Source organism: Podarcis vaucheri (genome assembly GCF_965113315.1).
Source record: "Podarcis vaucheri genome assembly, chromosome: 8".
Taxonomy (NCBI): domain Eukaryota; kingdom Metazoa; phylum Chordata; class Lepidosauria; order Squamata; family Lacertidae; genus Podarcis; species Podarcis vaucheri.
Genome location: NC_138766.1, coordinates 15,487,201 through 15,631,379, shown reverse-complemented (window position 1 = coordinate 15,631,379; position 144,179 = coordinate 15,487,201). Strand labels below are relative to the sequence as shown.

The following is a 144,179-nucleotide window of genomic DNA, read 5'->3' as shown; positions in this document are numbered from 1 at the left end:
CACATGAGGGGATGAGGAATGTGTGCCCTCCCAAGATATTGTTGGAGTGTAACTCCCACAAGCCCCAGCTAGCATGGCCAATGGACAGAGAAAATGGGAGTTGTAGTCAAATTACATCTGTAGGGCCGCAGATTGCTCACCCCTAGATTATGAAGCTGGGATGAAAATTCAGATGCATTCAAACAATTGCTAGACCAAGGGTCAGCAACCTTTTTCAGCCGTGGGCCGGTCCACTGTCCCTCAGACCATGTGGTGGGCTGGACTATTGGTTGTTTTTTTTTGGGGGGGGGAATGAACAAATTCCTATGCTCCACAAATAACCCAGAGATGCATTTTTAAATAAAAGCACAAATTATATGCATGGAAAAACACCAGGCAGCCCCCACAAATAACCCAGAGGTGCATTTTAAATAATACATTCGACTCATGTAAAAACACGTTGATTCCCGGACTGTCCGTGGGCGGATTGAGAAGGCGATTGGGCCGCATCCGGCCCGTGGGCCTTAGGTTGCCTAACCCTGTGCTAGACTCTTGCTAACAAAGGTCATCGAAACAGTTGCGGAACTTTCAGAAGACCAGGCTGAGATTTCCCTGAAGGTCTGTCAGGATTCTCAGCAATTGTAAACATGTGGTCTGTAATTCAAAATTAGGGAGAGGGGATGACATGCATTTTTAGAGCGTTTCATAAAACGGAGTTACGTAAGGAAAGAAATATATTTCGAGGGTTTGTTTGTTTTTTGAAATTCAGTCTTTGAGAACTCCCATACAAACTGACATGATCAACCCTTCCCAGGCTATGCGCATCAGAAATTGAACAGAACTAATGGGGCTACCCACCTAGCAGTTCGAAAGCACTCTCAAGTGCAAGTAGATAAATAGGTACCGCTTTATAGAGGGAAGGTAACGGCATTTCCGTGTGTTGCGCTGGTGCTGGCTCGCCAGCTGCAGCTTCGTCACGCTGGCCACGTGACCCGGAAGTGTCTTCGGACGGCGCCAGCTCACGGCCTATAGAGCGAGATGAGCACGCAACCCTAGAGTCGGACACGACTGGCCCGTACGGGCAGGGGTACCTTTACCTTTAATGGGGCTACAGTGGTACCTCAGGTTACATACGCTTCAGGTTACAGACTCCGCTAACCCAGAAATAGTGCTTCAGGTTAAGAACTTTGCTTCAGGATGAGAACAGAAATTGTGCCCCGGCGGCGCGGCGGCAGCAGGAGGCCCCATTTGCTAAAGTGGTGCTTCAGGTTAAGAACAGTTTTAGGTTAAGTACGGACCTCCAGAATGAATTAAGTACTTAACCTGAGGTACCACTGTATTGGGTTGTTGTTTTTATGTTTATTAGGTATTTTGTGGTTTTATATCTTGATTTTATTTATGAGACCCCTGGGTATAGGGCGGTATATAAGTTCAAATCATCACCACCATCATCATCAGCTCTCATGCTTCCAAAATATTCTGATGAAGCTGGTGAAGCTAAAAGAAAAACCCTTTCAAAACATGTTTTTAAGCTACATTTTTTTGACAGGGAGGGTAAGTACTTCGTTAAATGCAAGCGGATTTTAAAAAGTGTATTAATATGGAAACAGAACAAAATGGATGATACGGCTGAACATTTATGGAAGTGTCACTGGCTGACTGGCTGAGGGAGATTTCATAGGTAGAGGCATCCATCTGCTCAGCTCTGCTAGCTGAGCTGTCTTCCACCAGTGCAGTGACCTCCATCTTCCACCCAGGTGGGTGAGAGGTCTGCTCGTGGTATCCTGCATCTGACTTACACCCATTTCACCAACCACAGCTAATTGCACCCTGTCCCATGTCATTCTGGGGTGGAGCAAGGGGCTGTGTTGGGCAGCAAATATGGTGGTGTCAGTAGCGAGCCAGTCAGCAGTAAATCACATAGGAGTGAACTCTTTATTAGAAAAACAGGATCTGAACATGAGCACAGCAACTCTTCAGTAGGTCTTGCCCCTTATGTAGCAGTTCTCCACCTCCCCACAGCTACGTCCCCTCCTCTTCAGGGTTTCCCCCAAGCAATCTGAGACTGCGCCTGTGTGCTTGTCATTGCTCCTCCCGCTTCATGCCTCTACTGGTTCTGAGATACCGGGAGACAGGGGAACCTGACACAGCAGGAGGGGGAGACACCTGTGACTCTTCACCAGCCTGACTCATCTCTGCCCCTTGGCCTCCCTTGTCATACTCTCCTGCTGAAGCTTCTATTTTTTTTTTTTTATAAAATTTTTATTGGTTTTACAAAAGTTTTTATAACAAACAAACATAAAGAAAACAGACAAACAAACAAATATAATTTCATAATGTCCTTTCATAAACTTCTTTCCTCGGACTTCCCCATACCTCCCCTTTCTGCATCCTCATGTCCAAATTTTATAGCAACTTGTAAATGTTTTTTCCGGTCCTAATTCATCATAGTCCTTTCTTAATCTAATCTTTTATTACTGCAACCCTTTCTCTCTATAAAATCTCGACATTCTAAGCTTCATCAAGTTTATAATAGTCCTTAAGATAAATCTTAAATTTCTTCCAGTCTTCTTCCGCAGTCTCCTTTCCCTGGTCACGAATTCTGCTCGTCATTTCCGCCAATGTCATATAGTCAATCACTTTCATCTGCCATTCTTCCAAGGTGGGTAAATCTTGTGTCTTCCAATACTTTGCGATCAGTATTCTTGCTGCTGTTGTTGCATACATGAAAAAAGTTCTATCCTTTTTTGGCACCAATTGGCCGACAATGCCCAAGAGAAAGGCCTCTGGTTTCTTAAGGAAGGTATATTTAAATACCTTTTTCATTTCATTATATATCATTTCCCAGAAAGCCTTAATCTTCGGGCATGTCCACCAAAGATGATAAAAAGTACCTTCAGTTTCCTTACATTTCCAACATTTGTTATCAGGCAAATGGTAAATTTTTGCTAGCTTAACTGGGGTCATGTACCACCTATAGATCATTTTCATCACATTTTCCTTTAAAGCACTACATGCCGTAAATTTAATACCGGTGTTCCACAACCTTTCCCAGTCAGCAGACATAATATTATGACCAATGTCCTGTGCCCACTTAATCATGGCTGATTTAACTGTTTCGTCTTGTGTATTCCATTTCAACAGCAGGTTATACATTCTTGACAAATTCTTAGTATTGGGTTCTAACAATTCTGTCTCAAGTTTTGATTTTTCCACCTGGAAGCCAATTTTCCTGTCTTGTTTAAAAACCTCCATTATTTGATAATAGTGGAGCCAATCTTGTACTTTGGGTTTTAGTTTTTCATGGCTCTTTAATTTCAATTTCTCTCCATCCTGTTCTAAAATCTCACAATACTTTGGCCATCCGACCTCCATATTGACTTTCTTGTGGGCCTTAGCCTCTAAGGGTGACAACCATCTAGGGGTTTTGTTTTCCAACAGATCTTTATATCTCATCCAAACATTAAACAACGCTTTCCTTACAATATGATTTTTAAAGGCACTATGCACTTTGATTTTGTCATACCATAGATATGCATGCCAGCCAAATGCATTATTGAAACCTTCTAAATCCAAGATATCTGTATTCTCGAGGAGCATCCACTCTTTCAGCCAGCAGAATGCTGCTGCTTCATAGTACAATTTTAAGTCCGGCAGGGCAAATCCCCCTCTTTCTTTTGCATCTGTTAATATTTTATATTTTATTCTGGGCTTTTTGCCCTGCCAGACAAATTTCGCAATGTCTTTCTGCCACCTCTTGAAACAGTCCATCTTGTCAATAATCTGCAAAGTTTGAAATAAAAATAACATTCTAGGCAATACATTCATCTTAATCACTGCAATTCGGCCTAACATTGACAATCTCAAATTTGACCATATTTCTAGATCTTTTTTAATTTCTGACCAACATTTTTCATAGTTGTCCTTATACAAATTCAAGTTTTTAGATGTTAAATTAACCCCTAGATATTTCACCTTCTTAACCACCATCAAACCTGTCTCTTCTTGAAACTTATTCTTCTCCATATCTGTTAGGTTTTTCCCTAAGACTTTAGTTTTTTGTTTATTCAATTTAAATCCAGCTACCTGTCCAAATTGTTGGATCATTTCCAACACTCTTTTTGTACTAGTGTTTGGCTCTTGCAAGGTCAATACAAGGTCATCTGCAAACGCTCTTAACTTATAATGTTTGGTTCCGACCTTTACACCTTTAACTTGCTGGTCCTCTCTAATCATGTTCAGCAACACCTCCAGGACCGAAATAAAAAGCAATGGAGAAATTGGGCACCCCTGTCGTGTTCCTTTTTCTATCTTAAGTTCCTCCGTTATTACATTGTTTACAATCAACTTAGCTTTTTGTTTGGAATATATTGCACCCACACCATTCTCAAATCCTTGTCCTACCCCCATCCCATGAAGATTCTTTTTCATAAAACTCCACGAAATATTGTCAAAGGCTTTCTCCGCATCCACAAATATCAAGACTGCTTTAGTATTTATGTTCACCTCTAACTTTTCCAAAATGTCTATTATATTCCTAACATTGTCTGAGAGGTGTCTCTTTGGGAGAAAGCCTGCTTGGTCTCTGTGAATCTTCTCCATCAGTACTCTTTTAAATCTTTTTGCTAAAATGTCTGCAAAAATTTTGTAATCCACATTGAGTAACGAAATTGGACGGTAGTTCTTCAGTTGAGTCTTTTCAGTCTCTGTCTTTGGTATGAGTGAAATATATGCTTCTTTCCACGATTCGGGTGCCTTTTTTCCCTCTAAGATCTCATTGCAGACGTCCTTTAACGGTTGTATCAGCCATTCCTTTAAAGATTTGTAATATCTGGAAGTCAGTCCGTCTGGCCCTGGAGATTTGCCCAATTGCATGTCCTGAATGGCACCCTCTATCTCTTGTTCTGTAATTCTCTGGTTTAGATCCATCTTGCTTTGATGAGAGATTTTCTGTAATCCAAATTTATTAAGGAATTTATCTATGTCCTCTTCATTTTGTAATCCTTGAGAATAAAGTTTTTTGAAATAGCTCACAAAACAATTTCTTATCTCGTTGGGTTTAGATTTAATCTTTCCATCCACTTCTAAACTTGTAACTGTATTTAATTTCTGTCTTTTCTTTAGTTGCCATGCCAAAAGTTTACCACATTTGTCTGCCGACTCAAATGTCTTTTGTTTCATTTGCTTTATTTTCCACTCTATCTCTTGGTTCATCAATTCCATATATTGTATTTGATATAACTTAATCTCCCTCAAAATCTCCTGGGACTTTGGTTTTAATCTTAATTTTTTCTCTCCTTCTTTTATCTTTTCCAAAATTTTTTCCTTTTTCTCATTCTGCTTTCTCTTCTTTATTGAATTTTGTTGAATCAAAAATCCTCGCATCACAGCTTTACTTGCGTCCCAGATCACTCTTTTTTCCACATCGCCCTTTAGATTAATTTCAAAATAGTCCTTTAGAGTTTTTTGGGCCTTCATGTGGATCTCTCTATCTCGAAACAGGGTTTCATTCATTCTCCATCTAAACTGACCAGTTGTTGTAAATTTCATTTCCATCTTCACGGCGTTATGGTCGGAACAGGTTTTTGGGCAGATTTCTACCTTCTTAATCTTCGGAGCCATTCCACTAGTAACCCATATTTGGTCGATTCTGGTCCAGGTCATCTTTGCTTGGGAGAAAAAGGTTCCCTCTCTTTCAAGAGGGTTCCTTGTTCTCCAAATGTCTATTAAGTCCATATTTTCAGTCATTTCGAAAAAAGTCTTCGGGAGTCTCCCTTCTTTAGTAAGTGTTAGTCTTTGTGTCTTGTCCATGTTTGTAGAAACTACACCATTCATATCTCCCATGATTATCATATTATATTCCAAATAGTCCATCAAAGTTTCATGAAGTTTTTTGAAGAATTCTGCTTTGCCTTCATTTGGTGCATAGATCCCAATTATCAAAAATTTTTCTCCTTGTACCTGTATCTCCACCGCTAAATATCTTCCTTGTTCATCTTTGAACATCATTTTTGGGGCCCACTTCTCTTTTACATAAATCACAACTCCTCTTTTTTTCACTTTGTCCGACGAAATAAATTCTTGTCCCAATTTTTTATTCATAAGCAGTCTCCTGTGAGCTCTAGTTATATGAGTTTCCTGTAAGCAAATCAAGTCCAGTTGTTCTCTGTACAAAATATGGAATACTTGTCGTCTCTTCAAAGGCATGTTCATCCCATTACAATTCCAGCTAAGGAATTGCAGGGCCATCTTGTTATTTTTCTGGTATTCCTCCAACAGCTCCCAATTGTTGTTCCTCCTCTGTTGGTGGTGGAAGGTTCTGTCCAAACGAGAAGTTCAAGATGTCTATTACACTCTTTTGCTCAGCAATTGGGTCTACAGTTCCTTTCTGTAAATCTTCTTGATTTCTTTGCAGGAACCTGTCTTTATCCTGTATCGTCTTTATTTTCACCTTCTTCCCCCTGTAGTCAAAAGACAATCCCTGTGGAAATTCCCACCTGAAGAGAATGGTGTTCTTCTTCAACAGGTAGACCAAATCCTTATAAGAAGCTCTCAAGTCCAAAATATGTTTAGGAATATCTTTAAAGATCTGTATCGGTGAGTTCCCGATTTGTAAGGCCTTTTCAAAATGCAGTCTTAAAATTTTGTCTCTTTCCTCCTTCGATCTCAAGGTAATCAAACAGTCTCTCGGTGCCTTTCTGTTCTGTCTTCTGCCCAGTCTAAATGCTGTTGTGATTTTAAATTCGTCTTCCTCTAGATCTTCCCAGGCATCAGCAAACTCTTTCGTTAAGAAGTCCGTAAGATTGTCTCCTTCGTCCTCTGGAATTGATCGTAATTTCAAATTCCTTTCTTTTCTTTGTAGTTCCCACAATGCCAGAGTTGCGTCGTGGTCATAGACCTTCCTGGCAATCGGTTCTAATTTTTCCTGGGTCTCTCCAGCAATAGTTCTAGCTTCCTCCGCAATTTGGCGTGTGGCAGAATTTTCTTGCGTAAGCCTGTTTATAGATTCTGTATTCAGGTCAAGTCTTGTTGTTAAATCTGTCAATTTCTGTGAATTCTCTGTCAATTTCTTGGTATTTTCTGCCGTCTGCTTTGTTAGATTCTCCAGAGACTGGTTTATCTTAAGAAGGGCTTGCGACACTGCATCCATGGAGACTGCTGTGCCTTTTTCTTGTCCTGTTGTCACTGTAGGGGTTATATCTGAGATCGAGCCTCTTTTCTTGTGTTGCTGTAGCTGTTGTTGATGTTGCCTTGTCTTGGCTCTCGTGCTTATCTCGTCTGCTGGACCACTCATATCCCAAGGTCGTTTCCCACGAGAGCCTTCTCCTAAAGGAAAATTCCACTGTCCCAAGGCGTAGCAACTTTTAATTTACCCTCTAGAGGGAGCAAATCAAAATGTCCACAAACAAAGACAAAGAGTATTTAAAAAGCAAATTTATCAGGAGGCTTCTATATGTATATTGCAACACTTTCCCAATAGATAGAGTCCCAGCCTTCCCTGATATATTGTATCCACAGAGTCCCAAAACTTTGTAACAAGTAAGCAGTGAGACTTCCACTTTGTTACTTTCACAGGAGTCTAGAGTCAGTTCAGTGTTCCTTTGTCTTATAAGCAGTTTGTGCCAGGTTGGAGGCTGCAGAGAATTTCCTTTTCCTTTAAATTGATCATGCAGCTTATAAAGTCACTTTTTCCTCCCCTCTGCCCTGCAAGCTAGAGGGGATAGTCAAAGTCCAAATGTCGGATTCAAGCAGTTAAAGACAATATCCCATACGGATGCAGCTTAGTAACTTTCGTTGCTTTAATTGTCATGCAGTCGGGGGAAGGCAGACTTCCTTAATTTTCGCCTTTCCCGTTTTCAGCCTAATTTCAAGTAGTTTTGACACGAATAGAGGTTCAATCTTACTCACGGGTCTTTTTTGTCCAAATTATTCAGGAAGGAATCGGCGCTCTCCACTAATGGCGACGCGGCTTCACCCTGCGGGCTGGGTAGCGATTCTCAGCACCGCGCTCCCCGTTGTCGTTCCGGAGCCTTTAAAAAGGCTCTTTCTGCGGTAAAGGGGGGCGCTTCAGGTGCCCACCGAATCTCCTTGTTCACAGGCTCCGTTCCTGTGATTTTAGGGGTCCCCCGCTTGCCGTAGCGGGTCAGACCCGAACTCGCAGAGCCGTCCTCTCTCCGGAGCTCGGAGAGGGAGCAGCCATTAGCGCTGGCGCCGAACCGGAAGTCCTCCTGCTGAAGCTTCTAGCTCTGATTCTGGACTGCTCTCTACCGCAGCCTCTTCCTGCTCACTAAGCCCTGTTACCTCTTTAGCTTCTAACACCTCCCACTAGTCTTCTCCCTGTGACCATTCATTGTTGTCCGTCCACCAAGCCCCAGACTCTGGGGGTTCCCCAGCTGGTTCTTCCCACCATTCCTCTGTATCCAGACAGCATGAAACTTCTATTCGCACAGCTTATTCTAATCCAATCCCTTGACTTTAGTGAGTTATTCTAACTGAGGTAGGAGCAGGTTAAGGGGTTCATTTTCTTAAAACTATTATACTGGCTGCCATAAGAGCTTCTAATAGTAAAACATAGCACTAATTGCTTCAGGAAAAAGCAGCATCAATCTATCTGCAATCCTAAGCATATTTAAAGGTAAAGATAAAGGTACCCCTACCCGTATGGGCCAGTCGTGACCGACTCTGGGGTTGCATGCTCATCTCGCTTAGGAGGCCGGGGGCCAGTGCTGTCCGGAGACACTTCCGGGTCACGTGGCCAGCATGACGAAGCTGCTCTGGCGAGCCAGCACCAGCGCAGCGCATGGAAACGCTGTTTATCTTCCCGCTATAAAGCGGTACCTATTTATCTACTTGCACTTAGGGGTGCTTTTGAACTGCTAGGTGGGCAGGAGCTGGGACCGAATGACGGGAGCTCACCCCGCTGCAGGGATTCGAACCGCCAACCATATGATCGGCAAGTCCTAGGCACTGAGGTTTTACCCACAGCGCCACCCGCATATTTACTAGGAAGTAAACCCCACTGGATGTAGTAAATTTGTCCAATGGGACTGATAAGTAAGTAAGTAGGTAGGTAAAATGGAGTGGGATTGAGCCCCCAAACCATACAAAATTGTTTAATCTTTCCTAGAATATTTTTGCTTTACCTTCTCCTAATTAATCAAAATCCCATATGTTTTAGATATTAATTCTATAAGCTTTATTGTTCATTTTAGAATTTGTTCAAAAGGAGAAAATTCCCGTGACCCTTGATTCATGCAAAAGATTTTAATAAAATGAGCTAAGCCGTATTATTTAGAAAAGCCCTTTCCCCTCCAGAATGAAAACTCTGCGTCTTTTCTTATTCAATCATATTGTGGGTAATATAATCCAAAGATCAAAGGAGGAAGATCAGGAGATATTGTGTATGCCAAATGTTCAATAGAACTAGGACTTGCAATTTGGGTTTTTACACATGAAAGTCTATCTCTTGCACCTCGCTAGCACAAAGTAGATAATGGTATATCGAACTGATCTTGTTCAGTATTGTATCAAGCAGGCGTTAGTTCATTTTGGCATTATGAAAACACTTTTAGTTGGCTTCTTCTGCATTGTGCTCCTCTTTAACAAAGAGCGGTATATTTTAAGAGCATCTGTTAAGGATATATATATATATATATATATATGTTGGGACCGAATGACGGGAGCTCACCCCGCTGCAGGGATTCGAACCGCCAACCATATGATCGGCAAGTCCGATCATATATATATATATATATATATATATATATATATATATATATATCCTTAACACTATAACTATTACAAAGTTATCAATATGGTTCGGATAGTTGTTTTAAAGCAAAAAGTGATACCTGCTAAAGCTGCACATTTGTCGTGGACTCATACTTCATTCAAGATTAGGGTCCCTGCCTCAGAGATACTAAGACAACTTTGGAATCAACAGAGAAGACATAGAAGGCTTTGCAAATTAAGTCAAGGTGACCCTCTGCCTTGGATCGGAAGTGAAGCCTGGTGTTATTCTGAGACACCAAGCAGAAGACCCCCTCCCCTCCATCAGAGCCAAGGAGGCTTTTTCAAGTGCGATTCCCCCTGCCCCACTGTATACAGCCTTAATGTGTGACTTTGGCATGCATGCCAAATGTTTGTTGTTTATTACCAATAGTAACTCCAAGTACAGAGGTAAAAAGGTAAAGGTTAAGGACCCCTGGACGGTCAAGCCCTGTCAAAGGTGACTATGGGGTTGCGGCGCTCATCTTGCTTTCAGGCCGAGGGAGCCGGCATTTGTCAACAGACAGCTTTCTGGGTCATGTGGCCAGCATGACTAAACCGCTTCTGGTGCAACAGGATACCGTGACGGAAACCAGAGCACGCGGAAGCGCTGTTTACCTTCCTGCCACAGCAGTACCTATTTATCTACTTGCACTGGCATGCTTTCGAACTGATGATTCACTTTAAAAGCAAAATAACAACTTAATTTGCCTACACTCAATGTGGTCTAAACCCCCCTTTAAATCCATATCAACAAAAAGAAAAGAACCCACTCTGAAACTCACCTACAGGTGGTACCTAACACCAAGAAAACTAGTGCTAATACGCCCAGGAACCTCACCAAAATGCTGGAGAGTGTGCACCTCCAAAGGCACATACTTCCACATGTGGTGGGAGTGCCCCAAAATCCAACTATTCTGGACAGCAGCCATACGAGAAATATGTAAAATAACTAAGCAATTATTAGACATCACCCCAGAATTGGCCCTACTAAACATCTTCCAAGACAACAATGCCCATTTACACCACAAAGAACTCATAACCCACCTACTTTCAGCAGCCAGAAACACCATAACCAGACACTGGAGAGACCTGTCAGGAGTAAGCATGGACCAATGGTACCAAATAGTATGGGAAACAGCCCTACTAGAAAAATTAACCAATAAGCTGAAAATGACATGGGGACAAACAGAAGAAGACACTTTTACCCCGGTATGGCTCCCCTTTATCACATACACAGCCCAACAAGACAATGACAATAATCCACCAACAGCATACAAATCAATATGGCTAACCTGATCCAAAACACCCACCCACCCCACTCACACACGAAAACAAAGATCACCATAGCCAATCACAAACAAACAACCATACCCTAGGCCAACTCCAACCTCTCTCACCACCAAAGAAACACAAATGAACAGCAGAGAACCTGCACGAGCAACGCTGACACCAAACCCTACATACATTAAGCAAAATAGAAACTTCGCCACCCAACCCCAACCCCACCCATCTTCCCCCCCTCCACCCCTTATTTCCGCCTAATGCCTCAACAAATGAAACTGATTTGTAAAAATGTTACATGGAAAAAATACGAGAGACATTACACATACTTCTGTAAAACAAGAAAATCTTTAATAAAAACAACAACAACAACAAAAGCGGCTGTAGCTTAGTGGTTACTTTTCCAAGGCATGACACTTTGCTTCAAATAGACATTCCTAACAGTGATGATTTACGAGTAACCATTTTAACTCAACACTTTAAATCTGCCACTGGACAGTGAAACTATTTATAGGATGGCTGTTGTTTTAACCTACCCATAAAATACTTCCACCCTTCTTGCAGGTCTAGACTTTCCATCAGACACGTAGATGTTGCCAAGCCAAAAACTATTCCTAACTCTAACTGAGATCCGCTTTGCAATCTGTTGCCTCCAACAGAGAAGACCTATCTGAGTCTGCTCAAATAGCCAGTGACCCCCTGCTGCCCACTCAGATATAAAGTCCCTAATTCTAAAACTCAGGTCCCTAACTCACAGACAAACCCTGCCTGTTCCTTTCACACCTCCATTTGCTCCACTGTTTCCTCTCATGGGAAACCCGATCTTTTGTGATGAACAGGAACAAATAGCAAAGGACATCCAATGAAAGTTCCTTCAAATTGACTATGATATCAATTCAGTTTCAAGAGGAAAGTTTTGACAGATAAATTGAATCAGACCAAGATAATTAGCTGTGCCAACAGTAATTAATTCACATATTTCCCTTTGATTAAAAAGGGAGGGGGATTATTTTGTACATGAATTCCAACATTTAAGGAAATTTAATAGCCGGATTCTTGATTGCCTATTACCTATTGTGCACAAGTTAATTCTACTGTCAATAATCAGACACTAAGTCATAAAAAGCATACCTTTTATCATACTAGTTTGCAGTGGAGATAGTCAAAGCCTGTAATAATCAGGATTATGCAAAATGTATTTGAGTATTTTCTAGCCACTTGAAGGCAGAACATAAATTATATGTTAATAAAGTGAAAATACAGTTAGCTCTGGGGTGAGAAAGTTTCTCATGGAGTTAAATGAAACCATTCTATTTGCAAGAGGAATCTAAGGCTCTCAATTTCCCCAAAGCAGGAAAAAAAGTATTTCAAATGTCAGTTAATCTGTTCAATGAACAAAAAACTTGAGATGGGAATTATTATCTAGAACATTATCAAATTCTGCTGCTAATCCCCAACTTTATCAGGAAAAAAATGAAGCACTACATACTTTCTTTCTTCAGCAAATAGAGGTTTTAATAATTACTGTTATATAATCAGTAATATTTTTCTAGAAAAAGATGTGCCGGAACTCACCACGAACACCCTCCTTGTTCTCTTAGAATGACAATAGCACCCACCTAGGAGGTGCAAGAACTAAGTTCCAGCCAGGGCCACAGCTAGGGGGCTGGGGGAGCTGTCAGGGGTGCAGGCAAGGGTGTGTGTGTACAAAATCATCTTAAAATATGTCCATAAATACATTTATAAATATAAATATTGATTATTGCCTCATTAGAAAATGTTTTAAATAGAGGGTGACTTGAAGGGGGGTGGAGGAGAGGCAGAAAGAAAAGCTAATTTGTCCATGGCTAGGGGAGGCAATCTGGACGGTTCTGCCAAGGGCGCAAGATCTCCTAGTTACAACTCTGGTCCGGCTGAAAAAAAGCCCTGTACATAATGTTTAAAAGATTAGAAAACCTTAGAATAAAAATAGATAGGAAGCAAGTTCGTTTTCCAGTAGGTTTAACTAAGAATAACGAAGGCAACAATGCCAACTTTGTGAGCATCACCTTCTGTTTCCACTAGAACAAAAAAAAAAATTCCTCACATATAGCTGTTACGATATTCCGTTCCACCTTAACAGATGTGTGGAGTTTTTGTATGTCACATGTCTGTTTACATTCCAGCACAGCTTGCTGGGAACTTCCGTTGTGTATATAGCTTTTGCTTATGCTGTTTGCTTGCACACGAAAGGGAGAAGACATGTTTTCCCCTTTGTCCTGATGCTGAATAAAATGCCTGTAAATACGCTTGACACAGCCTCTATCTGCCCTTCTGTTGCAAAGAGTTTTCTCTGCTGGCTTGCGTGCTCAGCTTCTGAAGGTTTCTGAAGCTACAGCTGCAGTTACATACTGATCCATAGAATAGAATCATAGAGTTGGAACAGACCACAAGGGCCATCGAGTCCAACCCCCTGCCAAGCAGGAAACACCATCAGAGCACTCCTGACATATGGTTGTCAAGCCTCTGCTTAAAGACCTCCAAAGTAGGAGACTCCACCACACTCCTTGGCGGCAAATTCCACTGTCGAACAGCTCTTACTGTCAGGAAGTTCTTTCTAATGTTTAGGTGGAATCTTCTTTCTTGTAGTTTGCATCCATTGCTCCGTGTCCGCTTCTCTGGAGCAGCAGAAAACAACCTTTCTCCCTCCTCTATGTGACATCCTTTTATATATTTGAACATGGCTATCATATCACCCCTTAACCTCCTCTTCTCCAGGCTAAACATGCCCAGCTCCCTTAGCCGTTCCTCATAAGGCATCGTTTCCAGGCCTTTGACCATTTTGGTTGCCCTCCTCTGGACACGTTCCAGTTTGTCAGTGTCCTTCTTGAACTGTGGTGCCCAGAACTGGACACAGTACTCCAGGTGAGGTTTGACCAGAGCAGAATACAGTGGCACGCTTATTTCCCTTGATCTAGATGCTATACTCCTATTGATGCAGTATAGCATCAATATCCAAGGACTGGAGATCGCCCGGCTGTCGGCCGGTGAGCTGGAACCAGCTGGGGGCTTGCCAATTGCCCCCGTTTCCTTGGACGCATCCCAACAACAACAGCCCTCTGAGGCAAAAGTCAAACTGCTTCTTAAGCAGCACCAAAGCGATCTCCCCATGACACAAGCCTGGGCAGTGTGTATGGACATCCTGGGTTGCCCAATTGAAAAGACCCACCACTCACTCAGCCTCACCGATGTGGTCCAAAGGAAAGCAGAGCAATACCTCTGGCACCAGCTTGGCTGCAGGAGTCGCTGGAAGAAGGCGTACAAGATGCCATCCAAGCAATTTAGGGACTCATTGAACTCAGCAAGGGGAGAGAATCCCTGTGACAGGGTGAGCTCCCGTTGCTCTGTCCCAGTTCCTGCCAACCTAGCAGTTCGAAAGCTTGCCTGTGCAAGTAGATAAATAGGTACTGCTGTGGCAGGAAGGTAAACAGTGCTTCCGTTCTGTTCACGCTCAAAATCAGGACGAAAGGGAGAATCATGCTAAGAGGGAGACACGCTTGGCAAACTCTCACCATGATCAACTCCCACCCGGAAACCTGTGGAAGGACATGTGGATCCAGAATTGGCCTCCACAGTCACTTATGGACTCACTGTTAAGACCGTGTTCATGGAAGGCAATCTTACTTGGCTATGAGTGATAGCAGAAGAAGAAGAAGAAGAAGAAGAAGAAGAAGAAGAAGAAGAAGAAGAAGAAGGAGAGAGAAAGCCACTTCCGAGCTGGAGAGGAGGTGGGATTGTGGGCCCACCCCCTCGCCATGCACTCGGGGCTGGCTCTCAGCCCCCGCGAGAGCAGGGGAATCCTCGGGCGCATCACCGACCCGGCCAGCCAATTGGCGGACCGGGGAGGCGTGACCTGGTACATTTAAGGCTGGTGTGCCCGGGGACTGCCCTCTCTTCCCCGTCCCAGCCCCTGGCTGGTGGTTAACCCTTCCCAGTCTCCATGCCGGGTAGTCAATAGGAGCCAATGCCTAAGGCCAATACCTTGCAATTCCTGTAATCAATAAAGTTGTGGCCTTTTTTCGCCCATTAACCTTAAACAATATGTCTGGTGTCTTAATTTCACAAGGGGGAGGGATATTGCCAGAGAGAGAGAGAGAGAGAGAGAGAGAGAGAGAGAGAGAGAGAGAGAAGCATTAAATTAAGGGAGTCCTGCCCATAATCTGTAGTAGCACAGCCCAAACTCGTTTTATCACTGCAAATTAGAACAGCACCTCAGGCAGGGAATCATTTGATTCAGTGAAGAGAGAGGGTGCAACTCAAAATCCCTCATCCTCAGAATCCCAAATAGAAAATAGAAATGACAACAACCAGTCTCAAAAGAGCACAGGATGGAGTAAGAGAACACTTTGAAAGCGTTGTTTAAAAAAGGAGGCATTTGTGTCTGCCAATGCCTCATTTTTTACATTTAGACAAATGTGCCTTAAAAAGAGCTGAACACCACTGTGGCGCATTACTGTCTTCCACATGGGGGCTTTGCTTATACAGATATGTAATTCATAGCAATGTTTAGAGGCCTTCGCACAGTAGCCAGCTGACACCTGTCTCACTGCAGGGGATATAACTTCATTGTACCCCATAGCACGGTAGTCTTACAAGTAAAGGGGAAAGTATTGATCTTGTTTTACAGATGATATATCAAGGCAGAGAAAGATGAGCGTGCACTTTCCACAAAGCATTGAACTATCAGAAGCCCCATTTGTTTCCATGAGGATCAGGGTTATGGTATTGATCTACTCCATTGATCCTCCAAAAGACCTGGTCATTAAGTGCCTGTTATGATGTAGCAATATCTGTGTTTATTTTGTAAGAGAGATTTTGTCCATCTTTCTAAACTCACTTAGCCCTGTTTATTCTCTTCAATCTGAAATGGGCTTTCAGCTGTAAACAGTTGCTTTTTTTGTGTGCATGGGGAACGTTCGATTCAGTTAGCAATCACCTGGCAGAAAACGTTATAGTTTCCAACATTCTTGATTGTAACTATCTTCCCAAATAGCTTCCACCCATGGAACAAAATGCATATCATTAGCCCCCTTGTTTCTTGGAAAAATAATTAGTCCCTGATTTGAAATCAAAGCCACCCCATTCTGCCAGGCAGTAAGGGTTGGATTTGATAGAAATCTTCTTTTTCTCAGCTATCCTGGATGAGCTGATCTCCTGTGGCCAGCAAAGTCCATTCCCTTCCACCTGCAAAATGGGTGGGTGGCAGACCGTGTACTGGCAGTAGACATCAGAATGCCCTGAAGTGACATATTGCAGGGGGTTGGACTGGATTACTGTATATACAGTGGTGCCCCGCAAGACGAATGCCTCGCAAGACGGAAAACTCGCTAGACTTCCGTTTTGGAGGTGCTTCGCAAAATGAATCTCCTATGGGCTTGCTTCGCAAGACGAAAATGTCTTGCGAGTTCCTGCGGTTATTTTTTTCCTTTCCCCCATTTTTCTAAGCCGCTAAGCCGCTTATCAGCTGATCCGATAAGCTGATAAGCCGATAAAAGCCGCTAATAGCGCTAATCCTCTAATCCGTCAATGGGATTGCTTTGCAAGACAAAAAAACCGCTAGACGAAGAGAATCACAGAACGGATTCTTTTCATCTTGCGAGGCACTACTGTATATATAAAGGTAAAGGGACCCCTGACCATTAGGTCCAGTTGTGACCGACTCTGGGGTTGTGGCGCTCATCTCACTTTATTGGCCGAGGGAGCCGGCGTACAGCTTCCAGGTCATGTGGCCAGCATGACTAAGCCGCTTCTGGCGAACCAGAGCAGCACACGGAAACGCTGTTTACCTTCCCGCTGAAGCGGTACCTATTTATCTACTTGCACTTGGAGGTGCTTTCGAACTGCTAGGTTGGCAGGAGCAGGGACCAAGCAACGGGAGCTCACCCCGTTGCAGGGATTTGAACCGCCAACCTTCTGATCAGCAAGTCCTAGGCTCTGTGGTTTAACCCACAGCACCACCTGCGTCCCTCTACCATATATACACATCTCACTAATTTTAGATGTATTCAGTATTTTTACTATTTTTACAATTTTAAACTTCACTAATTTTACAATCATTTTAACCTTTCAAAACTTGACTTCCTCCATCCCCCCTTCTGCACTTCCTTAAATTTATTTTTAATATCTTCTGCATATCCAATACTTTGGCCACCTCATGAGAAGAGAAGACTCCCTGGAAAAGACCCTGATGTTGGGAAAGATGGAGGGCACAAGGAGAAGGATGAGATGGTTGGACAGTGTTCTTGAAGCTACCAGCATGAGTTTGACCAAACTGCGGGAGGCAGTGGAAGACAGGAGTGCCTGGCATGCTCTGGTCCATGGGGTCATGAAGAGTTGGACACGACTAAACAACAAGCATATCCAAAATAGCTAATTTGCTCATTTATTCATCTACTTTAAATATATACTCTTATCAAACTGCAGCTTATTACTATAATCTTGCCAATGTTCTTATCTGTTCACAATTTGTCTATACATATTCAATAAACCATTTCCATTTTTTTATACAAAAAATTGTTATCTTGATTTCTCATTCCTCCAGTAAGTTTCGCCATTTCTGCATATTCTTTAAGTTTTTGTATCTTCCTTTGCTGGGACTTCTGCGTCTTTCCATTTTGGGGCAAGTGGCATTCTTGCGGCTGTAGTAGCATACATGAATAAGTTTCTATACAGTTTGGGTAGTTCTGTCCCGATAATTCCCAAAAGAAAACCTTCTTGTTTTTGTTGTACAAACGTTATTTCAAACATCCTTTTCAATTCATTATATATCATTTCCCAGTAAGCTTTAACCTTACTCCAAGACCACCACATATGATAAAAAGAACCTTCTTTCTCTTTACATTTCCAACACTTATTTGATTTAGTTTTATACATTTTTGCCATTTTGGACTGGATTACCCCTGGGTCCCTTCCAATTCTATGATTGTATGATTCTATGAAAACACTCTTAGCTTCCTTTGACATCTTTAAGATGTTTCTCCTGAGGCCCAAAATCTGAATTTCCTTTACATTTCATTTTCAGAGAAATGTCAGTGTGAATTTCACACACAATATTTCTTAAGCCTGGCACCCCAGTTATATTCGGGTTTTTGCACTGTGTGAGAATATTACAGCAATCCTTTTCTCTGCTCCATTTCCCATAATTTCCCAGTGCCTGCTCCAGAATATTCCCCCCTAATTGACATAAAAATCTAAGATCTATGGAGCTGGCCTGATACAGACCAAAACTAGTGGTCCAACTATCCCTACCTATTCAGCTGGCAGAAACAGAGGCCATGGGAAATTGTTGTTGTTTAGTCATTTAGTCGTGTCCAACTCCTTGTGACCCCATGGACCATAGCACACCAGGCACTCCTGTCTTCCACTGCCTCCCACAGTTTGGTCAAACTCATGCTGGTAGCTTCGAGAACACTGTCCAGCCATCTTGTCCTCTGTCATCCCCTTCTCCTTGTGCCCTCAATCTTTCCCAACATCAGGGTCTTTTGCAGGGAGTCTTGTCTTCTCATGAGGTGGCCAAAGTATTGGAGCCTCAGCTTCACGATCTGTCCTTCCAGTGAGCACTCAGGGCTGATTTCCTTCAGAATGGATAGGTTTAATCTTCTTGCAGTCCATGGGACTCTCAAGAGTCTCCTCCAGCACCATAATTCAAAAGCATCAATTCTTCAGCGATCAGCCTTCTTTATGGTCCAGCTCCCACTTCCATATATCACTACTGGGGAAAAGCCATCCCAGAAGAGAAGCTGAGACTGGGACTGTTCACTCGATCATCTACAGCTATTTGGTAGCAGCATAAATAAGCAGATTGTTTCTTTTAGGTATGGAGATTCTAAAGCCAAATTATCTCCAACTTCTACCTTTTCTCCTCTCTTTTTTTTTTAATGAAAACGTCAAAGGAAAGAAGAAGTTCTCTGGGAGAATCAAACTGTTTTTAGAAGGCAAATTGTTGCATGCACACACCAAAGCATTGCTCACCTTTGTGGAGCCTGGCAGAGTTTCTGCAGAACCCCAGGGCAGCAAGCAGAGCTAGTCTGTAAAAACAGTTGACAAGGAGAGAGGCTTGAGGTTAATAAGTATTATCTGATGGACAGCAATTGGCCAGAGCTGCCTCCTCAGATAGGAAGGTTTTGATCTTAAGCATCCCAATGTCACAGCAATGCAAAACAAAGCAGCAAACATATTTCTTAACACAGTCGGAGGAAGAGGGTGGGGGAAGCCTTCTGCCTGGAAACCTGCAAAAGCAGTAGAGAAACAAATAGCTTGGACATGACATCTGACATCCTCCTTGAGAGCAACAGGAGCAAAGTGTCATCTATTTGCCTGCGTGCTGACTGGCATGATGCGACCTGAGCTCATTTGTAACAAATATGAAATGTACAGCTACGGTTGCTTCTGCCTGCTGGAGTTTTTGCTCCCCCTCCGGATTAATTACACAAGCGAAGCATTCCTGGGCCCAAAATAAACAGCGGGGCTTGGGTCTGAAGAGTAATTAAGTGAACTAAATTTTCTTCAAGAGTCCAAGGCTGTAATTACTTGTGATGACTAATTGGTTGATCAATACTTTGATGACTATCTCTTGTACTTTACACAGCTTAGGGGGAGGACTGGAATATGTCAGCAAATAACCCCATTGATTTTGCCATTCCAAAAGCATTTCTGCAAATGCTACTCCTTATTTAGTCTGCTCTTGGATATGTTCACAGGGCAGCCTTGTTAGCTTCTCACATGTTTCGGGGTTCAAAGGGCCCTTGCCCCTCTGCTCAGTCGTTCTTAAGGATTTAAGTAGAAAGGAAATTAATCCATTTAAAACAAATCTGCATACTATTGCTTAGCTCAGTTATTATTATTATTATTATTATTATTATTATTATTATTATTATTATTTATTTCTACCCCGCCCATCTTGCTAGGTTTCTCCAGCCACTCTGGTCGGCTTCCAACAGAAGATTAAAAATACATAAAACATCAGTCATCAAAAACTTCCCTAAACAGGGCTGCCTTCAGATGTCTTCTAAATGTCATATAGTTGTTTATTTCCTTGACATTTGATGGGAGGGTGTTCCACAGGGCAAGTGCCACTACAGAGAAGGCCCTCTGCCTGGTTCTCTGTAACTTCGCTTCTCACAGTGAGGGGACCGCCAGTTAAGCTTACACAATGACATTCGGGTCCCTTCCCAAATATCTGATAGAACTCCTCCTCTTTCAACCTATCCATGCATTAAGATCAGAGGAAGATGTTGGTCCTTGCATTAAATAAACTGCATAAGGAGCTTTTGGGATAATGCTGGCTCTTTGTCTTTGAAATGACCTTCCCATTGATGTGTCTCACAAAGACAGGTAAAAGCCCACCTTTTTAACTGGGTTGTCATTTTTATGATCTTGTTATTTATGTTCCTTATGATAATTATTTTGATGTTTCTTATTATTATGAGTTACAGTTACCCTATTTTTGTATACTGCCCTGTGACCATTTTTTTGTGGTACATACTATGGAATTCTCTTAATAAATGTATATCAAGGCTATTGCTACTAACTGGAATTATTAAAGTCTGGATTTTTGGTAAAATGAGCACACTGAAATTTCATCAAAGGATTCTGAATACAGTGATATGCATTGTGCTGTGCAATACGGTCAAGGACACTTTCAGTTTCTTGTCAATTTACAACCATTCCTTCTGGCAAAAGGTATTCAAGGAAAATCAATCCGGATTCAGTTTTCATCTGCATTTATTTAAATGATTTGTGCAATTGTTTACCAACAGGCAATCTATAGCATAGCAGCTGCAGATGGCAGTATCATTTTCCAAAGGGGAAACTTGCCAAACCATTTTGTGAGGAACGAAAAACTGGAAAACATTTTATTTCAGATTGATCTACAGAGAAATAAATTGGCTCTCTCTTTCAGATTTCCAATATATCATACTGCAAATTTGTTTATACCAAAAAACAACAACAACCCACTATACAGTTGAATTGGCTGTCAAATTCACAAGGATATTGGAAAACCCATTGTTACCTTCATTAAACAAAAAAATGAAATGCAAGCATCAACTCTCTCTTATTGTTAAACCTTTTAATTGCAGAATTTATTTCCCCAATACCTTGGCTGTGATCCAAGAAGCATACGGAGAGAGCCGTGTGTGCAATGGGGCCTTTTCTCTTTCTTTTAAAAAGCATTTCCCACCCCCTCTGACTTATCCTGCCAGCTGCTTTTATAACTCAGGAGTTTTTAAAGAGAGATGTTGCTGCTGAGAAAGGGCCAGTAGCGGAACCCTGCTGCAAAAACACAGTCATTTTAAAGAAAAGAGGAACGCAGAGCACAAGTCAGTTAACAAGGAAAAAGAATCGCCATTCTTTATAGGCTTAGGCTCCCTTTCAGAAGGAAACAGAGACAAACGTGATGTGAAAACAGAACTTGGAGCAAATTCTGAAGCTACCCCACACCCCACACCCCTGCCCCCTCTTCAGCTTCAGAGAATGAGTGACACATCCCTCAGCTCTAGAAAAGCAAGAAGGATTCTTATTGGTTGAGAGCACACAACAATTTGCAGTCTGGTTTGCTGTCCAGGCTGCAGAGCTAGGCTGAAGGCCTATCAGCCAATGAGGAAAGTAAAAACAGGTGGATCCTGCAGTGGAATACCATCAAGGAAGCCAGTCAAGACAACCAGATGGAGAAAAAGTGTGCGTTGTCCTTTCTCTGTGTGGCCTCAGCAGGTGCCTCCTGCTCTCTCGTGTGCCCATTGGCAGCTCTGCCTCTCTTCTTCCGCCTCTTTCCTGACTCTACTGTTCATGTGGGAATTCTTGACCTGGATAAAAGTGGATGGTTGGTCCATAGCTGCACAGCACCTGAGTGTGCCAAATGTTTACTATGTCAATGAATTCCATTGGATGGGAGGCAACCGTGGGCAAGAGGCTATGACCTTTATGTCCAACTTTGTGGATTTCACAGAGGCTGACCACTTTGGGAAGGAGAATGCAGGACTAGATCAACCATCCACAGAGCTCTTCATGTGTCCTTATAAAGCTTACATTAGTCTAAGTAGCCAATATTTATCAGATGACAGCAGAATCCAAAGACTATGTTTATGCTTCCAACTGAACCAGGTCTACCTTTGAATACTGCTGCACCACACAAAACTGACCCTCCCCTCCAAGGCCTTCAGATAACGTGTCCCCATGTCCATCCATTCTGCAGCTTTCCAGCCTACAAGCATCAGTCCTTTTCTCAACCCCACGAGCCAAACCCAATTTTCTACTTCTTCCACATTCCATGTGTCATCCTTATAGATTTTGAAACACCAGAGGCTAGCAAGATTGGTAGCTTTAGACATAATGGCCAACATACCTGTTTTCTTCTGCCTCCCCCATGACAAGCTCTTCTCTAGCAGTGCAGGCCAGAGCAGACAATATGGTTGCTGAGTCATTTCACCATGGAAACCCATCTTGAGGTCACAGTGCCTGCCTTTGTAAAATATTGCCAAGGATACAGATCAGCCATGAGGGTGGTCTCATATTTTGAGTATCAAACCAAGTATTAAGATACTCAAATCTCTGGGCACATAGATGAAGACCCTGGTTCAAACAGTTGGGAATAGCAGCTTTGGGACTTGATTTAGACTGAGGAAATGTCACAGGACTACAGTCAGGATTGCCCCTCCAATGTGTTTTAAAGAGTAAAGGTCAGTGTCTTTCCAGTTTGGCTACCAGGATAGTTGTTCACAGAGAAAATAATTCCTCAATGTCTGCTTGAAGGCCACACAGTACTGAAATAGGAACAGGCTGTATTAAGTCGTCTGTTTTACAAGTATAGTCCTCTGTAACTTTGTGCACTCATTCTTCAGAGTTGCCTCCATCTCTGATGGGTAATGCTTGTATATAGCCAATGTGGGTCCCTGACTGCTATATCCTGATAATCTCAAACACCAGATCACCTATGCAAATGGATAAAATAGCATGCCCTGGAGAATTCTGGGCTGAACCCATCTCCTTAATGTGCTAGCTTAGTGAACAAATGCACTTTTCCGCTTGGAATAGAACAGGGGTCTGCAACCTTTAAGACAAAAAGAGCCACTTGGACCCGTTTCCGAAGAAAAAAATATGGGAGCCGCAAAACTCGTCATTATAAAAATAACTTTTTTGTCACTTTTTTAATTATTTCTTTGTTTGACCCCTCAGAATTACTCCTCCTCATAGAAATAAACGTTAAATTAACAAGTTACCTTTTTTTGTGTGTGTGTTCTTCACTCCCCTTCAAAACAGTGATCAGCATACATGCCCCCTTTCAATGCAGTGACCAGCGTACATGCCCCTTACAATGTAGTGGGCGGGCGGGAAGGTGACGTCGGGACGGTGCGTGACTAACGCACGCACCGCCCCATGCGACGTCACAGCCAGTACAGCACCCGCCAGAGTGGGGAGTGTCGGGGCACACAATGCGCCTCCTCCCCTCGCTAGTATCCGCCCCGGAGCCGCGGCAAAGGTGTAAAAGAGCCACATGCGGCTCCGGAGCCGCGGGTTGCAGACCCCTGGAATAAAAGAAGAAGAAGAGTTTGGATTTGATATCCCGCTTTATCACTACCCTAAAGAGTCTCAAAGTGGCTAACATTCTCCTTTCCCTTCCTCCCCCAAAACAAACACTCTGTGAGGTGAGTGAAGCTGAGAGACTTCAAAGAAGTGTGACTAGCCCAAGGTCACCCAGCAGCTGCATGTGGAGGAGCGGGGAAGCGAACCCAGTTCACCAGATTACAAGTCCACTGCTCTTAACCACTACACCAAACTGGCTCAGGTATGCCACACGCTGTCCGGTGGCAGAGGATTGAACCCCCACAGCAGGTTGCCAGGAACGGATAAGACAAGGAAAAGTTCTTACCAACTGCTTTTTATTCAATATTCACAGAGAGATGCTTGGAAATGCAGCCTCTTGGAATAATGGCATTACCCCGAGTGGGCCTCCACCCCATCCCTCTCTCCCTTCATGCATCATCATGCATGAAGGTGCTGAGGTGCTATGGGTGCTGAGAAATGGCCTCTGCCTCTGAGCTCTCTGCTCTTCTACTTTCAATGCTCACCGGGTTCGAGGAGACAGGGGCTTGGAATGCTTTTGAAAGACATTGTGTCCATCGGCTGTTGCCCCTCTGGTGCATCTTCTCCCTCCTCTCCCATTATTCCCCAGCTTTTCCCCTCATCTGCCTCTGAGCTGTGATCTCCCTCAAACCCCTGTTGTAATTCTGTCTCCTTCTTCTCTAGAAGGGTCAGGCTGGGGAGGCAGTCTCCACCATTCCTCCTCTGACCAGTCCCTGACACACACTACCCAAAAATTGTACAGGAAAGTATTTAGCATGGAATTCTGCAAAAGATAGAAATGAACACTAGGCACATTCAAGTAACGTAAGCCAGGATCCAAAGGTGTATTTTAGGCTCCCTGGCAAATTTGAGAACATTTAAATGAAGGGTCAGCAAACTTTTTCAGCAGGGGCCGGTCCACCATCCCTCAGACCTTGTGGGGGGCCAGGCTATATTTTTTTTGGGGGGTGAATGAATTCCTGTGCTCCACAATAACCCAGAGATGCATTTTAAATAAAAGGATACATTCTACTCCCATAAAAATTGATTCCCAGACAGTCCACAGGCCGGATTGAGAAGGCTATTGGGCCAGATCCGGCCCCCGGAGCTTAGTTTGCCTACTTATGATTTAAACAAACAAACAGCTGAGTGTAGTGTCATATCGCAAACAGTTTCTCTCCCCACGCCTCCAGTTTCACAAACAACAATATGGCATTGTGGGGTGATACACTCTCTGAAAGAAATGAAATGTATTTAGGAAGGAAAGAATGAAGACAGTCAAAAGCTTGCTCGATTTCGTAAATTTACAGTAGTTCCGCAGTTCTTTGAATCCTGCCTAAGGAGTGCGGATCATTCATAAAATACAATTTTGTAAGGTAATTTGGGAGAAAGGTTCTTGTTAAACTAAGTACTCGTTATATCATGTTTTTGAAGAATGATCATACAGTGCTCAAAAACTGCTATATTTTGACAATTTTGTAGTTAATTGCACTTGCTGCTAGCAAACGGCGACCTTTAGCTGACATATTAATACTCTCAGTAATCAGCTAAAGGTCACATCTTGTTTAGAGCCGCCGCTTTTTCCTTGCCACATACTCCAAACACCAGGAAAACGTCTTCTGTGCCAATTAGAGGTGTTAATGTGGCAGTCAGAGATCACCAACTCTTCCATGAATAAGCTGGTTCAGTGGTTTAATCCCAGCAGTAGGAAGAGCTATGATGAAAATCTGATCCTCCAAAAGCCTGTCTCAAAAACACTAATAGGGTGACGTAAATTGTTACCAATTGGCCTAAGATTTAATGGGATTTTTTTTTATGACAGAGCTGCTTCTGTGAAATCATTTACTTGTGAGTAGCATTACTGCCAGCTAATTAAAGAGCTGTAGCTAATTTATCATCTCCTTAAACATTAATCCATGCTTGAATTTTTAATAAATTTTAATATTACCAAAACCCCAGTATAAGGGCATTTCTGAAGGAAGTGAAAGATAATCAATAAACCTTTTATTTGGTTAATCTACTGATTATATTAGATTCACTAGAGCGGGCATTACGGAGCAGTACCAACTGAAGTAATGATCCTGCGATGCAATGATTCAAGCATGTATTAGGTTTAAGTTATTGAACAATGTGATTCCAGATGAATTTGGTGCACAGAATTAGAGACTTGTATTACATTTAGTGTAGTTCAGTTTATTTGTACTGGATGTCTCTATACCAGACATATACAGATATAGAGAAGTTTGGGGGCCACATATGACTACATAATGCTTGTGCATGTGGTTCTGGATGGGGATGTATATGGGATAACATCCTAGGCCCTTTTAAAATATGTTGTTGTTTTTTGAGGAGGGGCTATTAGGTTGTTTTTATTTTGATTATATATTTTCTGGTTTTATATTTTGATTTTGCTCTGTGAACTACCCTGAGACCCCAGGTATAGGGTGGTGTATAAATTCAATAAATATAACAAGAAGAAGAAGAAGAAGAAGAAGAAGAAGAAGAAGAAGAAGAAGACAAGGCATTATGTACCAGATTCCAATCTATGGACTGGGGTGAGAGACTGACATTTGACACACACACACACACACACACACCACCTTTATTATGCACCTTTAGGCACCAGGCAAAAACATTCCTTTTTAACCAGGCCTTTGGTTGCTCTTACTGCCATCCAACACCCTTTTAGAATGTGGGACGCGGGTGGCGCTGTGGGTTAAACCAAAGAGCCTAGGACTTACTGATCACAAGGTCGGTGGTTCGAATCCCCGCAACGGGGTGAGCTCCCGTTGCTCAGTCCCTGCTCCTGCCCACCTAGCAGTTCGAAAGCACATCAAAGTGCAAGTAGATAAATAGGTACCGCTCTGGCGGGAAGGTAAACGGCGTTTCCGTGCGCTGCTCTGGTTTGCCAGAAGCGGCTTAGTCATGCTGGCCACATGTACGCTGGCTCCCTCGGCCAATAAAGCAAGATGAGCGCCGCAACCCCAGAGTCGGTCACGACTGGACCTAATGGTCAGGGGTCCCTTTACCTTTACCTTAATGTGCTACTGGAAGGATTTTTTTTGTCTTGTTGAGCAGCATGAAGAGTCCTTTTTGGATGATGAGGTCAAAGGGCTTCATCAGGTCTATGAAGATGATGTACAAGCAGCATCTCTGCTCTCAGTGTTTCTCTTGCAGCTGGTGCAGTGAGAAAACAATGTCAACTTATGACCTCTAGACCTCTGTGACTTGAGATAGACCCTGTCAGCGAGTGACTGTAATCTGCTGAGAACTAAATGGGCAAAGGCTTTCCCCACAGTACTCAACAGGGAGATTCCATAGTGGTTGTTACAAACGTGTTGGTCACCTTTGTTCTTATAGTGGGTCAGAATGCTGGAGTTGCACATATATTATGGCATGGATCCTTTTCCCCAACAGTGCAAAAGAAGGCCATGGAGGTGCATTATGAGGGAGGAATGAGATAGGCTTTCAGCACTTCTGTTGGGATGCTGTCCTGTCCTGGGGCTTTACCACATGTCTGAGAGTTGTTGACGTTCTTCAGATCATCAAGGGAGAGAGAGACATCTAGCTCTTCCAAGTCAGGCAAAGTCTATATGCTGTCAATTGCTGTGTCGGAGACCATGTTTCCCCACAAGTACAGTGGTACCTCGGGTTACAAATGCTTCAGGTTACAGACACTTCAGGTTTTTGATTGATTGATTGATTGATTGATTGATTGATATTTATTACAGCCATTGGCCCGTCACACGACAGTTTCCCACCAACATATGTATACTTAAACCTCCAAATTTAAAACAGCTAAAAACTTACAAAAACAGACAAGAACCAAAACAAAATAAGCAAAAGACCAACAACATACATTACAATAAATTTGCAACATAAACATCGCCCTCTGCTCATAAATTAATAAAGGACATCAGTGGGACACTTCAGGTTACAAACTCCGCTAACCCAGAAATAGTACCTCGGGTTAAGAACTTTGCTTCAGGATGAGAATAGAAATCGAGCGGCAGCAGCGCGGCGGCAGCGGGAGGCCCCATTAGCTAAAGTGGTGCCTCAGGTTAAGAACAGTTTCAGGTTAAGAACAGACCTCCGGAACGAATTAAGTTATTAACCAGAGGTACCACTGTACAGTTCTTAATAGTGCTCTACCCATTGCTCCATCTACTTGCTGTGATCTGTAATGAGCTCTCCAGACAAGGTTTTCAGTGGTGCAGTTTCATAGAATCATAGAATCATAGAATCATAGAGTTGGAAGAGACCACAAGGGCCATCGAGTCCAACCCCCTGCCAAGCAGGAAACACCATCAGAGCACTCCTGACTGTTGATCCAAAGGCTGTATTCACACCTGTGTACATTACACAAGGGTTGCCACTGTCAGCAATGAGTTGAATGCTCTGACATAGCTTTAGCCAGTAGTCATTGGCACATCATTTGGCAATCTGCTGGGCACCACTCCTTACCTTTCTCTGTGCAGCAAGCATATTCTCATAGAGTGAACACTTGTAGTTCATAGGAGCCTTGTGCATCGCAGTGATAACAGGCTCCATGTCCTTAATGCCAGCCTCAAACCAGTCAGGGACCTGCTGATCTCTTTTATGAAAAGAGGGCACACCTGTGTTGTATTTGACTTTTTGATGCCTTTTTGATGTCGTTCCACCGTGCTTTGATGTCGCCTCTGGGGCAGTGTTTGTTTGAGGGAATCAGAGAAGCATGGCTTTCCGAGGGAATCAGAGAAGTTTTACTGATGTGGTTCAGCCTGAGCCATGAGTGAGTCAGTGTGAGCCATGTGTGAGATTCTACACACACACAACAACAACAACAACAACAACAACAACCAAACAGCACTGAGCACAGTATTCTTGATGCAAGCCATGACACCAACACCTTATTGTTATTTATCAAATGTATTAGTCACTTTCCACATATTGTCCCAAAGCGACTGACCCAGATGAGAAATGTATTGCATTGTGACAGGTGAAGGGACCATTCTCAAAACTTATAGCTGAATGGTTGCTGAATGCCTTGACAGCTGGTGGTTTCTAGCTCTTGACCATACTTCACCTGCTTGGGTGCTGAAGAAAACAGTGGCTCCTAGAATGTTGCTATAAAAGTCTGAGTTTATGAGGTTAAAAAAAAAAAAAGAGAGGCAAAGAACCCCTGGACAGTTAAGTCCAGTCAAAGGAGACTATGAGGTTGTGGCGCTCATCTCGCTTTCAGGCCAAGGGAGCTGGCGTTTGTCCACAGACAACTTTCCAGGTCATGTGGCTAGCATGACTAAACCGTTTCTGACACAACGGAACACCTCCCCACTACAGTGGTACCTATTTATCTACTCGCACTGGCGTGCTTTCAAACTGCTAGGTAGGCAGGAGATGGGACAGAGTAATGGGAGCTCACCCCATTGTGGGGATTCCAACCGCCGACCTTCTGATCGGCAAGCCCAAGAGGCTCAGTGCTTTAGATCATAGTGCCACCCGCATCCTTTGAGTTCATGAACTAGCTGCCAACAGGGAGGCTTGAGTGACAGGCCAAATGTATACCTTTTAATAGCTGTGTTCATAGGTGCCAATTCTATGGGGCTGAGGATAGCTGACCCCCCCCCAAAGTATGTGGTGATGGGGCTGAATCCCCCCAGTCTTGAGGAACCATGGCCCACGGTGGCAGAAGGCCTTGTTGGGCCTACCTGTGGTGGTGGCAAGACTCCCCTGGCCTCCCAGCCTCCTACCAATGTGTGTGATGCCACACAAACACAGTGAGCCCTCCCCCCAATGCCACACGGAAATCAGCCCCTCTGTGGTCATTGCCATCCACCTACCAAATTCACATCTTACTCAGTCATAAAGCCCACTGAGATAAGGTTACCAGACTTTTTTCAAAGAATCTGGGGACACTTTTTTTTTTTTAAGAGGGGGGAAATATTTTTTTTTAATTATTTTTAAAAATAAAGAAAGAAATAATATCTTCTCTTCTGTGGGCTCCTCTGTCACACGGCCTTCCTCTGGACCTCAGCCTGCTCTCTTGGAGCGCTAGCCGCCACGGAGTAGGCGCGGGTTGGCCCTGGGCTCGGCCACATGTCCTTGCCCTCCTCTCCTACCTCTTCTCAGCAGCAGCAGCAGCAGAGGCAGTACAAGGTCATGGTTCCCCTCTTTTTTCTCCTTCCTCTTCCTCTCTCCTCCTTCTCCTCTCCTCCTTCTCACTGCGTCAGCTCCGGGGGTTTTAATAGCCCCGGAGCGCCATTGGGCAGTTGGCAGGGTGGCCAGGCACTCTCACTCCCAGCTCAATTTGGGTCGCGTGGGGGGGTCAGCAGTTCCTCCTTGGCAGTGGCAGCAGCAGCAACAGTCTCATAAGCCCGAAGCCAGCCTGGTAGTGCAGTTGGCTCTGGCTGGCTTCAGGAGTTGCTCACTGCTGTGACGCCCGCCATTTTGCCTCGCCGGAACTCCCCATATGATGTGTCTTGTGCCGTTGAAGCAATCACACAACATTCATTCCCTACTAATAAATCTACAACACTTAAAATATAAATCCTGGGACATTAAATGAAATCTGGGGACATTCCAGGGATGGATTTTGTCCAGGGACAGATTTGTAAATCCAGGGACTGTCCCCGAGAAACAGGGACGTCTGGTAACCATACCCTGAGGTGCTTTAGTCTAGTCATATTCTTTCAGCCTAAACATACTTCACAGGGTTGCTATAAGGCAACTGTGAGGTCACCAGCTATATGCTGCCTTGAGATCCTTTGGTAGAAATGCAAAATGTGTGTAGTTGTATTGTACAGTTTCATTTTTGTCATCGATGGAGTCTTGAATTGGCCATTTTGACAGATTAGACTTCTACGTTGAGTAAATATGATTCAGGACTACATATTCAAATGCTGTACAATCTAGAAGAAGATACATAATATTCAGAGTATCATTACTTCAATATAAAGAGGCAGGAACATTTGGAAGGGCAGGAATTTGTTTTGCAGTGTTAATGGGAATTTTCATGTGACCTTTTTGTTCATAGCCTTAGACAGTTCTGTTACTGGTCTACAAGCTGAAGAATGAGATCTCAGGAAATTGTTTTCATTAAAATCCATTTGCAAGAATCAGGTATTTAATACTGCAACTCCACAGGCTTTGGGAAATTTGGAAAATGGTTCACACATTAAAATAAATCAGAGGTTTAAGAGCCTGTAAAGTTTGCTATAAATTCTTATAGCGATAATGGTAAAAGGCAATTGTGTGCAGTAATAAACTACTTGAAATAGATGATGATTAAGCAACTTTAGATTGAATAACTACACTTCGTACTTAACTTTACTTTATCCACACACATTTTTACTTTGTCATGTATTTATCTGAATTTTTATGGCAACGCATAATGCAGAAGAAATTGGAGTAGTACTATATATAGTGCACATATATTTTACTCCAAGTTAAAAAATACAAATTGCATGGACACAAGCTTTATAGAAAACCCCATAAATTGTAATTATACTTGATTTTCTGACTCGGAAAACTTAATCCAGTATAAACTGTCAATACATTTATTGTAGTTATAGCATTGCAGGCTATTTGAATATGTACACTGTGTGTGTGTGTGTGTGTGTGTGTGTGCATGCTAGGATGTGTGCATTGAATTTTGAGTAACCCCAGGCTGATTTTGAAATTTTCAGGACTTGACAAAACCAAAGTGGGCTCCCTCTGAATCAGCCCAAACCAAAGGAAGAACCTCCATAGCAATTTAGCCAAAAGGTTATAAATTATGTCTTTAAAAATAAATAAATCGAGTTTTAAAAGTGCCCAGCACAAAACACCGGGACCTAGTTTTAATTTGACAGGTTTTATCCACAAACATTACCCATTTCTGTCAAAAGGAATAAAGGTTATTGCCCTTTCTTTAAATTTCCCCATAATAACGAATGAGAAGGTACAAGTCTGCTGGTTTCCTGAACTGGGGGTCTGATTTGGACCCATGTTCTATGGTATATTAGTAGTCCAGAGCCCCATCAGCAAGGAAGAAGATGATGAGAGACTTCCTCTCCTGACTTTCTTACTGTTTTCATTAGACAATATCATCTCCAGAAGATGGTGGCTTCTACAGCAGTCCCAGCCCATTGGACTGTGCCTAATTTAGGAACAGACAATTCCTGCTTGAGAAATTATGCTTTGGAGGGGATGCCAGGAAACCGAGAATTATGTTCACATGTGGTGGGGGTGTGAATATGTACAATTTTTCTGGCAAAGAGTGTTTAAGGAGATAACAGAAATCACCGGGTTAAAGCTGACTAGAAGCCCAGAGGTTATCAATTTACAGCTGCATGAATTATGATAGCTAGGAAGTGGAAGGGGCAAGTAGAATATAAAATGGAAGAATGGTATAAAGAGGTGTGGGATATAGCTATTAATGATAAATTAACATGTGCCATTAAGGTAAGATAGGGAATATGCGGGAGCAATGATTATGGGGAGATATGGAGGGTGTTTATAGAATTTGTACTGTTAAAACAGAAAGGGGTCAAACCATCGCAAGAGGTGTTGAAAATTTGGGAGGTTGGATAGCTATAATGGAATGGTCTTGGTGGTAGGGTGGACATTTTTATTCTTATTTATGTATGATTATTACTTTGTCAAATAAATGAATAAATAAATAAATGAGAGAAAGGAAAGGGGGGAAGCATTGCTGTCGCAAGCACTCCTTGGCCATTTCACTTGGGCCCAATAAATCACACAATAAAAAAGAAAAAGTAAAAAAAGAAATTATGCTAGTCTTGTTCATACTTTTTGTGCGTCTTCTGAGGAGGAAGCGCCCAATTCACTTGAACTTCGCTTCCAATGGAAGAGTATCTTTTTCTTCTATGAACATCACACCTTCACTTCCATGCAGCCATTTTCCATTCATTGGCCTTTCAGATAGGGATGGATTGTTTTGTGCTATGCTGAGCAAAAGTGTCTGTGCTACCAACAAGGATGAATTCTAGATAGGCACGTATGAGCAAAGACCCCTCCCCACCACAAATTTACAGTTTACATTTTCAGAACAGACAGAAATAAATGTATGGTTTTGATATGTTGAGTCACCAACCCTTGCAAAAGATCTCAGATTAATTACCTCAGGAGCTGTTGATTTGATGGGAGGATGACGGAGAAAGGGCAAATTCTATAATTAAAAAACTCCTACTTCAAAATTCCTGATGGAAAAATCGCTAGTTCCCCACTGCTATGTCAATTATGACCCAAATTCTGGCAGTTTAGGTATGTGAGAGTCTGAATGAATCAGTACATTGAAAATGCACTTGGGGTATTCTTGACCTTTGGTGCTGACCTGCATTATCGTCCACCTAGGGCAAGTGGAATTCACCAGTGCTTTGATTTCCTTATCCAGAAGGATTTGTTTATAAGCTTACGGATGTGGTGTATATCTTCAATAGTAGCTTATACAACAAGAAAACTCCAGTTTTCATATCATTTTTGGTACCATTTTAACTCTTGCAACCAGTGAAGAAGAAGAAGAAGAAGAAGAAGAAGAAGAGGAGGAGGAGGAGTAGGAGGAGGAGGAGGAGGAGTAGTTTGGATTTGATATCCCGCCTTTCACTCCCCTTCAGGAGTCTCAAAGCGGCTAACATTCTCCTTTCCCTTCCTCCCCCACAACAAACACTCTGAGGTGAGTGGGGCTGAGAGACTTCAGAGAAGTGTGACTAGCCCAAGGTCACCCAGCAGCTGCATGTGGAGGAGCAGAGACGCGAACCCGGTTCCCCAGCTTATGAGATCCGGTTCCCAGATTACAAGACTACCGCTCTTAACCACTACACTACACTGCCTTTTTTTTTCAGCTGGAACTCAGTTTTGGCACCTCCCGGGTGAGTACCATTGCCATTATAAGAAAATAAGCTAGCTCCACCAACTCTTTTTCTAGAAAAATAGGACTGCATGCTCATATTACTGGACAACACTTCTGCAAGGGTGTTAGATGATCTTTATAGTATTAAAAGAACTCTATAAGTGTGTAGGGGATTGTGGGATATAGGTAAAAAGGTAAAGGACCCCTGGACAGTTATATCCAGTCAAAGGCGACAGTGGGGTTGCAGCGCTCATCTCGCTTTCAGGCTGAGGGAGCCGGTGTTTGTCCACAGACAGGTTTCCAGGTCATGTGGCCAGCATTACTAAACTGCTTCTGGCACAACAGAACACCGTGATGGAAGCCAAAGCGCACAGAAATGCCGTTTACCTTCCCTCCACAGTGATACCTATTTATCTACTTGCACTGGCGTGCTTTCAAACTGCTAGGTTGGCAGGAGCTGGGACAGGGCAATGGGAGCTCACCCCATTACGGGGATTCGAACTGCCAACCTTCTGATCAGTAAGCCCAAGAGGCTCAGTGGTTTAGACCACAGCGCCACCTGCATCCCTATTCTGGGATATGGACTAGGATATGCAGTAAATTCACAAAGACTGCTGGACATCTGTTGATTCAGCCTATTGTTTCCATGTTCATAAGTGAGAGAACCCTCTAGGCGTATCCTTCCCTGACCTTGGATCTCCATATGTTATTGGAATACAGCCTTCATCATGCACAATCTGCTTGGCCAAAGGTTGCAGCCCAACAACATCTGAGGATCCAGAGTTGAGGAAGTCTGCTCTAGAACATGACCTGCCCACTTCCATGGCAGCATATTGTAGGACCTGCAATCATGGCAAGCTTGCCCACCATCATGACTTTCTCATTGAGGAATCCCAATAAGCTTTTGCAGAGCACAGTTTCAAAACCATGGCTCTTTAGGATAAGTAGCAATCTAACTACACCTGGTCTATGTTGCACCACAGAGTGGAAGGCCATAAACATGAGAGAGAGAAAATGGAATCCATTACAGAAGAAGCTATGAAAACTCATTCCATTTTCCAACACACTACAGTTTATTTTCATGGTATCATAAGAGGAAGCTGATAAAGGCAGCTTTAAAACAATAGCAGCGCCTCTATGTTTCCAAAGTGCTTTCATTTAATTGCTACTCTAAAAAATCAGAGTTTAAAATCAGAGCAATTATACACATTTTATCTAGGTTGTACTTTCTTTTTACATTGATATAGGATATATTCCTTGTTCCGTTTTCTTTAAACATAAAAATGGCTCTCTCCTTTAATGTAATGGAAGTCAAATTAATATTTCATTAGGCCAGTTGGATAACTTTTACAAACCTCACTGATAAACAATGAAATGAAAAATTCAGCATCTCCCAATGAATTCAAAAACTTATTTAAATTCTTCACAAGAGCCGATTTTCTTTTTCTCTTGGGATTTACATAACCATTTGGTATAATTATCTCCTCTCTTTTTTATGAGCTCCTATAAAGGAAATAAAACATCTTTTATCTTTGCAGCTAAAGAACAAGTAGACAAAGCATTTTTCTTATTCCTTTCAAATTCCAGAGGTGATGATAAGGAGCCATTAGATAACATTGTAATCAATTGTCACGTCTTATAATTGAAAAATAAAGATGTAGAGCAGGGGAAGCTGGAGTCTGTCCCCATAACATTTATCATTTGGGATATGTTTTCCTGTTTTGTCTTATCAGGTTTTCAGTCATGAATACACATTTCTATTTTATGAGCTACCCTGGCAGTTTGCAATTACTCCATCCCATTTAATGCAACTAGAAAATGAATTAATGGCTCCTTCTTGCTCCACCGTGGCTCTAAATGTCCACCGCAGTGTATAGCAGTAGTTCAGGCAAAGAAGCAGCAGCAGGAAAGCAAAGTAGTAAAGAAAATTTCTATTTATGCACTGTTACATGCATTGGCGAGTGTTGGCAGCGGGGGGCATGTGTGCATCTATGGATATGTGCCTTGAATAATGGAGTAAGTTCTCCAATGGTTTGTGCATATCAGAGGCAAAAGAAGAATGACATCTTCTCATGTAAGGCGCGATCAAATAAAGCCAATTGAACAGAAGAGGGAAGGAAAGGGAAGCAATAGCTAGTGGAGCAGCTGTTTGCATTGGGAATTGGAAGACAAATGGCAAGCCCGACGACAATTTGCATGAGCAGCTAGATGAAGAATAGTATGCTCATCACCACTTTGTAGGGGGAAATTTGATAAGCAAGAGCAAAGCTGAAGCAAATTTTAAAAATAACAACAGCTCACCTCCCAGGCTGAATGATGCACAATTAGCCACTCTGAACCCTTCTTTAAATGAGGACAATGTGTGCTAACACTAGGGGCTGAACTGGTATATTACACCTGTCAAGTTAGCGAAAATGTATAAAGTCAGTAATAAATGTTGGAAATGTAAAGAAAAAGAGGGAACATTTTATCACATGTGGTGGGAATGTAAAAAGGTGAAATGCTTCTGGGGGATGATATATAATGAGTTGAAAAAAATGTTGAAATATACATTTATAAAGAAACCAGAAGCATTTTTATTGGACATTGTGGGGAGTGACATAAATAGAAAGGAATGTAAGCTCTTTTTATATGCAATAACAGCAACAAGAATATTATTGGCCCAAAAATGGAAGCAAGAAGAGTTACCGATGACTGAAAAATGTGGGATGAAGTTAATGGACTATGCAGAATTAGATAAACTAACAGGAAGGATTCGAAACCGGCGAGACTAGAAATTCACAGAAGACTGGAGTAAATTTACAGACTATTTGAAAAGTACAGTAATTGTGAAGAACAGACAACGTTTGTAGGGTTGCAAGAAGTTTTGTGAGGAGTATTATTAGAAGTATTGTAAAAATGGACAAGGGGACGATGATTTGTTAAGAGATGTAAAGGCAATATAAAATTAAGAAATGCATAAGAAGTGGTTAAAACGGTGGATCATCAGAGGTGCTGATGGAAGTCTAGAAAGATTGTATAAGTGATAAGTTTTGTGGAACATTTTATAATTTATATGTTAAAATTAATAAAAAATATTATATAAAAAACACTAGGGGCTGAACTAACATGCTAAATCACAATTTAGTATTTCATACCTCATGAGCCAAAAATTACATTGGCTAGAATATACAACCACATTGCTTCCAGATTCTCTCCTATATTAATAGCCCCTGTGGTCGCAGTTATCCATCCTCTGGGCATATCCCATGTGCACAGCTGCCTAAATGCAGATTACAAGCAGGGCAGAGAAGGAACCAGGTGTGTTTATATAGTAAAAAGCATCCTTCAAATAGCCATTTAGCCCTATGACCTGCAGTCTGAATTATTCCTGAAAGAGGATTGGCAGTGTAGTTGTTTAAGCACTGGGAAAATATGTTCGCCATTGCCAGTCTCCATTAGTAGCCTGGCAGGTGCATTTTGTGCTAATGAAAGCCTCCAAGAAGTCTTCAAGGGTAGTCCCATGTGCAAGGCATGGCAGCAGTCATCTTAGGAGTTACCAGAATGTGAATAAGAAGGCACAGCTGGTCCAATAGTCTTAGCTGCTGAAAGGTGTTACATACCATAGACGCCGCTTGGATATCCAGTGAAAATGTTGGCTCTGTCATCACCCCAAACAATGAACCTGGTCCTTTGGAGGGAGTGATCTGCAACAGACTGAACACCATCTCATTGGTCAGACAAATCACCTACCAACAGAACCTGCCAATTTATTTAGACAGAGTTTTGTTTCATTGGCCCTCATCCAGGTCATTACCGACCTCAAACATCGATTTAGTAGCTCCCCTGCCACACATGCTAATAATTAAACCATTTAGGCTTCATCACACTTTGATTGGGTAGAATATTGCCTGCCTGTTTTCCTTCTTGGTTACCCTACTGGCAAGCGTCTCCTTGTGTTTATACATTTAAAAATCAGCACATTAGAGAATCTGGAGACCCTTTAAAAAACAAAACGAAAAAACCCCCTCTCTGTCACTATTGAAGGTGTTCTAATCCATCAAATGATGCAGCAAAGACCCTGTGTACCTCCTGTCACAATTGCTGTTACCTTCCATGGGTGAAAGGGATAGCTTCTGAAGTTGAGAGCCTTTTTCACTCATGTAAACTCCCAGTGTGATTTAGACCCTGGGGAATGAAATCATGTGAGAAGTCAACAGAAATACAGTAATGCTGCGGATGTTCAGCTGTCAACGCATGAAGGGTGGCAGGAGTGGTGGTGGTGAGGCAACATAAATATTTTATATATATATGCAATATAAATTCAATAAATAAATAAACAAGAGGGGGTGGAGCCAGAGAACCCTCTCTGCCCCCTCACAGGATGAGGAGAATGATGGAAAGGGCTTGTTGTCGAACTGGAATATGCAGTGTGAAACTTCACCCATGCTGTGATGTGTTATATATAGCTGAAGGTCAGAGCTTAAGTCACCTTTGATTATACAAACACATTGTTATGAGTGGACGCAACTGTGAACAGATTTACAAAGTTGGGAATCTCAAGAGAGAAAATAAAGCAGTCCTGAAAAGGAAATGTTATCTGCACTTGACATGTTGCTTGTTATCGCTGCAGTCTGCAGAAGCTCTCCTGAGAGATAAAGTCTCCTGTTAATGTTATCCCTTATGCTATGAAGATGGTTCTGATAAATTTGACAGTGGCAACACATACATATATAGAAGCTGCTTGAGACATGAAAGGATGTCCACTCTTACCAGAGCAATAAATTAACTTGATTGGCAGTGTCCCAAACAATCCAACACTAACAGTTCTTTTTTAAATCGTAATTTGAAATAGATCTGTTCTCAGCCTCACCTAAGCTTAGTTGGAAAGGTTATCCCAGTTTTTAATCAAGAAACATTAACCATGTTCCTTCATAATGAGTTTCCTTAAAACAAATTGGGAACCATATCTACCGTGCAGCTGCTCTCATTTTTTTATCTTGGATTCCCCATCCCCCCATGGCTGTTATTAACTGTATTTGTGGTTTTCAGGCTCAGACCTTACTTTCCCATTCATTCATGATGACTTTCCCTTCTCTTTTTCAGTGATGAGTATTTTTGCAGAACACGACCCACCACATGGCAATCTGATATTTGGCATATCCTGGAGAGCCGATTCATGCATTTCTAAGATCACACTTCTTCCATCAAATTGTAGCACTAGCGTCCCACTCTTCACACCTGTCCCCACTTCCTCTTAATTCTAACATCTGTTCCCACTTTCTCCTGCCCCAATACACTGTGAACATTCATGATTCCCCACTTACAGCAGCATAGTTTTCAATCAAAAATGCACCAGAGAGCTGGACCATCAAGAAGGCTGATCGCCGAAGAATTGATGCTTTTGAATTATGGTGCTGGAGGAGACTCTTGGGAGTCCCATGGACTGCAAGAAGATCAAACGTATCCATTCTGAAGGAAATCAGCCCTGAGTGCTCACTGGAAGGACAGATCCTGAAGCTGAGGCTCCAATACTTTGGCCACCTCATGAGAAGAGAAGACTTCCTGGAAAAGACCCTGATGTTGGGAAAGATGGAGGGCACAAGGAGAAGGGGACGACAGAGGACAAGATGGTTGGACAGTGTTATCAAAGCTACAAACATGAGTCTGTCAAAATTGCGGGAGGCAGTGGTAGACAGGAATGCCTGGCGTGCTCTGGTCCATGGGGTCATGAAGAGTCAGACACGACTAAACGACTAAACAACAACAAAGCATAGACTTGAGTGCATAACTGTCACCATAGCAAGATGTGTGACAGAGCTGCCTCCTCTCTGCAAAATCATAGTGACAGGGAATGGGATGGTGGAGACTGCCTCCCCATCCTGACCCTTCCAGGGAGGAGGAAGAGGAAGACAGTATAGATTCACAACAGGGGTTTGAGGGAGGTCACAGCTCAGAGGCAGATGAGGGGGAAAGTTGGGAAATTATGGGAGAGCATTCCAGACACACCATCTCCCAGAACCCGGCAAGCCTTAAAATGAGGAGAGCAAAGAGCTCGAAGTCAGAGGGCACTTAGTGGCACCTGTCATAGCTATCAACGTTTCCCTTTTTTTTAAGGGAAATTCCCTTATTCTGAATAGGATTCCTTGCAAGAAAAAGGAAATGTTGACAGCTATGGCCCCTGTAGATGAAGGGATGAGGTTGATGAATGAAGAAGTGGGAGAGACAGGTGGTGGAGCTTCACTCAGGACAACACCATTATCCAAGAGGCTGGGTTCTATAGCCTCTCTCTGTAAAGTTTGAAATAAAAAAAGACTGTATGAAACTTTTCCTTGCCTTTATACTATTCTGGGCAACCAGCCAGGAGCCATGGACAGCATCCTGACAGCAGGGAGCAGAGAGCAATAGCCATTCAAATTACCTACCTTCCAACCTTTCTTGAGAAAGGAAATGTGACTGTATGAATCCATCCCAAAGTCACACATAAAGTTGATTATTTGATGGATACAGGGCTGCGAATGTATACCTATCGGCCTCAATTTGATGGGTTTTTGTTGTTGTTTAGTTGTTTAGTCGTGTCCGACTCTTCATGACCCCCTGGACCAGAGCACGCCACGCACTTCTGTCTTCCACTGCCTCCCGCAGTTTGGTCAAACTCATGCTGGTAGCTTCGAGAACACTATCCAACCATCTCGTCCTCTGTCGTCGCCTTCTCCTAGTGCCCTCCATCTTTCCCAACATCAGGGTCTTTTCCAGGGAGTCTTCTCTTCTCATGAGGTGGCCAAAGAATTGGACCTCAGCTTCAGGATATGCCCTTCCAGTGAGCACTCAGGGCTGATTTCCTTAAGAATGGATAGGTTTATTCTTTTTGCAGTCCATGGGACTCTCAAGCACCATAATTCAAAAGCATCAATTCTTCGGCGATCAGCCTTCTTTATGGTCCAGCTCTCACTTCCATACATCACTACTGGGAAAACCATAGCTTTTACTATACGGACCTTTGTTGGCAAGGTTATGTCTCTACTTGATGGGTAACAAACTGGCAAACCAATCTAAAATTTTTCCCAATGGTATAAGTTAATATGTCCCCCAAATAAAACTATTCATCACCTATTATGGAGATCCATCTTGACAGGGCTGAGATGCAGTCTGACTGTTAACTGTTTCTGGCTTTACCAAGACTTAAAGCAGATCCTCTTTGTGACATCACACATGGCATCAGAATGCCATGTTTGCATTCAACCTCCTAGACTATCTCCATGCCAACAGCAACGGCCAGTAAACTTCTGCAACCAAGTAACCATCAGCCTGCCTACTCAGTTGTTTCTGTCTAGACTATTTGATGTTTATTTTTTGCTCTCATAATCAAAGCCTGAAGAAGAGCTGTGTATAATCTGAAAACCTGCCTCCACTGTTAAAGAAAACTAATTGTCACAGACTAGGCAGAGGAGGAATGGTGGAGACCCCCTCCCCATCCTGACCCTTCCAGGGAGGAGGAAAAGGAAGAAAGTTTAGATTTGCGACAGGAGGTTGAGGGAGGTAGTAGTTCAGAGGCAGATGGGGGGGATTGGGGAATAATGGGAGAGGAAGATTAGGCAGAGCAGGAGCAGCAGCTGGTGACACATTGTCACTAGAAAGCATTCCAGACCCTCCATCTCCCAGAACCTGGCAAGCCATAAAAGTAGGAGAGCAAAGAGTTCAAACACGTCTTCTTTGTGGAACAGGAATTCAATAATATGAAGCACACATCATTCCTATGCTGGGCCACAAAGCCATCTTCCTAGCCCCCTCACTTGTAAAGCTTAGATCCTCACCATACTCATCCAAATCTTATTCCTGGTTCCTTATCTTCTCCTTCGTTATTTTTTCAAATACAGAGAAAAAGCTGCTATAGAGTGGAGAAAGGAAATGTGGTTGTATGAATCAGTCCCACAGTCACACATATAGTTGATTATTTGATGGGTACAGGGCTGTGAATGTATATCTATTGGCCTCAACTTGATGGGGCACAAGCTGGCAAACCAATCTAAAACTTTTCCCCAATAGTAAAAGTTAATATATCCCCCAAATGAAACTATTCATCACCTATTATGGAGTTCCATCTTGACAGGGCTGAGATGCAGTCTGACTGTTAACTGTTTCTGGCTTTACAAAAACTTAAAGCATATCCCCTTTATGACATCACACATGACATCAGAATGGCATGTTTGCATTCAACCTCCTAGAGTATCTCCAGGCCAACAGCAATGGCCAGTAAACTTCTGCAGCCAAGTAACCATCAGCCTGACTACCCAGTTGTTTCTATCTAGACTATTGGATGGGGGGGGGGGTTGCTCTCATAATCAAAGCCTGAATAAGAGCTGTGTATAATCTGGAAACCTGCTTCCACTGTTAAAGAATACTAATTGTCAGAGACTGGGCAGAGGAGGAATGGTGGAGACCCCATCCCCATCCTGACCCTTCCAGGGGGGAGGAAAAGGAAGATAGTTTAGATTTGCAACAGGGTTTTAGGGAGGTAGTAGTTCAGAAGCAGATGGGGGAGGAATTGGGAAATCATGGGAGAGTCAGGACAACACCCGGCTGACACGTTGACACTAGAAAGCATTCCAGACCCTCCATCTCCCAGAACCCGGCAAACCTTAAAAGTAGGAGAGCGAAGAGCTCAAAGACAGAGGACACATAGCAGGACCAGTAGAGGAGGTGATGAGAAAGATGAATGAGGTGGAAATTCCCAGGTGTCAAAAAACGGTTATTTATGTATGCCTCTTCTGTGGCCTGTGTTTTGTTAGCCCCAAAATGGAAAACGAGCGAGGTCCGAACTAAAGAAGAATGGCAACTTAAACTGATGGAATATGCACAGCTTGCGGACCTAACACGCAGAATAAGAGGACAAGAAGAGCATTAAAGAAGATTGGAAAATGTTTGTTGAATATATGGGGGGGAACTGTGTACACTTGAAAACGTTGGCAGCATTAAGATAAATTCAACAGCGTCAATAAGTTTTGGTGGATGTAATAATGGGATAATGAATGGTTTAGTTTATATAAAATATACACAGTGTTATGCAAAATGAACCATGGAAAGAGAAGAAAGGAAGTTTTTGATATTTTAAGGTTGTTTAAATGAATATTCTAAATTGTAAAACAGAAATACACACACACACACACACACACACACACACACACATATATAGTGGTACCTCGGGTTAAGTACTTAATTCATTCCAGAGGTCCGTTCTTAACCTGAAACTTTTCTTAACCTGAAGCACCACTTTAGCTAATGAGGTCTCCTGCTGCCGCCGCGCCGCCAGAGTGCGATTTCTGTTCTCATCCTGAAGCAAAGTTCTTAACCCGAGGTATTATTTCTGGGTTAGCGGAGTGTGTGTTTATCCAAGAGGCTGAGTTCTATATCCTCTCCCTGTAAAGACTGAAATAGAAAAGGACTGTAAGTAACTTTTCCTTGTCTTTATACTTTCCTGGGCAACCAGCTGGGAGCCGCTGAAAGCATCCTGACATATAAACAACTGTCTCCATGATACTGTGTTATGTATGTTCATTATGTGTCCTCTGCTCTGAGCTTGAGCCTGGACTAGGAATCCGAGCCCTGATTCGATACATGATATCCAAAAACGTAGCATTGTCAGGGTTTGGGCTACTGGCATGGGCTCTTAAGCTCCGGGTTACGATTCACAGCTTGTGGATTTAGACAACCAATTATGTTGAGAGTGGGAGTGGCCCAGGTCTTCAGAAATACATATCAGCAGTTGTTGTTCTGTTCCTGATGCTTCAATATAGCCTGTAAACTGATTCCCTGCCTTGGGTATTGCTTGAACCCACATATACTTCATCCTACAAACAGAGCTTATGCACATTTATAGATGGCATCTGCATAGGGTCTTTCTGACATTTTACTGAAGGTACATGAAGGTGCAGCTAGGGGATATGATGTTGCTTCCTTGTCTACAAACAATCAGGATACATTCAGCGGTGGGGAATATTGTGCTAGTTTTCCAGATTAGCCTTGTTCTGTGTCTAAGAAACCCTTATGTTTCCCATATGTTTCCCTCCCCTTATGTTTTTGATGAGGCTGCATTTTAAATGGCATTTTAACCTGTATTTTAAATTGGTTCCCCCTCCCCCATTATGTTTTTACTGCAATTTTACTGTTGTTAGCCACCCTGAGCCCAGCTCTGGCTGGGGAGGGTGGGGTATAAATAATTTATTATTATTATTATTATTATTATTATTAAGCACAATAAGCCTTTGCACAACGGTGCTGGGGCTCATAGATTGCAGCAGAATACTGGCTATTTTGTCCGTGCGCTGGGCTCGTGGGAAAAAGCTGTCTTGGCTAATTGTCAAAACAGGGGGAACAAAAATAAATGTTTGATGTTTCAGCTATTTGCCTGCATATATTTAATAGCTAAGATTGTTGTAACATGTAAGTAAAAAAATGTGTAATGCTCCCTCTATAATAGATTAATTGTTAAAGTGGATTAGTTATTAAAATCACTCTGGCTTTTACATACCAACAGAGAAACTGCCCTGAAATCTTTTATAGGCCCTTTTACAACAGAAGCCTTTATGAAAGAGGGAGAGAGAAATCTATGCCTGTAGTTATCCCTTCATTTAAAAATTAAAGCATTTTCCCCCCATAGCGGAATGGTTCTCTGCCAAAGACGTCAGAAATTTGGAAATCGAAGTAGACACCTTACAAATAAATAAAAAAACAGAAGGGATGGTGAAAATATTTATGCCACCACACTTTCGGCAAGTACTGTTTATGGACTCCTAGTAACAGATGAGAGGTTCCGGTAATTTGATATTTTTTTGTCTAAAGAATTCCAAGGGCAGTGCTGGGAAATAATGAAATAGTGATTCATGAATTGCCAGCCTCTTTTATCAAATCTGTTTAGACACTTGTTCTGTTAATAAAACCTAAATGTAAAACAGTCCTGCGATTCATATTTCATATTTATTATTGACGATTCCATTACGGCAAGTGATTTATCCCGGTATTCTTCGGTTATTAGTTGCTTTAAGTCTTTTTGCCATTTACTTATTAAATTCTCTTTTTTGGAGAGGTTTCATTTCATTCATAACATTATAAATCCATACATACACACACACACACACACACACATATCACAGCGGGTACTTAGTTTCTCCTTGCCTCTCATTATTATCTACCAGAGGTTCCCTTTATCATATACATCATTTACAACTTACTGCAGTGAATCCCTGAAGGCAGTGAGACTTGAGTTTAAGAGAAGAATAAATACTCTGCTAGCTGTTGGACACACAAGCCCTCCAGTCAATTGGGGATCCTGTTTGATCAAGGTTCCTGACTGCATGGAGGTGGGGGAACGTCGGAACAGAAAACCAGGTGGAAAGATGACTAGAATGGAATCATCTGATTGACTGTAACACTATTTATTGATTCATTTACTGAATTTATATACTGCTCTATACCCGGAGGTCTCAGGGCAGTTCACAGAACAAAATCAGAATATAAAACCACAAAATATACAATCAAAATAAAAACAACAACCCAATAGCTCCTCCTCACAAAAAAGAAAAATTAAAAGGGCATAGGATGTCAATTAGATCAACCAAAGGCCTGGTTAAAAAGGAATGTTTTTGCCTGGCGCCTAAATGTGCATAATGAAGGCGACAGGTGAACTTCCCTGGGGAGAGCATTCCACAGACGGGGAGCCACTGCAGAGAAGGCCCCGTTCTTGTGTTACCCCATCCTGACCTCTCGAGGAGGAGGCACACAAAGGAGGGCCTCAGAAGATGATCTCAGGGTCCGAGTAGGTTCATATGGAAATAGGCAGTCCTTGAGGTATTGTGGTTCCGAGCCATTTAAGGCTTTATAGGTCAAAGCCAGCACTTTGAATTGGGCCCAGAAATAAATTGGTAGCTACTAAGCACTCTAAGAGGGACGCGGGTGGCACTGTGGGTTAAACCACAGAGCCTAGGACTTGCCAATCAGAAGGTCAGTGGTTCGAATCCCCACAATGGGGTGAGCTCCTGTTGCTTGGTCCCTGCTCCTGGTTGTGGTTAACGCTTAGCTGGAATGAAATATTCAACGCAGCAATAGAGAAATTAAAATAATAATTTATTTGTCAGACAAATAAATGAGAGACACAATGGTATATGGATACCAAAGCTCTGCCCACTCCAGCCCTGATGGCCAGCACTTATATTTCCTCAGCCCAGCCCCCTTGCTCCTCCTTTGGCTGCCTCTGTCCAATCAGCCCGATTGAAATTCCTATTGGCTGTTTGCTAGAACCAATCATAAAAGATACACCCATTTCCTGCATATTCCCTGTCTTACCTTAATGGCATGCGTTAATTTATCATTCATAGCTATATCCCACACCTCTTTATATTATTCTTCCATTTTATATTCTGGTTTCCACTTCCTAGCTCTAATAATTTGTGCATCTGTGATTAAATTTGTGAGCAAGTCCTTCATAGCCTGTGAACCTTCCATCCCATTGTAAATTGATAATTAAGAAACTTATATGCTTATCCATTTAGATGAGTCTTTGAGATATCCCTTTGGTTCATGATTATTTTACATGCCATTGTATGCATGGGAAAAGGTCCTGCTTACTGTAGCTCACTTGCAAAAATGAATACACAATAAAGAGCAGAATTATTGCACCTCCCTTTTTCTAGCATTGTGCCAAGACCCCCCCCCAGTAAAATCAATTGCTTTTTAATATCTATATGAAGCCGCTGGGAGAGATCATCAGGGGGTTTGGGCTGGGTGTTCATCAGTATACAGATGATACCCAGCTCTACCTCTCTTTTAAATCAGAACCAGTGAAGGCGGTGAAGGTCCTGTGTGAGTGCCTGGAGGCGGTTGGAGGATGGATGGCGGCTAACAGATTGAGAGTGAATCCTGACAAGACAGAAGCACTGTTTTGGGGGGACAGGGGGCGGTCGGGTGTGGGGGACTCTCTGGTCCTGAATGGGGTACCTGTGCCCTTGAAGGACCAGGTGTGCAACCTGGGAGTCATTTTGGACTTACAGCTGTCCATGGAGGTGCAGGTTAATTCTGTGTCCAGGGCGGCTGTCTACCCGCTTCATCTGGTATGCAGGCTGAGACCCTACCTACCTGCTGACTGTCTTGCCAGAGTGGTGCATGCTCTAGTTATCTCCCGCTTGGACTCCTGCAATGCGCTCTATGTGGGGCTACCTTTGAAGGTGACCCGGAAACTGCAATTAATCCAGAATGCGGCGGCTAGACTGGTGACTGGGAGTGGCCGCCGGGACCACATAACACCAGTCCTGAGAGATCTGCGTTGGCTTCCAGTACGTTTCCGAGCACAATTCAAAGTGTTGGTGCTGACCTTTAAAGCCCTAAACGGCCTCAGTCCTGTATACCTGAAGGAGCGTCTCCACCCCCATCGCTCAGCCCGGACACTGAGATCCAGCACCAAGGGCCTTCTGGCGGTTCCCTCATTGCGAGGTAGTGAGGTTACAGGGAACCAGACAGAGGGCCTTCTCGGTTGTGGTGCCCACCCTGTGGAATGCCCTCCCTCCAGATGTGAAGGAAATAAGCAGCTATCTTATCTTTAAAAGACATCTGAAGGCAGCCCTGTTTAGGGAAGTTTTTAATATTTAAGGCTGTACTGTTTTTAACACTTGATTGGAAGCCGCCCAGAGTGGCTGGCAAAACTCAGCCAGATGGGCGGGGTATAAATAAATTATTATTATTATTATTATTATTATTATTATTATTATTATTATTATTATTAACCCTTTGTTGTTCACCCCAATTATTTACTCATCCTGTCTCCAAACTCTTCCTCCCAAAGTTCCCCAGAGCCAAAGAGCCCTTGCTATCCAATTATACAGCTGACTACTCCTGAATCTTGACATGCCCTGCTAAATCTAAAAGCAAAATTGGCCACTCAAAAGCATTTTACAAGGATTATTATTATTATTATTATTATTATTATTATTATTATTTTAAACTATAAGGGAGGTGACATGTGGCCAATCTCTCTTTAAAATCAGTGATATTTAGAAGTGTTTCACTTTGGCAGAATCGGCTGAGAAGCAAGGTAAAAATAGAATGAACAGATGGCCAAATCTAAGCCATATAGACCAGCAAAGGTTAATATTAAAAACATGAGCAGCCATGGAGTCACCAAAAGCTGCCTTAATTAATCCAACTTTCAAATCGCCTTCTCTCCATGATGTCTAAATCCAATCCATAATAATCAACTGCACAGTAAACACCTCATATTTCACGTCGTTAACACAGAGTACGATGATGTGCATCTTATGTATTGAGCAAATAGAGCTGTTAGAGTCATCAATACACATCTCGGAGAAGAAAAATCTGCAGCAGAAGTAATGGTGATGGAAAATGAGCAGAGGGTGCCTTTATTGTTAGTGGAACTGATGCAGTAAAATTCTCCCTTCAGACCTTTACGCTCAATATGGGAAGGACGGATGTGGAGCCAATGGCATGTGAGGATGCTGAAAGAGTGACTTGTGAGCTTGACCCTGACTCCCCACTTCAATCCATCTCAGTGTAGGGCTTTATAACTCACAAGGGGGAACTCATCGCAAGATATCTATGGAGAAGGGGCACTTTGCACGAAGAACCAGTTTCAAGAATACCCGACAATCATTATATCTTGATCATCCTATTAGTACCAAACACCTTTCCCATTGCAGAAGAGATGTTCAGCAGAGAGAACATCTCTGTCACACCTCCCATAGGTCTGTGAGGTGTGATACAATTTGTTGTTGTTTAGCCATTTAGTCGTGTCTGACTCTTCGTGACCCCATGGACCAGAGCACACCAGGCACTCCTGTCTTCCACTGCCTCCCGCAGTTTGGTCAAATTCATGTTCATAGCTTCGAGAACACTGTCCAACCATCTTGTCCTCTGTCGTCCCCTTCTCCTTGTGCCCTCCATCTTTCCCAACATCAGGGTCTTTTCCAGGGAGTCTTCTCTTCTCATGAGGTGGCCAAAGTACTGGAGCCTCAGCTTCAGGATCTGTCCTTCCAGTGAGCACTCAGGGCTGATTTCCTTCAGAATGGAGAGGTTTGATCTTCTTGCAGTCCATGGGACTCTCCAGAGTCTCCTCCAGCACCATAATTCAAAAGCATCAATTTTTCAGCGATCAGCCTTCTTTATGGTCCAGCTCTCACTTCCATACATCACTACTGGGAACACCATAGCTTTAACTATACGGATCTTTGTTGGCAAGGTGATGTCTCTGCTATTGTGATACAATAGGGTTGCCATATTTCAAAAACTGAAAATCCGGATGCAAAGGTTGTTGAACTTTCTTGAACAAAGTTCTTGAGCTTTTGGGGCAATTTTGAAATTTTAGAGCTATTTTTAAAGAAAAATGCCAAAAGCAGCACTGTCAACATGGGGTGACATACATTTGGATTTTCCCAGACATTTCACCTATTTCTGACCAGACACTGTTTCTGATGGGTATGTCTGGGAAATTCTGGACATATGGCAATCTGTGATAGAGTCCAGTCTTGTCCTAGGCATTTGCTAAACAACCAATCTTTACTCTAAATCCATATCAGTGTTATATATTAGTTTAAATGCCATGAGATTCAAAGAATCTCAGAACTGTCATTTGGTGCGGGTGCTAATAATTCATTGTTAGCTATGCCACGCAAGACTGCATTTCCCAGAGTTCCTTGGGGCGAGGTCATTATTATTAAACCAGTTTGTGGTATGGTCTTCAAATGCTGTCTAAACAAGAGGTCTCAATTCTTTTCTTGTCAGTGGTGCTGCTGCAAATCTGTATTAGTAGAAACTTTTCAAACACAGACAGTGCTTGAGAAATTATTTTGACTGGCATGGTTTCTTCAAACTTTGTTTGTTTTTACTGTTTCTTGCAAGCTTTAGCCTCTTAGCATTAAATTCCCAAGTTGTGGTAAATCAAATAATCTTATGTTTTACTTTCAGCTTGAAGCCTTTACAAGCTCATCTCTTTTTCAGAAGAACATTGTCAAAACTTATTATTGTGCAGATTCTTTGGAACCACCTCAGGTGCCCCCCTTTAGCTACAATATAACCTAAGTATCTATGAGTACCACAAGGAAATATTTAATTACATTACCGCCATGGTTTGGCCTCAGCTTCTCATTCACTTTACATCTTTCTTAAGGGTCAGTTGAGCTGTTAGCATTTTAAATCCTTATTGCCATTTCAGAGCTAGTCTTTCTGTTGACATCAGAGAACTGGAGCAGGTCATAAGGGTGTCATTTTTACATAATTAAAAGTATTATGAACAAACAGTAAGCAACATATTTGGTCGTGAATTATAACAAGGTTCCAATTCAGATTAATCAGATGCCAACGTGTGCAAACTTTTCCATCTACTTCCTTTCCTCATGGAATTTTTCCAAAGTATTGTGCTGGCATTTTGCCTTAACGAAATGTAAACTAAGCATGACACAGAATTTGGCAAAGATTAAGTAAGAAATGGGGGCGGGGAAGCCGTTGGGAATGTTGTGGAGTGAAAAGGCAAACCTGCTGGTTAAGTAATACATAAATTAATAGTGAAAGCACCAATTAAAATAGCAGTTCAGTGGCAACTGCTTCATTTATATAGAATTAGCATCCTAGCTGAGATATGGAAGGTATAGTTGATCCTAATGTGTCCAGTCAGTTTCTCGGGGAATCATGTAGGGACCTCAATTTAAAAAATAATAATAATGAAAAATTAACTGCTGTATTCTGATATAATTCAACCATGCTGCCTAGAGCATATGGAATTTCACAACCTAGCTACGAACCTTGGATAGACAGCTACGCAGTGTTTTATTTCCGAATATACATCCTCGAGATAATTCTGTTTTCACAGAAGGTAACTCTTAGAACCAGCCAGCTTTTTTGTAATGTCAGTTTAGAGGCCTTAGAGAGATGCAATGAGCATCTAAAGAACTTTTTTCATTTGCCAAATCGATTCCTGATGTCATCACGACAGGAAGTCAGTCAAGAAAATATGGTAAGAATTTGTTCCCATTCTTGTTGTTGTTTAACTATACGAAACATATGTAATTAATTACCTTTTTAAACATCATTTTGATGTTTCCTTTACATTTAAATGAGCATATTTTATGTATAAAGTTAAATAACTTAGATACGTTACGTTAAATAGTGACTAGCGAATAGTCGAAACAAAATTAAAAAAATCCTTCCAGTAGCACCTTAGAGGCCAACTAAGTTTGTTCTTGGTATGAGCTTTCGTGTGCATGCACACTTGTTCAGATACACTGAAACAGAATCACCAGACCAATTGCAGTCAACAGGGTGGTGGGAATGGGTGATAGAATGATAGGTGTGATAAACGCCAAAGGATATAAATCTGACATCAGGAATCACAAGACAGAGAAACCAGTAGGAGAACACTTCAATCTCCCAGGACATTCTATACAAGATCCAAAAGTAGCTGTCTTATTACAAAAGAATTTCAGATCAGAAATAGACTGGAAAGAGAAGTTGCTGAATTGCAACTTATTACCAAACTTAAAACCATGGAGAGACCTGGTCTGAACAGAGACATTGGATTCTTATCTCATTATACATGATAAAACTATTTTTAGCCATCTCACCCCTTGCTTTTTCCTGTAAGACCAATGGCAGTCTTAACAGTCCTCAACAGGTTTACCACACCTATCAGCCAATCACCCACTCCCACCAACCTTCTGAGTAATACCCCTCCCCACCCTCTCACTATATATAAGGGTCTGGGGACTTCTGTTTCAGTGTATCTGAAAAAGTTTTCATGCACATGAAAGCTCATACCAAGAACAAACTTAGTTGGTCTCTAAGGTGCTACTGGAAGGATTTTTTTTATTTTGTTTTGACTACAGCAGACCAACACGGCTACCTACCTGTAACTGGTACAAATAGTGTTTGGAGTCAAGCAAACTGCAGTAGAATAGAGACACCGCTGAATCAATTACAGATTGGAACAGAAATCATGGTATTGTTACATCCCTGAATTCACCACAGCCTTCATTATGCATCCACATTTCATATATCCATAATAACTTGGACAGAACCATAAGCACACATCGTTGTACCTGTGTGATCTTTTGTCCCATGGTTGGTTGGTTGGTTGTTGTTGTTGTTTGCCGTGATGGTACAACATTGCCAGTTCTGGTTATGATACTGTGGGACTACTATGAATGACCCTGTGCACATTTTCTGTGTATGTGCCTGGATTTGTTCATGTACATGTAATAATATCATTCTCAAATAGAAATACTACAGTCATACTGAAAATTTGTATGCGCAGGATATTGATAAAGTTACCTGCCTCCTGTCCAGACATGCATAGCAGGTTGACACAGGAAATCGAATGCACGACTCTATTATGGCAAATTGGAATAGAAATCAATTGAATGGTGAGCATGAAAAGGAAATTCAATATTATAATTAAAAACCAATTTAAAGAGCGAAATGTCAATAGAAAGATTGGCTACTATGAAAACATTTACATGAAATTACTGAGGAAATCCCCCACTGAGGGAAAGCCATGATTACAACTAATGAATTCATTCCGAGATCAATTTTATATTAAAAGCAGCTTTTAATTCCTATCTGCTTTGCTGACAGTTCCTAATACTGTTCAATGTGAGGAAGCAAAACTCCAAGAGTGGGATGGAGGAGGGAAGGAGAGAAAATTAAAGGGGAAAGCGGTGGTGAATAGAGGACAGCCCCTGTTGTGCTCTCCCCTCCAGAGGAACCTGCTCTGCATAGTAAAGTTAAGTAGAGAGCTCTTTCCTGACACTGGTTTTCCCCTCTGCCACCATTGCTACTGGAGGCAGCAGCTGGATTGGCGTAGCCAAAAGTTGTAGCTGCCCAGAATGACAGTGGTCTCTCTGTGTCTTTTCTTGCTCTACGTGGGGCTGCCCTTGAGACTGACCCAGAAACTCCAGCGGGTGCAGAATGCCACGGCGAGACTCCTTACGGGGTCCTCGCTGCGAGATCACATTCACCCGGTGCTATACCAGCTGCACTGGCTCCCGGTGGAGTACAGGATCAGGTTTAAGGTGCTGGTTTAAACCTTTAAAGCCCTATACGGCATGGGATCCTCGTACCCACGGGACTGCCTCTCCTGGTATGTCCCACAGAGGAACTTACGGTCTTCAAACAAAAACATCTTGGAGGTCCCAGGCCACAGAGAGGTTAGGCTGGCCTCAACCAGAGCCAGGGCTTTTTTGGGTGTAGCTCCGATCTGGTGGAACGCTCTGTCACAAGAGACTAGGGCCCTGTGGGACTTGACATCTTTCCGCAGGGCCTGCAAGACAGAGCTGTTCCACCAGGCCTTGGCCAGGGCACAGCCTGACTCCCTCCTTTGGCAATCCTCACAGACCTTCTAGCCCAAATAGTTGCCATTAATTTGATTGGAATTAATTTTATAATGAAATGATTTTAGAATGTATTATCATTTTACTGTTGTTAGCCGCTCTGAGCCCAGCTTCGGCTGGGGAGGGCGGGATATAAATAAAATATTATTATTATTATTATTATTATTATTATTATTATTATTATTCCCTAAGATTCATCTGAGGGAATAGTCTTGCAGCAACAAAGTATTGCAAATCAGAAGAATCTTTATTTGCATCAGCCACTAGCCATATCAATAAAATAAAATGTACTGAAGATAGAGGTAAAACCTAAACTATACAAAATACATTTGGGGGGGTTATGTCAATAATCAAATAGTAGATCTAATTCTAATTGCCCCTGCTAAAAACCTTGCAGTTTTTGCTGTCAGCTGATCATCTTGATCTGCTAAAAGATAGGACACAGTAGCAATGGTTGAGCAACCTGGCGGGGACAATAATAGAGGAGCAAGGACCTCTCTCCTCAAATCTTTATAAAGAGTGCACATGAGCCACTGACTCAATACTGTCATCTCCACATGGACATAGCCATTTTTCCAGTGGAATTTTTTGAAATCAAGTACAGCCGAGGGCAGTATATTCCATCTTGCAAAAGTGAAAGCACGTCTGTATTTTGGAATTGTTACATTTTGCAAAGAGGGTGCCCAAATGTCAAAATGACTAGGTGGAAAATAATCATGCCATGGAGAAAATTTCCTTATTGTGGCCAGATTATTCTGTCGCTTGATATCATATAAAAAGGTAAAGGGACCCCTGACCATTAGGTCCAGTCGTGACCAACTCTGGGGTTGCGGCACTCATCTCGCTTTATTGGCTGAGAGAGCCGACATACAGCTTCTGGCTCATGTGGCCAGCATGACTAAGCCGCTTCTGGCGAACCAGAGCAGCGCACGGAAACGCCGTTTACCTTCCCGCCAGAGCGGTACCTATTTATCTACTTGCACTTTGATGTGCTTTCAAACTGCTAGGTTGGCAGGAGCAGGGACCGAGCAACGGGAGCTCACCCCATTGCAGGGATTGAACCGCTAACCTTCTGATTGGCAAGTCCTAAACTCTGTGGTTTAACCCACAGTGCCACCCGCATCCCTTGATATCATATAGGCACTGTCTAATTAAATTATTTGCTTTGCTGAAGCCCAGTGTTAATAACTGTTGTGGTGATGCAAGGGCAATCAGGCTGCGACATCTCTCACCCCATTGATTGTCAGGGTTGATTCAGCTGATCTGGCTGGGTAGACAGGTTTCCCCTTTCTCTCTCACCACTCCATGTGCATTCCTCTTGAAGCGGCGTGCTCTGTGGAAGAGGACGACCATCCCAGATAGAAGAATTGTAGCTCAAGGTCCAACAGTGTATTTCTTCACGCAGTGAATATTTCAACGCAGGATTTGCTACCACTAGATTTGTTGCATACCAGTTTGAACGGTTTCAAAAAGAGTGTATGTCTCATTCACGGAGGATAAAGTTAACAACGGCTAAGGTTGGAGGATAAATTTGGTTTGGTCCACATTGTAACGCAAACCAACCTAGCTGGTGCATTTCTGAACTGCTGCAGAAATGTGGTGAACTCAACTGATGTATGGAAAAATGAAGCAAAAACAAAAAACCTTCAAAGCGGACAGATTTGTCCATTCCTGGCAATGGCTGCTAGTCATGACGGTGTTTACAGTGGTACCTCATGTTACGGACGGATCCATTCCGGAGGCCCATCTGTAACGTGAAATACCCGCAAATTGAAGCGCTGTGTCTATGCAGGCGCGCGGCACGATTTGGCGCTTCTGCGCAGGCGCGAAGCGCAATTTAGCACTTCTGTGCATGCACAAGTGGCGAAACCCGGAAGTAACCTATTCCGGCACTTTCGGGTTGCCGCGGGACGTAACGCGAAAAGACGCAACATGAAGCAGACGCAACACGAGGTATGACTGTATGTACTAGAGCCAGTATCACAGGCAGAATGTCTCCAAATAACACACACAGCTTTATTGCAGTCCGCATCTCAGCCTTTTGGCTAAGATCAAGTGTGTATCTGAATAACAATATCTGGGGATTACGGAATATATAGTCTCATTTTGCTTGTGGGCATCCCAAATACATCTGGTTGTCCACTGTGGGAAAAGGATGTTGGACTATGTTTGGTCTTATCCTGCAGGCCTGCTCTTATGAACATCTGGAAGGCTCCCCAAAACTCCTTTAGCATGCTCCCCAGATGCCCACTTGCGTCCTCCTCACCACTCCAATGAGGATTATGGGAATGCTTTGTGTCATAGTGCTTCAAAGTGTTGTCCTTTGAGGCAAGCCAACTCTGGAAAGGCTGCACTGAGTTTCTCTCTGCTCCGAGGAAGACGGAACGAAACAACGCCCCCTTCCCCCACAACTGTCTTTATATTAGAAAACATGCTTCAGTGTTTCTAAAATAATCCCTGTGTAATCTCTTTATAGCTTTCTAATGTTCGTATTCCCTTTTGTTCTCTTGGATACATACATTTTCATGAAGTTTAGTGATCTATTCAGTCCTCAACGCAATATGCATTTGAAACTCCCTCTCAATGACAAGGAGAGCTACTAAGGGATTTGTCTGGTGATGCCATTCCACCGCCGACTTTGTCTACAGTAATTTATTAGCATTAGCAGAATTCAATTACAGATGACACATAACAATAAGCAGACATTAATTAACGCTAAATACCCAAATTACTATGCGATGTTACTTCTATACTAATTTGTCCATTTATTAGTTCTGTGTTGCCTCTTAAGAAATTAAATGGCAGATATATGCGTTACTACATTTCCATATTAATTTGTAGATTGCATTCTAAGATTCATTGTTATGTCCTGTCTTTTATGGTCTTTCTGCTCTATAGTTTTAACGAAAGCCACGTTGCTAGCCCGGCACCAAGATTAGTGGGGGGAAAGCTGGTTTTGACACTAAATGTCAGCAGTAAACCTCCAACATTGAAATGAACTTGATGCATAGTACATTTACTTATATGCAGATCCTGCAAATGTTGAGTAGAAGTGAAGCATAGTGATTTAGTGAGGGCTGTAATTTCATATCAGGGATTCACTGTCATTCAACATGCTTTAGCAAGTCCTTCAAAGAACCTTTCAGCACCTGAATGAACTGCATAGACAACAGAACCAGCCCACAGGCATCTAGTGAAAATATGGAAACTATCTTAAACATTCTTCAAACACTACTTTGTGTGTAAATAACACAGACCTTAGTTTAATAGAATTGAGACTATTGTTGATTTAGGGTATTCAAGCAGTACCAAAAATGCAAATACTGTATGTATTCCCCCCCAGTTATATACAAACTCTCTTCCATGGTGCATTGAGCTCCTGGTTCTACAAAATGAATTTTCTAATCCCGGTGTTAGTCTGCTAATTCTAAAAAGCACTTCTAATTCATTGCTTAAAATTTCCTAAACTAAGGTTACCAGATTTTTTTCAAAGAGAAGTCAGTTGACTGGGTGGCCGGCTGCTCTCGCACCAGCTCGATTTGAGTCACGGTGTGTGTGTGTCAGCAGTTCCCCCTCAGCAGTGGCGGCGGCAGTAACTCCTCCTTCTCACTGCATCAGCTCTGGTGTTTTAACTGGCCCTGGAGCGCTGTTGGACAGTTGGCCGGGTGGTCAGGTGCTCTTGCTCCTAGCTCGATTTGGGTCACGCGGGCAGGGGGAGTCAGTGGTTCCCCCAGTTGATTCACCGGGTGTCCCCAGTTCCCCTTTGGCAGTGGTGGCATCTCAGCAGCCGAGAGCCAGCCTGGTAGCGCAGTTGGCTCTGGCTGGCTCCAGGAGCTGTTCACTGCCATGGTGTCTGCCATTTTGCCTCACCGGAAGTCCCCATAGGATGTGTCTTGTGCCGTTGAACCAATCACACAACATTCATTCCCTACTAGTAAATCTACAACACTTAAAATATAAATCTGGGAAAATTCCAGGGATGGATTTTGTCTGGGGACAGATTTGTAAATCTGGGGACTGTCCCCGGAAAATGGGGACGTCTGGTAACCATAGCCTAAACAGCCTAGTTGAGAGATATACTGAATGACGTCTTTAAAACACAACAAATGGCTACAGTGGGACCTAACTGTGACTAACTTCTCAGGAGTGGTGCAAAAGAGCTGGAGAGGAGCTGCCAGCAATTTTCCACATCGGGGTGGGCAACATTTCTGCCCCCAACGACTGCAAGCAACAGTGGGTTGGTGACGGCATGGCAAGAGTGGGTGATGGTCATGTCTGCCAGTGGAAGTTATTTGAGTCAGTGGCAGGCATGGGCATCCACAAGATCATTCATATTCATGCCCACAAATATACACATTCCTTCCTTTCCTTAACCTCCTTCTTTAAAAGTAGTATTAGTTTGCATCTTCCTCCTCCTTTTAAAGCTCTATTTTCCTTCCCCTTCTTAGAAGCAAGATCTGACCAGAGAACTTCAGATGCATTGCTTTCCCATCACAGAGTGCAATAGGTAGATGTCCGTTTCCCTGGTTGGAAACAGAAATAATAATAATAATAATAATAATAATAATAATAATAATAATAATACACCCATCTGACTGGGTTTCCCCAGCCACTCTGGGGGGCTCCCAACAGAACATGAAAAACACAATAAAACATCAAACATAAAAAAATTCCCTAAACCGGGCTGCCTTCAGAGCGCTAGCTCAATTGTCTAGGGCACCAGGATTGTATTTAGCACAAGGCAGCACAATTGGGAAAGGTACAATCTCTGTAGCTAAGTACAGTGGTACCTCGGGTTACATACGCTTCAGGTTACAGACTCCACTAACCCAGAAATAGTACCTCGGGTTAAGAACTTTGCTTCAGGATGAGAACAGAAATCGTGCTCCAGCGGCGCAGCAGCAGCAGGAGGCCCCATTAGCTAAAGTGGTGCTTCAGGTTAAGAACAGTTTCAGGTTAAGAACAGACCTCCAGAACGAATTAAGTACTTAACCCGAGGTACCACTATATATAGACCAGGTAACACAAGGTGAGCTCTCTGTGGGTTCACCAAAGCTTTCATTTTCACTCCTAAACGATTCTCTTCACTTGTAAATGAGCATTACAATTGCAGCCTCGGTGTTGTCATTGCTGGCTTTCCACACAATAACTTTGACGTCAGGTGTGGGGCTAGTGGGTGTGGCTTCCCCCAAATGGCCTGGCAGGCAAAATGGGGAGGCTTGACAGGCCACATTGGGTCTGTGAGCCAAAGGTTCACCCCCGCCCCCATTTAAACCCACAAACAAGAGCACCAATCTTAGGAGAAGGGGCTGCGCTGCAACATAATGCTGCAACTTGTAGACCTCACTGTGGCATTCCTAAAGAAAGGCACAGGGTTTAATATTGTGTGGCAGAAAAGCTGAGGAGTTCAGCTTTGCTCTGCCTACCTTCCTGTCTTCACAGTGTCAACCACACTTTTTGTTCATCAATCTACTTGTTTTTCTCTAATAATGCTAAATGTATTTACAGCTATGTGGGAGGTTTTGACCAAGTATAAATTAGAAATTATGTGAAATGGCGAGGAGGGGAACCCCCTAAGCTGCAGTGAGCGTCAGCAAAGGCTTTCTAATTAAACAAAAAAAGATTAAAATTAAACTGTTACACAAACATAAATGAGATCTTCCAGGAGGCTACAGAACAGAATTTTTTCCCCAGCCAGACAAAAATAAACCATTTTTTATTCATTAGTTTCTATGCAGAACCGACAAGCATTTGCATTGTTCTGAGTTGTACAGATTGTTTGTTAACCAGAACCCCAATTCTCATATTATCAGTAGTGTAATGCTGCCATTGTAGAGGAAATAATTGCCAAAACCCAGATTGGAATCTTCTTAGCAGGGGTATCTGTGGTATCCCCAAGGCTAGAAACCATGGGGTTGTTACATTAGTGGTTATTGGGAGATAACCACTAAGCAACTAATGGGGTGAATCCATTTTTCATGTTTTTCCCAAGTAGTGCAACTTTCTGGGTTTTGGTTTCAGGGTTGGCCTGATTATATACTGACTTCCATTGATCCCAAGCCACGCTGGGATCTGTTTTTGGTCTTCTTTCTTGTCCTATTCTGGTTCCAGGCATGAGTTGATCCTGACACCCAGTATGTGGAGTAGAGGTAAGCATTTTCCCCATCAGAATACTTTGGTTTTCCCCATAGGACATTGAGACAATCAAGCTAACTTCTATCGCAGAACTAACACCAATATCCTGAGTGCTGTGGAATGCAAGAATTTAGTTCAAGAAAAGGAGAGTTGTGAATGTAAAAGATAAGGAAAAAATATGCAATCGGTGTTTGAAAGGTATGTGAGATCAATTTATTCCATTATAAAAATGATGATTCCCAGTGCTTTTTTCGGGGGGCCAGGAGTACACATACCCCTAAACATTTTGCGAATCTTTGTACTTTGGTCCATTTGCTGTATTTATTTCCCCCAATTTGAACTATAAAATGGTGGTTTTCTTGAGTCAATGAGAATATCCCTAGCCATTTTTTTAAGAAAAAAAGCACTGATGATTCCCCCCCCTTATTATTGTTTATATTTTCCTCATTAAGTTTGGTTTTTTGGTTTTTTAAAAAGGAATGTGATAGAACACTGAGAGCTTCTTTAACGACACTATTAGTAGAAATATGCACTGACCACAAGATTTACTTTGGATCCCAATTTGGTACTTTGGAAAACACATTCCAAGATGCTTTGCAGACTGCCCAATTCAGATCAAGGTTTGTGTTTGATTAAGTTCTGAGCGGCAGTGCAAATGTTTTCAGGATTTTACTGCCCCATAACGCCTAAGGCAGCAACTATTGGCAAACTACTGTGCATGCGCATTTTAAATTTTGAAGTGATAATTTACCAGGACTTCAGTGTTTGCTGAGGCAGCCATCTAGTGGAAGCTATGTACAGTGATTTTTCCATTAGTTATGACAGTATGGTGTGAAGTAGCTCGATGATTATTCGCCAACCTTTTTTTGGCCCATAAGCTCATATGGAAATCTGAGGAACTGTCCTGGAAGACCACACCCCACAGCCATTTGAGCATCTTCCAGGCAACCCCACCAAACATGCTGCCCTAGCCTAAATTGCAAACCCCTCATCAGCTCCTAACACAACGCCAACCCAATACATGCACACCATAAACACATACACCCTGACACACACACAATCCCCCATGCAAGACAACTGCCAATCCTGTCTGCTTCTGTATTCTGAAATAAGGAGTGGCGCTGTGATCTAAACCACTGAGCCTCTTGAGCTTGCCAATCAGGAGGCCAGCGGTTTGAATCCCCATGACAGGGTGAGCTCCCGTTGCTCGGTCCTAGCTCCTGCCAACTTAGCAGTTTGAAAGCACACCTGTGCAAGTAGATAAATAGGTACCGCTGTGTTGGGAAGGTAAATGGCATTTCCGTGAGCTGCTCTGGTTTCACCAGAAGTGGCTTAGTCATGCTGGCCACATGACCTGGAAAAACTCTGTGGACAAACGTCGGCTCCCTTGGCCAGTAAAACGAGATGAGCACCGCAACCCCAGAGTCATTCGTGACTGGGCTTAACTGTCCCTTTTTCTTCTCTGCCTCAGGCAGCAAAATAACCATGGGGAGCATGGAGGATAAATTGTGAGCAAGCAAACTTTGTAACATCATGCAACATCATTACTGACTCCATTGAGGCATCTACCATAGCTTACATCCCAGCATTGTGGAGTTTGAGCCAGCATGAGATAACCTTAACTCTCACCTTACACTGGCAAGGTTTCTTTGATCATTGAATTGTACTTGGGTATTGCATGGTTTGCTGAACCCGTGCATGCAAATTAACTCTTGATAAAGATTTTCTGAACTGGATTAAGGGACCACCAATCTGCAATGTCCCTGTGATTTTTTTCTGTTATACATTGGATTCCTCTGGTCTTTCATCCATCAATCTACAGAATCGGAGCCTTCATCTACAGATTTGGAATTGATTGCTGTGTTTTTGGGAATTTGGACAGTCCTCTTCTGGGCTGGCAACAGAGCCCAAAGGAAAGTGGGGCATGGTGGGCAGGGCAAATGTTGTTGCCCCAGCATGTAGTGAGAACTTGCTCTAGCAATGTACAGTGGTGCCCCGCAAGACGAATGCCTCGCAAGACAAAAAATTCACTAGACGAAAGGGTTTTTTGGTTTTGCGTTGCTTCGCTAGACAAATTTCCCTATGGGCTTGCTTCGCAAGACGAAAACGTCTTGCACTTTTTTCTTAAAGCCGCTTGAAGAGGCGCAGTTGCGACGGACCGTGCTTCGCAAGCCGAAAAACACCGCAAGACGAAAAGACTCACGGAACGAATTATTTTCGTCTTGTGAGGCACCACTGTATTTAGAGCCTATGCTTCCAGCCTATGGATCATAGGCTCCATCCACTTTTTAACAACCTCAGTCCTTAAAGGGGAAACACTTGGGACTACAGGCCATTAGGCAAACTTGTCAAGGATTTCCAATACATTCACCAGGAATATACATACACATTTTGCATGCATCTTTTATGTAAAATATGTGTTTTGGTGTGCATTTTTGTGCACTAAAATGCATTGCATCCATCCAAAGAAGTACCGGATTTTTTCGCTTCATAAGACGCACCTAGTTTTTAGAGGGGGAAAGCAAGAAAAAAAATATTCTGCACAGATCATGTAAGCGGGTCTCGCTTTTCTTGCTTTAAACCCTTCCGTTCCTCCTCCCGCTTTGCTGAGAAGCCAGCAGAGCAAGAGCGATAGCTGCGCAGCCACTCTTGTTCTGCTGGCTTCCCAGCAAAGCGGGATGAGGAACGAAAGGGAGCCCTTACAAGGGAGTGCTGAGCAGAGTCTGGCACTGGCTCTTGCTGGCTTTTCTGGGAGGTGTGGGAAGGGACAGAGAGCAGCCCATCAGTCCCTTCTCCCTCCTCGGAGAAAAGCCCCCAAGAGCCCCGCTCCCTTTAAAGAGCCTCACGGAGCATGTGTGTGGCTCTTGGGGGCTTTTCCGCGAGGTGGGAGAAGGGACTGATGGGCTGCCCTTCTCCCTCCTCAGGGTAAAGCCCCCAAGAGCCTCCATGCCACACACACTCCATGCGGCTCTTTAAAGGGAGCAGAGCCTCCCGCCTGCATTCGCTCCATAAGACGCACAGACATTTCCCCTTACTTTTTAGGAGGGAAAAGGTGCGCCTTATGGAGCAAAAAATACAGTACATTATCAAAATGAGAACTGCATTCCAATCTGTAAGCAACTTCAGAAGCAAGATCGGGTTGGTCCATGGCAAAAAGTGGTCCATGGCAAACAAATTCCTTCCTCGCCTTCCCCTGGCACCCTGAGCACCATGATGACAGTGTTACAGGCACCAGGGATCCTGGAAGAGATAATTTCCCCAGGACACATGTCATTACTATGGATTCCTGGCACCAGGGCAGCATTCATTCTACACACCGAGGGAGGGGAGAGTAAAAAGGGAAACAACTCATTTCCAACCCAACACTCAGAGAGTTTGGGTATCAAATTGCCTGTTACAAGCCAAACTAAGCCTACGGGAGCTCACCCATCACTAATCAAAACACAGGGTCCTTTTGAAAAATGATAATAAAACTGGAGAACAACAGATATTTAATAAGCTACAAAAGAAGCTCATGTGAATTCTACTGTGGCTCCAGGGTACGGCAATAGGGCAGTGCTTGATGAAAACAAAGAAAAGTCACTTCTGCTAGGGATTTTTCCACCTTCTTGCCTCCTGCTCGTAACAGGCTAGTCACAAGCGAGGTGGTGATAAGCAATGCTATTTCAACGGATCACCAGGATCCTAGTGGGCTCTTACAACTGCACCCAAAGACTTCTTCATAGCACTTTCTTTGTTTTTAGCTATGCATGTATAAGATATATTTTCATCCAGATCTGTATAATCTCTGTTTTGTTATTTCAACCATTGAATAAAGAAATTATTGATTTCCTACCGCCAAGGGCAGAGGATTTCATTACATGGCATCTTGAATGCAGCAATTGCTTCCAGCAGATATTCACTGGGTTGATTCTCAATGCTTTATACAAGGAAATGAAATGTCTTTTCAAAATGGCATTTTAGATGGATTGTCCAGTCCCACTGGCAGCTTTGCTATGTGATTGGCCTGCAGAGTTCTCTTGGAGACACTTAAAATGGCATTAACAGAATACAAAGCTTATTTACATAATAGTGACCATAAAGGTTACTTTTTTGAAACACTGCGCAACGTGCTTTTGTTCTGAAGGGTTCCTCAGCAAATTGCTATTAGTTTTCCTAACACTTTTCAAGAATAGTAATTTTAAATACAAACATCACTGTTCTATTCAAGATTTTCCCATTTATAAAAAATATATTCACAAAGTGATCACGAGGAGAGACTTTTCTGTTTAAGGACTTCGGATTACAAATAGCAAACAGACTCATCTGGTATACAAATTTGTGTTAAGCATGACAAAAGTTCCATCCCTACCAATATTCCTCCATCTCACTCTTACGCTTCTGTGTAGAGTGTGACTCATCTAGCAATATCTTTGGCAGGGATGGGGAACCAATTCTCTCCAGATTTTGTTGGAATCTAACTGCCATCAGTGGAACGCGGGTGGCGCTGTGGGTAAAACCTCAGTGCCTAGGACTTGCCGATTGCATGGTCGGCGGTTCGAATCCCCGCGGCAGGGTGCGCTCCCGTTGCTCGGTCCCAGCGCCTGCCAACCTAGCAGTTCGAAAGCACCCCAGGGTGCAAGTAGATAAATAGGGACTGCTTTATAGTGGGAAGGTAAACGGCGTTCCGTGTGCTGCTCTGGTGCCGGTTCGCCGGAGCAGCTTCGTCACGCTGGCCACGTGACCCGGAAGTGTCTGCGGACAGCGCTGGCTCCCGGCCTCTAGAGTGAGATGAGTGCACAACCCTAGAGTCTGTCAAGACTGGCCCGTACGGGCAGGGGTACCTTTACCTTTACCTTTAACTGCCATCAACCAAAGCTAGCATGATGATGGGATAATGGGAGCTGTAGGGATGCGGGTGGCACTGTGTGTTAAACTACAGAGCCTAGGACTTGCCGATCAGAAGGTCGGTGGTTCGAATCCCCGCGATGGGGTGAGCTCCCGTTGCTGGGTCCTTGAAGAAGAAGAAGAGTTTGGATTTGATATCCTGCCTTTCACTCCCTTTAAGGAGTCTCAAAGCGGCTAACATTCTCCTTTCCTTTCCTTTCCTCCCCCACAACAAACACTCTGTGAGGTGAGTGGGGCTGAAAGACTTCAAAGAAGTGTGACTGGCCCAAGGTCACCCAGCAGCTGCATGTGGAGGAGCAGGGAAGCGAACCCGGTTCCCCAGATTATGAGACTACCGCTCTTAAGCACTACACCACACTTGCTCTCCCTGCTCCCGCCAACCTAGCAGTTCGACGGCACGTCAAAGTGCAAGTAGATAAATAGGTACCACTCTGGCAGGTAGGTAAACGGCCCATAAGTTTAATTAAAGCTTTAATTTCTCCAAAACAGAACTGAAAACAGTAAATACAAAATATCCAGAAGATCATGTGCAAGTCCAGTAATGACTCAGCTGAATATGAAATATGAAATGCTCCAAATAGATCTAAAATCAAAGGTCTGTCTCTCCTTACTGTATCCATTTTGCCTGTATTGCCTTACTGGAGATGGTCATTTACACGTCTTTACTTCCACAGAGCCTGGGAACAAAGAATAAAGGCAACTCTCTTTCAACATGGAGATTTGCAACCTTTGTTACCTGATTTAGGGTTAAACACTCACGTTAGCTAGTAGAAAAAACCATTAGTTAATAATCAACCCATCAAGGAGTTCAGAGACCACTTAGTATACTCCAGTGGCATTTTCTGATGTTAAACTTTCCCAGCAATATACACAGCCATTCACTATTTCAGTGTCAATTAAGCAATGATACTAAACACTTTCATGGTCTTAATTCAATACTTGCCACAGAATAACCCTAATACACTACCCATGCTAATCTACTCCAAATGAGGAATCGTGCACAGACCAACCAACCCACAGTCCCAACAATTCACTAGGTTTTAAATGTACAAAATAGCCAGCCTTGCTTTAACATTTATTATATTCTGGTTGCACCTATAAATAATTCCAGCACTTTTTTGTCTGGTGATAAAAACTATCTCAAAATACTTCTTGTAGTTGACAGGCATGTACAATAATTACTGTTCAGCAAGACCTCTATTAGAGTACTGGGAGCTACAGCCCGAGACAGTAATCCTGACTAAATTAGCTGTAGCTGCAGCTCTTGCAGTCAATTATTTCAGCTAATAACAATGCACAGTCTGTTCTACTGGATATATGCTGGTGAATACAGCCAGGAGTGTGTCTCTGGTATCAGAAAGCGTTAAGTAAACTTCAGCCAGCCTCCCCTCCAACTTCTCCTGCACTCGTGTTCCAATAAGACCACCAAGGCCTAACAATACTGACTCTTGGGTGTGATTGTTCAGCTTAGCGGTTTATCCATCACCTGTCCATCTGCTGACCTTTAAGGCAGCCAACTCCTGTTCAGAAGGAAGTGTGCATCTGGTGGGGCAAGTTTTACAGCAATACTTTTTGTTCTGCACAAGCAAAACACAGAGACAGAAGCATATGGTATTGAAACCTTGGCCAGGAGTGGCAATCCCCTATTTTATGCTTTTCCTCCTTGCTTCCTTTTTTTTCGTGCTGTGCCGTCTCCTGCTAAGGGTGTTTCTTGAGGTCATCCTTTGCCAGTTCATGCAGCATCTTTGGATAGCCTGTGAAATGGTGTGTCCTTATCCTTCCTGCCGCAACCCACCTTTTAAGATAACAGGGATGAGCCAAGCGCACAGCAATTATTGTTAACAGGGGCTGGAAATCTCTCAGACAATTGTGGCAAAGGCAGCCCTTGTGATCTTTTCACTCCGGTTTTCTCCTTTCTATATAAGCAGGAAAAAAATGACTCTACCAGGACTTTTGTCAGTCTTCCAGTGTTTTTTTCCCCCTTCCTCCTTACTCATCAAACCTCTTTATTCTTCGGTGCAGTGCTAATGCATTCCACTCGGTCATCAGAATCGCTATACTAAACTGTCCTCTGTCTTCAGTTTCCAGGTTGAGCTGCAGCTCTATTTAACACTCCATTTTGGATTGCTTTGCTGCTGAGTCAACATTTGAGCAGGGGTGGATTGGGTAATATGGTACCTTCAGCAAGGACAGCATTTGGCACCCCCACTAACTTTGATTAGGTACCCATATAAATATACCGTATTTTTCACTCTATAAGAAGCACCCTTTCTCTCCTAAAAAGTAAGGGGAAATGGGTGTGCGTCTTATGGAGTGAATGCAGGCTGCACGGCTATCCCAGAAGCCAGAACAGCAAGAGGGATCACTGTCCAGCGCTCACTCTTGCTGTTCTAGCTTCTGGCTTAGCCCCTCTGTCCCTTCCCCCACCTCCCAGAAAAGCCCGCAAGAGCTGTGTGAAGCATGGGGGGGGGGCTTTTACCCAAGGAAGAAGAAGGGCAACCCATCAGTGACGGGCTGCCCTTCTCCCTCCTCAGGGAAAAGCTTGCAAGTGCCACACACATGCTCCACGTGGCTCGTGAAAGGGAGCCCTGAGCAGAGCCTGGGATGCATACAGGCTCTGCTCAGCGCTCCCTTTAAAGAATATTTTTTTCCTTGCATTCCTCCTCTAAAAACTAGGTGCATCTTATGGTCAGGTGTGCCTTATGGAGCAAAAAATACGGTAGATGATGAAGATGCACCCCTTCAGCTTTGTGCTCTGTGCCCACACCATTCTAAATCTGAATCATTTGAGCTTTATTCCTATGAGCTTCCAGCTTTGGCTATCCAATGAATTCTATGCATTCTGAACTTCTTCCAAGCCATGCCATAACTCCCACTTTGCCTTACTTTGTCCTGCTTGGGTAACAAATACCAAAACTAGAGAGAGACCTGTTGGAATGTATAAGTGCTGTCTAAAGTGTATAAAATATTACTGGAATGGGAGACAAAGGATGCGCAAGTAAAATCCTCAATGATACACTGGGCAATAGATATTGGTCATAATAGAGATATGGAAGCATGGGAACAATTGTGGAACATTGATATAAAATTTACAGCATTTTATGGTCTAAGAGAAAATTATATGAAAATGATATATCGATGGTATCGAACACTGAGTAAATTGGCAAAAGTGTATAAATCTAAATCAAATAAGTGTTGGAAATGTCAAGAAAAAGAAGGTTCCTTTTATCATATGTGGTGGTCTTGTAGTAAGGTTAAAGCTTACTGGGAAATGATATATAATAAATTGAAAAAGATGTTTAAAGTAACGTTTGTAAAAAATACCCCAGAAACTTTCCTTTGGGGAATTATAGGGACAGAACTACCCAAATTGTACAGAAACTTCTTCATCTATGCTACGATAGTAACAAGAATGTTACTTGCCAAAAAATTGGAAGTCCCAGCAAAGGAAGAATGGATACAAAAACTTATGGAATATGCAGAAATGGAGAAACTTACCAGAAAAATAAGAAATCAAGATAAACTTTTTATAAAAGAATGGAAATAGGTTAATATTTACAGACAAATTGTAAACAGATAAGAACATTGGCAGGATTATTGTAATAACCTGCAGTTTCATAAGAGTATAGATTTAAAGTAGATGAATAAATGAACAAATTAAGTTAGTTTGGATATGCAGAAGGTATTAAAATTAAATTCAAAGAACTGCAGAAAGAGGGGGAAGGAAGTCAAGTTTTGAAATGTAAAATGACTGTAAAATTATTGAAATGTATAAACCGGAAAAAACATTTTTTTAAAAAAATTGCCCTGCTTTGCCTTGCTAAAACCTGGAATCTGCCCTACTTGGCCTCACTTGAATCTGCTTTGTTAGACCTCGAATGATTGCAGAGAACACTTGCTGGAATCTTCACACTGCTCGGGCCATTGCTTTCAACAGAAAAGAAAATAAGACAAGGGATGAAATTACACCTTCAAATATGAAGCTTTCACACCCTATCACTTTAATCGCATCCATTGTTATTTCACATTATTTAGTGGAAGGCTTTTTTCAGCTGGAACTCACTGGAACTCAGTTCCGGCACCACTCAGGTGGACGCCATTGCCCTTATAAGAGAACAAGGGAGGCATTCATGGTGAGTTCCGGCACATCTTTTTCTAGAAACATTTGTTGTTGTTTAGTCGTTTAGTCATGACCAGCTCTTCGTGACCCCATGGACCAGAGCACGCCAGGCACTCCTGTCTTCCACTGCCTCCCACAGTTTGGTCAAACTCATGCTGGTAGCTTCAAGAACACTATCCAACCATTTCGTCCTCTGTCATCCCCTTCTCCTTGTGCCCTCAGTCTTTCCCAACATCAGGGTCTTTTCCAGGAAGTCTTCTCTTCTCATGAGGTGGCCAAAGTATTGGAGTCTCAGCTTCAGGATCTGTCCTTCCAGTGAGCACTCAGAGCTGATTTCCTTCAGAATGGACAGGTTTGATCTTCTTGCAGTCCATGGGACTCTCAAGAGTCTCCTCCAGCACCATAATTCAAAAGCATCAATTCTTCGCTGATCAGCCTTCTTTATGGTCCAGCTCTCACTTCCATACATCACTACTGGGAAAACCATAGCTTTAACTATACGGACCTTTGTTGGCAAGGTGATGTCTCTGCTTTTTAAGATGTTGTCTATGTTTGTCATTGCTTTTCTCCCAAGAAGCAGGCGTCTTTTAATTTCGTGGCTGCTGTCACCATCTGCAGTGATCATGGAGCCCAAGAAAGTAAAATCTCTCACTCTCTCCATTTCTTCCCCTTCTATTTGCCAGGAGGTAATGGGACCAGTGGCCATGATCTTCGTTTTCAGACCATATTTTGCTCTCTCCTCTTTCACCTCTTTAATTCCTCCTCACTTTCTGCCATCAGTGTTGTGTCATCTGCATATCTGAGGTTGTTGATATTTCTTCCGGCAATCTTAATTCCGGGTTAATTCCCCCTTCATGGATCACTGCCTGGTCGTGGTGAAGTGGCTTGAATAACTCAGAGAAGCTATGAGCTATGCCATGCAAGGCCACCCAAGATGGACAGGTCATAGTGGAGAGTTTTGACCAAATGTGATCCACCTGGAGCAGGAACTGGCAAGCCACTCCACTATCCCTGCCAAGAAAACTCTAGAAACATAGCCCTGGGTAAATCTCACTAGTTTCAGCAACCTTGGAGGTCCATTCCCTACCATTAGCTTTCACCGCTCTGAAAAGCTCAGATTTTATAACCAGGTTATCATATAAGTCTTGTCTTGTTAAAAACTCTTCAGTGCAACTGATCTTAATCACTTAGAACTTAACCTTCATTTGGATGCTATAGAGCACTTAAACATTTAATTGAATAAGAAAATCAGGATTACAGTCTCCATTCAGACACATAAATCATCTTTTATAAAAGTCTGGGTGCATGGTTGTTCAATTGCCACTGACTTTAATTAGATCTGTGCCATTGTGAGGATAGTTGTACCGGGGGTTTGATGGGGAGGAAATCACAGTAGGAAGAATTCAAAGCAGTTGTATGACCTTGTGTAACCTTGGCTCTCTTGGCACCGCTACCATTTCCCTTTTGTGATATTTCAAAAATGACTACCACCAAAGGCTGAAAAACACATTTAGTTTGCCTGAATCCAGCTGAAGTCAATAGAAGTGGGCTGGTCCCGAGAGTTAACCATGCGGTGAGGTCTGAGTCCAGTCCGAGGTCGAGGGTGCAGTATGGAGGCTGTCCGTCAAGGCTGAAGCTGGGTCCAAGGCAGGGAGTCAGGTGAGGTCAGGAACTCTGGCAGAAGAACAGGACAGGGTGCAGGCAGGAACAGGCTACCAGCAATGTTGCTCCCGCAACCTGGGACTGGGGTTGGCCGGCTTTTATCTGCCCCGAGGCATAGGGCAGCCCCGGTCCACAGGTGACTCACCTCTCCTGGCCTGGAGGCAAGCACTCCTTCTGTGGGAACTTAGTTCCCTCCGCCTCTCTGCCCAGAGCCTCTGCAGCTCAGGAGAGGCTGGAGGGTTACCGGACCCAGAGACAACCTCAGCTTCCCCTGACGGGGCTGAGAGTGGAGCACCTGCAGGCAATGGGTCCTCCATCACCTCGGGAGCCAGAGCAGATTCAGCTGGTGCCTGCACCTGAGGATCCAGCACAGGTGAGGACCCTTCAGGCTCAAGCCCCTCCCCCAGCTCAGCTGGTTCTGGAGGCGGGGACTCCTGTGCAGGCTGGGATTCCTCAGGTTCAGCCTCCGAGTCCGAATCCCATGCCATCACATGAATTAGCTTACATGCAATTTTCCATACCCATTGCTAAAGGGGAATTAACATGTAGTTTAGCAAAACTGGCCGGCTCCAGTGAAACTAGGGTTCTGTATTTTTGAATGTTGCATTCAATATCAAAACAGTGAACAATTTTTAGGAAGCACTGAGGGTACCACGCTGCATTTAACTTTTTATAATGGTCTCCTTAGTTACCATTTTAATATGGCTACAGAGTAGGGAAAGAAATGGCACAATCCGGAGGGAGTAAGGTGATGAAGCTGTTGGGTTTCACTAAGGGCTCTCCTATCTTCCTCACAGCCCCCATCCCAATAATTCAAGCACTGGTCCAGACCTTTAGGACACTCACAGTTACTAAAAACAAAAAAATAAATTATGTGTCAGACATTGTTTCTTATACGTCTGTCTCATCTTTCCATAAAAGTGTTCAGGGCAACTTAGGAAATGTGGCAGATCTTCTTTTCCCTTTTGTAGTTGCCTGCAGATAGAAAGGGTTGGTTTGAATGTACACAACTGAGCTTGGGTGAATAAAGTAAAGACACTTGTACATTTCATTGCATCTCCTTTCAAAATGGCAGCATCATAGTAGGATCTAGGCAGATACAGTGGTACCTCGGGTTACATACACTTCAGGTTACAGACTCCGCTAACCAAGAAATAGTGCTTCAAGTTAAGAACGTTGCTTCAGGATAAGAACAGAAATCGTGCTCTGGCGGTACGACAGCAGCAGGAGGCCCCATTAGCTAAAGTGGTGCTTCAGGTTAAGAACAGTTTCAGGTTAAGAATGGCCCTCCGGAACGAATTAAGTACTTAACCCAAGGTATCTCTGTAGTGCAAAAAAGGGGTGTCAAAAGCAAGTTAGATGGTTCCTTGACTGGTATCTCACTTCCTTTTTGACAGCAACAGCTTCAGAACACCAGCTGTGGGAGATCTTCTCAGCTGGTGCTAGGTGCAATACTGAAAAATGAGTGCTAGGTTCAGCCCCTCCCATTTTTTTTACCATGAGAGCTTCAGGGTGGCAGCTACGTGCTCATAAAGTACAGGCCGACTACTTGGCTGGAGTTCTGTCCAGCAAACAAATAAGAATGAATACTGAATAAATAGCTGACATCATTTAACCTCCCAAACTTTGTGCAAACAAACCAGGATGAATGCTCAATAAACAGGTCATCTGGAAATGGCCATGGGGGTCTCACATTCTTGGAATGGTTTCACTACAATGGAAGGATTGGTTACATGTGTACAAAGGGATGCTTGGGTGGAGTTGCTCCTCCAATCTTCGATTTTGATTCAGGGATGTGTACAAGACACATTTAACACAGGCATTGCAACTTGCCAGTACAGCTTATATAAACATTAAAAAGGTAAAGGACCCCTGACAATTAAGTCCAGTTGCGAACGACTCCGAGGTTGTGGTGTTCATCTTGTTTTACTGGCCGAGGGAGCCGATGTTTGTCCACAGACAGTTTTTCCGGGTCGTGTGTCCAGCATGACTAAGCCACTTCTGGCGAAACCAGAGCAGTGCATGGAAATGCCGTTTGCCTTCCCACCGGAGCGGTACCTATTTATCTACTTGCACTGGCATGCTTTCGAACTGCTAGGTTGGCAGGAGCTGGGACAGAGCAATGGGAGCTCACCCTGTTGCGGGGATTCGAACCGCTGACCTTCCGACCAGCAAGCCTTAGGCTCAGTGGTTTAGACCACAGTGCCACATAAACATTATCCAGCTCCTAACAGTTTTTACTGAAGGCTTTGGAGTTGTAATGAAACCTTTGGAGTTACATGATCAATTTTGTTAAGTTGTTTATTATAGTAAGCAATTAAAAAAAATAATATGAAAGATTGTCACGTTATACAGTAGTTGGCATTTACAGCCACAGACCTATAATTACTATTTTGGAAACTTCATTATAATATATATTATAGTTGCATCATCTCATTCATAAGAGAAGTCTTGCTATAATGCTCCTCTTTGCTCAAAGACTCTTGCTCAGCTAAGTAGATCACATTTGCTTCATTTATTCCCGTACTCATCTCTAAATGCCTTCTCTTGGGGCCTTTGTTGTTTATCAAATGATCTTCTGTAATCCCAATTTATGCTTTTTATTTTGTGCATTTGTTCATAGGTGGATGCACTTGAGTTCCAGGACAACTAAATCTCCCATGCAGGCACACACATACTTCCTTTCCTTTGCAGAATATTACCATGCAATTGACAGTCAAGAAGGCTATCAGTCAAGAAAGGTGGGAAAACATAAATGATGCATGACACCACTTTGCAAACTTATGCGCAAAGTCAGACAGGGCGTTGGAAAATGAAAGCATCACTGAATGAATAACAGGTTGCAGCGCAAGATGCAGAGTGATTCAGCCTCATGAATTCATAAGAGAGGGAAATAGTTCTCTAAACAAAACAAAAATAGGAAGGCAAACTTACAGTTCTGTAATTAGCACTCTGTGTAATGAACAGCCCCCTTCATTTAGGCAATGCTCTCCTCATCAAGTGCATTCCAAAATTGTGTGAGATGGTTGCGACCATTTTGGCCACTGCCCTCTCACAAGAAAACACAGGGTGTCCCATTTTTCCCAGGGCAGTTGACAGATTATTTGTCCTGATTTTAAGATAGTTTACATAAAGCTTGTATTTGAAACTCTTCACTTGACTTAAAGTGGTCTCAGCTATTGTCAGCCCCAGTCTCTGTCCACAATGAGCCCTAGGCAGAAAGACTTTAAAATAAAAAAGTGGCAAATAATTTTCTTGTTTGTTTGTTTGTTTGTTTATAACGACCATTTTGCTTGCTACAGGAGTTCTGTTTACAAGTCATGACCATAACTGCATCTTTGAAGTCGCTCTCATAAATGGAAGTGTCACTGTTTTCGAGTTTGATCTACACCCAGGAGAACAGGAGTCTGTTTGCAATGTGTTCTTATTCACTAGATTGCATCTCTTCAGAGGTTACAGAAGGACTGCCTGTTCAAAGGCCTGTTAGCTCCAATAAAGTGTGGGGTTTGTGGGACTGGTTTAAAAATTTGATTTCACCCAAACTTCATTCCTTAAAAAAAGAAGAAGAGAGCTATTGTGGCAGTTTAGAGACTTAATAGATTTACTGTAGAACTCAGCTCCAACAAAGTTTATGCTATAATAAATCTATTTGTCTTCTGGGCATCACAAGGCACTGCTATTTTTGTTGCAGCAGATTGGTGTACCTACTAACTCTTTGCAAAGCTCGGCCATTGTTACATTTAAAGTTTAAGCTGCATTTTAATATATTTAAAATTACCATCCTCCTGTTATTGACAAAGCTGGTTTTCAAATTGAATTCTTTTTTTATATTGAGTACAAATATCAAACATATATAGTGTGCAAAGGCAGTCCCGTGTAGGAAACCTAGGCTGTTTCTTGGCAGAAGGTTGGAAGAGCAGAACAGAATATAGGGAGTTGTTTTCTACCTAATCTACACATTTTGCTGCTGTTTTATTCTGTGAATAATACATGCACGCCAAAGGATCTTTTAATCTGACAATCCAATTGGAGAAAATCCGTAGTATTGTTACTAACCATTGCTAGTATTCTGGCTACCTTGTTTATTCAAAAACATCACTACCTTTTCCCATGTTCTATTTATTAGTGCTTAATGAATAAGCAAGGCAGCATAACAATGCTTTATATTCATACAAGATGGGCTTATGGGGGGGGAGAGGCATGCCTTGCACAACGCAATGACCACCAGTATAAAATCTGTTGGCTCTTCACGGTATCCATAAAGAGGGTATTGAAAAAACTTAAGATAATTAAGGCCATTCAGATCAAAATCCCAAAAGATACATTTTTAATGACCAGCTTGGATTGTCCAGAATGCTATTTGCCATGTAGCACATAGGAGAGCAGCTTGTTGCTGATTATGGTGACAAAGTAATGCACAACCTTACATTAGGCATGCAAAGACCAATTCATGCATTTTTTAAAAAGCAATGCTAGCAACTGTATACTGTCTAAGGCGATATTTCCGATGGATCATTTAAAGCAGGACTCATATGCCTTTTAATAGTGAAATGTATACATTTTCCTGGCCATTCTGACTGAAGCTAGGTGTTTGGTGGCAAACATGGGTCTAGAGATTCAGGCTGTTATTGCTTAAGTGCCAACTCTTGGGGTTTATTTTCTCTGTCTCAGCAGAGTTAAGCAGAAACTCTTTCTGTATCTTCACAGCCATGGCAGTCCAGCCTTCTCTTGGCAAATTACCAAGGAATAACCACCTCACCAATCCAGTTCTTCTCTAAAGTCTCTATTATTTACATTACAAGTTGCATAGCACTACTGGTCTACATATAAAACTAGAAACAAAACTATTTACAGATCTCTGCTTCATCCAGACTTCCACATATTCTGGCAGCCACACGGACCAACACTGAGTGCCTCAAATTCAGCTCCATCTCTCCAGACATGCCTTGATGAAGACACCTGTCGCTCAGGAGAATCCTTGTTGTTGCTAAGCAGATGTTTCAGGCGAGCACTTCAAGCCGGTGCTTCCAGGCTCGTTTCAAGTTGACTTTGGCAACACACCAACGCAGGTTGATAGACCTAACTGCAAAGCTGTGTGGCTCTTCCATTTGCACCCGAGAATTGGAGAGAGAAAATGTTGGAATGGCCTCTTCTTAGGCACAAGTCGCCACCCCCTCCCCCAGGATGCTTCTCCCCTGCAGATCACATTGCTCTTTGCAGCACAAAAGAATCAGTCCAAGTTCCTAGCTTCATGGAGGCTGCCAAGCTCTTAGTTTTACATTTAAGAGTGTTCTCCTTCATGGAGAGCATGTGTTGCGGTGGGGGCCGACAGGACACTCCAAAGTTGTGGGGCGGGCTAATTGATCGTTGGCCACTGATGTGATTGGGCTTCCCTTGTTGCTGGGATGAAGTTAATGTTGCCTTTTGTTGATTAACAGCCAGAAACTCCCTGCACGAGGCGTAGAGCTTCCTCTTTTCGCCCCGTGCATCAGATTGCTCATCCCCCCCCCCCTATATTTAGGGTTGTTCGCTTTGACCTTGCTATGCCTGTCATGGGGTCGTCTGCTCTTGGGGCAGCGGCCCGGTAGGAATTTTGTCCATCTGGCTGATTGGCTGGGGCCATTTGGTTTTTGCCTACTGTGTAGCAAATCGTCACAACTTGTAAGGTTGCGGTTAGGCATTGGTTTATGGTTTGGTTGGTTGAGGGTCATGGATTGGCTGTGCCTGCCCCTCTAATGCTGTTGCTGCAAGGGATTCCATTAAAGGAATACAGGGGCTCACTATTGCTTTTGTCCACCCTGTCAAGGTGCTCGGGCCACTGCAAGAGCTCCTGGTTGCATTTGGGGAGGGCTGAGGGCAGGTTCCCTGCTCCGTCGCTACCCCCAAGTGTATTCCCCTTTTCTGACTTTCGCAGGCATGCGGAATGTCAGTCGCAACCAATGCCTAAGCAACCACTCACATTTTTGTGTTTTAATAAAGTTATGGCCAAAATTATGCCAAAAACCTTAAACAAAAATTTCTGTGTGATGTGTGAGTTATTGGGGTGGCCCTGGGGACCTTGACACACAACTGCTTTGGGTGCTTCAGATATGAGGCTAAGATCAGTTTTGTTTGGGACTGGTTCCTAGTGCAAAAGCAAAGCCTATATCCTAGCATACATACTATCCTAGCATACATTCAGTTTCCCTTCTGAAAGCATTTTTCGGGGATCTGAAGTGCCATTCTCTTTTATCATGACTTCTTTAATAATGTGCGGCATCTTTCTCCACACTAAGACTGTGGCATTATTACTCCTAAGATTATTTTTGGGGAAAAACCATAAACATTATTGTCCCTAAGATGGAAGAAGGGCATTTCAAAGTGGTCTACAGCAAAAGACCAGAGAACAGTACTGTTTTGTTTAGTCGTTTAGTCGTGTCCGACTCTTCGTGACCCCATGGACCAGAGCACGCCAGGCACTTCTGTCCTCCACTGCCTCCCGCAGTTTGATCAAACTCATGCTAGTAGCTTCAAGAACACCATCCAACCATCTCATTCTCTGTCGTCCCCTTCTCCTTGTGCCCTCCATCTTTCCCAACATCAGGGTCTTTTCCAGGGAGTCCTCTCTTCTCATGAGGTGGCCAAAGTATTGGAGCCTCAGCTTCACGATCTGTCCTTCCAGTGAGCACTCAGGGCTGATTTCCTTCAGAATGGAGAGGTTTGATCTTCTTGCAGTCCATGGGACTCTCAAGAGTCTCCTCCAGCACCATAATTCAAAAGCATCAATTCTTCGGCGATCAGCCTTCTTTATGGTCCAGCTCTCACTTCCATACATCACTACTGGGAAAACCATGGCTTTTACTATACGGACCTTTGTTGGCAAGGTGATGTCTCTGCTTTTTAAGATGTTGTCTAGGTTTGCCATCGCCTTTCTCCCAAGGAGCAGGCGTCTTTTAATTTCGTGACTGCTGTCACCATCTGCACTGATCATGGAGCCCAAGAAAGTAAAATCTCTCACTGCCTCCATTTCTTCCCCATCTATTTGCCAGGAGGTGATGGGCCCAGTGGCCATGATCTTCGTTTTTTTGATGTTGAGCTTCAGACCATATTTTGCGCTCTCCTCTTTCACCCTCATTAAAAGGTTCTTTAATTCCTCTTCACTTTCTGCCATCAAGGTTGTGTCATCTGCATATCTGAGGTTGTTGATATTTCTTCCGGCAATCTTAATTCCGGCTTGGGATTCATCCAGCCCAGCCTTTCGCTGGATGAATCCCAAGCCGGAATTAAGATTGAACAGTACGTTTTATGTCAATTGCTGTGGCAGGTTTAATTAATTAAATAAATTCCTTTCTACAGACTGAAGGCATTTTCTTTTCCTGGATTCCCGATTTTTTGGAGACAATTTACAAATGTAGATTTGTTCCGTTACCTGCAAGCACAGCGTATCAGCCACATTTTGTTGTTGTTTTTAAATAACCCATGCATTTTTCATGCCTCTAATGATCCAGCTGTCAAGCTGGCTTACCAAATCATTTTTAAAATAAAATAAAATAAAAACACACCCAGGCATTTCATCTCAATTGTTGGGGGGGGGAATAGTTCTTCATAGCATGATCTCGGTGGTAGCAGTCAGCCCATCACCAGGTACTGAGTCAGGTACTAATGATGAAAAATAAAAGGAAGGAGAGCTACATGCAGCAAATCAATGCCCTACTGCGCAACACACAATGACCCTCAACATTAAAAATCATGGCTGGGGAGAAGATGAATTAGACAGCCTTGCTTTGGCTCTCTGCCTAACTAAGGAAGAAAGAAAAAGTGTCCATGAGGGTGGAGGAATAGAACCCCTTTCTGTCCACATTATGAAAGAGAGAAGGAGCGTGTGTTTAATGCATTTAGGGAGAATGAAAAAAATTGCATGCTCAATCCAGGAAAAGCAGAGTTTTCAGTAAAAAAAAAAAAAAGTATATGAAACAACAACAAAAAGCCAAGTTTTTGAGGCTGCTTTAACTGGAAGAGCTGTGTAGCCCCTGGGAGGAAGAAATCTAATTTGGTTTGCAAGTAAAGGAGAACCTACCTAGATGTCAGGGACGCGGGTGGCACTGTGGGTTAAACCACAGAGCCTAGGACTTGTCGATCAGAAGGTCGGTGGTTCGAATCCCCACAATGGGGTGAGCTCCCATCACTCCATCCCAACTCCTGCCAACCTAGCATTTTGAAAGCACACCAGTGCAAGTAGATAAATAGATACCGCTGCTGCAGGAAGGTAAACAGCGTTTCCATGCACTCTGGTTTCTGCCACAGTGTTCCAGTGCACCAAAAGTGGTTTAGTCATGCTGGCCACATGACCCAGAAAGCTGTCTGTGGACAAACACCAGCTCCATCGGCCTGAAAGCAAGATGAGCACCACAACCTCATAGTTGCCTTTGACTGCACTTAACCATCTGGGGTTCTTTATCTTTACCTTTTTTTAAATAATCATAATCATAATAGTAAAATATTTTGGAAACAAATAAAATACTGTTTATTTATAAAACACCTTATTTAGAAAGACACGGTACAACATGATATCACCGAGCTCTCATCTGTTCCATTATCTTACCCTGATGTATTTTTTCCATTTTTGGTGGTGCTTGTTACTCAATTGCTCTGTCTCCCACCAGTGAGAATCTTGTGCTCCACTTCACATTCTATCTGGTCTTGCATCTCTGCACCTTTCCAGGTCTGATCTCCCACAGTAACTTCACCTCCGGCTCCCCGCATTCCGGCTGCCACACTCCACTGCTTGGCAAAGAACAACTAACAAGAAAGGTGACTCGAAGTGACAGGTTTGTAATAAGTACAGCACCTGATCATGGCTGCTCTCCTCATTTTAACCCTGTTCTCAGCTTTCTCTGCGCTCGCTTCTGTGCCTCCTGATCCTATAACTAAACGCTCATGAGTCACAACAACAGTGGAAATAAAATGATTTATAATGATAAGCGTTGGCTTAGCTGACCTGTAATACTGGAGGAATGCAAGTAATCACAGATGCTCTTGTTTTTCAGCGTTTTGTCTTTAGAGATGATAGAGGTCTGCTGAAGTGGAGCCTTTCAAAACTGCCAGAGCATCACACTATATAATACAGATGAAAATGCCAACTTACTCTGACCCGGCCTTCGTATCCATTAATACAGATAAGCCCTCAGTTGTGATACAAGAGTGAGTCATACAAATCCCCCATTCCAAATATACCTGCCGAGTGGCACTGTCACAGCCATCTAATGGTCCACCACCAAGGTGGCATTTTAAGCTTCTGCTCCTTCTGACATTGTCCCTCAAATGAACAACCAACAATCTCTAATATGACAGAAGGAGACCGGATGCCACTCATTGTTCTTGACAGAGCCGTGGACTGCAGGCATGCTGGTTTTGATATCTCAACCAAGGGATGGGTCTTTTATAACGTTTAAACAGAACAGAGCTGATCAAGCGATGATATGTAGTCCAGGTCAAAAAAGTTGGCCTCTCAGCTTTTGCCAGTGTTGCCAGGGAAGATTAAAGGAGGGATAGAATCCAGCTTCACACTATAGCAGATTGGTGTATTATTTTGACTGTGCACCTAGCAGCTAGTTTACGGAAGCAACCAGCGAGGAACTCAGAGGTGGAAAGCTTACATCTGCCTACAAATGGCCATTAGCTGAGTGTTTAAAGATTCTGTAATTGCATATAAGTCTGTTCTATCAAAATCAGCGAGGACTAACTAAAGCAGTTGAATCTGCATTGGTCTGCCACTTTTCTCGGAGACGTTTCCCTTTTAAAACAGTGATTTCTGTGCCCCTTGGGCAGCCCGCTGACTTGGCCACAGCTGAGTCAGGTAAAATATCACAGGTGAAGCTTTCCTGTCAGTTTGGGAAATAATGTATAGCAATACTGACCCACCTTTGAAAGCTCAGAGAAAAGTGTTGATACAAGTGCCAAATGGCATCAACGTCGCTGCATGTTGTTAAAAACTGTAGCTGTTGATTTTCCTTCTCTCTGCTAGGAAATCATGAACAGCATCATAATAAGTAACCCAGTGCAGTTATTACATCACAGGATTGCACTGTGAATGGTCTTAGATGCTTGATGAAGCCTCCAGGTAGGGTGGGAATGGAAACAGTGCCCTGAACTGGAAGCTAACAACTGGCCAACATTAACTCTTGAGGTCCATATACACCTTGACAAGATGTGACAAATGGTCCAGCTATTATTGCCAGGTGCGTGGGCTGCCCAGGCAGGGCCTACTGCACTCCAAAATTGTTTAAAATATGGCAGTCCCAAAAAACACCTTGGGGAAGTCTCTGGTTTATGAATTCACTGGGAATGTGCAACTGCAGCTTGCATAGCCTGGCCCCCTCCACGTGTACTACATGGGAGCCAGTGTGGTGTAGTGGTTAAGAGAGGTAGTCTCGTAATCTGGGGAACCGGGTTCACGTCCCCGCTCCTCCACATGCAGCTGCTGGGTGACCTTGGGCTAATCACACTTCTCTGAAGTCTCTCAGCCCCACTCACCTCACAGTGTTTGTTGTGGGGGAGGAAGGGAAAGGAGAATGTTAGCCGCTTTGAGACTCCTTCGGGTAGTGATAAAGCGGGATATCAAATCCAAACTCTTCATCTTCTCTTATTGTCTTCTTCTCTTCTCCCCTCATCCCTGACCATTGGCCATGTTGGTGGGATTTGTAAGAGAGCACCAGGCTGCGGAAGCTGAGCTACTGCATGGGATGTCATTTTTAAAATGGGGGGGGGGGGGAATCTGGCCCATTTAGCAAGACTTAACCTTGCCTTCTCCAAAGACATGGGGTGCTGTTCAGCTAAGTTCTCCTCAGAGCAGACCATGGCTTGCCCCACACCACACAGAGAACCACACAGCATAGAGACCTAGGGCAGCTCTGGGGCAGATCTACACTCATGGTTTTTAATGCTAAGGAAAGGTTTAGGAATGGTTTTCATAACCTAGATGGACAGATGGTGTCCTACTTTTTACATTCATAATGCGTTATTACCTTGTCTTATTTATTGCTTGATTTTTAACCGTTTTATGCTGCTATATCGGTGAAGCACTGTTCATATGTCCCTATGTAGCATTTTACCTTTCTTCACTGCTTTCAAACGCTGACCCCCCACCCCCTCCGATGGTATTTGAGGGGCGGTGTTCAATTTCATTTAAATTTGAAAGGCTGGCATGCGGAGATAACAAAGGACATGGAAGGAAGGAAGGAAGGAAGGAAGGAAGGAAGGAAGGGAGGGAGGGAGGGAGGGAGGGAGGGAGGAAGGAAGGGAGGAAGGATCACATTTGATGGGGGGAAACAAGGTAAAATATGTTTTCATTAACAAGTATGCCCTGTGATGTTTTAGAACGGCATATTTAATATCGTTTTAATAGGGGGAAATAATGTTAAACAGGTCAGTGTAGATCCAGCCCTTGTGGCCCTCAAGCTACTACAATGTTCAGGGATGATGGAAACTGTAGCCCAGTAACAATGAGAGCCACAGGTTCCCCACCAGACAATACAGGGTCACGTTGCTTCTATGTATAGCAAATGTTTTAACAGTCAGGATGGGGTTTCGTAGCTAGAACAAACCATGTTCTGAGTCTGGAATCCAATGTTCACATCTTTTATTCATCGATTTCCTTCAACGTGCCCAACAACCCCCCCTTTTGGAATCCTGATTATGGAAACATGTTTTGTGTGCTGCAAAACAGACATGAAAACTAAATTCAAGACACAGCCTTCACGACAAGGTAGCTTTCAGGCACAGCTTCTGCGCCTTTGTAATAAATTCTGTTTGCTGATGTGGTGAAGGTGGGGGAAACATAATGCATTGTAATTGGATATTCTGGAACTCCTGTGCACAAACACAAAATTGGCATAATTAGGCTTTCTGTCAGAAATAGCTCATTCATGTGTGGTTGCCTAAGAAAAGCCCTACTTTGGGAAAAACAAAATCCCTTCTTCGCCTCCTATCAAAGAATTCCTATGCTGATAGACGACAGCAAACACTGTTGGGACGTAACCCAGTAAGTTGCTGTAAGAGTGTGGTTTTATTAAAAGGGCTACAGTAGAAATAAGTATTTAGAGTCAGGCCTACCAGATTCTTTCATGGCTGCCTGAGGCAATCTGCCTTGTGGAGGGAGGAGGGAGAAAGAATTCATCAGTGAAACCTGGGATTGGAAGTACCCCAGTTTCTGAATTAATTTCTTAGAATCCCCAGAACGAACATGGAGCTGATTTCTAAATATTGTAGTAACCTAGGCTGCATGTGCTCAGACCTAAGAGTCAGAGAACTGCTTAAGCACCAAAGCAAATAGGGTGGTGTAGTAGTGGCCCCTGCAGTTGGCAGAAAATATGAAGCCTCTGGCTTGAAAGGCTTTGTATAAAATACTAAGAGTCCTGACTTTTTGCCTATACCTGGTCAACAGAGCAGTACTGATATCTGATGCTGTATTGATTTTAGGCTTCAGCTTCACAAGCCCTCATGCCTTCAAGGCATGGACTTCAAGGACCTTGAGTTACAAAGTAGGTCCAGATTTGAGGACTGCTACCTGTAGCCCTAGGGGGACGCGGGTGGCGCTGTGGGCTAAAGCCTCAACGCCTAGGGCTTGCCGATCGAAAGGTCGGCGGTTCGAATCCCCGCGGCGGGGTGCGCTCCCGCTGCTCGGTCCCAGCGCCTGCCCACCTAGCAGTTCGAAAGCACCCCCGGGGGCAAGTAGATAAATAGGTACCGCTTACCAACGGGAAGGTAAACGGCGTTCCGTGTGCGGCTCTGGCTCGCCAGAGCAGCGTTGTCACGCTGGCCACGTGACCCGGAAGTGTCCCCGGACAGCGCTGGCCCCCGGCCAATAGATGTGAGATGGGCGCACAAACCCCAGAGTCTGTCAAGACTGGCCCGCTCGGGCAGGGGTACCTTTACCTTTACCTTTACCTGTAGCCCTGGATCTGCCAAAACCTTATTATTATTCTTTGCTCTTGTGTCAAGAGATGCTCTGTTTTTCTGGCGAGAGTGAAGAAATTGAGATTATATCCCAACAAGACAGAAGTATTGTTTCTGGAGGACAGGGGGTGGGCAGGTGTAGGGAACTCTCTGGTCCTGAATGGAGTAACTGTGTGCCTGAAGGACCAGATGTGCAGCCTGGAAGTCATTTTGGACTCACAGCTGTCCATGGAAGCACAGGTTAATTCTGTGTCCAAGGCAGCTCCATCTGGTAGGCGGAAGGGACCATGAGGTCAGGGGCTCTCTGCAACAATTTCATCCTCAGTAGCATCAGAGACAGACAGAGGCAAATATTAATCAGGGCAATGAAGGTTTGGATTATAATAAATCACATCTGGACCTTCAACGAGAAGGCCAAGCTGTGGGGAGCCTCACCGTGACAAGCCACTCATGACTTATCTAGTGCATGCCCAGCTTATACCTAAACACAGGAGATTGACTACATAATCACAATGGCTTTTTAGTTTCATTTCAACCCACCCAGCTCTCTGTTCCTCCCCCCACATAGCCGATACATGACAACAACCTGTCTGAAACCAGGTAATGAAACTATAATTTCAAACTCAAACACTGTAAGGTCATTCAGACAGACACAAACCTTTAAAGAGGAAGATAAAAACAAGGCATTTCACTCAGTTTTAACCTTTAAATAAAAGATATGCTCCTCCCTGCATCTAGTCCCCCCCCCCCCAACTCTACATCGGAGGGCCTAGATACTGAATGGCAAACAGAAAGAAATGAGCCAGTTTTATATACACAAATCAAACTCTAATTCAGCTGTTTGGTGCCACAAGGAAACCATCTATACTGTGTATTCCATGGAATATTTGGAACATAATGGGGCGGGACGTTGTATGCTTTTAGGTTTCTAGACCAACTATAATCAAGCAAAGCATTTAAATGTATATCGTCCTAAGGTTCAAGGCTGCAGGATTTGTGACTCTCAAGTCATTGCTGGACTGCCTATTCCCATCAGTCCCAAGCTGGATGGCCAATGGTCAGGGCTGATCAGAGTCATAGAATCATAGAACTACAGTGGTACCTCGGGTTACAGATGCTTCAGGTTACAAACGCTTCAGGTTACAGACTCCGCTAACCCAGAAATAGTACCTCGGGTTAAGAACTTTGCTTCAGGGTGAGATCAGAAATTGCACAGCAGTGGCGTGGCGGCAACGGGAGGCCCCATTAGCTAAAGTGGTGCTTCAGGTTAAGAACAGTTTCAGGTTAAGAACGGACCTCTGGAACGAATTAAGTTCTTAACCCGAGGTACCACTGTATAGAGTTGGAAGGGATCCTGACCCTCTGCAATGTAGGGCTCAACCACCAACCTTCTGGTTAAAAGCCACACACACTGACCCATTGTGCTACCTGATACATAGTCCAGCAACATCTTGAGGGCCATAGATTTGTTGCCTCTGAATCAGATATTACAGCTGACACAGCATTGCTGGGGGGGGGACACCCAGCACCCCATGTCAAGTTCTCCAGCCTCCCATAATGCCTACATTGTAGTGCATTCACTTATCTGCATTCCATTTCATTGGCAGCTGCTGGGATTGGGGAAACCCAAAGTATCGCAAAACAGGTAATCTGCCTACATCTTAAGGGGAATGAGAGGTGAACATGACAGGGGGCTGCTATATTTGCCTATCAAATGCCCTTTTCTCCCCAGCCTGAGCCCATGCATACAATATTTGGCTATGGCAAATTCCTCTGACATCTTCAGGATGCAATCCAGTTCTGCTTCTTCTGTCCATATGTGATGAGCCATCTGCCTTTTCTCGAATGCTGGAACCTGTCCACTCACTCTCTTGCCTTCAGCCAAGGCAATCCATCTCTGGAAGACTCTGTCCACAGCAACGAGAAATTAAGGGGAGCGCTTGGGAAAGAAGTAGGCATCAGGGAACCAAAACATGTTCCAGTGGACGTAGTGGGAAAGTTGACTCCGGTTAACTGGAGTCCAACTGTTGTTCTGCAATTAAGTAATTAGCCATACCAGCTAACTGATGGATGTGGTGAGCCCTTAAAAGAAATTTTACTCCCTTGCAGAATGCACATCATAATGGATGGTGTATGCAAGAAACCAGAGGAGGAGAGAGAGAGTCTGGTGCATTTCCCTGTGCTCTGTGCAGATACAGTGGTACCTCAGGTTACATACGCTTCAGGCTACATACTCTTCAGGTTACAGACTCCGCTAACCCAGAAATATTACCTCGGGTTAAGAACTTTGCTTCAGGATGAGAACAGAAATTGTGCTCCGGTGGTGCGGCGGCAGCAGGGGGCCCCATTAGCTAAAGTGGTGCTTCAGGTTAAGAACATTTTCAGGTTAAGTATGGACCTCTGGAACGAATTAAGTATTTAACCTGAGGTAACACTGTATACGTATATAACAACAATAGAGAACACTCAGTGTTGGATGGGGGACAGATTTTTCACTGCCAACATGTGTAGCAATTTGCTGTCACCTCTGTGAATGAACAGCAACCATTTAATTGAATGTTTACACACTCATTAAAATAATTATCAAGGAAAATATGAGGTCTTCCCCAGTGCCCCCAAAGCCTCTCAGCTCTCTCCCCCCCCCAACTCATCTCCCCTCAGTCATGAAATAGTGAGGGTGGTTACAATTTTCTATCTTGAAGAGTACAGAGAGCTGAAGGACAAAGCTGGAAGAGTAACCCTCTTTCCCACTTCCTCTTTCAGCTCTATGTGCTTCTCAAGGCTCAGTTCAATTCTTGTTTTTAGCCACACCCCTTGAAAAAGTTAAGTGTGTGTCTCTCTTTCTGTCTTTTGGGTGGGGGCTGATCTTGGGAAGAGTTCAGCAGAATCCCTTGTGTAGAAATAAGTGAGCTTTCCACTCCGATAATGAGTTTCAAAGCTTTACTGTTGAAAGGTCTTAAATCTAGTTACAATAAGTTACAAGAACAAAATAACAAAGTAACATGGTGCAATCAAACAATGCAGTTCAGTCCTCTAAGTCCTTTACTCAGTTCAGTAAACTTTCCTCTCTCTGGTCCCAGAGAGAGATCCTCAGCTTCTTCATCACTGCAAAGCTTCTCTGCTACTGCTACTACTAGCCATCTCTGATTTCTCAGATGTCTTCTGCTGTGAGAGTTGCAGCTCAGTTTTCCGGGTAACGAGTCATTGGTTGGTTTAACTCACCGAGGTGGAAAAACACCAGCCTTCTGCTTTCAGCCAGAGTGGAACCTCTTTTTTAAGGTAAACTTCTCTTTACAGCATTCCAAATACAATGCATCCAAACACAGCATTTTATGTACATTAAATGTATAACTTTAACAAGCAGGTGGCGACTACGACATTCACTCAAAAATAAAAATGTATAAAGGGCCTAAAAAGATTGTCAAGCCCTGATATATCGTATTTTTCACTCTATAGGACGCACCAGACCATAAGACACACCTAGTTTTTGGAGGAGGAAAACAAGAAAAAAAATATTCTGAATCCCAGAAGCCAGAACAGCAAGAGGGATCACTGCGCAGCGATCCCTCTTGCTGTTCTAGCTTCAGCGATAGCTGCGCAGCCTGCATTCACTCCATAAGATGCACACACATTTCCCCTTACTTTTTAGGAGGGAAAAAGTACGTCTTATAGAGCAAAAAATGTGGTATATGGTGCTCAAAGAAGAAGAAAAGGGGGGAGGGAATGAGGGCTGTTTTGAAGGAAGTGGGGTGGTTTCAATGGCTGGGGTTGGCGGAATTAGGAAGGTGGCCCAGATTAAAAAATGTTCCCCTGAAAAGAATTAGGCGGTTATAGGCCTGCCTGATAAAAGTGATCAACAGAACAATGCAAATCCTTCCACAATAATATTGACCCAAACAATGTTGATGAAATTGTTAAAGGAAAGTAGTGTTGTCACCAACACGATCAGCACTGAGAGTTCACAGAACAGCCTCTCTTTTCCCTTTCAGGCTCAATTCTCATTTGTTTTGCAACTTCCATGACACATTTGTGTCCAAAACGAATAATCTTGGAACTTAATAAATATTGTGGTGCACTGGGGGGGGGGCGTTCCTGTTGCTCCAGCTACCGCTGGAGGAGAGAACTCTGGGTTTCAATCATCTGAGATCTAATAAATATTTTATCGGGTTTGCCAATTCCAAGAATATACCTAAAATAATATTACACTTCCACAACTGAAGAATGAATGGCATTCTAAATCTAACAGCTTTGCACACAGGAGAAAATAGAAAATCCATCAGCGGAATAAACAAATGAGTTATTTCTTTTCCAAAAATCTTCAGCTTCGATCTATTTTTCTTCACTTCTTATTAGTTTGTAGCAATGGATGGAAACCCTTGCACCCCCTCAGATAGATATATAGATATATCATTCTAGATTGTTTTCAGGCTAGATTTCTGCATGTACAGCTGAACATATCAGTTGGAAGTTATTACTTCCTTTTCATTCTGTGTATTTTCTTTTTAGGGCAGGATATAAAAACAGCAGGATGCTTAGAGTGCAGTCCCCACAGAAAGGAGAGAGTGGGAGGTTCCTAATGCTCTGAAAGCACCATATACAGGTACAAGCTCACAGAAAATCATCCCAGGGGCCTTGGTGCTACCCATTAGGACATCCAGCAATTCAGGCTCCGTGTATGTGGTTATCTATCCCCAAACAATTGGAGGAGATGGGGAAGAATGAGAAACAGGTCAGTCACTTCCTTCTCTCCCATAACTTGCCACATGGTGAGATGCCACCCATTGCCCTCTGCAGAGAAAGAGACTGAACCATTTTAAAGTCATCCATGCCATTATAAATTGACATCTAGTTTGGATCTAAACTAGGGTTTAAGGATCTAAACTAGGGTTACCTGATGTCCCCATTTCCAGGGGACAGTCCCCAGATTTGCAAATAAGTCCCTGGACAAATTCCATCCCCGGAATGTCCCCGGATTTCATCTAATGTCCCTGGTGAATGCTGCAGTAGCAGCCTGGAGCAGTTGGCTTTGGTTGGCTTCAGGAGCTGCTCGGAAGTCCCCATATGATGGTGGTGCATCTTCCAGGCTGCCTCCACCTTCCCTGACCCCAGCAACTAAGCTGCGAAGGGAGGCTTCATGCTGCCTATCAGAGCAGCCTCCCAACTCCTACTTGCGTGCAAGCAGGATCGGGGCGGGGATCTCTCAGCTGTGAAGGGAGGCTTCACGCTGCCTATCAGAGCTTGCGTGCAAGCAGGAGGGGGCTGGGATCTCTCAGTTAGGTGACAGGAAGCCTCCCTTCCCAGCTGAGGGATCCCCGCCCCCTCCTGCTTGCAAGCAAGTAGGAGTGGGATTGGGGCTGCTCCGATAGGAAGGGAGGCATTGCACTGCCTGAGCCTCACTGCTGCCGTCGCTCTTGGCCCTCCTTCTCCGCCTTCCATGCCTGACCCACCGCACACCACTTCCCCACCACCACCAAAGAACCAACAACTCAGGGACTGCCCAGGCTCATGGAGAAAGAAGATAGAAGCCCAGCGGCGTAGCGTGGGTTGTCAGCACCCGGGGCAAGGCAAGTAATTTGCGCTCCCTAACCCGGGGCAAGGGAAGTAATTTGCGCCCCCTAACCCCTAACCTGCCGCCGCTGCCAGCTTCTTCTTGCTGCTGCCTGGTCTGGTCTGGTGTGGTTCTCTCCCGCGCTCAGCGCTGCGCTGGGTGGCCGCTGCACTGTCCCTCCCCCAGATAGTCCCTCGCTCTCTCTCCGCACCGCATGCCTGGCACCCACCCCCTCCACAGTGGGCAGCGACCCAGCGGCTCGGATCGGATTCGCACAGCCAGCACTGCAGTGAGAGAGAGTGAGTGAGCCAGGCAGGGGCAGAAAGCTGCGAGTGTGAGCGCCCCCCCCCCAGATGTTGCACCCGCCCCCCCTGCACCCCCCACGCTACGCCACTGTAGAAGCCTCAGAGGAAGGGGGAACGTGGCAGCTGAGGTCAAGGTGGTGGCCCGCCCCTCTGCCACCGCCATCGCTGCAGCATCAACGCCCAGAACATATAGTATGTATGTATGTATGTATGTATGTATGTATGTATGTATTTCAAGTGTCCCCAGATTCATTGGGAAAAATCTGGTAACCTTAATCTAAACCCAGCAACATTATCTTATATTAGAATAATAGAATTTCAGAGTTGGAAGGGACCACAAAGGTCATCTAGGCCAGCCCCCTGGAATGCAGGAATCTTTCCCCCAATGTGAGGCTCAAACCCACAACCCTGAGATTAAGAGGCTCAGGCTCTACTAATTGAGCTTCTCTATAGTCAGGGATTTTCAGGTGGGTATTTTTCCACCTTGCTGAAAAATGACAACGACTGTTTCAGGCACTTACATGTGAAAGCAGAAGCATTTTCTGTTGACTTGGATCATCGTTGTGCATTAGTCCCAATTTAAAGGAAGTTACTCTGCTTGGCTCAATCAAAACCGCTGCTCTTTGTGAGTCCCAGTTCAAATCTGAGAGTGGCTAGCTGTTGTGCATCCATCTGATCTTGCCAGTTCTCATTGTGTTCACTAACCATACTGAAGACTGTCTAGTTCAGTGTTTCTCAACCTGTGGGTCCCCAGATGTTGTTGGACTACAACTCCCATCATTCCTAGCCAGCATAACCAGTGGTCAGGGATGATGGGAGTTGTAGACCAACAACATCTGGGGACCCACAGGTTGAGAAACACTGAGAGTCTAGTTATTGTATATCCACCCCCATTCTGTACAATTAGCTTAATAGCACTGGTGGAGGAAGAGGAGTGCGGGGGAGCGCACTGCCCCCGGCAGCGTGATCCCAGTGGGATGCGATCACAGCTGCCCCCCCCCCCCGTGCTGGGCACCACACCCCCGCAGGCAGCGCGCCACACCCCCATGACGTGCACCATGCCCTGCAGGCGGTACACCACACCCCCAGGACATGCACCAGCCTTGCCCCCGCCTGCTCTCCGCCCCCCGGTGCCGGAGCATGAAGCTCCACCACTGCTTAATAGTGCATCATATTGCGCACCACTGAAAATTCCCCCCAAGCACTGAAAAGCAGACTAGAGTTCCCAACATGGAAAGGACAACAAAAGGGGTAGTGTTATCATGGGGCTTATTATTCCAGGACATTGTAGACAACAGGTTTATTGGCTTGCATTCTTGAGTAACTCCTTGAAAAAGTAAGCTCCTTCAAGTCACATCTAGATTGACCAAGGCCCTATCTGCAAGATATATTTAATGTACTGCAATACTACTTTAAACAGTCATGGTTTCCCCTAAAGAACTCTGGGAGCTGCCGTTTGTTAAGGATACTGAGAGCTGTTAGGAAGCCCCTGTTCCCCTCACTGAATGAAAATTTTCCAAGTGGTTTAACAATCAATCACTCTTCGCAGGGGGTTCTGGGAATTGTAGCTCTGAGGGAGGAGTCAGGACCTCCAACAACAATTTATTATTTATACCCCCCCCCCAATCTGGCTGGGTTTCCCCAGCCACTCTGGGCAGCTTCCAACAAAATATTAAAATGCAATAGTCGATTAGACATTAAACATTAGACATTAAACATTCCCTGAACACAGCAAATCCACAATACCTGCCTGAAAACCTATGATACAAATTATTTTCTACCTAGAGAAGACTAACTAGAATTAATAAAGGTAAAGGTACCCCTGACGGTTAGGTCCAGCGGCGCTCATCTTGCTGCACAGGCCGAGGGAGCTGGCGTTTGTCCGCAGACAGCTTCTGGGTCATGTGGCCAGCATGACTAAGCTGCTTCTGGTGAACCAGAGCAGTGCACAGAAACGCCGTTTACCTTTCCGCTGGAGCAGTACCTACTGGTATTTATCTACTTGCACTTTGATGTGCTTTCAAACTTCTATGTTGGCAAGAGCAGGGACCGAGCAACGGGAGCTCACCCCATCGCAGGGATTCAAACCACCAACCTTCTGATTGACAAGCCCTAGGCTCTGTGGTTTAGCACCTGAAAAACATATGATTCTATCCAACTAATTTCTACTTAGAGTAGACGCACTAGAATTAATGCATATGACTAATTAAGGTTCCTCAGTCTGCCTATTCTGACTCTTATCCACAGTATCCCACCATTCCTTATGAAATCCTCAACCAACTTTGATTCAAACTAAGAAAAAGAACCACCTAGCTGGGGTTTTGCTTCATTCAATAAAAATCACAAATGATTGCTGCATTTTGGAGTTATTTTTTACTGAATGACCTCTCCAACAGCTGCTCATATTCTAAAATCAGCCTTCCTTGGTCTTCACCGTCTGCACTGCAGATAGAGGGGAAAGCTGGTCAGGCTAATCAAAAAAATTCTTGTTATCATCTAAACCCATTTGTTTTCCTTTGACATTCCTCTGAAGTTTCTCCTGAAGGGGAACCCCCAATTCACTTCTAATTTTACATTGGGCAAATGTTTTAGTGGTGACTCATTGGCCCAGTCCTTCAGGCATGAATGCTGAACAATCTTCACTCACTTTCAGAATGTTCTAGCAAGTATACCATTAAAACGGAAGGCTGTTGCAACAGTGTCTCGTGGATTTTACTGGCTGGCTTATTTAGAAAGGCATTAATGCTACTCAAAGAGAGAGACAGAGAAATTCAGATTCCATTTTAATCTTTGTGCTAAACCCTTAATTTTTGCATTTTCCTCAGCACCCTGTTTTGGAAAGGAGATAGCTGTGCTTACAAATCAATTAATTCTATATGCATGTTACGACATGAAAAGGGAGATTTATTTTTCTGTTATTTGTATGCAAAGAGAATTTAATCCGCACACACAAGCAGCTTAACATCCACATTCATGAACCGCGCAGACATCAAACCAATTCCCATGTCTTGCGAGATAAACAATCTACGAGAAAATGGAAAAAGGAACTTTGGCTTGACGGGATAAAAAAACTTTTTAATTGGCCAAGAAGGCTACTTAAAATTCTGCGATGCAGAAACATGGGAGCTAGACATTTATGTGCATATAAAGATCATGAACTTTCTAGAAATAAAGCCTGAAATTATCTCTTTCCTGTACACCAGGCATCATCTTATATACCAATAGCAAGCTGAATTCTCTGGGTATCAGTCCTTATGCAGCCACAATGGCAGCCTCTAATCTAGGTGAGACCATTACTGTTCCCTAAGAACTCTCATTATGTGAGAATGGTCTATCAAGATTCTTCTCACTCAGTGGGTGCTTCAGCTGACTGAAGGCAGGTAAGCCCATAATTTCCCTTCAGTCAACAAAAGACCCAGACCCAGTTCCCATGCTCTGCTTCTCTTACTGGGGGACCCCCCCCTCCAGTGGAATAAAAGAAATAAGCTCGCAGAACCTGAGTTGAGGGTGTGTGTGGGATTTTAGAAGGTTTGGGAAAGTTATATCCCTAGGAAGAGAGTGCTTTTGCACCCAGGTTCTGTGCGTGGGCTTCCCATAGGCATCTGTTGGCTGCTGTGGAAAACAAAATGATAGACTTCAAACCAGAAGAGGTGATCTAAACAACAACAACACACATTGCTGAAGACTGCCATATGTGATGTTCATTGACTGCAGTTTAGCTTGTAATTGAAAGCACTCATTGAAGGCTTAGTCAGAATACATGCTAGCCAGAAATCTAGGCAGGAATTTTATTGTTCTTCTTAAAGGTAAAGGTAAAGGGACCCCTGACCATTAGGTCCAGCCACAGACGATTCTGGAGTTGCAACGCTCATCTCGCTTTACTGGCTGAGGGAGCCAGTGTTTGTCCGCAGACAGCTTCCAGGTCATGTGGCCAGCATGACTAAGCCGCTTCTGGCGAACCAGAGCAGTGCTTGGAAACGCTGTTTACCTTCCCGCCAGAGGGGTACCTATTTATCTACTTGCACTTTGAAGTGCTTTCGAACAGCTAGGTCAGCAGGAGCTGGGACCGAATGGGAGCTCACCCTATTGCAGGGATTCGTACCACTGACCTTCTGATCGGCAAGCCCTAGGCTCTGTGGTTTAACCCACAGCGCCACCCGCATCCCATTGTCTTTCTTAGACCAGAGCAAAACAGACCCAGGAAACTCCTGACTTCATCCATATACAATTAATTCCCATGCCACCTGTTTTATATATAAATTTGGATGCCATGCAATATCCAGACTCTTTATATTCAAAAGAACTTTGCTTTCATAAACATATAACCGAGAAGAACATACCTACAATCTCAAGGGTATTCACTTTGTTCCTTATAGAGAGCACAGGTTTCTCCTTACTGACATTAAGGGATCTTACTCTGTCTTCTTCATCCCAGACAGGTCACACTAACTCACAGTGTTCTCATCAGCATCCAGAGAAACCTCTCTCAGCAGCCATTCCAGCTCATCACACACAGAGAGAACAGAAAGCAGTTAAAAATGACAGTTACTTGAATAACAGTCACAACAAAATGGATTGCCTCTCTCATGTGACTCACAGTCATCCAATCACATGAGAGAGCTTCTGCCAAAGGGGGGTAAAAACCATGCTAAAAACACACAGCAATTCAACATAAGCAACATTCCCATTTCAGGAAATTACCGTATTTTTTGCCCTATAGGACGCATTTTCCCCCCTCCAAAAAGGAAGGTGAAATGTGTGTGCGTCCTATGGGGCGAATGAATGCAGGCTTCAGGAGAGCCCCACTGCCAGCCCCACAAGCTCGGGGGACAGCGGGAGAGGTGCAGCGTGCCTGTCCCGCTGTCCCCTAACCTGGTTTGAAGGCTGGTGGCAGGGAGGAGCCTGCTTCTCCCCACCACCAGCCCCACAAGCTCAGGGGACAGCTTCCCGCCCCAGCCCCGTGCCTGGGGGGGGGGAAATAAATTTTTTCCCCTTTATTTCTCCCCCAAAAAAAACTAGGTGCGTCCTGTGGGCCGGTGCGCCTTATGGGGCGAAAAATACGGTAAACCATTATCCTTAACAGCCTTTCTTTTAATTTACCTGAAATGAACAAAATATTTAGTTTACATAAGACAGGAGTCTCCTGACTTCGTCCATATACAATTAAGTCCCATGTCACAATGACCATAGTGTGTTTTCTTTTTCTTTTCTTTTGTATGGTCTTTCAAATATTTCTGAACATATTAAACCTGACAAATGAGTTCAGTAGAATAGCTACAAACATATCCAACATTTATTCTCTTTTTTCCTACAAAAATTATTTTATTTATGATTTTCAATTTTATATATTTCAATAATTTTATAATCATTTTAATATTTCAAAACTTGGTGTCCTTCCCCTCTTTCTGCGGTTCCTTAAATTTATTTTTAATATTTTCTGCATATCCAAATTAACTTAATTTCCTCATTTATTCATCTACTATAAATATATATTCTTATAAAACTGCAGGTTATTACAATAATCCTGACAACCTTCTTATCTGTTTACAATTTATTTGTAAATATTCAATAAACCATTTCCATTCTTTTATAAAAAGTTTGTTATCTTGATTTCTTATTTTTTTTCCAGAAAGTTTTGCCATTTCTGCATATTCCAGAAGTTTTTGTATCAATTCTTATTTTGCTAGGACTTATGCTTCTTTCCATTTTGGGGGCAAGTAGCATTCTTTCCTCTGTAGTCGCATACATGAATAAATTTCTGTACATTTATTCTCTTGACAGGCAGTTATGTGGGATGACGTAGCAGTGAATCTAGTGCATTTTGTGTTCATATTAAGTATATTTGGTATGTTCTTGTTTTTTTAAAAAAATCCAAAATCTCCCCCCAAACCCGAATGGGACGATGAGTATCTGAACATGCGAAAAAAATATTCAGGGTAAAAAGGGGGAACTAAAATGTCATGTATATTCACCTTGAGTACCTCACAAATGGACATTAATGCCTCCTTTTCCTAGTACCCAAATGTAAAATGAGCATGGCAAAATATACTAAATTCTGGCTCTGTTTCCTGTTCTGAACAGCAATGTTTTCTGGCACCGAGAAAACAAAGTAAGACCTACAAAGCTCCATCTCTGTCACATAACTCCCAAATTTAGCAGAGTAACTCCAGAGATGTGTTTGTCTAAAACTCTAAATTTGAGTTATACCTTTCCAGATCTTGAGAGGTAACGGGGTGGGGATGGTGAGAACTAAATGAGTACTTAGGCTGTGCACCATATTCCACTTCACAGTTGATTTACCTTGTATGCAATGTTGATTCCAAGCTACTGCTATAATGAATTCAGCCTGGGAGAAACTACTAATAAATGTTACATTTGGTCAGGCCTTATTTATTACCAAATATAAATGATTAAATAAGAGAATCCATTGGATAAGCAGTCTGAGGCCTTAGGCCATCAAAAGACCTGGAGCACAAGGAGTTCCTGGAACTCATTCAGGCATGTAATTAAATAAGAAGAGTGTTCGCAAACCTGAAGCTTTTTACCTGCACCCAGTGATGTTTGCTTCCACCTGGGGGATAGGAATCACAATTCCTAACTTTTCTTCTCGCTTCTTTGGGATCTTGGATTAGGCTCCAAAGCCCCATGTAGGGAAGCAGCAAGTCAAAGCTGTGTGTTTTTAATTTGACCGATATGCTTTTTGTTTCACTGCAGACTCTCAAAGTGTCCTTTTTCCCCCAGGGACACTCCCAGATTTACTGAAGCTGTCCCGGTTTCTGATTTGATCCTGGAATGTCCCCCTTTTGCTTAGGATGTCCTTATTTTCATCGGATCTTAAAAAGCAGAGACACCACCTTGCCAGTAAAGGTCCATATAGTTAAAGCTATGGTTTTCCCATTAGTGATGTATGGAAGTGAGAGCTGGACCATAAAGAAGGCTGATCACCGAAGAATTGATGCTTTTGAATTATGGTGTTGGAGGAGACTCTTGAGAGTCCCATGGACTGCAAGAAGATCAAACCTCTCCATTCTGAAGGAAATCAGCCCTGAGTGCTCACTGGAAGGACTAATCCTGAAGCTGAGGCTCCAATACTGTGGCCACCTCATGAGAAGAGAAGACTCCCTGGAAAAGACCCTGATGTTGGGGAAGATTGAGGGCACAAGGAGAAGGGGACGAAAGAGGACAAGATGGTTGGACAGTGTTCTCGAAGCTACCAACATGAATCTGACCAAACTGCGGGAGGCAGTGGAAGACAGGAGTGCCTGGCATGCTCTGGTCCATGGGGTCATGAAGAGTCGGACACGACTAAACGACTAAACAATAACAACATTTTCATTGGAGAAATGTTGGAGGATATGGAGTTATGCAACCCCCAAGCCAAGGAGACAAGCAGCTCTGCAACATTGGCAAGAAATCTGAAGGCAACCCTGTATAGGGAAGTTTTTAAATTAGTTTTAATGTTTTTCAATATGCTGGAAGCTGCCCAGAGTGGCAGGGAAGCCCAGTCAGATGAGTGGGGTATTAATAATAAAATTACTATTGTTGTTATTATGGAATAGGACATCCCTATTTCCATTGGAGGAATGTTGGAGGGTATGTCACTGATGTCACTTCTGGATGACCTTTTTAATAAGCATTTGTTCTGACTGGTTTGCAAGGAGATTCGACGACACCAACTATTTATTGAGTGTTCATCCTGATTTGTCTGTTGGAAGGTTATATGGCATTGCATCAAGCAAATGTTATTCCCACACTTCCAAGTACATCTCCTCCTCACTTCTCTTATTGCAAAATGTCTGATTTGGGGTGTTCATGTGTGCAAGAGCTCAAAATCAATGTTAATTGTGCAAACTACATTTGCTGAAATTTGCCCTTGGATGTTGCAATTGAACAGACTTCCAAGGATATGTCAACATGGTCCCAGATCCAGTAGATTGTAAGTTGAGACTAAGGTCCACTGAAACATCAAATCTGGTTAGCTGCAATCCTGCCCACATTTACCTGGGAGAGACATCACCTTGCCAACAAAGGTCCGTATAGTTAAAGCTATGGTTTTCCCAGTAGTGATGTATGGAAGTGAAAGCTGGACCATAAAGAAGGCTGCTCGCCGAAGAATTGATGCTTTTGAATTATGGTGCTGGAGGAGACTCTTGAGAGTCCCATGGACTGCAAGAAGATCAAACTTCTCCATTCTGAAGGATATCAGCCCTGAGTGCTCACTGGAAGGACAGACCCTGAAGCTGAGGCTTCAATAATTTGGCCACCTCATGAGAAGAGAAGACTCCCTGGAAAAGACCCTGATGTTGGGAAAGATGGAGGGCACTAGGAGATGGGGACAACAGAGGACGAGATGGTTGGACAGTGTTCTCGAAGCTACCAGCATGAGCTTGACCAAACTGCGGGAGGCAGTGGAAGACAGGAGTCCTGGCGTGCTCTGGTCCATGGGGTCACGAAGAGTCGGACACGACTAAATGACTAAACAATAACAAAGCTTCATTTAAGTAATTAAATAAATGTTTACATCTTACATTGCTAGGAATGTGCTACAAGATTCAAACTATATGTTTCATATAAATGTGTGGAACGGTAAACCAAAAAACCAATTAGGTGCCATAAGGACTTGCTGTTCAGTTCCATGCTATAGTTTTTGTCCTACAGCTTAAGGGAGGAGTTTTGAAGAACAAACCATGAAAAGCAGCCCAAAATCCAGCTGCTGGTTAACTTATTCTGTGTGGCAAGATGACTGGGCTCTCTTCCCATTTTATGCTGCAGTTTATGTTTTCGAAAGAAAAAGTATGTGTTTCAGCTGTATTTTTCTTTTATATTAAGCAGCATGGTTTTAATGAGGATGCAAAGGAATATATTAGAAGAAGAGCTTATTTGGAGCAGAACAGTCACTTTTTTGTTGATTTTAATAGTTCTGTAGGGAATATACAAAGCCAGTTTGCTTTATTGTTTATAGAAATTAATGAATCTACTCAACTGGTCTAAGATATGGAGGACAATCAAGGGGAAGATGAACAACAGGAAGGGAGAGGAAATACTATTACTGACTGTAGGTCTCCTTGATGTCTGGGTTCAAACCTAATAGACTTCATCATATGTCATCTGTTCCTGATTTAATGCTGGAATGTTGTTGTTGTTGTTGTTGTTGTTTAGTTGTTTAGTCGTGTCCGACTCTTCGTGACCCCATGGACCAGAGCACGCCAGGCACTCCTGTCTTCCACTGCCTCCTGCAGTTTGGTCAGACTCATGTTGGTAGTTTCGAGTACACCGTCCAGCCATCTCGTCCTTTGTCGTCCCCTTCTCCTTGTGCCCTCCATCTTTCCCAACATCAGGGTCTTTTCCAGGGAGTCTTCTCTTCTCATGAGGTGGCCAAAGAATGCTGGAATGGAGACAAATATTACTAATTTTGCATACCCCCAAGTGTCCTGATTTAATTGGGACATCCCAGATTGATGGAGCAGCTTCTGATTCCAATCCCAGATGTCTCATTTGGGCTCCCGTGCTCTGGCCATGCCAAAAATTTCCTCCCAAAATAGGGTGTGTGTGTGTGTGTTATGATGTTGTCTTTAATTTTGCCTGTGTCACTGCCAAAGTGGGGAATCACAGCAACTGTGCCACAGGAATAGGGTACCCTCCTTTCAAATCAAAATCCGGGCATATTTCAGAAGCATTATAATAATAATAAAAAAGCTTTGGCTTGCATCCCAAGTGATGCTGATGAATGGGTCCAATCAGTACAAGCATCACTTCCAAAATGAGACCTCTCCCACCCCCCACCACCCCTGCACTCCTCTCCCCACATAATCTCCGACTCTGTTCTAGGGGTCCTAGGGGATGTGTTACCTTTCTGTGTGTGTTGGGTTTTGAGGAACATGGGAGCTGGTTTATCCATATTCATGTGCAACATGGGAAATCCTGTCACCTGATTACAGTCAAATGTCTGAGATTTCCCCATTGAAAGGCACTGTGATTGAACTGGAATGGAGCAATAGGAAAGTACTGTTATGGGTAAAGGGAAAGGACCCCTGGATGGTTAAGTCCAGTCAAAGGCCACTATGGGGTTGCGGCGCTCATCTCACTTTCAGGCCAAGGGAGCCGGCGTTTGTCCACAGACAGCTATCTAGGTCATGTGGCCAGCATGACTAAACCACTTTTGGTGCAGTGGAACACCGTGACAGAAACCAGAGCTCATGGAAATGCCGTTTACCTTCCTGCTGCAGCGGTACTTATTTATCTACTTGCACTGGTGTGCTTTCAAACTGCTAGGTTGGCAGGAGCAGGGACCGAGCAATGGGAGCTCACCCCGTTGCGGGATTCATACCTCCAACCTTCTGATCAACAAGCCCAAGAGGCTCAGTGGTTTAGACCACAGCGCCACCTGCGTCCCACACTGTTATGGAACATTTATTCCCAGACACTAGTCAGTTAGAAAGTTATTAACATGTAAGTGTGAGTAAGTAAGCCCAAGGTTAAGTTAGTAGAAGGTTTACAGTGCAATTCTATGCATGTCTACACAGAAGTGTGCCCTGTTGAGTTTAATGGGGCTTCCTCCAAAATAAGTGGGAATAAGATTACAGACTTTGTGGCCTTGACTAGTATCATTCCAATTATTTCACAACATTGTTTATTGAGGGAGATTCAGTCTTTGCTGTTTAATCTGCTACTACCTGCTCAGAAGCACTGAGATGCACCAGACTGTCAAAATACTGTAGTAGGATCACATTTCTTGGAGACTTAACAGTTTGCTATCTTCTGATGAGCAACATTTAGAAAAAGAATGCTAAATGATTAGTTTTTTAAAAAAAATCTACAAGATTTTATAATGTGACAATATCCATGTCAATTCTAGGATGGCTACACTTGCAGATAATCCCATTTCATTGCAGTTATATCCAGCTGGCCTGCTTTATAAAGTCCTTTGAAAGAATTATGTGTCATTATTAGGCAGAATCTCTGTGATAAAAATGAATATATTACCTAGACTGCTATTTTTATTTCAAGCAATACCAGTGGTAAAAGGAATAAGACAATTTAAGGATTGGCAAAAAAACTTAGCGAAGTTTGTTTGGCAGGGAAAAAGGCCAAGGATAAAAATGAAGATACTAGTAGATAAGAAAGAGAGAGGAGGCTTTGATTTACCAGACCTGAGTTTATATTATGAAGCATCGTGCTTGGTATGGTTAAAAGACTTGCTGACCTTAGAAAACACCGACCTATTAGATTTAGAGGGCCATGATAATAGACATGGTTGGCATTCGTACCTATGGTATAACAAAGTAAAGGTACATAAAGGTTTTCTAAACCATGTGATTAGGAAATCTTTATATGAAGTATGGGTTCGGAATAAAAACCTCCTGGAAAGAAAGACACCGTGGTGGATATCACCAATTGAGGTGCTGACAACAAAAAAAGCAAACATGGAAGGGGAAAGAATAACATATGAGGATATTACTAGGAAAACAGCCCAAGGGATAAAGCTCAAACCATACGACCAAATTGAAAAGAGGTTAACAGGGTGGCTGCAATACCATCAGATCAGTGATTTATTAAAGGAAGACAAAAAAAGAAATGGGTTCGAAGATAAAAAATCGAAATTTCAAATCGAGTTAATAGACTGTAAAGATAAAACTTTATCAAGAATGTATAGCTTATTGCTAGAATGGTATACAAAAGATGAAGAAGTAAAGGAATCAATGATAAAATGGGCAATTGATATTGGGCATAACATTGAATTGGATGCGTGGAAAAGATTATGGAAGGAGGGTTCGAGATTCACAGGATGCATGGCGTTGAAGGAAAACTTGTTAAAAATGATGTATAGATGGCATTTGACGCCAGTAAAATTAGCTAAAATGTATAGGAAAAAAGAAAGAAAGTGTTGGAAATGTAAAAAGGCAGATGGGGATTATTTCCATATGTGGTGGACTTGCGATAAGGTAAAAAAATTTTGGGAAGCAATTTATAATGAACTCAAAAAAATATTTAGATATACTTTTCCCAAAAGACCAGAGGCGTGTCTATTAGGCTTAATAGGAACAGAAATTAAAATAGAAGATCAAAATTTGTTCATGTATGCTACAGCTGCCGCGAGGACCCTTCTGGCCCAAAGATGGAAAGTACAAGATATACCAACTATACAGGAGTGGCAGGCGAAGTTGACAGAATATGCAGAACTTGCCAAACTGTCAGGGAGGATCCGGGACCAGGGAGATCAAAGATACCAAAATAACTGGAGTAAATTTATTGAATACTTAAAGAAGAATTGTAAAGAGGTCAAGACACTAGCAGGATTGACATAATACCTCCAATGTATAATAGTACTAACTTGAGAATGATGTGTGTGATGGAAAGAGGATAAATATACCAGTTGTGGGGAGGGAGGAGGGTTGTGACTTGGCAGAGTCAAAGGAAATGTATGGTGCTATTACAATTTGTTGGAAAAGAATATGTAGGGAAAACAATAAAAATTTACTTGCAAAAAAAAAAGAAAGAAAGAAAGAATTATGTGGACCCTCTGAAAATAAGTCAGTGTTCAGCTGCTTTTTTAAAATATATATATATATCAGTAACTATTCTTTTGTAGCCTAAATTAGACGAAAGCACCTTATACCGCAAAGACTCAATCCTGCTTGCCTTGCTCAAGCGAATAATCCATTTTCCTTCAATAGGGTGATTTGCATCCATCTTTTAAATATCATCTCTTATTTTGAAGCCCTGATGTCTTGCTTCTATAATACACACTTGATTTCATTCATTAGTTTTTAAATTTGCTGCATTTGTCAGGCAGAATGTGGCTGCAGTCCCCAGGCTGCTTACAATTAACTCCAGTGAAACGTTGAGAATGCAGCTGAACTGTAGACATCAAGCCTGAGAAACCACCAATTTCCATCTATAAAGGAGAGTAAGATACTTATAGCCTAACCTATGACATACAAGCATGTAATTCCTGAGGATGAGGCACAAGAATATACAGTATATGCCACTTACGGGACCAAGTTAAGCTATTAGTATTATGGTATGATTGTGGGGCAGTAGACCTATATAAGTGTTTAGGACTAGGGCATAAATAGGACTTTTTGTGGGAAATTGCAGTCAAATATAATTAGCAAGCATAGGGCTGGTTAATACCACAGAATTGTCAGCATTGCCCTTGAGCCAGCGCCACTAACTGGACTCATACACTTCAGCCCCGACTGGGCTAGGCGAGCTGGGTAGCACTTCCAGAGACCACCTTCTGCACAGGAACAGGTCAAAGTGCTGTGGACTCACAGCTTAGAGTTGTGAGCACTGGATTCACTCCAACAAGAAGACAGTTGTCGTACAGCAAAGTATAGTAGAGCATAAACGACTCGGAGAGCAGCTCTGTAGAATATCTTCTTTTATTCTATCTACAACTATAATACACAACTATGTACAGAGCTAAATGAGGTCTAAGCGAAAATGCTGAACTGCACTGAGTGTCTGCAGCTGCTCTTAGCAGCAACCTTATCTATACACACAATCTCTCTCTAACACTAGGTCTCTCTCTCTCTCTCTTTGATGTGAGGCTGGAGCGAAATAAGTAGAGAGCAGAAACCACCCTCTCCTCTCTGGAGAATCAGCAGAGAACATCAGCAGATTCTTGGATATGGGAGGGGTGAAATCTCCTCAAAAATTGTATTCCTAGACTCAGCTAGGTCACAAATAATAAATTATTATTATTATTATTATTATTATTATTATTATTATTATTATTATAGATAGATTCTTTATTGTCATTACACAAGTGCAACATTGCACAAAGTGCAACGAAATTGGATGCCATCCCTTAAAACAACAAAAGCAAGACAACAACAACAACCAAACAAACCACATTCCAGCCACACCCACACCACACCCATCAAACTCCCAGGTCACACTAACGAGTTACAGCATTCAAAAGGGCCACAGCTCTTGGATAGAAACTGTTTTTCAGTCTATTTGTCTTTGACTTGATGTTTCTATATCTTCTGCCAGAAGGCAGTAGTGCAAACAGACAGTGTCCCGGGTGAGATGAATCCTGCAGGATGTTATTTGCTTTCCTAAGACAACGGGAACCATACAGTTCTTCCAAAGATGGGAGAGGATGACCAATAATCCTTTGGGCTGTGGTTATGACCTTCTGGAGCACCTTCCTCTCCCTAGCTGTACAACTGGAGAACCAAGCACAAATACAGTATGTAAGAATGCTCTCTATGGAGCCTCGGTAGAAGGACACCAGCAGTCTCTCACTCAGATTGTTCTTCTTTAAAAGTCTGAGGAAATAAATTCTCTGCTGGGCCTTCTTCACCAGAGCAGTGGTATGTGCGCTCCAAGTCATGCCCTGATCGATAGCTACTCCCAAAAACCTGAATTCCGCCACCCTCTCCACCCGTTCCCCGTTGATATACAAGGGCTGAATGTCCGCCTTTTTTCCCCTGTAATCCACCACCAATTCCTTGGTCTTAGCCGTATTAAGAGCCAGATTGTTCTCTCCACACCAAACACAGAGCCGCTCCACCTCGTCCCGATAGGCGGACTCATCCCCTCCTGAAATGAGCCCCACCACCGTAGTATCATCAGCAAACTTGATGATTTTGTTGCTGGAATAGATGGCTGTACAGTCATACGTATAGATAGTGTAGAGCAGGGGACTCAACACACAACCCTGTGGTGAGCCGGTGTTAAGGCTAAGGGCTGTGGACATGTGTGACCCTACTCTAACCCTCTGGGAACGTTCTGACAAAAAATCCAAAACCCAGAGACAGGTGGAGTTGGAGAGTCCAATCGCCTCTAGCTTGGACACCAGTCTATGGGGGAGGATAGTGTTGAAAGCAGAGCTAAAATCCACAAACAGCAGCCTCACATAACTCCCCGGCTGCTCCAGATGGGACAGAGCAGCATGGAGAGTGGTATTGATGGTATTATCAGAGGTCTTTGTAACACAGAGTAGGTCTGCCAATGGACCTGGTACCTGAAGCCAGCTCCTCATAGAGCACGTATTCCAAAGAGAGAGCTGGGGCTGAGAACACAGCCCTGTTTCACACCACTCTTTATAGGGAAGGCGTCCAAGGATCAGCAATCATACTGGATACTAGCGAGATATCCCTAAGTGGAGATAGCAGCAGCTTTACTAGAATTTTGGGAAAGACTAAAATGAGAGCAAGGAATCTGCTGAGGTCAGCTGATATGTGCAGTGAAGAAGCCTCACGTATGTCTTTTCCATATCATCAGATCATAAGTAATAGAGGCTGATAGTGTAAAACCTTTTTGAAAAATAATATTTTAGAGAGAGACTAGAATTGAAGTTGCAGTTTGGTTTTTACCTTAAGTAAAGATCGCTGTATGTAGCTGGGCTCTAGAGGATTTCTAGCTATTGGTGGGACACATGGTAAGGATCTCATTCTGTGTGTTCTTTACATGAAACTGACCCAATATATAGCTACTTTGCCCAAGGTCACTTTAGCTGCACTATAAAAAGCTGTTCCTCTCCACTAAGGGACCCTGGCCAGCAGAGACGCAGCAAAGTACGTAATGAGGAGTTCAGCTTCATTGAATCGTAGTAACTTGTGGTGAAGTTTGTTCCTACTGTTCCCTGGGAAGTAGAAGTACTGTGCAAAGAAAAAGGAAAATGTTAAAAATGAGAGCAAACCTTTCCGACCTTTGGTTTCCATGATGCCACATCTGGATCCCAAATGGGGATTATGTACAGCATCTAACTCACTAATTGACGAGATGCCTATATATAAATTATTGGTAGGTAGCTGTCCTTAGTTCTGAACACCTGAGGACAATTAAATTTCCTATGAAACTGTTCTGGCTTATATTGACTAGATGCCTATATATAAATTATTGGTAGGTAGCTGTCCTTAGTTCTGAACACCTGAGGACAATTAAATTTCCTATGAAACTGTTCTGGCTTATATTATATTTCTTATCTTCTGCATTATACATGTGTCCCAATGAAGGGACCGCTTTCCTGAAGATCTACCTATTTGTAGAACAACCGTTATTCAAGATAACTGGGACAAAACTCTGCAACTCCAGCCATTGTCATTCCCACTGCATGTTCAGACTCTGGCATAACAGCATCTCTGAAAACAAAAATTACAGCATAGCTTGTGAGGAATGATTTGTGGTGAAAGCTCCCTTGTTTTTACATTTCATTGAGGGCATATACACAACGGCTCCCCATGCTCCTCCTACAAGACTTCAGTGCACAATTGGAAATGTGAAAAAGAAAGAAAGAAATGCCCCCATCTCCCACAAGTGTATCATATCACACAGAGTTTTATACCTCCTCCCTCTGAAGATAGACAGTCCTCTCACACTGTTTGCTGTTATTTCCCCAATCCGCCATACAAGCAAAATACTCTCTCTCTCCTATTAGTAGGACTCAAGTACATCCAGCTGAATGGAAGATTCAGGATGGATAAAAGGACGCAGCTGGACAGCACATGGTTGAACCGGGGCTTTCTTTTTCAGCTGGAACTGGCCGGAACACATTTCCGGCACCTCTCAGGCAGGTGCCATTGCCATTCTAAGAGAACAAGGGAGGTTTTCTAGGGGGGGTGGGAAACTGACTAAGTAATTTGCTCCCACAAGATGTAGTAACGACCACCAAACTGGATATATTTACAAGAGGATAATACATCTTTAAGGGTCAGTATAGTTAAAGCTATGGTTTTCCCAGTAGTGATGTATGGAAGTGAGAGCTGGACCACAAAGAAGGCTGATCGCCGAAGAATGGATGCTTTTGAATTATGGTGCTGGAGGAGACTCTTGAGAGTCCCATGGACTGCAAGAAGATCAAACCTATCCATTCTGAAGGAAATTAGCCCTGAGTGCTCACTGGAAGGACAGGTCCTGAAGCTGAGACTCCAATACTTTGGCCACCTCATGAGAAGAGAAGACTCCCTGGAAAAGACCCTGATGTTGGGAAAGATTGAGGGCACAAGGAGAAGGGGATGACAGAGGAGGAGATGGTTGGACAGTGTTCTCGAAGCTACCAGCATGAATTTGACCAAACTGGGAGGTAGTGGAAGACAGGAGTGCCTGGCGTTCTCTGGTCCACGGGGTCACGAAGAGTCAGACACAACTAAACAACAACAACAAATACATCTTTAATGGCTAGTAGCCTTCATGGCTTTGTTATATGTCCATGTCAGGATGCTGTCAGTGGCTCCTGGCTAGTTGCCCATGAAATGCCAGGGAATGGTTGGAACAGGAAGACTGGGAAGTGTGCGCTCAGTCTGATCAGCTTCCCTTCAAAGAGGAGGAGGGGGAAGCTTTGCCTTCCCCTTGTCTACAGCATTTTCAAGAGGAGAGAGAGAGAGAGAGAGAGAGAGAGAGAGAGAGAGAGAGAGATGCTATACCATTCATGGAAGACTTGCCTAGTTATGAGATAATGGAGGAGGAAGGGGGTGAGAACACAGCTGGCAGAGACCTCCCTGGAGAGTATGGGGGGATCCTCCATCTTCTCAGGCCCGTTGGTCCCTCCACATTCTAGAACAGAGAAGGCAGAGGGGTGGGACTCCTAGGACTTCCCACTGGTGCTCAGGATGTTGTTGAGTATGGAAGAGGTGGGGTCAGAGTAGCCAACAACTCTCTTTGTGTGGAGATATGGATTCTTGTCTTGCAACCAGATAACTGAATAAAAGGGTCTATAAAATATGAACTGCTTGTTATTCTTGCCTTTGATGCTACAAGAGGGGGAGAGGACTCTCCACACCTGACAGGATAGTATAAAGACAGGAAAAGAAGAAGAAGAAGAGTTTGGATTTGATATCCCGCCTTTCACTCCCCTTCAGGAGTCTCAAAGCGGCTAACATTCTCCTTTCCCTTCCTCCCCCACAACAAACACTCTGTGAGGTGAGTGGGGCTGAGAGACTTCACAGAAGTGTGACTGGCCCAAAGTCACCCAGCAGCTGCATGTGGAGGAGCGGAGACACGAACCCGGTTTCCCAGATTACGTGACTACCGCTCTTAACCACTACACCACACTGGCTCCTTTTTTACCATCCTTCTTACCATCCTTTTTTATTTCAATCTTTACATAGAGAGGCTATAGAACACAGACTCTTGGATAATGGCATTGTTCCAAGTGAATCTCCACCCCCACCCCACCCCGTCTCTCCCACTTCTTCATTCGTCATTCTCATCATCATCTCTATGGGTGCTGCTACGTGTCGTCTGTCTTTGAGCTCTTTGCTCTCCTACTTTTAAGGCTCGCCGGGTTCTGGGAGATGGAGGGTCTGGAATGCTTTCTAATGACACCGTGTCAGCCGGGTGTTGTTCTGACTCTCCCATGATTCCCCAATTCCCCCCCCCCCATCTGCCTCTGAACTACTACCTCCCTCAAACCTCTGTTGCAAATCTAAACTTTCTTCCTTTTCCTCCTCCCTGGAAGGGTCAGGATGGGGAGGGGGTCTCCACCATTCCTCCTCTGCCCAGTCTCTGACAATTAGTTTTCTTTAACAGAGGAAGCAGGTTTTCAGATTATACACAGGTCTTCTTCAGGCTTTGATTATGAGAGCAAAAAATAAACATCCAATAGAAACAACTGGGTAGTCAGGCTGATGGTTACTTAGTTGCAGAAATTTACTGGCCATTGCTGTTGGCATGGAGATAGTCTAGGTTGAATGCAAACATGGCATTCTGATGTCAAGTGTGATGTCACAAAGAGGGTCTGCTTTAAGTCTTGGTAAAGCCAGAAACAGTTAACAGGCAGACTGCATCTCAGCCCTGTTAAGATGGATCTCCATAATAGGTGATGGATAGTTTTATTTGGGGGACATATTAACTTATACCATTGGGAAAATTTTTAGATTGGTTTGCCAGTTTGTAACCCATCAAGTTGAGGCCAATAGATATACATTCACAGCCCTGTATCCATCAAATAATCAACTTTATGTGTGACTTTGGGATGGATTCATACAATCACATTTCCTTTCTCAAGAAAGTTGGAAGGTAGGTAATTTGAATGGCTATTGCTCTCTGCTCCCTGCTGTCAGGATCCTGGCTCGTTGCCCAGAATAGTATAAAGACAAAGAAAAGTTTCATACAGTCTTTTTTTATTTCAAACTTTACAGAGAAAGGCTATAGAACCCAGCGTCTTGGATAATGGTGTTGTTCTGAGTGAATCTCCACCATTTGTCTCTCCCACTTCCTCATTCGTCAACTTCATCACCTCATCTACAGGTGCCACTAAGTGCCCTCTGTCTTTGAGCTCTTTGCTCTCCTACTTTTAAAGCTTGCCAGGTTCTGGGAGATGGTGGGTCTAGAATGCTCTCCCATGATTTCCCAGCTTTCCCCCTAATCTGCCTCTGAGCTGCAGCCTTCTCTCAAACCCCTTTTGTAAATCTATACTGTCTTCCTCTTCCTTCTCCTTGGAAGGAGTCAGGATGGGGAGTCGGTCTCCACCATCCCTCCTCTGCCCAGTCCCTGACAGTCCATTGTCAGAGGCCTTATGCCTTTCTATATGAGTAGCTGGGAATTGCAGGTGTGGGGAATACTGTTGTTGGCCAAGCTCAGTGGGGTAGTTAAATCAATTGAAAAGGGATTCCTCCTCCATCCATAGTAACAGAGTTATTAACTAGAATGGGTAAACATATTTTTATGTTGCAGCATCCCCATGGAAGCTTTTTTTATAACTTTAAGTACAGTATAATGAGCAATACAAGGTTAGGTACCAGCCTCCTTCCATTTGCAGTGCTTGTTCTCTTCAACCATCATGTAATTTTGTTAACATTATGTTAGAGGGGGAATAGATTGCTCACCTCTTCTTCCCTTTGGCAAATGACTGTACTGTTCAAATGGTGACAAGATCGCACTGGTCTATTTATTCTGAATGTTTGTATGTGATGCCAATAAAGGTTTGATGATGATGATGATGTTAGGGAGGGAGAAGAAAGCCACAACGGAAACCCCCCACCCTGTTATTTAGACTTTCAATTACCATTTGCAGCCTGCCTGGACACACAGCTCCTGCAGTGAGCTTTCCTGTGCCACTCATCCCATTTCAGTCCCTCACTCCTGTGCTCTGGATGATGATTTATTGCTGAACAATAAACAGTTTTCATCACAATCTGCCTGGTAGTAGCTCTCTTTTAATGTTTATATATTTTTGTGTTCTGTTAATAACTGCCCCCTTACCAATCCCCTCTGGGTGCTCTGGCCCAGTTTATAAGTTGCCTTTTCTTTTGACAGACTTCAATTTCCTGACCATAAATTGTAGAGCATATAATAATCCTTGCCCCACAAATCCCCGGAACGTAAGTAGCTTCTGTAACATAACCTTTACTGGTGGCAGCAGAAACAGAGGAATTCAGCCTCAATATTGATTGATTGATTGATTGATTGATTGATTGGATTTATATCCTGTCCTTCGTCCCACACAATACACTTTTGATTTTGGGTGTAACAAGCACATCTGTGACACCCAGGATAATATTTTCTGGGGAAAGTTTATTGGAGAAAAGTGGAACAACTCAGATCATTTTTGCAACATGGATTATGCACTCACATGCTGTTGTCTCTGCTGTCAGAGTATTCATCTATTTCTGAAATAATGAGTGCCCTGAATGACCAAATTCATGGATTTGGGGAAGTACATGGAAAAATCCTGGTTAACATTTCTAAGATAGGGTCATGGTGATTTTCTTGTTTTGCCAGTTCATACAGTATGGCTCATTGGGGCCATCAATCAGTGTTCAGCACCAAGTTGTATTGGAAAGCTGTCTGAGCTTGCCACATGTAATCAGACTTCTTCATAACGGAAAGAGTCCTACTTTGTCAATCTCCTTGATTATTATGTTGGAATCATTTTAGAAGCTACAGAAGGCATGACACTTCACAAGACTAAGATTACACAAGGCAAGTGATCTCATTTGCTCGGGAGCAGACCAAGCACCGGGGGAACATCCATGCACAAGTGTGACATTGCAATTACGAGAAGGAATTTCTGATACATTATTTGATAAATGATCAGAAATGTCCTCCGAGTCATTTTTTGTTTCATTGCTTACTTCTTGTAGGAGTGAGAAGTAACAGGTGCCGGATGGGAGATAGTTCTGTATGGAAAAGTCACTTCTGAGCAGCTTTGGACATGAAAGGATAAACACTGTTTCCTCTCTGTCTCGATGAATGTGCATCTCCTCTGAAATAGGGTTCTTTTTATCTCCTGATGAGCAAAACAAAGAGAGAGGGAGACTAATTAGGAAAGCAGGAGCTATTTAGTTCCATGCCCAAGGTTGGGAAACTGCTATAAATGGGGTTTTTGTTTTAAAAATATATTATTAAAATAATTCAACATTAATACATACATATTACGAATATACAAACAAACATACATTTCATACAATCCTTTAAAATATTCATACATACCCACACTCAATCCCACAGATACTTCCTTTTCCCACCACCATCCCTCACCCCACCCTTGTGTTAGACTTCCAATCTACTCAATTGCAATTTCCTTCCACTTCTATTACTTTCTTTCACAAACTTTTAAACCAACTTTTCTACTTCTTTTTCTGTTACACATTGTTATCCATCTTATTTAGTATTTCAGTATTTATAACAGAACTTGTTTATTCTAATAGGAGTTCTGATTTTTCAATATGATTTTGCAAGTATCCTTTAAACACCTTCCAGTCCCTGTCTATCTTCTCTTTTGAGATCCTTCCAATTTCTCCCATTGTTTTGGATATATTGTAGTACTCCAATAATTTGGCAAGCCGCTCTGTTTTTGTCGGTATTATACCACTTTTTGAATTTTTCACATCAATAGCCTTGCAGCTACTGTTGTGTATAAATATAATGTCTTGTCTTCTTCCTTTAGACTTCCTGGTACTATTCCCAATAGAAAACCTTCTGATGTTTTCCTAAATGAATATCTGAACATTTTTTTCATTTCATTATATATTGGGGAAACTGCTATAAATGGTTAGTGTACTCAATCATTAGGAAGGAGGTGCTCTCCTGTGCATAGTGAGACAGAATAAATGGCAGGCCCAGTCCACCTGAAAGAAAGGAGGGAGGAAGATTCCTTCTATCTGGTCAGTCCTTCTCGTATTGTCTAGTGCAGGAGTAGGGAACCTCTGACCTAAGGGGCCAAATCTGGCCCAGGAAGGGTCTCTGTTTGGCCCACAAGGCTGTTTTCCCCTAAACTACACTCACCTGCCTTGCACCAGACATGTCATCAGGCACAGGGCTGGATCGGCTATTTGACAGTTCTGCACAGAGAACTCTGTTTGCCCAGCCAATCCCTGCAGAAAGCAAGCTTAAAATTGTTGCCTATCAGCTGATAGGCAGTGGCTTCAATCCTTCAAATCCAAGAATGGGCCATAGGATCAGGGGATAGCTTCTATAAATCTTTCTCCACTTTCCTTCATCTCAGGATAACAGATGTGGGGAGGGCAGGGGTCCTAGCACTACAGGGATTCTATGCAAAACCTTCCCCAAGCACATCTGATAGTCTCAGATGCAGACAGGGTTCGTCTGCGTCTTATGTTGTTTCCTCAGACCAGTTCATTACTCTAAGAGAAGCATTCTGATCAAACACACTCTGCCTCAACCTTCTCTTTCAGATGCACATATCTCCGGTTCATTTCCTTAATGCATGCTAAGAGTTGTCTAACACCTTGCATATACAGTGGTACCTTAATTCATTCTGGAGGTCCGTTCTTAACCTGAAACTGTTCTTAACCTGAAGCACCACTTTAGCTAATGGGGCCTCCCACTGCCTCTGCACCACCGGAGCACAATTTCTGTTCTCATCCTGAAGCAAAGTTCTTAACCTGAGGTACTATTTCTGGGTTAGCAGAGTCTGTAACCTGAAGCGGCTGTAACCTGAAGCGTATGCAACCTGAGGTACCAATGTAGCTGATCTGTGGAAAGAACTTTATGATCTGAAAACAGAGATGATGTGTGTACTTTTGTAAACCCAAGAAAATCATTAATAAAAACAATTGGGGGATAAACCAAATTGGTCAACAATACTAATACATTAGGAGTGGCATATTACTGCAAACAAGCCATCAGATAACCAAGCAAAATGAAGATATTTGGAATCAAAGAGTTTAGAGGGGTATCCCCCCCCCCAAAAGCAGGACTGTCCACCTTGGCAATATTATCTATTTTTCAAAGTTAGTATTTCAATAGGAACAAGAAATTACTTCTTCACATGTGGTTTTTGTCTGCTGTTAAAATGTTTTCCAACTATCATGAACTATTTAAACTTATTTTATGAGCAAAGCTTTGGCCCACTTAATTTCACATATCAGTATCTTAATGCCTTGGCTATGGATATTGATAAAAAGGCTCAATTTTTTATTTTTATTTTAATGTACTGGCTTTTTCTTTCCTTTTGGCCATTGTGTTAGCGTGGTTTTAACAGAGATTGTGATTTAGGGCCATTTTGATGGCATATTTAAATGCAATCTTTGTCTCTTCTATGTCCTGAGGTGCACCATTCCTTTGTACAGCAAAACAAAGACCAGAAAGTTGAAACCATCTCCTTTTTCCTCGACTTCAATAAGAAAAGGGGGAAAACACAAAGCTTTTCAAAAGGTGTTTCCTTTGCCAAGGCTTGGTAAGAGAAGACCAGCTGATATTCTCCTCTGCAAGAAGTTCACATTTCAAAAAAGTCTGGAACCAAATAATCTCATATAGAATAAAATATATTTCTCCTGCTTTAAACAGAAAGCATTGGCTTGGATCCAGGTCTGCTGTGCTGCAGATATAGACCAGTATGAAGTAATCAGCACATAAGCGGCACACCAGTGAATGTATGTAAATACAGCAAAATCTTGAGGGAGAATTTCCCGAAGAAAGAAATTAAATATTGTAGCTTAAGCCAAGAAGGAATGTAACATATGGACTGTAAGTAGAGACTTTTGTACTTGTCTGTTCAGATATTATTTAGAAATTTTATTTAAACACTAATAAGTTTTGGTTTGTGCCACCAGTGAATGTTTATAAATATATCAAAACCATGAGAGAGAATTTACAGAAGACGCCCAAGACACTTTATGGACGAAACAGGTGACAAACGCCAGCACCCTGTCTAACTCTCGCGCGTAACATCACGGACACTTCGTTTGATCAAACTTACCTTTGTTGATATCTCCAGGAGCCTGGCTAAAGGAACTTTAAAGACTGAATCTTCCTTTCGGACACAATCTGAATGAGTTTTCTGTTTGTGGCTTTTGTAGTAGATCTTGTACCTTGTTCTCTCAATTTTTTGGATTATTAATATGAGATTTAGAACGTAGAATGGTTTGGTAGTGTTTTGTGTGCTGCTTATGTGCTGCTTACTTCATACTGATGCTGCAGATATAAGCTGCAGAGGAAGCTCTCCATCTATGAATGAGAAGATCCCATGGGTGGTGTCAGGGAACTGACATCGGAGCGAGAGGCGAAGGGAAGGCTCCCAGATGATGCTAGCGAAGGACCCAGCAGCAGGGGGAGAAACAGCTCAGTAGAGGGGGAAGCCAATCAGCGCAACACCAGGGATAAAGGGGGGCAGACGGGGGAATTGGAGAGAGGGCTCCAGGACTCTTCACTGGACATCAGTGAGGAAAGCCCAGGTCCTCCGCTGCCCCCGCCTTCCCTGCGCAGAAGACTCCCGCGCAGCGAGAGGAGGAGGAGACTGGGTGTCAAACAACTTTTATGTTGGAAGAGGTTCAAGAAACGCCCACTGACGGATTCTGCCAGTGACTGAGGCAGCCACCATGAGAAGGGGCTGCGCAGTCAGAAAGTTTTACAAGGCAAATTAACCGAGAAAGGCACCAGTTTACGCACAAGTAACTCATACCCATTACAGGTGGAAAGGAAAAGAGGCAATTTTCAGCTATTTCCTTTTCCTCTGAAATTTTCAGTTCCACTTCCCACACTGTTCTAGTGGGACCCCCACTCCAAGAAGATGGGAGGGGCAGAGAGGAGCACATAGGGAAAAGGAAATTTGAAATAATCACAAACTGGTAGAAATCTTCCACCTGTGAGAGAATCTGCTTTGTAGGATTCCAGTCGAACCTACTATGGATTCCACTCATTGTTGTCTCAGGAATTCTTGGAAAAGAACATCTTAGTCTCAACTTTTGGATGATAAAATACAGACTAAACTCTTGTTGCAAGCTCCGAAATGTAACTGGATTAAAGGCATTATTTATGTAATATAAAGTGGCTTGCACATGATACGCATTTAATAGAGAGGAGAATCCACCAGCGATCCCCTTTTGCTGTTTGTTTATTTTGTACTATAAATTTGACATGGTGTACAGTGTAAAGCTATGGTTTTCCCAGTAGTGATGTATGAAAGTGAGAGCTGGACCATAAAGAAGGCTGATCGCCAAAGAATGGATGCTTTTGAATTATGGTACTGCTGAGGAGACTCTTGTGAGTCCCCTGGACTGCAAGAAGATCAAACCTATCCATTCTTAAGGAAATCAGCCCTAATTGCTCACTGGAAGGGCAGACCTTGAAGCTGAGGCTCCAATACTTTGGCCACCTCATGAGAAGAGAAGACTCCCTGGAAAAGACATTGATGTTGGGAAAGACTGGGGGCACAAGGAGAAGGGGATTACAGAGGATGAGATGGTTGGATAGTGTTCACGAAGCATGAGTTTGACCAAACTGCGGGAGGCGGTGGAAGACAGTGGAAGACAGTGGAAGCCTGGCGTGCTCTGGTCCATGCGGTCACAAAGAGTCGGACACGACTAAATGACTAAACAACAACAAAAAGTGTAAAAACTAAGAAAATGTGTGATTGTTAAAATGACACACACACACACACATAAATCGTAAGCCCCAAAGGCCATCTAATTTATCCCAATTTTCTCTCTCTTTAGCCAATGCACTTGTCTCCCGGAAGGGAAACTTGAGGTGATTTTTTTTTGGGGGGGTGGGGAGGAATCTGGTGTCCCATTTTTCAGTGAGTAATAATAATAATCATTTATTTATATGCCACTCATAGACATGCAAAGGACTTTAGCTATTGTGTAAAGAGGATCAACCTGCTGATGGATCTCAGAGTTTGGAGTCCAGCTGAGGTTTTTTTCTCCCTTTTCAATTTCTCGATGTAAATATTGCATCCTTTTTTATATATATCCTTATTTCCAGAAATACTGATTACAGCAAAGTAGTGAGTGGGTCGAGTGTTGCTTTTTTAAAAAAGAAACGAGGCCTAATAACCAGTTGTTTGATGTATAAAACAAGAGGTAGCAGGACCTTATCTCGCCTAGCGGTCATGTCTCCTACCTCAGTGTCAGGTTGAAAGGATCTGTGAATTTCTGTTCTCTGCATTTGTCGTTTTTCCAGCGGTAAATTCAGTTCTCCACATTTCTGTAGAGATCTGTATATTTTTAAAAATCCTTATGGAAATTTGTCAGCATTTTACAGCAAATGTCTCTGAATAAACAAAATTTTGCATGCAATTTTTATTCATGTACACATTTTTGCAAGCAGTTTCCCATAATATAACACATTTTAGTCCAGGCCATCTTGCAACAAATTGGATCCATCAGCGTCTGAGAGGGGACCATCCTTATAGCCTCTGCAGGGAGGGAAAGGGGACTGAGAGCCATAATAATAATAATAATAATAATAATAATAATAATAATAATAAATTATTTATACCCCACCCATCTGGCTGGGTTTCCCCAGCCACTCTGGGCGGCTCCCAACAGAAAATTAAAAACACGATAAATCTCAACATGAAGTTACTTGACCATGACAAGGTGCTGATGTCAATATCCCCCACTTTCGTTCCTCCCACCACCACCCCTGGCCCCATTCCCTGTGAATTTCTGATCTGCTAAATTCTTCCTTGGTTCAGGTTTTTCTGGCATCACTTGGTGGTCTCACCCAGGAGACCAGTATTTTTTAAAATGAAAAGATGGCAGCACTACAGGCAAACGCCAAAAAACACACATGGTAATATGGCCACAAATTACAATGATAAGTTGGACTTCAAAGAATATTTCATCATTACCGCACCAAACTGTGACAGCTTCTGTAAATAGAATGTTTAGGATAAATGAACTTCAGCTACAATGGAATCCAGACTTTTAAATTCCTGCTTTTGTCAGCATCTAGAGCACTAAGCACTTTAGCAGATCATCCTTCCCTCCCCCTTTACTAAAAATTATTCTGGTAGGAAATTGTGCTAAATCGTAAGCCTTCCAGCAAGCTTAATTAGCAGAGTGTACAATAGAGAACATCTTTCTCACTTCAGAGCATGTTCTGCTCCTCCCAATTAGTAGGACAGTTACAAATAGTGCTAAATCTCTATTTGCACTCCTCCAGCAAAGCCGGGTGATCCTGGGCTGTCCCAGGAACTCTGCGGAACGTAAACCGCGTACTAGCTCACATATGCCTGTGCCATTTTTGCATTCTTATTCCTAGCAATGCCTCACCTAATTAAGAGCTTTATACTGCCGAGCAGAATAAAACATGCTGAGCCCAAGCCACTTCACTTGATCATGGGAAATTGTGAATAAAAGTGGAAATACCTTTCAGTTTCTGAAGCAAGTGTTCCTTCCTTGTGAAGCATGCAGAGTTTGTTGAGCAGGATTTCTGGAAGTTAAATATAACCCCCCACAATAGCATGTTATCATAAAAACAGAGCCAGGGTTGGAAACGAAATGAGATGGCTGCTAAAATGCTCTCCTCTGAATTTTCGGTACTGAATATTCACAGGATCACAAGAGCATAAGAAAACGCCTGCTGGATGAGACCAATGGCCCATTTAGTCCATCATCTTGCACTCACACTGACCAACCAGAGGTCTACGGGAAGTCTATGTGGCTGGGGAAGCCCAGCCAGATGGGTGGGGTATAAATATTAAATTGTTGTTGTTGTTGTTAAGACTATTTACAACTTTACTACCACGCAGATAGTAAGGCACACTTCAGTCTTCCATGCTGCCTGCACTCAGCTCAGCAGTCTCTCCCTTGCAGGAATCGCACAAGTCGATGATAGATAGATAGATAGGTAGGTAGGTAGGTAGGTAGATAGGTAGATAGATAACTGCTGTAGACTAAAGAATCTTGCACCTTGATGCTTTGAGAATCTTCAAGAATCTTCTCACAGTTTCTGGAAACAAATGGTCCTTTCTCACTTGCTCTAACACACAGCTTCAGTTTTTGGTCAATACTTTTGGAAGCAAATTAGCTCGATATCAAATTCGGTTCATCCTATTATGAATTCCCAGGGTCCTTTTATTCCCTGAAGGCCAGTGATTCCCTCCCCCTCCTTTAACATTCGAATGCTAGGAAGGCAGCTAGGCACAACACATTAAAAACCACAGTGGAAACATTCATTATAAGTCATTCCACTAATAGTCAGGGCACTTTAGGATTAAAAGTTTAATTATATTTGGGTAAAAATGTGGAAGGAAGCTAATTAGAGGCATCCCACCTGACTTCGAAGAGGCTTCATTCAGTCTCTGCAAACATTACTAATACCAAATGATGTTATAGACAGCTTGCAGCAGAACCTGCAGAACAAGACATGGGAGTACAACATGCATCACAAGAAAAACAAGTCGTCCAAGACTTACCACTTGAAGGAGAAGCCACAAAATGAAACGCACACAGCTGAAAATAAACACACAGACATAATCATACAAAGCTTTCCCTCTATTTTGTTTTCTTTTATGCTTGTAAAGTAGAGGACAATTATGAAACACATTCTGAGGCAAATGTACTACAATTTGTGGCAATTTCAACAAGGCATATGGCCACATCCAGTCCTATACTTTAGCATTGTAGAACATCAGAAATAAAGCCCATTTTCTTGTAAACAAGACTGCATACACACTATACATTTTAAGTTTCCCCAAAGTATCCTGGGAACTGTAGTTTATTAAGGGTGCTGGGAATTGTAACTCTTCGAGGAGAAAACTATACTACCCAGGATTCTTTAGAGGAAGCCATGTGCTTCAAATGTACAAAGCTCAAGTTACATTTTTGTCTTCTTTTTGAATGCATACAACCTTGTTGGTCAATGATATCATTACAACTATGTCTCAGAATCTCCAGTCCATTAACAATTTTGTTGTGTATTTGTTTGTGTTTTATGTTTTTGCTGCATTCTTGGGTGATTTGTCATTCTTGCACATACAGAGAGCTAGTCTTCTAAAAAAAATATGATTACAAATTTAATTTCTTTATGTTTCTTCCCTAAGATGATTATGGTGGTGATATACTAATAAAGGAACTAGGTAACTAAGGAAGTTTAAACAATTTTTTCATTATGGATCCAATAAGTTCATGTTTGAGATGATTAAGAATGCCTGGGGAACTTTTCTCTAGTTGCACTGTTTCCTTTAGCTTGTTTGCAGCTACAGAAAAGAAAAAGAAAAAGGGATCAGTCCAAACCCTGGTCTGTACACAAGTGCCCCCCTATCCTTCTTTAGTTTCCCTAAATAATGTAAGCCTATAGCCCAGGATAAAAGGGACGCGGGTGGCACTGTGGGTTAAACCACAGAGCCTAGGACTTGCCAATCAGAAGGTCGGCGGTTCAAATCCCTGCGACGGGGTGAGCTCCCGTTGCTCGGTCCCAGCTCCTGCCAACCTAGCAGTTCGAAAGCACGTCACAGTGCAAGTAGATAAATACGTACCACTCTGGCGGGAAGGTAAATGGTGTTTCCATGCACTGCTCTGGTTCACCATGCTGGCCACATGACCCGGAAGCTGTACACCGGCTCCCTCAGCCAATAAAGTGAGATGAGCGCTGCAAGCCCAGAGTCGTCCGCGACTGGACCTAGTGGTCAGGGGTCCTTTTACCTTTATGGCCCAGGGTATAAGCAAAAGCAATAAACTTAAATGAAAAAGGAAACTCCACAGAACAGATTTAGCTGTTGTGGAGGAGAACAGCCAATCTTTGTCTCAAGAGGCAACAGCAGCCCCAGCCCCCAAGAAAGGAGCACATGGCTTCAGGCCAGGAGCTCTTGGGTGGAAAACATTCTCACAAGTAGCTGGATTTCTCCCTCCTGTTTAAAAGTGTGTCGTGTACTCAGGGTCAATTATTGGACTGCTCCTGTGCAGTCTCAGATCTTTGTTTCACATCCTGGTCTCTGGCCTTGTCCCCGAACTTATCTGAAGGATTCTTCAAGCACCTATCCTGAGCTGAATTTGTTAAGGATAATGGTTTAATTCCCTGAATTGGAAATGTTTGCTTATGTTGAATTGCTGGGGGGGGGGGTCCTATGGCAATAGTTCTCATGTGATTGGCTGACTGTGAGTCACATGAGAGAAGCATTCCATTCAATTGTGACTGTTATTCAAGTAACTGTCATTTTAACTCTCTTTTTCTGCTTCTCTCTCTCTCTCTCTCTCTCTCTCTCTGTGTGTGTGTGTGTGTGTGTGTGTGAGAGAGAGAGAGAGAGAGAGAGAGAGAGAGAGAGAGAGAGAGGAGAATAGCTGCTGAGAGAGACATCTCAGGATACTGCTGAGGACAGTGTGTGTTAGTGTGTTATCTGTCTGAAGTGATCCCTAAACATTTATAGGGAGAAGCCTGAGCATGAGATTGTAAGTATATTCTTCTAAGTTATATGTTTATGAAAGTAAAGGTTTTAATAGATAGATAGATAGATAGATAGATAGATAGATAGATAGATAGTCTGGACATTGCATATCATCAATACACACACACACCAGAACGGACCCTTGCTAGTGCCCAAAGGGTTCTGAACTAATCCCTTTTCTTCTTTGGAGTTTGCATGGTCAATCTGCTAATGGGTTACCTTCTTTACTTATAAGAAAGTGCACCTGTTGCTGTTCTTGGGTGGGGACCACGACATCCTGAAAGGTTGATTTATTTGGGGTGCTACAACTGAGAAGATGCTCTGCTTTGAAGCCATCTACAACATCTCTCTTGCCAATAGCATATGAATCACGACCCTAAAGATCTTAAGATTCAGGTAGGTATCTACAGGTAGGTGGAGATATTTCAAGTAACATGGTCCCAAGCTGTTATCAAGTTAGGATATTATCATCTGTGTTTGGATGTGAGGCAGCTGAAATAGCTAAAATCACAATTGGGCAAGTGGTTGCCAAGGAAAAACCCTTTTTCTTGGTGGTGAAATAATTACTGTACAGGGCAGCTTTCTTGGTCAATATGTAGTCTGAGGCTTAGACCTATTATTCACCCAGGCTTTCACCTGATTTTGGATGCTGTTCTATTTCATTACTATTCTTCCCTTCTGCTTTTTGGTCTGTTTTACTTGTATAGCTGATTTGTTCTTGATGTTTTGCCGATATTTGTCCTAGCCGCTCTGAGAAGTTTGTGATTTAAAAGAATTTTTTTACATAAGCAAGTGGTGGAAACACCCCGTAACCATTTCAAAAATAAAATTCCAAGATGTTCTTACAATAAACATTTCTTAAATTATTAAACTTAATAAACATAAGGCACCAAGATTTGGCTTGAAACCGAAGATTTATTTTAGCTGATGGATTTGACTGTTGGACAGGGTGTTCGTAGGGAAATGTCTGTATGAAGCAAGTCCATGTGGTGTATAAACTAAAATGAACATTTTAAAAGTAATTGCAAACCCTTCTGTAGCAGATTGTTTTCTGAAATTTTTATTACTCATGGCTAAAACTATTGTATCAATAAGTGAGCAGCTGTCTGAGATCTGTCTGGGATTCAGTGTCTCTAGTTCGCTATAAATATTCCAAGCAGCCTCTCTAAAATGTCAACTTTCTTATCCTACATATGGCTCCTTCAAAAGATCTAGGAGAGGAGACAAGCAATATGCTTCCAGTTTCCTGTTCTCATTAACAAACTTTTCAAGCTGCCCCATGACACTGCCAGAAGCAATGTAGGCATTAATTAATATCTGTGTACACTGCCTTGGTTCATTCAAGCTCGGTTTGCAATTGAGCAAGGACTGGTTTCAGATTTTCTCTGGCTTGCCAATTGGGTATTGACCAATACACAAGCGAAGTGGAGAGTGTCTGGGGATGGAGGTCAAGGGTGATGGTACTGTAGATCAGCAGGCCATCACAACCCAAATTGGCCAGAGGCAACACAGCTCTTTTTCACAGAGGATGCTGAGAGAGAGATCCAGGAATAAGTCCAGGATAATCTGTAACTAGAGGTCTCCTGTCAACAGTTATAAATGTTTGATGGACAAAGATCACATCGATATGGAATTTAAGGCTAAACAGGATATATCTGATTATGCAGATAATGGAATGGTTTTTTTTAATGGTATACATAAATATGCATTAGATACTGTGACTTGGGAAAATCATTATAAACTGCTACTATTAAACAGATGGTGTTATACTTCTACCAGATTACAAAAGACATTTGTTAATCTAAATAATTCTTGTTGTTAAGACAAAGTAAAAGGTCTCTCTCTCTCTCTCTCTCTCTCTCTCTCTCTCTCTCTCTCTCTCTCTGCATATTTTGAGTTTTGAGTCTTCACTTTCTACTTGGAAGACCACAATTACTGTGATTGAACTGGTATTACGTAGGACTCTGAATGATCCTGACTGGTAGCCAGCATTGTTGGAGTACACTTTAACAGTTATTTCTTTTTCTTGGTTCAGAAAACTAGCCCTTTGGTATTAAATAACCCAAATGCAGATTGCTTTGAATAAATTGACAGGTTTACACAATCGGAAGCAAAGAAAGCAAGCCTTCCTTTAGGTTACCTGTGGAATAACTCTGCTCAAATACTTCCCAAATGTAGCATTATCTTTCTGCACAAGAATAGCCCAGTAATCTGGAAATCACTCCCTCCTTGGCCCTCTTAATCGCAGTTTGACACCATATGCAGATAGGTCACACGGTCTCTTGGTAGGTTCTGACCACAATTTATGAAACACCGAGTTGCAATTTCCCTCTGTTATTCCCTCCACCACCTTCTGCAGCACAAAGAAAGCAAAAAAGATTCAGGTGCAGGTAAAAGAAAATCTAACTGTACACTGGGACCTCGCCTCTGCAGAGATGCTTCAAGAATTCAAACCTTCTTTGGGCATTTAAAGTGAACACCTGAAGATGGCATCTGGTTCATGTGTCCAAGCTGCACCCATCGTCCCCATCTTCACAGGCAACCTTCACAACTGGAGAGTGAAAGGGGCTTCCAACTGTGTTCAGTTGAATCTGTTTAGATGGCCCTGCATGACCAGGAAACCTGAGTTAGCTCATGGAGCGCATTCATTCAAGCACACTTGAAACCCACTTCAGATTTTACCTCTCCACACCAGTCATGGGGTCAAGGAGACTGGAGGGTGGTGCATGCCCCATGGCCCCTTTACGTTTATTCATGTGATGCTTTGTGAATTCCTATACGGAATTAGTCAATTCACACTTCTCAGACTAAACTGTCCACTTAGCTGTTTTGGTGGATTTTGCACTTCTCATAATATTGTGATGCAGAGCTCAGCTGTTTAAATGTTTTTAAAAACACACACACCTAAATACAGATTTTTTTTTGGGGGGTGACCATTTAAGCATGTATTTTGAATAAATGTTTGAGAACTGATTTTTTTAAAAAACACACAGAGACTGATTCATGCAGAAAGGGGATGGAATTACAGTCATACCTTGAATCCTGAACACCTTGATACTCAGACGTTTTGGCTCCTGAACACCACAAAACCGGAAGTGAGTGTTCCGGTTTGTGAACCTTCTTTGGAACCCAAATGTCTGATGAGGCTTCCGTGGCTTCCAATTGGCTGCAGGACCTTCCTGCAGCCTATCGGAAGCTACGCTTTGGTTTCTGAATGTTTTGGAAGTTGAACGGATTCCGTTCGACTTACAAGGTATGACTGTACTGGTCTGGAGGTGTGAAAGTGGCCAGGCCAGAAATAAAGAGATTCACCCCTCCATTTGCTTATATTATAAGTCTCCATCAAGCATACTTCATGATGATGGGAATTAACCACCCTCATTCCCCCATATGTAAGAAAACAGAAGAGATTATTTTAGTGGTAAAAGAGGAGAAAATGGTTGAATAATTTGAATAGCTATAGCTGCGGCATCTTGTCTTTTTCTCAAAAATGCTAAAACTCCTTGAAGTGATAGAATTATTCATTACTTCTTATACTTGTTTTGTAGGAAGTTAAGAGGGTGGAAGGGGGCTTTCATTGTAATTCAGAATAAGAAATATTGACCCCACTTACAAAGAAATCATAACAGGCCCATGAACAAGACTGACTGCTTTTATTCTAATAACACTTTATGACAATTTAGGATGCAACGAAAGTGCTAAGGGAAACGTTTCCATATCAAAGAAAAGTTGAAAGAAAAGTTAAAAGAACTGAAACTATTAAGAAAAAGTAAGACGCTGATATTCTCCCCAGTGCCATGTTAATTTAGTTCTAAACATTTATTCTATTTTATTTTATTTTTTAAAAAGCCCTACTTCAACAAAGTTTTGCTACAAGAGTAGTTAAATGGGAGCTGGATGATAATACTGTCACATCAGCTGGATTCACTGAGATGGAAAACTATTTAAAATGCTCATCAATGGTTCCTCATAAAGCTGAAGGTATTTTCAAGGGGGTATCATGACAGCTGCCTTCTGATCTGCATACACTTCAATATTTTTATCAATGACCTAGATGAAGGTATGGAGGAAACAATGATCGAATCTGCAGATAATACCAAATTGGGAGGGATAGCTAACATCTCAGGATGTTGTTGTTTAGTCATTTAGTCATGTCCGACTCTTCATGTCCCCATGGACCAGAGCACGCCAGGCACTCCTGTCTTCCACTGCCTCCCACAGTTTGGTCAAACTCATGTTAGGAGCACATCTCAGGACAGAGGAATAAAATACAACTGGACCTTGATAGGATAGAAAATGGGTCTGACTCTCACAAAATGAAAATCCATAGAGGCTAATGCAAACATCTACATTTAAGGAAAAATAAATCCCACAGCCAGGATGTCCAGTGGTCTGGACCTATTGTAGTTGTAGATGAGGATGAGGAGAATTTCATTTAGTTCACATTTTAAGCGAGCCAACCTAACTTGCATATTCTGAACTACAACACACATCAGAATATAATTATTCATCAAATTTTCCATGTCTCAAAAATTGCTACCACTGCTACCCAGCAAGAATGAGGTGAGAGGTCTTTTGTGGTAAATTATTGTTTAGGTATACTACATATTTGAAAAAAAATGAATGAATACAAATTTTAATACAGATTGAGGAATGTCACAGATTAATGCAGAAACAGAGTGAGACAGACTTACGAATAAGTCAATGCAAAATTGACATGGACTAGGAAAAGACTGATCCACCCATCCCTAAATGCAGTTTAACAGCACCTGAAAGTCCACAGGTTCTCTACACTTGTTACAGACAAAATGAAAGAAGTTCAGCGTTGAAATGCAACAAAGATGGCCAGCAGCATGGAAAGCAATGCAGGGGAGACCATGTTCCAAGCCATGAAACTCAGAGAATGACCAAGGGCGTGTCGCTTTCTCTGAACTTATCCCAGCCATCTACAGAGCATTGCCCTTCAGAGATCATAGAATTCCTGCAATGCAGGATTCTCAGCCAAGGCATCCATGACAAATGGCCATCCAACTCTTGGACTGCATCTCCCATCATCTGCACCCCATTGTGTGGGGCTGATGGGAGTTGTGGACCATCAATGCTTGGAGGTTGAGAAAAGCTGGCCTAACCTAACTCACAGGATTGGCATGATCAGAAAATGGCCTTACCTCATGCCTTGGGCTCATTTGAGGAAGGGCAAGATATGAATTAAAAGAACCCCCAACTGTATCTAATACATTGTTGGGCTATGGGTCTTTCTGGTGACAGGCAACGAGTGCGTGAGAACTTTATGGGATGTCTCTGAGTAGGAGAAGTGGGAGGCATTTTCAATCAAACAGCAGGACAAGACAACCAGCCCCCACCCCACCCCGCCCTGTCGCCAGCCTGCCAAGTTTATTCCCCTAGCTACTGTGCACTCTACAAAATAAGACATCTTCATTCAGTTTCTGTTCAGCCATGTTTGAAATGTAAATTCTCACTCTGGCTTCCCCTCCCCCTTTAGAGAATATGGATATAAATGGAATGGAAGAGCTCAAACGATGGTATGCAGAATTCTGTGTATCTGAGGGAGGGGAAAACCTAAATTTCAGCTAATGCATTGCTCGAAGCAGCAGCGGCTTGGAATCTAGTTTGGCCCTTATATTACATATATTAAGCCATTGCCACTGTTTTCTTCTCATGACCCCTCCCTCTGCTCAATTAATGTGGTGGTAAGGGAGCCTACTTTTTGAAATATAGAAGTGGAGAAAATTATAAAATGGATTTTAGGATTTTTAGAACAGAACGGCTATAATCCCATGCACACTTACCCAAGAGTAAGTATCAATGAACTTAATGTTTTACTACCCAGCTAGACATGTACTGTAAAGGACTGTGCTCTATAGTACTGGTTTTAAATCTTTTAAAACTCTTACCATTAAGTAGGTCAGACCATAAAGAGAATATAGTATGCAATGCTTTGTACCTAACACCACTGGCAGATTTAAGACATTGCTGTAATTTTCGCCAGAAAGAATAGTATCAGAAGCTTCATAACCTTTTCAGAAACTAGGGAGGTGATTTCTCTTTCTTATACCTGGGGCTATAAACAAACAAAACAAAAAAACACTTCTGGGCCGGGGAACAAAATTTTTGAGATGCAACACAGTGTGGCCGATTCCTTTTGAAAATAGGAAGCCGTGCTATTTGTTTATGTGTTTAAAAGCACCCACAAGGCACCTTACAAAGCATGAAACAAACATGTCCGTATCCGAAGCAGTTTATAGCTTATGTTGGTGAAAGTGCAAGGTCCCACTCAAGTTATCCAGAGGTTTTCATCAGATATAATAATAAGCAAGAAAGCATACATTGTTTTTTTACTCATTAGGAAAACTCTATAATCTTGATCCATTCCTAATAAAATACTGGAATGCTGATTTATTCACATAGAATCATGAAGGGCCATCTATAGAATGCACCTATAGGCTGGGAGGCAAATGGCTGTCCATGCTTCAAATCCTCCAGCAAAGGATGACCCTGAGGCAGCCTGTTCTGCAATCAAACTTAGGATATTTCCATTGGGAATTTTATGGTAAGGATAATATGAGATCTTCACAAACCTCCATTGTGGCTGCGGGTCACAGTAATATTAAAATGGCATTGCTCAATCAAACCAGCAAGTCCAACATTCAGCAGCCACCAGAATGCAGCCACATTATGAACGTAATTTACGCAGCATAATAATACAAACAGAACACACGTAATACAGCACAATAATGAAACAATCATAATAGCAGTCCCCACCTACACACACATTTAACAAGTAATAGATTATTTAATGGCCACCGCTTGGACTCCTGCAAATGCGCTCTATGTGGGGATACCTTTGAAGGTGACCCAGAAACTATAACTAATCCAGAATGTGGCAGCTAGATTGGTGACTGGGAGCGGCCGCCAAGACCATAAAACACCGGTCTTGAAAGACCTACAATGGCTCCCAGGACGTTTCTGAGCACAATTCAAAGTGTTGGTGTTGACCTATAAAGCCCTAAACGGCTTTGGCCCAGTATACCTGAAGGAGCGTCTCCATCCCCTTGGTTCTGCCTGGACACTGAGGTCCAGCGCCGAGGGCCTTCTGGAGGTTCCCTCACTGCGAGAAGCCAAGTTACAGGGAACCAGGCAGAGGGCCTTCTCAGTAGTGGAACGCCCTCCCATCAGATGTCAAAGAGAAAAACAACTACCAGACTTTTAGGAGACATCTGAAGGCAGCCCTGTTTTGGGAAGCTTTTAATGTTTAATAAACTATGGTATTTTAATATTCTGTTGGAAGCCATCCAGAGTGACTGGGGGGGTGGGGTATATATAATAAATTGTTATTATTAAGGCCTGGTTAAATAGGAATGTTTTTGGCTGGTGCCTAAAGACACATAATGATGGCACCAGGCAAGCCTCTTTGGGAAGAGCATTCCACAGATGCAGAGCCACCACAGAAAAGGCTCATTCTTGTATTGCCACCTCCAGACTTGTCATAGAGGAGGCACATGAGGAAGACCTCAGATGATGATCACAGGGTCTGGCTTGCTTCATATGGGAAGAAGCAGTCCTTGAGGTGGAAAAAAAAAGGTAAAAGTAAAGGACCCCTGAATGGTTAAGTCCAGTCAAAGGCGACTATGGGGTTGTGGCGCTCATCTTGCTTTCAGGCTGAGGGAGCTAGCATTTGTCCACAGACAGCATTCCGGGTCATGTGGCCAGCATGACGAAACCGCTTCTGGCGCAACGGAACACTTCCTACGTATACGACTACATCAAGAATGTTACTTGCCCAAAAATGGGAAGAAGAAGACGTCCCAGCAAAGGAAGAATGGATACAAAAACTTACGGAGTACACAGAAATGGCAGAACTTACCGGAAGAATAAGAAATCAAGATAACAAACTTTATAAAAGAATGGAAATGGTTTATTGAATATTTACAGATAAATTGTAAACAGAGAAGAACATTGGCAGGATTATTGTAATAACCAGCAGTTTCATAAGAGTATATATTTAAAGAAGATGAATAAATGAGCAAATTGGGTTAATATGCAGAAGATATTAAAAATAAATTGAAGGAACTGCAGAAAGAGGGGGAAGGAAGTCAAGTTTTGAAATGTCAAAATGATAGTAAAATTAATGAAATGTTTAAACCATATATATATGGTAGGATTAGGCAAATTCAGGGAGGATAAAGCTATCAGTGGCCTGATGCAGCAGGGATCTTCTCAAGCTCTCAAAGAAGGAATGAAAACTCTCATTTGTTGTCCACACCTAGTGCTCTGTGGTCCGCTGCCGCTGGATGTGGAGATTTAATTCCACTTAGCTATTGTAGTTAATATCTCTTGATGGACCTCACCACTGTCTCCTCTCAGTCAATTTTTGTTTAGAGTTTCAGCTGCCTGCAAAACTTGATGTCAGGAAAGAATGTTGTTTTCCCCTCAGGCCGTTTGGATATTGGACATGTTTTTGTTTGTAGAAACCTTCCGAATGACTGAAAGATCCCCATTAAACTGTTCATAGTAGTGAAAGGCAGGGCACCGAAATAAGAGACATTCATTACGTAAAGCGAACAGTGGGGGATATTTCTGAACACGAAAGGGAGGACATGACAGTGCCCTTTAAAGTGTGTTTCTCTCAACGGCGGCAAGCAAATCTTCTCTGGGTTCAATTACATGCCTGTCAGGCCTGAAGTGGAACCAACCACCATGCCAGGAAAATGCAGCTGTGACAATTCCCTGTCTGCATTAAAACGAACATCTCGTTGGCAATTGACAATCTCAAAATGCACTGAGACTCCCTGATCTTTTTCTTTTCTCGCCTGTCCTGTCAGCTGCATTCTCCTCCCCTTTACAATCTTGATTGCTTTATAAATAAAGGATTCTCTGCACACGCAAGCCTCTTCTAATGTGTACAGGTGTTTATGGTTGGTTTCTTTTAAAATTGGGCTTCAGTTATTGCTTAGCTTTCCACAAATGCAATCCCAATGGAGTTTTCTTTAAGAAGTTTAGGGCGGGAGGGGAGGAAGAGGTTTGCTTCAGAATGTAGTTCAGGCGTGACATGTCTCTTTCACTGACTGTGATAATTTGGATAGCCTGCTTCAGAGACTGTCCTCCTAAGAGCAGCTACAGGAATATTTGTTTTATTCAAATGATCCCTTTTTTCTATCCAGGGAGAATCAGAGATTTTTCATGGAACCATATTCCAAGGTAGCAGGGGGCACAGAGTTGAGAAGGAGAGAGAGAACAGGGAAGAGGTGACTGCAAAGTAGGAGAACAATAACAGTTTCTATGACTGGGACAAGCCTTGTTATGTTGAGTTTGTATTTTGCACAATTTGTATACGGTGCCTGCATGATAATGTGTGGTTTGCCATGCCTAATAAAGGATCTTGATTTATTGAACAAGAGTTTCAGTCTGAGTTTGATCCAGAAAAGAGGTAGGGAATTATTTTTGGAGGAGGAGAGCTAGATCAGAAACTGGCCAACCCTCCGCAGGCCACGTTTGGCTGAAGCACACCCAACTGCCCATGACCCTTCACCATATGATGACAAGGGCAGGAAAGCTAAAATCATGGCTGCAGTAGCACTATCAGGAGTGTGCACACCACATAGCCAGGCACTTTTTGTTTGCCAGGGAAGGGACAGAGAAACAATCAACATACTGCTCAACTGTCCTGTTTTAAGAGGGATATCCCAGATTTCCAGAAGCTGACCCAGTTTCTAATCCCAGTCCCAGATGTTGGGGAAAATATATAATTTATCTTAAAAACCATTGTAACACTTGTAGCTTAATGGTGAATTTTGGACACAACAAAGAGGTAAAAGGTTTGGATTACTATAAAAGATGTAGGAGGAAATGATTAACTCACTCTACGTGGGGCTGCCCTTGAGACTGACCCAGAAACTCCAGCAAGTGCAGAATGCCATGGCGAGACTCCTTACGGGGTCCTCGCTGTGGGATCACATTCAGCCGGTGCTATACCAGCTGCACTGGCTCCCGGTGGAGTAGAGGATCAGGTTCAAGGTGCTGGTTTTAACCTTTAAAGTCCTATATGGCCTAGGACCCTCGTACCTATGGGACCGCCTCTCCTGGTATGTCCCACAGAGGACTTTACGGTCTTCAAATAAAAACGTATTGGAGATCCTGGGCCACAGGGAGGTTAGGCTGGCCTCAACCAGAGCCAGTGCTTTTTCGGCTGTGGCTCCGATCTGGTGGAACGCTCTGTCACAAGAGACTAGGGCCCTGTGGGACTTGACATCTTTCCGCAGGGCCTGCAAGACAAAGCTGTTCCACCAAGCCTTTGGCCAAGGCACAGTCTGACCTCTTCTGTAATCCTCATAGAACTCTAGCCCAATGGTTGCCATTAATTTGATTCTGAATTGATTTTAGAATGTATCTCAATTAATTGACTGTGATTTTATGTAAACTGTGCTATTTTTACTGTTGTTAGCCGCTCTGAGCCCGGCTTTGGTTGGGGAGGGCGGGATATAAATAAAATTTCATTATTATTATTATTATTATTATTATTATTATTATTATTATTAGGCAGGGCTGTCTTAAGCATATGCAATGCCAGGGTGCAAAGATCCACCTGGTGCCCCCCCAGGAGGGCGGAGCCAGCCTGCCACCTCAGCGACTCGCTGGCTCGGTCGCCCCCGAATTCGCAACACAGTGCCACTCACAGCAGAAGAGCCCATCATGATGCTCCGACCAACGGGTGGGCTCTCCCCCAGATTCAACTCTCGGGCCCATGACTCTCGGCCTGGCACCCCTGAGAGCCCAGTGCCCAGGTGCCCCACACCCCTAGCGCCTATGGGTAAGACGGCCCTGACAATAGGACCCACAAAGGGGAGGAGGGAAGTCTAGGAGATTCTTTGGAATCTAGTTTCTATGTTGGATTTGTGACTTTGAAATTTTAATCTGAAAAACCAAATAAATAAATTTATAAGAAATATATATTTTAAAAACCCATCTCAGATGTCCTGTTTTGTCTCCCATGCCACACCAGAGCACGGGACCCAAATATGGAGCCCCAAAAGCACACCTACATACCTCCCCCCCCCCCACATCACTCATTCTTCCTTCTCCTTCTGCTGTGGCTTTCCAGTCACTGTGCTTCCGGAAGCTGGCATCACACTTCCAGAAGTGGTGCTGGCTTCCAGAAGTGTAGTGGCAGAGGCGGTGGCAGTGAAACAAAGGCAGGCTTGATCATCTCACTGAAGAACCCCTCCATGAATGACTGACTCCCATTTCACGCATGTTCTGTATGTAGCAGGTTTGTGTCATGTGGCTAGGATAACCGTTCAAAAGTTAGCTCCCTGAATTATTTCCTGATGTCCGAGATCCAGCAATCTGAGAAGCAAAATGAAAATCCAAAGAGTAAATGAATAATACTTGCTTTCTTTCAACTCCAACAGGTACTGTGCCTCAGGGCTCCAGATGTGAACACCCACTGAAAACCTCATTTCCACACCTTCAGTTAAGGTTGCAAGGAGAGGCCGCCCCACATAAACCAGCTATTGTTGCACTATTGACTCTTCTCCAGGAAGTGCTATTTTCCCAGTGAAAACCCACTCATTAGCTCTAAATTGGAATAAACAGCATTCCACAGAAAAGCTGAACGGTGTTTGCTCATTTCATCAATTGGTTGGTGATACAGTGGTACCTCGGGTTACAGACGTTTCAGGTTACAGACGCTTCAGGTTACAGACTCCACTAACCCAGAAATAGTACCTTGGGTTAAGAACTTTGCTTCAGGATGAGAACAGAAATCGCACGGCGGCAGTGGGAGGCCCCATTAGCTAAAGTGGTACCTCAGGTTAAGAACAGTTTCACGTTAAGAACGGACCTCCAGAACTAATTAAGTTCTTAACCCGAGGTACCACTGTATTTCTATTCCTCTTTTTATTCTGCTAAATCTCAAAGCGGTGTACTAACAGTAAGGTAAAGGTAAAGGTACCCCTGCCCGAACGGGCCAGTCTTGACAGACTCTGGGGTTTGTGCACCCATCTCACTCAAGAGGCCGGGGGCCAGCGCTGTCCGGAGACACTTCCGGGTCACGTGGCCAGCGTGACAAAGCTGCATCTGGCGAGCCAGCGCAGCACACGGAACGCCGTTTACCTTCCCGCTGGTAAGCGGTACCTATTTATCTACTTGCACCCGGGGGTGCTTTCGAACTGCTAGGTTGGCAGGCGCTGGGACCGAGCAGCGGGAGCGCACCCCGCCGCAGGGATTCGAACCGCCGACCTTTCGATCGGCAAGCCCTAGGCGCTGAGGCTTTTACCCACAGCGCCACCTGCGTCCCTGTACTAACAGTAATGGCAGCTTAATAGAGCACGATAGGACATTTCAAATACAGCATAAATCTCATAAAATGGTTAACAAATCATCAATAAGGTAATTACAATCTATGAAACACTATTAACGAAACAGCAACCAGAAATCAAGCTGAACATCACGACCGCAGCAAAAGTCATATTATATGACTTAACTAATCAACATGGCATTTATAATCTATAAACAGCATTAACAAAATAGCAACTTAGGAAAAATAAGCTAAGCACTAGAGAGTAGTGGAACAAGAGGAAGTGTGGACAAGCCTTATGTCATGTTGGTGGTTAGACCTGGTCTAGCACCCTAGAGAGTGCTTATTTTCTGAAGATATGGGCTCCTTACGACACAAGGTAATTATTTTCAGGGTGACTATTCTTTCTGTTCACCTCTTTTGACTTCTTACTTTTCATTAAAAAGAAAACTCCTTTGCTTCAACTTCCATTTTAACTACTTTGCATAACACCCCATTTCCCTAATGAAAACCTTTAAAGTGTATCTTGTTAAATTGAAGCAGCATTAAAGCATTCTATCAAACACACATTCACAACTAAAGCAAACGTTGATATCAGCCCACATATAAAGCGGGAGCATTATCTCCGGGGTTAAAAGGAGTTGTTTAAATGAGAAAGCTGTGTACGAGAGATTCTGATTTTTAATGGTTGGGATCTAATATGGATTATAATCAAAGGCATGGGTAGCTATTTGAATTGACTCAATTCCAGTGCTTTAAATGTATTCATGAGACTGTGGAAACACACAGCAACCTAATCTAGCATGGAAATAGTGCTCATGAGGATAAAAAGAAAATTGTTTTATGCTCAGGTTCATTTGCCTCCAAAAATCACTTAAGTTGGATCTCTTGCATGCTTAATTTTATTATTTCACTGAATCAGACAATGTCTTCTTAATAGGGAGAAAAATCTAAGCTGAGTGGAAGCTTTCCCCTTATAGGGGACTAGGTGGTCTGTGATTGTATTCTGTTTTTGAAGAATGTGCAACGGTTAAGTCAAAAGGCATACAAGATACTCCAAAAAAATACCACCACGGTGACAAAAAAACACCTTTATGGAATCTTTATCCACCCTAAACTCAGGACAGCAGTAAGTAAACTTGCCAACCTTGAATTCTACACAAACCACTTCCCTAAAGAGAGAAGGAAAACCTTCATAAATGCACTTGAAAACAGGGTGTTTTAATCACACACAGTTTCCACTTGTTTTCTAAGATGGTGTACAGTTACCAGTTGTGACTCAATACATGCCAATGAAGTTAAATGGACAGTCAAAATTAAAATATGAAAAGATCTCATTCAAAGATATTTTCCCCAAAAAGAGAGAGGGCTTGATGTAACAAATATTCACATGGTCATTAGCAGCGCTTTGTTGCCTTAAGAGAGAATGTGAGCTTGGCGAGGAAAGCCTTTCATCCATTTCAGTTTTCATCTGTTTGAACTTGGCCTTCCTATGATCCATATCCTCTCCCCTGTATTTTGCATGGCTTTCAAACTTGTAAGATAAGAAGCCCCATTAGTAGAATACTCCTAGGCTGGTCATAGCAGGGTGTGCTATAGAAGACTCTACATCAGGCATGGCCAAACTTGGCCCTCCAGCTGTTTTGGGACTACAATTCCCATCATCCCTGACCACTGGTCCTGTTAGCTAGGGATGGTGGGAGTTGTAGACCCAAAACAGCTGGAGGGCCGAGTTTGGCCATGCCTGCTCTACGTGAAGAGCTGAACAGGAAAGAGGCACAATGTTTTCCCGTTTATTCCTTCCTTATCTAAGGAATAAATCAGCCCTGCACAACATACGACTTGCACAATGTATGACCCATCCACTGGAGGAGGAACGGGGGGGGGGCAAGGGAGAGCATCATCAGCTGGTGTTGGTCCACTGTGCTTCATTAAATCCAGGGTCAACACAGACATCTACCAGGAGATTTTGGAGCACTTCATGCTTCCTTCCGCAGACAAGCTTTATGGGGATGCTGACTTCATTTTCCAGCAGGACTTTGGCACCTGCCCATACTGCCAAAAGTACTAAAACCTGGTTCAATGCCCATGGGATTACTGTGCTTGATTGTCCAGCAAACTCGCCTGACCTGAACCCCATAGAGAATCCATGGGGCATTGCCAAGAGACAGATGAGAGACATGAGACCGAGCAATGCAGAAGAGCCGAAGGCTGCTATTGAAGCATCCTGGTCTTCCATAACACCTCAGCAGTGCCACAGGCTGATAGCATTCATGCCACGCCGCATTGAGTCAGTAATTGATGCAAAAGGGGCCCAAACCAAGTACTGAGTACATAAGCATGCTTCTACTTCTCAGAGGTCCAATATTGCTCTATTTGCAATCTTTGTTTTGCTGATTTCATTTAATACCCTAACTTTCTGAGATTGTTAATTTGGGGTTTTCATCAGCTGTACACCATGATCATCGCAATTATAACAAATAAAGGCTTGACATATCTCACTTGGCATGTCATGAGTCTATCTTATATATTAGTTTTACCTTTTAAGTTGAATTACTGAAATAAATGAACTTTCCCACAATATTCAAATTTTCCGAGTTTTACCTGTATGATAGGCTACCAGGACCTTGAAAAACCTTTTGTTTTGATTTCTTTGGCTGAGGAGGGACCAGGCTAGTGCAAGTCATTTTGGCACCTGAGGCAAGCTACAAAATGGCATCTCCTTCCCCACTTGGGAAGAAGGGGTGAGTGAAAACCTAGAGAGAGCCAGTGTGGTGTAGTGGTTAAGAGCGATAGACTCATAATCTGGGGAACCGGGTTCGCGTCTCCGCTCCTCCACATGCAGCTGCTGGGTGACCTTGGGCTAGTCACACTTCTCTGAAGTCTCTCAGCCCCACTCACCTCACAGAGTGTTTGTTGTGGGGGAGGAAGGGAAAGGAGAATGTTAGCCGCTTTGAGACTCCTTCGGGTAATGATAAAGTGGGATATCAAATCTAAGAACTAAGAACATTAAAACAACAAGGAAAATAAAGATAAGCCAACATAAACAATGGCAGAAACTATTTAATCTACTCCCATTGGACTCAAATAAATCTGCAGCACGAGATAAAAAAGAGAAAGGAAGGAAGGGGAAAAAGAAGCCATCGCCAAAGCTAATGGCTAAGGTGGCATCTCTGAACCAGAGTTTAGAACTAAATGGGAGGACGGAAGCAACGTCCCAGAGCTCTGGTACCAGTTCATTCAGTGAGCCAGATTCTGGGGGAGAAGTGGTCCCTAACAATGATGGCAGCAAACCACTTAGCAAATCGGGAAATGGGGACGATGCAATGCCCAATCGCGATGACAGCACTATACAAGATGGGCACACCATTACTCAGGCAAGATGTTGGAACCTGATTTTAAATCCCCAAAAATTGGTATTTACAAACTTCCCCAAATCAAAGGGCTTCCTTACAGGGAAAGATCGAAGAATGAGCTCCTTGAACATTCTGAATGATATATTGCCAGGAGCAGTAAAGCCATATGACATTATTTCTGTAGATTACTTGCATCATGATGGTTGTTCAATGAGAGCAATGATCACATTCAGAGACCAGGACCTGGCCAGGTTTATCTACAGATCAAGATATATATTCTTAAAGGCCCAGATAAAAATTCTCAGACTTTTTGAAAACAAGGCACCACTGAATCCCCTCCTGGAAGCCAAGCACGCAAACCCTAGTAAGGAGAAACAACCTTCCAAAACCCGGCCTGGTCTCCAGAATCGAGAGCTTCAAAAACTAAAAAGGAAAGATGCCCACCTGCAAGACCTGCAACTCCAAGAGAACGAAGATGAGGATCTTTTCTCCGTGGAAGAAAATACCCTAATTAGGAAATTTTGCCATTTTCCATCTCCAATACAAACTGAAATATTAGAAAGATTGGATGTGCTGAGAGCTAAGCTGGCTGGGAGAGATATAAATAAGGAAATCAATGTGGACGCCCACAAAAAGGACCAGACTTCCTATAATTTGAACTTTACACAAGAACAAAACCCAGCGGCCTGTCGGCCATGCTACCTTCAGACGATGGCTGAGATCAGCCTACCCCCAATTAAGGAAGCCCAGCACACTGGAGAGAACACTACACCACCTCCAATAAGGAGAACCATCCCGAAGGTGAACTCGCCAGGCTCTTGGGACAAGCTGAGGTACCTAGACGAGGCAGAACTAGGCCACAATCAGGTACCGAAAAAATACCTATGGAAAGAGATAACACACTTCAAAGGCCCGGTGTCCACTAATGTCAGTATTCACCAGTTAACAGCCGAAACTATCGAACACTTGGCTAGTTTGCCATGTACGGAGAGTAATGGGCCGGCTCATAAAAAAGTAATCCCTAAAAGCACCTTGGGAAATAACTGACAAAGATCAGACCAGAGACAAACACCAGCCGGCTCCCTATCTCCGCGGAAATCCGACATCATTAGATATGAACAGACTCAATCCTCACTTACAAATCAAGCAAAAGCAGCTCTTTCCTTGAAAGACGCACCCAACCCATCCCAGAGCCTTAAAATTGTCTCCTGGAATGTTAACGGCTGGGCGACAAAGCAAATGGATCCTGAAGCAATGATTTTAATCTCTTCTTTCGACATTGTGTGCCTCCAAGAGACCTGGTCCCAACAAAGTATCGCTCTCCCAAATTATTGCTCCTTTAGCTCCTGTGCTCAAAAACTAACCAACAGGGGTCGCCCCCAAGTTGGCCTCGCCTGTCTTATTTCAACCAGACTATCTCTCACTACTTGTGAGGAAATTAAATCTTCCCCTTACTTTCTCACTATAAAGATCCATCTCCCAAAGACCAAAAGCCCATGGTTGATAACTACAGTATATCTGCCCCCAGCAATTAACGATTTCGACCGCAATGAAAGGTGGTCTGAACTTTCGTCTTGGCTCCATGATCTTCAAACAACTAACCCAGGACTTCCTCAAATCCTCTTAGGCAACTTTAATGCAAAAATAGGTCCCAATGACGATGATATAGTATCCCCGCAGCACTCCTGGACAACCCCCTGCAGCCCCCTTGGGGAAACAGATGCTCTCTTGATCCTATAACAAGTGCGTTGGGGAGACTGATGGCCCAATTGGCCATGGAAAACGATCTCTGCATCGCGAATGGTAACATTACTCCCCTGTCCTCGCAGCAATTAACGTGTATCACTTCCCGGGGAAGTAGTGTTGTCGACTACATTTTATTGACGCCGGAGCTATTTTCAATTTCTACAAAAATGGAAGTGGCTGAATATTTTGGTGGTGACCACCTTCCATTGACTCTATTGTTAAACCTAATAGAGCCATTTTCAGCCCCCTCAAACTATAGAGCCATGGTACAAAGCCACCCTGTATACAAAACAAAGAAATGGACAAGCCTCAGCTCCTCTCTTGCCCTGGACATACAAAAATCATTTTATATGCCTGCAGCTCTCTCTGATCCAATCCTGCCTGCTGATCAATACCGGAAATTACTTGATGCTTTCTCAGCAACTTACATAACCACCACCTCGCCTACTCACCAACGCCTTTTCTCTGAATCGCCTTGGTTTGACAAGGAATGTAAAGCCCTAAGAAGGCGAATTAGGAAAATGGTCAGAATCATCAAATTTTCCAACGACCCCCAAACCCGTGCAAAGCTCATAGAGATTAAAAGGACATACAGAAATATGATCCATTGCAAGAAGCAGCAGCACATCTTTAAAGCTTGGTCCACTCTTCGTTCGGCTGTAGAGAGGCATGACTCCCGCTCCTTCTGGCGCTTAGTTAGACCTTCGGCACCATTCAATCCAGCTACCCAGATTTCCCCTGATGAATGGATTGCCTATTATTTAACCAGTTTCGCTTCTCCAAACCATCTTACAGATCCCCTTCAGTCCCCGTCGGACCTCAGTTTCTGTTCTCCTAGTTCCACTTCCTCAATAAACTTTACCTCAACTCGCATTTATAACACCATAATGTCAATGCGAAGAAATAAAGCCCCCGGCCCAGACATGGTCCCGTTGGACCTTTTCCTGACTGATCCTCTTTGGTGGAGCGAACACCTGACTCCTGTATTCACCGCTATTTCCTCTGTCCTAGACATCTCCGACTCCTAGAGAGAAGCTATAATAGTTCCGATCTTCAAAGGCGGTCAGCCAAACATTCCAAGGAACTATCGCCCCATCAGTTTATTATCCATCCCGGGGAAAATATTTGCCGCTGTTTTACTGGAGGAACTTCTCTCATGGGTCCAGGAGAGGAACATTCTACATTCTACCGCTAGAATAGATCGGTTTCCGAAAGTCAGCGTCAACCATGGACCACTGTCTAACTCTCTATCACCTTGCCAGTAAATACACTGCTCCAAGGCAAGGCCACCTATTTGCCGCTTTCATGGATCTTGAGGCTGCCTTTGATTCCATTCCTAGGCAGAGATTATGGTCCAAACTTGCCCACCTGGGAATTGATCCGCACCTCCTCTCCCTAATTATTTCCCTTTATTCAAACACCACAGCTCGCGTCCGAAGTGGTCCCAACAGCTCCCTCACTACTCCATTTCCAATGGCCAAGGGCGTCCGACAAGGTTGTCTCTTGGCCCCTTTACTATTTAATCTTTATCTTCATGATGCAATTTTCACTCTGAAGCTAGCATCTAAGTATCCTCCTCATTTAGCAGGCCACCCCGTTGTCTCCCTTTTCTATGCTGATGATGCCGTCATCTTATCCAGGACAGCTGCGGACCTAGCAAATGCAGTTAATGCATTTATCGCCTATTGTAAGGCGGAAGCTCTTAATATTAATTATAAAAAATCGAAAGTCCTCCACTTCACTCGTTCCCGCAAACTCAAGTTGGAGCCGCTTAAGATCACAGGTGGCTATTTAGAAAAGGTAAAAGCCTTTAAATATCTAGGCCTAATATTCACTTATAATCTCTCCTGGTCCACCCATCTACAATCTGCCTTTCTCGCTGCAACCACGACCTCTAACGCAGTGTTTCCCAACCACTGTTCCGCGTAACACTAGTGTGCCGCGAGATGTTGCCTGGTGTGCCGCGGGAAAAATTAAAAAATTCGAAAGTTTTTTTTTTTTAAGTCAAATTTTCGATTGGGGCGCCGTCACTAGATGACCCCTGGGGTTCCCTCCCTCCCTCCCTCTCTGCGCCTCCCTCCTCCTCCTCCTCCTCCTCCGGGGAGGCCCTTCCTGGCTCTCGGCCAAGGCTTGGCGGCTGCCACTCACTCACTCGCTCGCTCACCCGTCCCTCCATCCCTGCACCCGGCCTCTCCCCCTCCGTCCCCGGCGCAGGGGCTGCCGGGATCCGTAGTCCCCTCGCCCTTGGGCTCCGTGCCCGCGCGGGGTGCGCGAACTACGTTTCCCAGCGTGGCCCCTCACCTGCAAAACCTGGTCGCCTCTCATATATTTCGTGCATTGCATTCATCGCCCGCTTTCTCCTCCAAGGAGCTCCCGGGGGCGCGCATGGTTCTCCCCGTGTTATCCTCGCAACAACAGCCCTGCGAGGTGGGTCAGGCGAGTGGCCCAAGGGAGCACCCAGGGATTGTCCTGGCCAGGTGGGGTGATTTGAACCCTGCTCTCTGCCCGGTCTTCGTCCTCATTTAGCCCCCACATGTGCATGACTGTGCATGACTGAGGTTTTCCCCCCTCGTCTTGGCTATGGTGTGAGTCTGTGCTGTTAATTAATGGGGTTCTGCCTTCGGAGAAGATGAGCCAGCCCTCAAGGAGGTGATTATGTAATTTGCTAGCAATTCATGTCCCTCCTGGCGTGACGCTGCGCGCTGACGTCACGGGGCTGTAATGGTGGTGTGCCTCGAGATCTTTTTCATGAAACAAGTGTGCCTTTGCCCAAAAAAGGTTGGGAAACACTGCTCTAACGCCATGGTCCGATTTTACCACCAGAAGGGCGGCAAACACCTTCCAGCAGCAATTCAAATATTTAATGCCAAAGTAGTCCCTAAATTATTATATGGATGCGAAGTATGGACCACAGCAATATCAGGTAACCTGGATCGCCCACTTCATATGTTTCTGAGATCTCTTTCCGGCATCCCGAGATGTGTCTCAGGTGCAGCCTTACGACTCGAGTTCGCCCAGCCCTCAATTGTTAAACGAGCATGGAGTCGAGCCATTTCCTACAGCCTCCACCTATTAGCATCGGATGCCCGAATTAGAGGTGGTTTTTCCAATCTGATCCCAAGAGATATTCATAACTCCCCTTGGAAAACTACAATTAACCTCAAATTCCGCTCTCTTCTCAATCTGAATTGTAAAACTGTTTTTAACTTAGAGTGTATCAGCCCGGCGGCCCTACCTCTAATTAAAAAGAAACTACAGCAACTTGACTTCTCTAACACAACCTCCTATGCAAGAGGACCGTGTTCAGGCCTAGCCCTAGCTATTCCACCCCCTGAAGGGATCCCTCTATACTGCTTCACAATTCCTTCGGAGGCTAAGCGAAGGGCCTTTACCTGTGCCCGTCTCAACTGTTTTCCTACAGCAGTTCTCTCGGGTCGTTATTCCAGAGTTCCCATCGCAAATAGAACATGCACCTGTAATGACACGTCCCTAGAGACTATGGAACATGTAATGCTCTTCTGTCCCAACTGGACAGATGAAAGATCTCGGTTTTTAACTCCCCTCATGAATAAGTTCCATCTCCCAATCCAGCCTTGGCTAGTGTCCCTCTTTTTGCAGGATTCTGATTGTTGGATTACCGAGATGACAGCTAACTTCCTGCTTAGTGTGATGAAGAGGAAAGCGGCACTAACTTCTTCCTTAACAGCACAGCTGCAGGCGACACACCGCACAATCGAACGAAATTCCAAGTAGCCTTATTGTACAAGGACAATCGAGTTAGGACAAATCTGAGGAGCCGAAGGACCCTTTAACGGTCCTCCTCCAGCCTCAGCAGTTTTTTTTCTCCTTCTTTCTCTAAGTAATCGCCCAGGACGATATCTACCTTTACCTCCCCACCCCCATTTTATGTTGTTATTTTAATGTATATCATGCTATGGCCACATGGCTAATGCAATATATAAATAAATATCAATATCAATCCAAACTCCTCCTCCTCCTCCTCCTCTTCTTCTTCATCAAGAGTAGGGTGTGGGGGAGAGATAAAAATCTACATTGGGATTTGCTGCCCTTGTGGATCGTGCCGCCTGAGGCAGTTGTCTGACCTTGCCTCATGAGTGGACCGGCCCTGAAGAGAGAGGTAGTCAAACAGCTAGAGCGCTGCAGGCCCCTGCTGTACAACAGGTTAAGGAAAGCAATGCCTACTCAAAGCAATGCTTGTTCAGTTGACCAATCCTAGGACTTGGGGTGCTTGCTGTACAAACAGATGTGCTCACTTCACAAGGAGGGTGCAAGAAGCTTGTTGGATGAACATCTTTGTCATGCATTCTCACCTCTTGTTGCACCTGCTGAACATTGGAAGCTTTAGTTTGCCTTATGTACCAATATGATTTGAGCACTAAAGTCTTTGGCAGAACTGAAGCTGGGGTTTCAAGTTCTTTGTCTGGCAACAGGGCACATCTTAGGCAATTTGATCTTGGCGTTTTCATATAAAAAAGCTCAACAATTTTGGGGTGTCCCGTTTTTTACTTTTTTAAATGTGGCAACCCTAAACATGCTCTCCTGGGATATCTATACAATGGTACCTCAGGTTAAGTACTTAATTCATTCTGGAGGTCTGTTCTTAATCTGAAACTGTTCTTAACCTGAAGCACCATTTTAGCTAATGGGGCCTCCTGCTGCCGCTGTGCTGCCGGAGCACAATTTCTATTCTCATCCTGAAGCAAAGTTCTTAACCCGAGGTACTATTTCTGGGTTAGCGGAGTCTGTAACCTGAAGCGTATGTAACCTGAAGCGTATGTAACCTGAGGTACCACTGTACAAGGACAGATTTTAACATGTTTGTGTTCAATTCAGAGTTCGTTTCAAAGATAGACAGTGTAACTTAAGTTGCTTCACACTATTTCCTTGTCTAGTTCCTGATCCCAGGGCAGAAAAGACAATGACTCCTAAAAGCCATCTGATTTTGTTTGGAGATACAGTGGTACCTCAGGTTAAGAACTTAATTCGTTCTGGAGGTCCGTTCTTAACCTGAAACTGTTTTTAACCTGAGGTACCACTTTAGCTAATAGGGCCTCCCGCTGCTGCCGCACGATTTCTGTTCTCATCCTGAAGCAAAGTTCTTAACCCGAGGTACTATTTTTGGGTTACCGGAGTCTGTAACCTGAAGTGTCTGTAACCTGAAGCGTATGTAACCTGAGGTACCACTGTATTGGGAATCATCTGACAGATTGGTCTGGAAAGGGATCCACTCAAGTTAAATCAGGAGGGCAGCATTCCAGCCAATTAAAATACAGGTGGACAAAATGGTAGCACCAAGTCAGCCGTAGCTTCTAAATCAATACCTTTACAACCCTGCTATGTGAACAAGACCTGGATTTGCATTTTCGCTGGAGGCTATTTGCTGCTGCTTCATTTGCGATTAACCTGTTTTTTGAACAAAGTGCAGCTGGCGACAATGGTGACCACTTTTCCCGTTTGAAAGTGCTAACATTGCGAGGTGCCATTTGCAAGGGAATGTGATCAACTCAGCTAATTGAACATATTAATAAGATTTGATTTAGAAGAAAAATAAAAGCCAGGGTTTGACGACTAACACTATTATGCTGTAATAAATGTCAGCGGAAAGCAGCCCAATTATTGCTCACAGTAAATCAAAGCCCATAAGTGCATGCAGAATGCATGTATCTTCTAAGAATTCACAAAATAGATGGATAATAAATAAGGTAGTCCAGGCTGCCTGGGGGAAATGGTGCAAGCTAGAGGACAGAAATGTTCAGAAAGTGTTGTTCTGCAGTAGTAATAAGGAAGCAGTAATAAGGAAGTAGTAATAAGGAATAAAAAAATCAGTTCCATATCTGGATCATCTTCCTTCAGTTTTTATAGCCACTGGTGTTATTAACGTCTCTCAGCCTTCAGCTATAGTCCAGATCTCAGGGATCATAAATCGCTGTTATCTGAATTGAAATTATATGCATATATATAAACTGCAACAAAAGATTGCAGCGGGGTATGCTACAGTTCATAATTCGACCCACTCAATTCAATCCTCCTCCATTTTCCTTCCCCTTTTCCAACAGACAGTCAGCATTCCATGACGGCTGTGTGTTCCCACGCACACTCTGAAGATTTGTTGGTGCTTCTGCAAACTGTGGAATTCCCCAGGTCTTCTGATACCTCTCTCTTGTGCGTGAGCGGTGCCATTTTGGCCACATGACTGATGACACGCACAGCCTGAACTGTGGAAATAGAGGGAATGATGTCACAAAAAGTGTTCCGTGCTGACATAGTTCAGTTCATTGTGGGCAAGACTCAGAAGCTATGGTAAAGGTAATTGTATTACCAACACAACCCATGGGCAAATATGAGCAACCCTCTCCTCCTCACCATCTCCTGGTCACCATCATAGTACCCTACCTTGAAAAACATCTCCCCTTGGGCTTGGGGAACAGCATTTGCCTCAAGCGTGAATGTGGCTGGTCCTGGGAGACTACCATCTTCCCACACTGCTGGGGTAGAGGATGGCAACTGGGTGCCATTCACCTCCAGCCCTTCTGGACCTTCCAGCTGGGGTGGGCCTTGTCCACAAGGCCAATTGAGGGCAGGTGCAGAGACAGGGGAACTGTGCCCATCCAACCCCTGGGTGGCTAGGTGCAGGCGGTCCTCTTTGCTGACCATCTTGGGATTTTCCACCCACCCAGTCTGTTGGGGGCCCTCCCAGTGGGTGAGTTAGCACATGGACCTTCATATAGTTTACTCAGTCGCCATATTCAGGGACAGGGAGGTTTTTGCCTGTCTCATAACAACCACACACCCAGATTGGGAGAGACTACTGCCTGTAGAATCAGGTTTGATCCTTGTAATTAATGACCATGAACCACTACTCTTCCTGGGGTACCTACAAGTCAGCCTGGGCTTGACAGCAGCAGCTGATCTTTCATGCCCCTTTTTATATCAAAGGACTGTAGGTTCCAATGTAATAAAAGTGTAGCCGGTGCCATTAAAGTCTACTCAATATTGATCCAGAGCAGAACTCTGACATATAGTTAGCAGAATAAAAACTTAAACACGTTACAGGATTCCCCCAAAATAGACCAGAGGCAATTATATTTCATCCAGCAGAGCTTTACTGCTACTGAAGGCAAATGAGCATAATGGTCACAAATCCAGCACATTCAGGATTGGCACTGTCCATAAGAAATCTAGTGGCAGCAGACTTAACTTACAATGACTTATAATATGACTCAACCTTAACACTAAGCATATTATGTACAGAACACCACACCAGAAGAAAAAGAGATAGAAAGAGAAACTGAAACCCAGGCTCCTTCTGGCATCTTATTATAGTCAGCATGACCTTGACTGAAAGAGATAGCAGAACCAGTTTAAGCCAACTGTACTCAGCTTCTCTGAAGGAATAACCCAAACATCATGAACCTTATGCTTGTTTCTTTCACACAGAGATGCTTCCAGAACCCTCTTGAATTAATTAGAATAGGAAAGTTCTCTACACACCAGACCAATACTTTGTGTACTAAGAAAAGCAAACTGACAGCCAGTTCACACCTAGAACAGTCCCTATTTCTGGACGAACAGGAATTTTCAGACCAAAGGGAGCCTTTCCCATCTATTCTGTGATCCAGTTTGTCTTGACAGCCATTTAGTTTTACAGAAGTCAAACAGTGCCTTGAACAAGCGGCAGAACTCATTGAGATATAACAGAAAAGCTATTGTATGTTCGTTCCTCAGAATTTGAAGAACATTCTTAGTTTCTGAAATCCTCATTGCTGCAACAGGAAAACTACTGAAGTATGGTCCATTAAT

At 43.2% G+C, this 144,179-nt stretch overlaps 5 long non-coding RNA genes across 9 annotated transcripts; 2 read left to right on the top strand and 3 right to left on the bottom strand.

Moving 5' to 3' along the window:
- Window positions 1-34,518: 34,518 nt before the first annotated feature.
- On the bottom strand, window positions 34,519-40,612 carry LOC309538940. The gene is made up of 3 exons (XR_014222529.1): window positions 40,547-40,612; window positions 37,060-37,153; window positions 34,519-34,960 (listed from the first exon to the last, which is right to left on the bottom strand). It is a non-coding gene; the product is annotated as an uncharacterized lncRNA (long non-coding RNA).
- Window positions 40,613-64,374: 23,762 nt separating this feature from the next.
- LOC309538857 lies at window positions 64,375-79,617 on the bottom strand. Of its 3 annotated transcripts, none has more exons than XR_014222402.1 (4): window positions 79,523-79,617; window positions 78,204-78,715; window positions 75,785-75,915; window positions 72,689-73,164 (listed from the first exon to the last, which is right to left on the bottom strand). It is a non-coding gene; the product is annotated as an uncharacterized lncRNA (long non-coding RNA). The 3 variants fall into 3 exon arrangements; XR_014222403.1 differs by having other exon boundaries at window positions 75,785-75,885; window positions 78,176-78,715; window positions 79,523-79,616; XR_014222404.1 differs by lacking the exons at window positions 72,689-73,164; window positions 75,785-75,915 and adding an exon at window positions 64,375-64,517 and having other exon boundaries at window positions 79,523-79,614.
- A 71-nt stretch (window positions 79,618-79,688) lies between these two features.
- On the top strand, window positions 79,689-90,766 carry LOC309538840. 2 transcript variants are annotated; one of them, XR_014222372.1, is made up of 4 exons: window positions 79,689-79,839; window positions 85,636-85,834; window positions 87,062-87,155; window positions 90,656-90,766. It is a non-coding gene; the product is annotated as an uncharacterized lncRNA (long non-coding RNA). The 2 variants fall into 2 exon arrangements; XR_014222373.1 differs by lacking the exon at window positions 90,656-90,766 and having other exon boundaries at window positions 79,690-79,839; window positions 87,062-87,397.
- Window positions 90,767-90,910: 144 nt separating this feature from the next.
- LOC309538935 lies at window positions 90,911-106,066 on the bottom strand. The gene is made up of 4 exons (XR_014222524.1): window positions 105,805-106,066; window positions 104,419-104,505; window positions 92,749-92,910; window positions 90,911-91,432 (listed from the first exon to the last, which is right to left on the bottom strand). It is a non-coding gene; the product is annotated as an uncharacterized lncRNA (long non-coding RNA).
- Window positions 106,067-107,138: 1,072 nt separating this feature from the next.
- LOC309538887 lies at window positions 107,139-130,567 on the top strand. Of its 2 annotated transcripts, XR_014222460.1 has the most exons (4): window positions 107,139-107,380; window positions 108,620-108,684; window positions 119,176-119,336; window positions 130,370-130,567. It is a non-coding gene; the product is annotated as an uncharacterized lncRNA (long non-coding RNA). The 2 variants fall into 2 exon arrangements; XR_014222461.1 differs by lacking the exons at window positions 107,139-107,380; window positions 108,620-108,684 and adding an exon at window positions 118,697-118,944.
- The last annotated feature ends 13,612 nt before the right edge of the window (window positions 130,568-144,179 follow it).